This window comes from Coniophora puteana (genome assembly GCF_000271625.1).
Source record: "Coniophora puteana RWD-64-598 SS2 unplaced genomic scaffold CONPUscaffold_2, whole genome shotgun sequence".
Classification (NCBI taxonomy): domain Eukaryota; kingdom Fungi; phylum Basidiomycota; class Agaricomycetes; order Boletales; family Coniophoraceae; genus Coniophora; species Coniophora puteana.
The window spans coordinates 684342-812707 of NW_006913054.1; the positions used below are offsets into that span (position 1 = coordinate 684342).

General features: G+C 53.3%; 43 protein-coding genes across 43 annotated transcripts in view; 20 read left to right on the forward strand and 23 right to left on the reverse strand.

Moving 5' to 3' along the window:
• Positions 1-638: 638 nt before the first annotated feature.
• CONPUDRAFT_69801 (uncharacterized protein) lies at positions 639-1402 on the reverse strand (the record flags this gene model as incomplete). The annotated part of the gene is made up of 2 exons (XM_007765969.1): positions 639-737; positions 1025-1402. 2 exons carry the CDS (start codon positions 1400-1402, stop codon positions 639-641), a joined length of 477 nt encoding a protein of 158 aa, XP_007764159.1.
• Positions 1403-3733: 2331 nt separating this feature from the next.
• Positions 3734-4114, reverse strand: CONPUDRAFT_149673 (uncharacterized protein; the record flags this gene model as incomplete). The annotated part of the gene is made up of 1 exon (XM_007766303.1): positions 3734-4114. One exon carries the CDS (start codon positions 4112-4114, stop codon positions 3734-3736), a length of 381 nt encoding a protein of 126 aa, XP_007764493.1.
• A 1357-nt stretch (positions 4115-5471) lies between these two features.
• CONPUDRAFT_69802 (uncharacterized protein) lies at positions 5472-7088 on the reverse strand (the record flags this gene model as incomplete). Its single annotated transcript, XM_007765970.1, has 3 exons — positions 5472-5481; positions 5554-6542; positions 6612-7088. 3 exons carry the CDS (start codon positions 7086-7088, stop codon positions 5472-5474), a joined length of 1476 nt encoding a protein of 491 aa, XP_007764160.1.
• A 465-nt stretch (positions 7089-7553) lies between these two features.
• Positions 7554-9709, forward strand: CONPUDRAFT_162136 (WD40 repeat-like protein; the record flags this gene model as incomplete). Its single annotated transcript, XM_007766304.1, has 3 exons — positions 7554-8257; positions 8315-8501; positions 8562-9709. 3 exons carry the CDS (start codon positions 7554-7556, stop codon positions 9657-9659), a joined length of 1989 nt encoding a protein of 662 aa, XP_007764494.1. The 3' UTR covers positions 9660-9709.
• A 6004-nt stretch (positions 9710-15713) lies between these two features.
• Positions 15714-15989, reverse strand: CONPUDRAFT_48069 (uncharacterized protein; the record flags this gene model as incomplete). The annotated part of the gene is made up of 1 exon (XM_007765869.1): positions 15714-15989. A coding segment is annotated over one exon (276 nt), but the record flags the coding sequence as incomplete, so codon positions are not given.
• A 2345-nt stretch (positions 15990-18334) lies between these two features.
• Positions 18335-19230, reverse strand: CONPUDRAFT_116973 (6,7-dimetjyl-8-ribityllumazine synthase). Its single transcript, XM_007766305.1, has 2 exons — positions 18969-19230; positions 18335-18910 (listed from the first exon to the last, which is right to left on the reverse strand). The coding sequence occupies exons 1-2, from the start codon at positions 19178-19180 to the stop codon at positions 18481-18483; spliced, it is 642 nt and encodes a 213-aa protein (XP_007764495.1). The 5' UTR covers positions 19181-19230; the 3' UTR covers positions 18335-18480.
• A 1486-nt stretch (positions 19231-20716) lies between these two features.
• Positions 20717-20908, forward strand: CONPUDRAFT_39225 (uncharacterized protein; the record flags this gene model as incomplete). Its single annotated transcript, XM_007765785.1, has 1 exon — positions 20717-20908. A coding segment is annotated over one exon (192 nt), but the record flags the coding sequence as incomplete, so codon positions are not given.
• A 1377-nt stretch (positions 20909-22285) lies between these two features.
• CONPUDRAFT_87331 (DUF1793-domain-containing protein) lies at positions 22286-24661 on the forward strand (the record flags this gene model as incomplete). Its single annotated transcript, XM_007766306.1, has 9 exons — positions 22286-22420; positions 22476-22577; positions 22628-22969; positions 23023-23046; positions 23073-23309; positions 23359-23487; positions 23632-23988; positions 24197-24583; positions 24650-24661. 9 exons carry the CDS (start codon positions 22286-22288, stop codon positions 24659-24661), a joined length of 1725 nt encoding a protein of 574 aa, XP_007764496.1.
• Positions 24662-25997: 1336 nt separating this feature from the next.
• Positions 25998-27494, reverse strand: CONPUDRAFT_47719 (activator of Hsp90 ATPase; the record flags this gene model as incomplete). Its single annotated transcript, XM_007765837.1, has 5 exons — positions 25998-26298; positions 26350-26473; positions 26527-27031; positions 27104-27239; positions 27298-27494. The coding sequence occupies 5 exons, from the start codon at positions 27492-27494 to the stop codon at positions 25998-26000; spliced, it is 1263 nt and encodes a 420-aa protein (XP_007764027.1).
• Positions 27495-27950: 456 nt separating this feature from the next.
• CONPUDRAFT_116976 (uncharacterized protein) lies at positions 27951-28424 on the reverse strand (the record flags this gene model as incomplete). Its single annotated transcript, XM_007766307.1, has 2 exons — positions 28180-28424; positions 27951-28121 (listed from the first exon to the last, which is right to left on the reverse strand). Coding segments are annotated over exons 1-2 (390 nt in total), but the record flags the coding sequence as incomplete, so codon positions are not given.
• A 2614-nt stretch (positions 28425-31038) lies between these two features.
• On the reverse strand, positions 31039-33941 carry CONPUDRAFT_162140 (WD40 repeat-like protein). The gene is made up of 6 exons (XM_007766308.1): positions 32915-33941; positions 31886-32854; positions 31768-31827; positions 31614-31697; positions 31338-31556; positions 31039-31280 (listed from the first exon to the last, which is right to left on the reverse strand). Exons 1-6 carry the CDS (start codon positions 33932-33934, stop codon positions 31062-31064), a joined length of 2571 nt encoding a protein of 856 aa, XP_007764498.1. The 5' UTR covers positions 33935-33941; the 3' UTR covers positions 31039-31061.
• A 220-nt stretch (positions 33942-34161) lies between these two features.
• CONPUDRAFT_162141 (uncharacterized protein) lies at positions 34162-35948 on the reverse strand. Its single transcript, XM_007766309.1, has 4 exons — positions 35796-35948; positions 35282-35745; positions 35002-35227; positions 34162-34942 (listed from the first exon to the last, which is right to left on the reverse strand). The coding sequence occupies exons 1-4, from the start codon at positions 35889-35891 to the stop codon at positions 34214-34216; spliced, it is 1515 nt and encodes a 504-aa protein (XP_007764499.1). The 5' UTR covers positions 35892-35948; the 3' UTR covers positions 34162-34213.
• A 2913-nt stretch (positions 35949-38861) lies between these two features.
• CONPUDRAFT_79583 (uncharacterized protein) lies at positions 38862-42066 on the forward strand. The gene is made up of 10 exons (XM_007766050.1): positions 38862-39051; positions 39099-39255; positions 39312-39381; positions 39433-40007; positions 40066-40299; positions 40358-40686; positions 40745-40848; positions 40906-41206; positions 41265-41429; positions 41489-42066. The coding sequence occupies exons 1-10, from the start codon at positions 38917-38919 to the stop codon at positions 41996-41998; spliced, it is 2580 nt and encodes an 859-aa protein (XP_007764240.1). The 5' UTR covers positions 38862-38916; the 3' UTR covers positions 41999-42066.
• Position 42067: 1 nt separating this feature from the next.
• On the reverse strand, positions 42068-48330 carry CONPUDRAFT_79584 (phospholipid-translocating P-type ATPase). The gene is made up of 13 exons (XM_007766051.1): positions 47977-48330; positions 47363-47870; positions 46321-47223; positions 46088-46258; positions 45814-46012; positions 44840-45674; positions 44231-44781; positions 43764-44170; positions 43605-43693; positions 43431-43537; positions 43287-43379; positions 43114-43233; positions 42068-43060 (listed from the first exon to the last, which is right to left on the reverse strand). The coding sequence occupies exons 2-13, from the start codon at positions 47782-47784 to the stop codon at positions 42386-42388; spliced, it is 4572 nt and encodes a 1523-aa protein (XP_007764241.1). The 5' UTR covers positions 47785-47870; positions 47977-48330; the 3' UTR covers positions 42068-42385.
• Positions 48331-48368: 38 nt separating this feature from the next.
• CONPUDRAFT_116980 (cell division GTP binding protein) lies at positions 48369-50359 on the reverse strand. The gene is made up of 7 exons (XM_007766310.1): positions 50294-50359; positions 50093-50222; positions 49723-49851; positions 49532-49613; positions 49227-49482; positions 49072-49167; positions 48369-49020 (listed from the first exon to the last, which is right to left on the reverse strand). Exons 2-7 carry the CDS (start codon positions 50211-50213, stop codon positions 48757-48759), a joined length of 948 nt encoding a protein of 315 aa, XP_007764500.1. The 5' UTR covers positions 50214-50222; positions 50294-50359; the 3' UTR covers positions 48369-48756.
• A 194-nt stretch (positions 50360-50553) lies between these two features.
• On the forward strand, positions 50554-52178 carry CONPUDRAFT_149684 (uncharacterized protein; the record flags this gene model as incomplete). Its single annotated transcript, XM_007766311.1, has 3 exons — positions 50554-50622; positions 50672-50743; positions 50898-52178. The coding sequence occupies 3 exons, from the start codon at positions 50554-50556 to the stop codon at positions 52176-52178; spliced, it is 1422 nt and encodes a 473-aa protein (XP_007764501.1).
• A 241-nt stretch (positions 52179-52419) lies between these two features.
• On the forward strand, positions 52420-52984 carry CONPUDRAFT_149685 (uncharacterized protein; the record flags this gene model as incomplete). Its single annotated transcript, XM_007766312.1, has 5 exons — positions 52420-52467; positions 52528-52599; positions 52680-52706; positions 52762-52869; positions 52922-52984. 5 exons carry the CDS (start codon positions 52420-52422, stop codon positions 52982-52984), a joined length of 318 nt encoding a protein of 105 aa, XP_007764502.1.
• Positions 52985-54326: 1342 nt separating this feature from the next.
• On the reverse strand, positions 54327-55323 carry CONPUDRAFT_162145 (uncharacterized protein; the record flags this gene model as incomplete). The annotated part of the gene is made up of 2 exons (XM_007766313.1): positions 55063-55323; positions 54327-55007 (listed from the first exon to the last, which is right to left on the reverse strand). The coding sequence occupies exon 2, from the start codon at positions 54927-54929 to the stop codon at positions 54327-54329; it is 603 nt and encodes a 200-aa protein (XP_007764503.1). The 5' UTR covers positions 54930-55007; positions 55063-55323.
• Positions 55324-56355: 1032 nt separating this feature from the next.
• CONPUDRAFT_69813 (uncharacterized protein) lies at positions 56356-59467 on the forward strand (the record flags this gene model as incomplete). Its single annotated transcript, XM_007765971.1, has 6 exons — positions 56356-56820; positions 56890-56916; positions 56974-58326; positions 58987-59111; positions 59248-59322; positions 59380-59467. 6 exons carry the CDS (start codon positions 56356-56358, stop codon positions 59465-59467), a joined length of 2133 nt encoding a protein of 710 aa, XP_007764161.1.
• Positions 59468-59832: 365 nt separating this feature from the next.
• Positions 59833-61071, forward strand: CONPUDRAFT_141670 (uncharacterized protein). The gene is made up of 6 exons (XM_007766314.1): positions 59833-59873; positions 59935-60044; positions 60100-60233; positions 60300-60590; positions 60642-60792; positions 60858-61071. The coding sequence occupies exons 4-5, from the start codon at positions 60494-60496 to the stop codon at positions 60785-60787; spliced, it is 243 nt and encodes an 80-aa protein (XP_007764504.1). The 5' UTR covers positions 59833-59873; positions 59935-60044; positions 60100-60233; positions 60300-60493; the 3' UTR covers positions 60788-60792; positions 60858-61071.
• A 2166-nt stretch (positions 61072-63237) lies between these two features.
• CONPUDRAFT_141671 (uncharacterized protein) lies at positions 63238-64659 on the forward strand. Its single transcript, XM_007766315.1, has 4 exons — positions 63238-63494; positions 63553-63700; positions 63756-64006; positions 64068-64659. Exons 1-4 carry the CDS (start codon positions 63332-63334, stop codon positions 64313-64315), a joined length of 810 nt encoding a protein of 269 aa, XP_007764505.1. The 5' UTR covers positions 63238-63331; the 3' UTR covers positions 64316-64659.
• Positions 64660-65420: 761 nt separating this feature from the next.
• On the reverse strand, positions 65421-67594 carry CONPUDRAFT_79587 (uncharacterized protein). Its single transcript, XM_007766052.1, has 5 exons — positions 67570-67594; positions 66506-67490; positions 66047-66450; positions 65853-65980; positions 65421-65782 (listed from the first exon to the last, which is right to left on the reverse strand). Exons 2-5 carry the CDS (start codon positions 66585-66587, stop codon positions 65590-65592), a joined length of 807 nt encoding a protein of 268 aa, XP_007764242.1. The 5' UTR covers positions 66588-67490; positions 67570-67594; the 3' UTR covers positions 65421-65589.
• Positions 67595-67942: 348 nt separating this feature from the next.
• Positions 67943-68457, reverse strand: CONPUDRAFT_134697 (uncharacterized protein). The gene has a single exon (XM_007766316.1). The coding sequence runs from the start codon at positions 68449-68451 to the stop codon at positions 68203-68205; it is 249 nt and encodes an 82-aa protein (XP_007764506.1). The 5' UTR covers positions 68452-68457; the 3' UTR covers positions 67943-68202.
• A 1030-nt stretch (positions 68458-69487) lies between these two features.
• Positions 69488-73004, forward strand: CONPUDRAFT_134698 (YTH-domain-containing protein). Its single transcript, XM_007766317.1, has 7 exons — positions 69488-69860; positions 69959-70095; positions 70268-71443; positions 71501-71664; positions 71716-71871; positions 71925-72063; positions 72115-73004. Exons 1-7 carry the CDS (start codon positions 69599-69601, stop codon positions 72439-72441), a joined length of 2361 nt encoding a protein of 786 aa, XP_007764507.1. The 5' UTR covers positions 69488-69598; the 3' UTR covers positions 72442-73004.
• Positions 73005-73069: 65 nt separating this feature from the next.
• Positions 73070-74466, reverse strand: CONPUDRAFT_97178 (UPF0261-domain-containing protein). Its single transcript, XM_007766318.1, has 2 exons — positions 73642-74466; positions 73070-73551 (listed from the first exon to the last, which is right to left on the reverse strand). The coding sequence occupies exons 1-2, from the start codon at positions 74281-74283 to the stop codon at positions 73144-73146; spliced, it is 1050 nt and encodes a 349-aa protein (XP_007764508.1). The 5' UTR covers positions 74284-74466; the 3' UTR covers positions 73070-73143.
• A 363-nt stretch (positions 74467-74829) lies between these two features.
• CONPUDRAFT_116995 (uncharacterized protein) lies at positions 74830-75872 on the forward strand. The gene is made up of 2 exons (XM_007766319.1): positions 74830-75120; positions 75175-75872. The coding sequence occupies exons 1-2, from the start codon at positions 74935-74937 to the stop codon at positions 75826-75828; spliced, it is 840 nt and encodes a 279-aa protein (XP_007764509.1). The 5' UTR covers positions 74830-74934; the 3' UTR covers positions 75829-75872.
• A 246-nt stretch (positions 75873-76118) lies between these two features.
• On the forward strand, positions 76119-77877 carry CONPUDRAFT_48788 (dynein regulator; the record flags this gene model as incomplete). Its single annotated transcript, XM_007765912.1, has 8 exons — positions 76119-76153; positions 76216-76375; positions 76443-76743; positions 76804-76981; positions 77053-77149; positions 77210-77341; positions 77403-77507; positions 77572-77877. 8 exons carry the CDS (start codon positions 76119-76121, stop codon positions 77875-77877), a joined length of 1314 nt encoding a protein of 437 aa, XP_007764102.1.
• An 830-nt stretch (positions 77878-78707) lies between these two features.
• Positions 78708-80482, forward strand: CONPUDRAFT_162152 (uncharacterized protein; the record flags this gene model as incomplete). Its single annotated transcript, XM_007766320.1, has 5 exons — positions 78708-78803; positions 78871-79349; positions 79407-79632; positions 79685-80182; positions 80239-80482. 5 exons carry the CDS (start codon positions 78708-78710, stop codon positions 80260-80262), a joined length of 1323 nt encoding a protein of 440 aa, XP_007764510.1. The 3' UTR covers positions 80263-80482.
• A 147-nt stretch (positions 80483-80629) lies between these two features.
• CONPUDRAFT_162153 (uncharacterized protein) lies at positions 80630-82577 on the forward strand. The gene has a single exon (XM_007766321.1). It carries the CDS (start codon positions 80650-80652, stop codon positions 82354-82356), a length of 1707 nt encoding a protein of 568 aa, XP_007764511.1. The 5' UTR covers positions 80630-80649; the 3' UTR covers positions 82357-82577.
• A 41-nt stretch (positions 82578-82618) lies between these two features.
• Positions 82619-84669, forward strand: CONPUDRAFT_162154 (uncharacterized protein). The gene is made up of 2 exons (XM_007766322.1): positions 82619-82691; positions 82762-84669. The coding sequence occupies exon 2, from the start codon at positions 82785-82787 to the stop codon at positions 84660-84662; it is 1878 nt and encodes a 625-aa protein (XP_007764512.1). The 5' UTR covers positions 82619-82691; positions 82762-82784; the 3' UTR covers positions 84663-84669.
• A 409-nt stretch (positions 84670-85078) lies between these two features.
• CONPUDRAFT_162155 (uncharacterized protein) lies at positions 85079-86744 on the forward strand (the record flags this gene model as incomplete). Its single annotated transcript, XM_007766323.1, has 6 exons — positions 85079-85137; positions 85260-85661; positions 85726-85824; positions 85884-85953; positions 86008-86194; positions 86383-86744. 6 exons carry the CDS (start codon positions 85079-85081, stop codon positions 86709-86711), a joined length of 1146 nt encoding a protein of 381 aa, XP_007764513.1. The 3' UTR covers positions 86712-86744.
• Positions 86745-87150: 406 nt separating this feature from the next.
• On the reverse strand, positions 87151-88797 carry CONPUDRAFT_97187 (WD40 repeat-like protein). The gene is made up of 5 exons (XM_007766324.1): positions 88646-88797; positions 88483-88568; positions 88017-88420; positions 87833-87960; positions 87151-87775 (listed from the first exon to the last, which is right to left on the reverse strand). Exons 1-5 carry the CDS (start codon positions 88716-88718, stop codon positions 87273-87275), a joined length of 1194 nt encoding a protein of 397 aa, XP_007764514.1. The 5' UTR covers positions 88719-88797; the 3' UTR covers positions 87151-87272.
• A 1031-nt stretch (positions 88798-89828) lies between these two features.
• CONPUDRAFT_141677 (uncharacterized protein) lies at positions 89829-91949 on the reverse strand (the record flags this gene model as incomplete). Its single annotated transcript, XM_007766325.1, has 5 exons — positions 89829-90237; positions 90316-90518; positions 90597-90730; positions 90957-91353; positions 91526-91949. 5 exons carry the CDS (start codon positions 91947-91949, stop codon positions 89983-89985), a joined length of 1413 nt encoding a protein of 470 aa, XP_007764515.1. The 3' UTR covers positions 89829-89982.
• Positions 91950-92445: 496 nt separating this feature from the next.
• Positions 92446-94702, reverse strand: CONPUDRAFT_134705 (NAD(P)-binding protein). Its single transcript, XM_007766326.1, has 13 exons — positions 94475-94702; positions 94334-94398; positions 94055-94137; positions 93851-93991; positions 93678-93705; positions 93465-93600; positions 93387-93404; positions 93272-93302; positions 93140-93209; positions 93025-93085; positions 92934-92966; positions 92852-92875; positions 92446-92793 (listed from the first exon to the last, which is right to left on the reverse strand). Exons 1-13 carry the CDS (start codon positions 94628-94630, stop codon positions 92707-92709), a joined length of 933 nt encoding a protein of 310 aa, XP_007764516.1. The 5' UTR covers positions 94631-94702; the 3' UTR covers positions 92446-92706.
• A 470-nt stretch (positions 94703-95172) lies between these two features.
• On the reverse strand, positions 95173-102652 carry CONPUDRAFT_97193 (kinesin-domain-containing protein). The gene is made up of 8 exons (XM_007766327.1): positions 102562-102652; positions 101848-102487; positions 101371-101788; positions 100449-101306; positions 98943-100387; positions 98770-98881; positions 96061-98701; positions 95173-95967 (listed from the first exon to the last, which is right to left on the reverse strand). Exons 1-8 carry the CDS (start codon positions 102605-102607, stop codon positions 95711-95713), a joined length of 6417 nt encoding a protein of 2138 aa, XP_007764517.1. The 5' UTR covers positions 102608-102652; the 3' UTR covers positions 95173-95710.
• Positions 102653-105976: 3324 nt separating this feature from the next.
• On the reverse strand, positions 105977-107863 carry CONPUDRAFT_117009 (HAD subfamily IIID h). The gene is made up of 11 exons (XM_007766328.1): positions 107718-107863; positions 107561-107661; positions 107364-107471; positions 107227-107306; positions 106968-107159; positions 106793-106907; positions 106663-106738; positions 106605-106614; positions 106409-106548; positions 106197-106355; positions 105977-106140 (listed from the first exon to the last, which is right to left on the reverse strand). Exons 1-11 carry the CDS (start codon positions 107781-107783, stop codon positions 106108-106110), a joined length of 1080 nt encoding a protein of 359 aa, XP_007764518.1. The 5' UTR covers positions 107784-107863; the 3' UTR covers positions 105977-106107.
• Positions 107864-108094: 231 nt separating this feature from the next.
• CONPUDRAFT_97199 (uncharacterized protein) lies at positions 108095-109232 on the forward strand. Its single transcript, XM_007766329.1, has 3 exons — positions 108095-108306; positions 108364-109089; positions 109144-109232. The coding sequence occupies exons 1-3, from the start codon at positions 108181-108183 to the stop codon at positions 109222-109224; spliced, it is 933 nt and encodes a 310-aa protein (XP_007764519.1). The 5' UTR covers positions 108095-108180; the 3' UTR covers positions 109225-109232.
• A 376-nt stretch (positions 109233-109608) lies between these two features.
• On the reverse strand, positions 109609-111517 carry CONPUDRAFT_49246 (alpha beta-hydrolase; the record flags this gene model as incomplete). The annotated part of the gene is made up of 6 exons (XM_007765952.1): positions 109609-109860; positions 109927-110571; positions 110625-110843; positions 110908-111022; positions 111088-111234; positions 111315-111517. 6 exons carry the CDS (start codon positions 111515-111517, stop codon positions 109609-109611), a joined length of 1581 nt encoding a protein of 526 aa, XP_007764142.1.
• Positions 111518-113538: 2021 nt separating this feature from the next.
• Positions 113539-116417, forward strand: CONPUDRAFT_134710 (uncharacterized protein; the record flags this gene model as incomplete). The annotated part of the gene is made up of 11 exons (XM_007766330.1): positions 113539-113588; positions 113647-113834; positions 113894-114001; positions 114052-114149; positions 114210-114629; positions 114687-114950; positions 114998-115066; positions 115118-115307; positions 115364-115403; positions 115465-115995; positions 116052-116417. 11 exons carry the CDS (start codon positions 113539-113541, stop codon positions 116182-116184), a joined length of 2091 nt encoding a protein of 696 aa, XP_007764520.1. The 3' UTR covers positions 116185-116417.
• Positions 116337-118805, reverse strand: CONPUDRAFT_69825 (aminotransferase; the record flags this gene model as incomplete). Its single annotated transcript, XM_007765972.1, has 16 exons — positions 116337-116443; positions 116511-116664; positions 116734-116883; positions 116945-116999; positions 117052-117191; positions 117247-117333; positions 117417-117480; positions 117536-117609; positions 117668-117700; positions 117764-117776; positions 117833-117909; positions 117964-118109; positions 118177-118402; positions 118460-118519; positions 118579-118632; positions 118746-118805. The coding sequence occupies 16 exons, from the start codon at positions 118803-118805 to the stop codon at positions 116337-116339; spliced, it is 1500 nt and encodes a 499-aa protein (XP_007764162.1).
• Positions 118806-120057: 1252 nt separating this feature from the next.
• CONPUDRAFT_47899 (Ureohydrolase) lies at positions 120058-121392 on the forward strand (the record flags this gene model as incomplete). Its single annotated transcript, XM_007765853.1, has 8 exons — positions 120058-120105; positions 120157-120176; positions 120238-120247; positions 120305-120562; positions 120619-120647; positions 120706-120779; positions 120837-121240; positions 121294-121392. 8 exons carry the CDS (start codon positions 120058-120060, stop codon positions 121390-121392), a joined length of 942 nt encoding a protein of 313 aa, XP_007764043.1.
• Positions 121393-121677: 285 nt separating this feature from the next.
• CONPUDRAFT_97215 (Ureohydrolase) lies at positions 121678-126203 on the forward strand. Its single transcript, XM_007766331.1, has 22 exons — positions 121678-121859; positions 121976-122074; positions 122187-122741; positions 122793-122812; positions 122879-122894; positions 122952-123209; positions 123272-123300; positions 123364-123437; positions 123504-123820; positions 123872-123958; positions 124016-124097; positions 124159-124513; positions 124564-124640; positions 124690-124709; positions 124773-124788; positions 124846-125103; positions 125162-125190; positions 125248-125321; positions 125385-125701; positions 125780-125866; positions 125934-126015; positions 126081-126203. The coding sequence occupies exons 3-12, from the start codon at positions 122694-122696 to the stop codon at positions 124173-124175; spliced, it is 948 nt and encodes a 315-aa protein (XP_007764521.1). The 5' UTR covers positions 121678-121859; positions 121976-122074; positions 122187-122693; the 3' UTR covers positions 124176-124513; positions 124564-124640; positions 124690-124709; positions 124773-124788; positions 124846-125103; positions 125162-125190; positions 125248-125321; positions 125385-125701; positions 125780-125866; positions 125934-126015; positions 126081-126203.
• Positions 126204-128215: 2012 nt separating this feature from the next.
• CONPUDRAFT_18604 (uncharacterized protein) overlaps positions 128216-128366 on the reverse strand; it is a gene marked incomplete at both ends in the record, with an annotated part of 243 nt that continues 92 nt past the window's right edge. Inside the window, one exon of the mRNA XM_007765761.1 lies at positions 128216-128366. This exon is cut by the window's right edge and continues 92 nt beyond it. Coding sequence (XP_007763951.1) covers positions 128216-128366 — 151 coding nt within the window.

The window sequence follows — 128366 nt, forward strand, 5'->3', positions numbered from 1 at the left end:
ACATCGCCCAATGACTTGCATAGAATAGGATGACTTTTTATGTTCCGGATAGGCTTCGATATCAAATAACGAATAATTAAGCCTTTCCAATGGCTGAGTAGGCTTTGATTACATAATATATTTAGTGCTCGAAAAGGCCGCGAATGACGTCATCAGGTCAATGCCACCTTAGTACCTTCTCAATGCCTTCTCAGCGCCCGAATAGGAATTGACCAATCATCCTGTCAACATGATGAAAAGATAATCATTTTCAAGTTATTTTCAAGGGCGGAAAAGGCATTGAAATGGTATCTTTTTCAAATCCTATTCGCGGACTGAAAAGCGGTAGAGTCTAGTTACCATCCCAATCCCTCACTCAAACCCTACTCAGAATCGGAATATTTGCGTTTGTCTCTGGTGTGAAGGTGGACATATGCCTTAACCTATGGGGTCGTGCATGTCCAAGTCGGACCTGTATTATCCCGCTGGCACAGGGTCTCAAACCTCTACATTTCGTAGGGTTGACTCTTACCGATAACACTCCAGTTGCCATTGAGCACCAAACATTAAATCGTTGCTTCAAGCAGGAGATGCAAGCGGGAACAAGAGCGAATACAAGCAATAAAACCCAGGGCACTAAATAGAACAAGAAGGTACATCTAGCACTCGGTTGGTTCAAACGGATGTAGTAATAGGTGCTTTACTGCAACGGGTGTCAAATACCTCGCCAGTCGACCGGTCGAGGAAAAGCTACCGGGCTACAATACGAGCAGCGAATAATGTAAACAACCAAGTTAAAGCGAGATACAGACGTAAACCTCCAACAGAATCTCAAAACAACGCTGCGAAAACGGGGATGGAAGACACGGTACAATCCAGGAAACCTTTAGCACCATGCATACGAGCACCTTGGAAACTAGGGAGATCCCTACCTTGCAGCCCATGGCTATCAAATCTTCTATGCACTTTGCGCCTGCCTTTCATGATCCTCCTGCATGACGCGTCTGTCCCTCGCTTCCTTCTCCCTCGTCACCACCTTACTTACCCACTGTTTGACCTTGTTCACCAGCGGCACCACATCCTCGGACGCCGAAAAGCGGTTTCCCATAGTCTTGTCAAGAACAATTCGGTTGTTGACGTTGATCGTAAAGCGAGTCTTGGGGATGGCGAATGGCTCACCCTGCCCCTCGTTGATGATGATGAGGACATGAGTTGGAGCCGACCCATCGGCGTTGAGCTGGTACATGATGGTAGGGGAGAACCACCAGCTGTCGATGGCGCTGGGTACAGGTCCCTGGGGAGAGGCCTGTTCATAGACAGCCTGCATGATGGGGAGGACTGTGGACTCGAGAGGGTGTCTGTGTACTTCATATCCGTCGAACCACTCGTCGTCGGTCAGAGTGATGCTCTGCCAGGTGGACATGATGATTAAATAATGATGGCGAATGGGTACTTCAGAAGATCTCGAAGATGGATGTTGGTGTCATGGAGTGGTGAGGGCAAAACATCTGCGGTAGCCTGGTTTTATCTCATCACCGTGTTTGTCTGACCCAAAGGTTCCAGCCGCGTTTGCTTGGTCGAACAATAAAGAAAACGCGTGACGTAGTGCGTGCGGGAGCTGTGATTTTTATCCATAATGGGATCGGCAAGCGCCGTCGGCAATACCGGAGCTTGTGTTAAAACACGGCCCTCACGGGCATACCTGGATCCGAAGACCCTAGAATGTACCCTCCGTCATGTCAGTGTGGTTCTGGCATGTTTTCTTAGCTGCATAAAGTCTACGACGTCACATACCAATCCCATACCTAAGTTACCAGGAGTCCTCCATACCATTATAGAGTATGCAGCAAGTCTATGGCTCAGCAAACCAATTATTTTTATAAATAGAGAGCTCTAACGGTGTTGTATAAGTGGCATGCAGCGGTTTGGTGCGCAATCACTTAGTTCTGTCTTTAATGATCAAACTGCTAATAGCTATTGACAAGATAGCTGAATGCTAAGCGGAGATAACCATGAATCTGACAACCATCCTATCGAGACTCAAAAGGAAGGTCACTTCCTCACCTGAGCTGATGTCCCATTTGATGACGAGAGGTAACGGGAGAATAATGGCCAAGGGTTTAAAGAGGTCGGAACGACAGGTCGATGCGGAGCGAAGTCACAAACTCCATGCCTTGCCTGACATCCTGATGATTTCACCGATAAAAAAAAGTATCATCCTGCCAGGACACAAGTCACTGATTGCAGGGGATCATATAATAAGTAACATAAAGTAAGTACGAGAGAAGTGATCAAACACCAAAGACAAACGGTAGAGATAGGGGTTACTCAACAAAACAGGGTACGGAGCAATGACGGAAAAACGGGATGTGGACCGGGAAGAACGTAGGTTAGGCAAAACTTCTTCGTTATACCTGTCTCCCTTCGGATCTAGGAACCACAAAGTCGGTAGTTGACTCCGAGGAGGTGGAGCTGAGATTCCTGCTCCATTCTAGACACCCTATTACTTGCGAGTTGGTGAAAGGCTCGTCAAATGTTTGGGACGTTGAAGTAAAGCACCGTACCCCGGGCCCGTCTAATGGATGAATACACAAGCTCTGAGAGAGCTAAAATATCATTGGTATGGATGAAGGACTGTGGTAGAAAACGTAGTCATTGAATAAAGAACCCATGAGTTGATGTGCAGGCCAGCAAACAAGCATGCAGAACAAGTTTAGGCACGTTTTTCTTTTTGCTAAACTTCCAACCTCCTTCGGCATAACTATTTTCATCATTCATGCTCATCCATAGCCACCACAAAGCAGCAACAACAGGATGCTTAGATTCGGGTTCACCAAGGATCAAATCAAGCTGGGTGAAAAGAAAACTATGATAGACAAGGCTGGCCGGCGCCTTCGCTCTCGCCTCAGGTGTTGTTGCTGAGTACTCATCGCATTTGTGCATTGTCAGTACGTCGTACCTGAGTCATACCGTGTCAGACAGGCGAGCTCCCAACAAATCAACTTTACCCCTAGCCTCAGGCCAATTGCCGGGGTGACAGTGTACGCGGAGCTCGGTATCGGGATATTATTTTAACCCACATGAGCACAGTATCGTAGAAACACTGAAAGTAGATCACTATTGATGAACCGGAAAACGTTGTCACTGTTGAGTCAGGGGCGTAGGTGCCTTCTAAGCGCCTCGAGGAACATTCGGCTAGTATAGTAAATCGATAATATGACAAACATGCAGTGACGCCGCCGTCACAAAAGTATGAAGAACAGAATTGCATGAAATTCGTTTATATATTAAAACGCGTTGCGCCACCGACAATGCCCAATTGGCAGACCCTCTGAGGCTGGCGCCAACATTCAGGTATAAATGGGACGAAACAGCGCTTTGAGGCTGCGCGATACAGGAAACAAATAAGCATAAGTAGGATAGGTCAAGATTTTCAAAAACAAGGTACAGGTACACGCAAGAAAATTGACTTAAACAGTCTGATCGAATGATAGAGTTATTTTGTGCTAGTGTCAATATGTGGTGTTGGAATACGGTAGCATCCAGAGCAAATGAAGGGTAGCAAAAACGTGTGAGGATAAAGTGGCGGAAACAATATCATAGATGACCATTCTGATACTATAAGTGGAGTCAATCTGCTGTAGCATGGCCGTATTCTGCAGCATTTACAGGATGAGTGAGGATATCGAGAAGAGTTTCAGTCGGTGCAAACTCACAGGACCAGAGCCAATGGGATCAAGTCAACGCCATATTTCTAAGCATTTTCCCTCCTATCAATCTCTTCAAGAGCCCATTGGCAGAGATAATTGACGAGTAGCAATGTGTCAGCGGGGACACTTATGTGGAGGCCTGAATCCTGACTGAACCTATTCTTGACGCTTGGCTGTAGGAGATTGACTGTGAAGCGGGGATATCCAAATTGGCCACCTTCGCAGAAGTTGATGACGACCTGTTCTATGAATTCATGCTCCACGAGGTACCTGATAGACGGAAGATAGTAGGTTTGGTTCAGCGAAGGGGGAGGATTTAGGTTGAACTGGGTGTAAGTGCACTGCATGAGCTCGAAGACAGTGCCGTATGGGTAGCCAGGAGTGTCCATCTCAATGCTCATCCACATGGTGTTGACGAGGGGCATAGGAGAGAGAGGCTAAGGATACCGCTGCTCTTTTATCTGTCGCGAAGAATGACTCAGGATACTGTTCTAGGCCAACATTGGTGCTCTTCAACTCAAAATCAGAGTTATCATGGAGGGGTCTTGCGAATACTCTTGTCACAGACTGTCAGGGGGGGATTGCATCCGAGCTTTTCGACTGGGGATCTGCAAAGAACTTTCGGGATTGGGGGATCTGCGTTACCCCAGACGGCGTTAATGTCTCCAAACTTCGTGGGAAGCTGTGTGCCTGGAGCGTCCTGGATTCAGAGCACTTTAATCGGGATTACTAAAGGCTTATCTCTGATTTGCCACATCAATGAACTGGTTCATGAGTCAGCTCAAAACCGATCAACGCCCTGGGTTTGAGTCAAGTTCAAGCAGTGGAATTGGTGAAACGAAACCCAAAGCATAGAATTAAGACGGACACTACTCCAAGTACGGCAAATTGAACTTGAATTCAACGGAAAGTTGAGCGGGACAAATGAAAGGTGCATGGGGAAACCCAGAAATAAGCTAATATTTGTCGTTGCAGTTCGTCTTCTTTCACAGGGCTTCAGATCGTCACCACAAACCTCTTGACCGCAGCCATCGCACACGAACTTCAATGAAGATGCTAGTAGGAGCTATTTTATCCGCGTTCAATTGATAGCCAATGACTGGGCTATGCTACCACCTGTCAATCTTAAAAAAGGGAAGGAGGCCAGCTTGTATGTATATGGCCTGCATGATGGGGAGAACAGTGGAATCCAACCGGCATTTACAAATGATGTAGCCATCCAAAAAATCGTCGCCGTTAGTCTAGTAGATAGTGCGCCAGAATGGGGAGGACATTATCGCTGCTGGTAAGAGATGGATGAGAGGTGAGGAATTAGGAGAACATGGAGACCCCCTGGCGATTCGCCCGCGTGCGATCACAGCGGTGAACTTAGAGCACCGGTGGTAACCAACCATTAAATAGATCTCAAGAGCGAGCATAAAACTTTCAAACGTCAGAGCGATGAATCTGAGACACGCGTTGTTGTCACGTCATTGTCGTCACCTAAGATAGAAGAGGAGATGTGCATGAGTGTGCATGCGTGAGGCGATCAAGGGTTCCAATATGATTAATGATTTCACGTTCGACCTATCGGTCATTAATGAATATTGATCGAAGTGAAACATCCCACCCAGCTTGCTTGCTTGCTCTGGTGCACTGGTTCGCATCAAAAGTGCGACCAGCTCATAACTCGTGAGGTGAGCCTATACGGCAGAAAAGGGGCGACATAAATACAAGGGAAAGCAGCAAAATATGTTGCCAAGATAAAGGCAGGTAACATAAAAATGGATGGTAGCGGTACAATCAAGAAAAACTGCAAAGGCCATCAGTTAGCTATAACTACATGCAGTGAACAATAGTAGTCCTGTTGCGAAGACAAACTTACGGCATCATGAATGAAAACCCTTGGTTAGCGATTTCCCAGCGGCGTTGCTCGTGCTGCGTAGACTCCCAATCCATGGAGAAATCACAGGAGAGGCAGTAGTCAGGCGCACAGTTCGGACAGTATGACTCCCCATCGCACTCGTCGTTCTGGCACTGCTTGGCACAATCTGGGCAAACCTTGGTTGCTTCGCAGCCAGCGCACTCGACGCCAACTTCCTTCCAGCAGCTCTCACAGAACCGGGCTTCACAATCCTCGCAAGTGCGCGTCAGTGCGTCTGGGTGCGTCATCTTCTCAGCCTCGGTGATGCAGTCGTCGCAAGGCGGAGTGTTACCGCAGTTTCTGCATGACTGGACTCGGACCTTCTTGCATGTTGCGGACTGACCGCACGAGCACTTCTTGCAGCGCGGGCAGACGGAGGAGTGCTTGGAATGCTTCGGAAAGCACGTGTCACAGACCCATATCCTCCCGCACTCGCACGTCTCGCCACCGTCGGGAGAACAATCATCGCAGATGATAACTTTTGCGTTTGCCTGAGCTAGGGAAATGTTTGGAGGAGCAGTCCTCGACCAGCATGTTTCAGACGAGCAAGGAGTCAGGAGTTCTTGTCCCTCCCGTATACACGCATCACAACCAATGACTTTGGGGGGATGCTGTCGAGTGATCTGGGATGAGGACCGGCCCGAGCGTTTCCCCAGCGGCTTGCCGAGGCACCATCGAAAGCCAATGGGCGCACGGAACCATTGTTTGCATTCGGGACATGTCGTCAAATTGGAGCTCGTCTCTAAGCAAGGATGACATAGAGATGTCGAGCGGGTGGGATGAGTTTCGATGGCGAATATACGCCGTGCCTGACAAGAGGGGCTGCAGCAAGATATCGCCTTGCAGTCTTCACACTGGACGATGGCGGACGAGCAGAGGGGACACTGAACGACATCTCGTAGTGTGTCGTCCTCCAGGAGGCTATGGGTGAATAGGCGATGGTTAAATTCCTACCATTGACAGCGAAGGTTAATCAATAACCCAGCGCAGATCAATACTGGGATGAATAGATGACTCACCTGCATCCTCCTCAAGCGGTCTTCGAGTGCCTTCAACATTTGCCCACTCAGCCTCTGTCCACTTGGGAGTGCCACCGTGACGCTGCTTGCGATCTCCCTCGGTCTCTTCTTGTTCGCAATATCGTCACAAACCCACTGCCTGACCTTGTTCAAGCGGGGTGCTATCTCTCCAGGGATCTCGATGTATCTATTTGACTTCCTGTCTTTGACTGAGAGTCTGTCGAGGTTGATGGTGAAATGGGTGTTCATTTTCGGCTGATCCGGTTCACCCTCGCGAACGTTGATGATTACGATAGTTGGTGCTGACCCGTCCGCATTCAGTTGATAACCAATGGACGGAGAATGCCACCAGTGGTCAATGGTATCAGGAGGTGATAAACCAGCACTGCGATAAGTACTCTGCATAATCTCAAGCATATCTGACTCCAGTGGGTGGGGAGAAAGCCCATCAAAGACTATGTTCTCCCAGGTGGGCATTGCGACAAGCCTTGGACTAGGACAAAAGCAAGTGAAGAGGGGTGAAGAGGGATGCTCAGGAGAGGCGCTGGCTCCTGTGAGTCACCCGCACCATCCCGCTGATAAATTAGGCAATGGGCAAAATGTTTGTTGGCAAGATCCATTGCATTGGCCCGTCGCGGTGGTGCAGGGGGGATCCGGGACAGGAGGATGGCGAAAGAGAATATCGGTATCAGTGTGTGACAAGAGAATATTGATATTCTGCGTCACATCGCTCCGGAGTCCGAATACCGAACAGAACTCCTTGTCACGTGACCATCGCGCAGCTCGCTCCGACCACGCGTCTGGTTGGCTTTTTGGACTCTCCTTTCCCACCTCTCGTGATAACGCTTCTCACCTTGAGTGAAGGATCCCAGCTACCCTCAAATTAGTCTCACAATCTACTCGTGTCTTATTTCGCAAAGCCTAGCAAAGTTTCAACTCATCATGCTCGCCGTCGTTACCACCGACGGCTTCGCTCTCGCAGACCACAGTGCCATCAAGCGAACTCCTGGTTCAATCCCGGTAAAACAATCCTTAGTGCAAGCCTGTCCGTCAGCTGCGTGGATCTCCGGAACAACATCCCTATACTTCGCCGCAGGCAAAGCACTACTAACCTACCGACCTTCAAGCAATCTCCGCACACAAGAAGTCCACGTAGCAGAGAGCGACATCTCATCTTTTGTCACCCATGGACATACCGCTATTTACGCAACGGACAGCAAGATCCATGTTCTCGAAGAAGGAACAATTTCTCGGACCTTCGATTCGCAGAAATCCCCCATCACCTCCCTTTCCCTCTGTCTTGATGGCTCACGCCTCGCATCGGCGTCCTCGTCATCCTGCGTACAAGTGCACTCAATGACCTCGTCCTCCACCTCGGTTACTACCTTGCGAGGCATCCCCGCTGCATCCGAAATCATTATCGCGTTCCACGCCCATGACCGGAAACGCCTCATCGTCGGGGCTGGTCGGCAAGTCCTTGTGTTCGATGTCACACATCCCTCAAAACCCTCCAAAATCGTCTCGCTTGGGGACGAGACGTCGGGGGCTATCGTTGGCGTAGCGTGTAGCCCTTTCAGCAAGACTTTGATCGCCGCCGCGACGTCGTCAGGAGAGGTGGGGCTCATCGACTTGGACAAGGAGAAAGGGTGAGTGGTATTCCTGCTAATTTCTGGTCTTCTGGGTTTTGTTCTAATATGTTATAGATTATTCAAGAGCCTATTCCTTGATACCAAGATCACGGCGCTTGCATTTACTCCTGAAGGAGGTGGAATATATTTTGGGACGGAAGATGGCAAGGTACTCTACGTTGACCTCCGCGCGCTGGATAAGACACCCATATGCAACGTCGTTGGGGACGGTACCTCACCCATAGTATACCTCTGTGCTCAGGTATGTAAAGCTCTCCTTTTCAATATTCACCTACGCTGACTCGGGATATATCATTTTTAGAAAAAGTCTGATATGCCTGCCTCGGAGAAAAAGTCAAAACTATCATCGTCTTCAACGGCCTCTGTCACATCCTCTCGTGCTTCTGTAGCAAGTGCCCACTCTCAAGATGCAGTGTCGGCGGCGAAAGCACGAATTGCCGAGAAGAAGGCAGCAATCAGCTCGAAGACATCCTCGCGCAACCCCCTGTCAACCATCCCGCAGAACCAAGCCGCAGATCGAGCGAACAATGATACTATCCGCCAGCCGCTCTCCATCACTCGCACTGATTCCATATCTGGGCATCTCGCTGCTCTACGCCGGAGGCCAAGTTCGTCAGCCCACTCAGTGGCTTCGTCCAGCCGAGTATCGTCAGGCAGTGGCGATCCTGGTCCATCACGGCCTTCATCGGCAATGTCACGACCTGCATCGGTACTATCGCGACCTCACTCCGTCGCGTCAACGCAGGCACTTGAAGACATTGAACCGGACTTGCCGGATCCGCCGTCAGAGCCGGCTACGCCAATGGCGAAGAGGAGGAGCACTCGCGCTATGAGCGACCTTGGTCTGGGGACGCCGAGTAGACCTGCGCGTGCATCTAGCCGTGCAGGGTCGGACCCTGTCGACGCCGGCCAGGATAAAGGGAAGAGAAGGGCAAACGCGAAGGAGGAGAAGAAGACTCGGTTCACGACGCAGGGGCAACAGCTGGATGCGGATGCAGACGAGGTCTTCAGCCCGCCCGCTCGTTCGCGGACGTCGTCATCTACAGGGCAAGAACAACGCGAACGCGAGCTCGCCCTGCAGATATCGCCGCGAAAACCCGCAGCCACCGCATCCTCCGTGGATTGCATGCCCTCACCTCTCCGACAACCATCGTCCGCGCTGCCCACCAACGCACAGGACTTCATCCGCGGCGTGATGCAAGACGCGCTGCTCGACTTCCGACAGGAGTCTCACGCGGAGATGATGGGCTTGCATCTGGACATGATGCGCATGGGCCGGGACCTGCGCCGCGCCATCGATGCGAATGTGCATGCGGAGCTGGAGGCGCTGCGCGAGGAGAACCGCAGGCTGAGGGCGGAGAACGAACTGTTGAAGAAGGGGAGGGTGATGACGATGTAAACTGTGATTTTTAGTATGATTTATCTTGATCTTCGATCTCTTAGTCAGAGTTATTTATATGCTATGTGTTTTTGGATGTTATAATTACTGGATTTCGAGTTACAGCTCGTTACCGTTCTACGTGTCAATTAGACCACTGTTACATGTATAGGTGAATATCAAGATATACTCGCTCAAACATCTAGCTATAGGTTCTTTCACTATGGGGATGTCTACATCAATCCTAAGCTGCTAGCGCCTTTTTCATGCATGATCAGTTACCACCGTCCCATTCATACCACCTTTCCTTCAAGTCTCGCATCATTTGTGTTTCAGCCCACGATTTGCTGTGTCGCATGATTGGAACCGCAAATTTCTTTTCAATCGCCTTCTTCCGTTTCATGCCTCGTTTTGGAGCTAGAACAGAGTCACGGTATCCGATGAACTCTATGCATGACAGTTGGCATTTTGAGCGAAGCAGAAAGTTATCCAATTCCCACGTGGATTCGGGAAAGACAAGAGCCAGTTCAGTCAGAGAGGAACGCAAAAATATGCAGGTGTTAGACCAGCTGAGCTCGAGGGCCACACGTCTGAGCCGTGAGTGGGAGAGGTCGCTAAGATTATCTTTGATTGGCCCTTTGAAGAAGAGATCGGTGAGGTTGGGATGGTTCGATAGTAACAAGCTCATATCCGTAATCCACATGGTGCTGAGAATGAGGACTTTCAGACTGGGAACAGAGAACACAAGTGATCGATCAATGCGAGACACGTTCAGCTGAAGGTGTGTGAGCTTGGCCCAGTCTTCGGACAGAGCCTCAGACTTCACATCCTTTATATAGCATCGGCGAAGATTGAGCCTTTCCAACTTGCTGAAGCGTGCCAACAATCCGGATATATTGGCGTAATTGAAGTAAGAAGGATCTTTGTTCTCGCTGGTGCACACGGTGTATACGTCCAGCCCTTTGCATCTGGCCTCGAAAGCAGATAAACGTCCATCGCTGCATTTCTGGATGAAGCGATGATAGGGTTTATGAAGACCGATAGTTATGTATGGCGAGATGTTCGCAGTTCGCGACAACATCGCGAGTGGCCCTGGCATATCGTCAATTATCTTCGATTTACAAAGATGGATGGGGGTCCATAGCCGAGGCGTGCGCAAGGCGATGTCTCGCCAGCGTTGACAGACTTGTGCCGGACTGAAAGCTTCCTGAGAGGTCCTAGGTACGGCATCACAGCGAGCATCTCCGTCTTTAGAGGTACGATAGAGCGGCCTGGCCAGGATGAATATCTCAGCCAGGATTTCTACGGGAAGACGTCCAACAGCGGATACAAGTCGCCTGGAGGCGGCCCTAGAGTGTTCAAGTTTCTTCTTGAAAAAGGTCAAAGTTGAGATTCCGAACTCCAAGTCATGTATCATACTAGATGTATCGGAGATGAAGTTGTGTATGCAGGCGCTTTCTTCATCGGAAATCACGATGCGGTTGGTGTTTTCGAAAGAGACAAATGTTTTGGTTTTGATAGTATGCTAGCACAGAATTAGCTGGCTGAACAGTTCTACCACTGCGTAGTACGCACTTTAATCTTCCTTTCAAGTACTGAAAGCTGTAAACCGCCCCAAGATTTTTGATGTAAGGCAATTGCATTTTTTGTTGCGTTCAGCTAGACGCACCGTCGGAGACAGTTCCTTGAAGACAATGGGACATTGTTCATACTTTACGTCAATGCCACTATGGTAGCGTTTCGTAGCCTACACTTGTTAAGAATGGCCCTTAGGATACGAAGTGAACATGGGGAGGCATACGTTGCATTCGGCCATTTGCATGATGCAGTAATGGTGGTAATGGTATACCTGCAGTGCTCGGATCGTCACAAATTCATTTGGCGTGCTCCGTAGTCCTATTGCGTGAACGTTTAGAGTGAGCCAGATGCGGTAAGATACTGAGCTTTCTGATGAGGGATTTCAACGTACACCGCCAAGGAAGAATCACCTCAGGATGAGGTGTCGAAGATGCGAGGATCGGGTGGAGCAGGGTGTAGATGACTGTGACGCGTTCAAGTTGGCGCGTCGCGTCAGGTCAGAACGCGAGAAGTGGGGTTTCACCGAGAGAAGTCTCAGACTCCAAACCAGTCGGTCAGACGGGATGACGCGGCGCCGGAGTTGCCTTTTTTGGAACTTGTTCCAAAGTCATTCGTCTGACCGACTGGTTTGGAGTTTGGCCAGACGACTGACCTTGGAACAAGTTCCAAAAAATGCAATCACCGCGCCGAGTCAGCCCGTCTGACCGGCTGGTTAGGAGCCAGTCCCGGATTCCCGGCGCGAGCCGGAATTCCACCTGTCCGGTCCCACGGGGCACCTGTACATGTGTGCCCTCTCGATCAATCATTGGATCTCTAGTGGCGAACCGTACTCCAGGGTAGGCTGGAGTGAGCTACTTGGGGCTCACCTGCAATGCGCTTAATCTGCGCAACGTACTGGGTGGACTTCCTCGCGAAGAGATTCGGGTCTCAGTCGCCCAATTCCATCTATGACTATGCTACTGGCGGTAACAATGCAAACGATATGAAGGTCAGACCTTCAGATCCAAAGCTGGCTCACGTTTAACTCAATCTCGAGTACGGACTGGATACCTTGGAATGACGATGACACATTGTTCGGTACGTTTCCTAACCTTGATTTCGCTATTCCGCTATATGACCATCGACTATGTAGTGACGTTGATAGGGGCTAGCGGCACGGTGCAAGCCTTCTGAAGACACAATCTCGTTAGGGTCATGCAAATATATGTCAATCATTCCTAACAGGGTGGAAAGTGACTTTGGATTTTTCACAAAAAGCCTATACCAAGAGTCCCTTTACAACAATCGCTCACCTGCTTCCGAGTTATTCGGCAACTTGAGCCAAGCACAGGAGGCCCTATCCACGGTAAGTGAACCATTGGTTAATGACCCTCTCAAGGATGGCCTCTCTGCGTTTGACTTCAGCGACAAGGACACGGACCGAGTTGGCGTCATCCTGTCTCATGACATGCACCCGACAAGCAAGGTGCATTGACTTACTGCCGATGAAATTTTTGCATTTTCAGGTTTCAAACTGCGGGAGCAAGGTTCATTGAACGTCAACCTCGCCCCAGAAGGGCCGATGGGTACCCAATCACCATCTAGCTTCAATGTCATGGTCTCAAATACCCACTTACCGTGTTATTTCATTTGCAAACGCGAAGCGTTGTTCGCTAATACAGTTGACGCTGTTGCTATCACGGGCTTCGTCACTCGGTAATGTATTCTGGACTACACCATCTGGCCTTCACTTCTCGTGTCATCTCCATGTCGCACCAATGCCCCGCGTACTCAACCTTCGGAATTGTGAGTGTCTTGCAGATGCTGTCACCGATCGTACGCCAGTGAACTTCACGGCGGTCCCTTTTTTGCTTGATGGATTCAGCGAAAAAAAGGCTTTTCAAGTCCGCTGTCTTGCTGTCGGCTATGACTTCCTCTTTGCTGAACACGGCATCAATGAAACCAAGGCCCCGGAGCTGGCAGTTAGACCGAAGCACAAGGTCTGTAAGGTGTCCTTCTGCTGTTTCATCGATAGGCATCGCAAGTTCTATGAGAGAAGGGAGCGTAGCCACTGCCAAGAATCTGGGACCGTAGCTCGAGTACCGACTGGCATGTAAGCCTACAGTTTCAAGTCGCTGGTGAGTAAAAGGTTGAGATTCCGGAAGCATAGAACCGGAGAGGAAGAAGGCGGTGAGGTTCGGAAGGTCTGAAAGTAGATGTGCTGGATCGGAGCGCATGTTGGTGTATGCTTCGAGGATGAGGACTTTGAGATTTATCAATGTCGTTGGCGAGAATTCTTTCGCCCTGCCGAATGGACATCGCTCCAGCCGTAGGTGAAGATGTGTGATGTTCTTCAAATCCGAAGTCACAGACAGGCTGGGAGCATCGAACACAATGCCTAAGAGAGCGAGTTTCCGTAGTTGGCTGAGGCGGCAGAGAATACGACGTATTTCGCTGTGTCTGAAAACCGGCTGGTGCTTCCCGGAAGCCATGTAGAGGTCAAGGCTCCTACAGTTCTTCTCGAACTCCGACAGTAGGCCTCTTTCGCACTTCTTGACAAACCTGAACTGGGTGGCTGGGAGACGGACGATAAGGCGAGGTACAAATAGTCTTGTTCTTGACAGCATCTCAAGCTGTCCTTGTAGCTTCTCTACTGGTGATTCGCTTGACCCAGAAACGTGGATGGTGCCCCATAACTGCGGAGTGTTCAGAGCGACGGCTCGCCAGCGTTTGCAGACTTGTGCTACATTGAGAGCAACGTGGAGGTCACTGCGAGCGATATCAAAGTCGGATTGAGCAAGACCAAGGTATCGGACTCGAGCGAGAACAAAGATGTCAGTCAAGATTTCCACAGGGAGGCGACAGGCTACCTGAAATCCCGGCGAAAATGGAAAGGGCAACAAAGTTGGTCAGCTGAGAGGGCATAGCAGAGACCTGACCCACTGGGTTCGTGAGCTTATGGACTACGGGAGGTGTCTCTATCGATTCCATGCAGAGCGGATGTTCACCTATGGGGACGAGGTGGACCGTGTTCTCGAGCGGAAACTTGCGACGATGAAGCTTTGTTCCCTGTGACTTGATACGTGGCGATGTTTCCTAGACACCCTTCTCAACAAATCGTTTAGGTGCTCAAAGTCGCGGTTTTTACTCACCTCAGATAGTAGTTAATGTCAAGGAGGGGGGAGATATTACACGAAAGCACCTGTCGCGTGATGGATCCAGGACCTCGAGTGACGCCTCGACAGACTGTTTCGCGCGTCGCGCATATCCAGACGCGACCCTGAAAAGGCAGAGCTTACCCCTGTTTAGGCCGAACAGGAGGTACGCTACGCGGGCTCGGAATCCTGACAAACAATGCGCCAAGGCCATGCAACCTCACTAGTCATATACTACATGTGGCTTATGAAGCCCTACTGGCCAGAGCAATTAATTAAACTCACTCCTAAGGATAAGGATCATTCGCAGATTGTTGCTGGGTTTTGCAGCTCGTTATATTTCACGTAATAGAGTAGAGTAATTTGAGAGTAGTAGCGGGCGCCAGCGCGAATACATGTAAGTAAATAATCCTCTCAAGCATCTCCCTGGTGTCAATCAACCCGCCTGTTATCCTGGACCATACCATCTAGTCTGCAGCTCCAACAGCATTCGCGTATCTTCCCATTCATCCGAGTCATCAAACTCCACATCACGGACACCCAGATTATCGGCAATTTTTGTCGCAACGTCACTCAGCCGTCGGCCTGAGCTAATGCCCATCCCAATATAATCAAAGCTGAAGATTTCGCTGATGAAAACGAGGCGGCTGATTGGACAGCTGGAGCGTCGAAGGAAAGTAGTCAAATGTTCCTCCTTGGTGTCGTAGAAAGAGATCCCAAATTCCGTGAGCGAAGGAAGAGTAGCCAAAGTTGCGAACTTCTCGGTCTCGTTCTTAAGGGAGCGGATAACTAAGCGCTGAAGCCGATCATGGGAGAAGGGATCAATGTCGGTTATAAATGTACTGTTCAGGGCAAAGTCGGTAAGCTTTGGGTACCTCGAGATCGTGGACCCCACACGCAGCCGGGACGTGTTGAGTACTAGGACCCTTAGCTCGGGCAGTTCGGAGTCGCGAAGGAATGCATCAAGCTCTCCGCCACTTCTCATGTGTTGTTTGATATGAAGGTGCGTTAATCCAGCGCATGGTATTTGCCTGTCTGTAGCATCCCATGGCAATGACACGTTCCACAGCGTCAGCTTTTCCAGTAGTACTAGCCGTTTCAGCCACCTCCGCACATCTCCATAGCAGAAAAAACGGCGTTTCCTGCTCGAGTCCTGGATCGGATAAATGTCCAAGCCTTTGCATTTGCTTTCGAACGCCGAGAGTATACGATTCTTCGCACATCGTTGGAGGAACCTGACGTGCGCTTTGGGTAATCCAACAACAAGAAAAACAGGGATGGGCGCTGATCTAGACAGCAACTCGAATGGGGCCGGCGTAGAATTTTGTGATACGTCTTGTGTGCCGACAACGTGGATAGTGTTCCATAGTCGTGGAGTCCCTAGTGCGATGCTTCGCCAGCGTCTGCATACCTGAGCAACGGTGAAGGAAGGTTGAAGGTATTTCTGAACTGAAGAGTGATCGCTTGGATCGAGCCTGAGGCCATGATATTGGGGTCGAGCCAGGATAAAGATTTCGGATAGGATTTCCACAGGGAGACGACCAACGGCAGACACGAGTCTCCTGCATTCAGTTGCAGAGCGACTGAGTCTCGTCCGAACGTTTTGCAACGCATATATTGCACTATCCAAGTCATTCATGATGAGGGACGCGCTGTGCAAGTAGCGCTGAACGTCTCGAGTTTCCTGTGGTAAAATGATGCTATGGTTGGTGCCCTCAAAGTGAGCCAGTGCGTTTGATTGTATGCGGTGCTATCATCATGTGTTAATTGGCAGGCGAACAGATGCAAGATGAATGAGAATCCTCACGTCAACCTTTTTTTCCACTGACGGGATCTGGAAAAGTGCCGAGGATGTAGATTAGGCACATCCTACCATAGTCTCAATGATGGTATACTCACAGTAGCGCCAAGCTCTCGAAGAATCTCGTAAGAGCCTCCTTGCTCGGTTGAATGTTTGGAAGTCTGGTTGGTCTGCGTATATTGACTGATCAATGATTAAGCAAGTAGGACCGTATAGGACGTACGAAGTCAATGGCCATATCGGTACCAACTTCTTGCGCTTCAAGAACCATGTCTAGCTAGTCGAGTCTTTGAGGGTATTACCGTGTTACCAGGTATAGGTCGAGTAGACAATCTCAGACTTCTTCAGGATGTTGGGAAAGGAGAGACTGACTACAGCTGAAGAGTGGACCGTTGCGTCCTCGATCACGTCTGTCGCGCTTCACGGAGGTTTTAGAGCCTCACAGAAGTTGCACGAAAGTTCAGGACCCAGTCTGATGAGAGTTTGTCTTGTCAGGATATAGTAGATGTACTATAGGTACTTGATGTGAGTGCAGACGTGAACACCTACCTGTAGCAAGCTGGGCGCCTAGGGTGCACGACTTGGGAGCAAGGAGCGAAGGGAGCGGCGCTAAAGCCTAAAAGAGCCTAAACCACCTCGGACCCAAAGCCACCAATCGGGAGACGCCTCGGATCTGGAGCGTTGCCCAATCAGAGTCAAGGACCAAGGTAGCCCTGTTGACATATGCCGAACCTGGACCTACTGAAGATGCACCTTAACTGACATGCAACTGCCGCATTACTAGCCCAAGACTGTATCTTGTGGCAAGTCTTGGAGATCAAACATAGTTGGATCGGTTTCGCGTACTAGCAATCTCACTCTCAAACGCGCCAATGCACTCTTCTGGGTTAACGATGAAGCGAATCCTTCTTCAAAACACTCCAAGGGGCAGTCAGAACTGTAATTCCGGACCTTGACTGGGGGGGGATCCATCCCCTACTGGTGTCTGGGGTCGTGTCAAGGAGCAGAAGTACACAGCCTTATGGCGAAGTTATGTCCGAACTCGTTACCTTCGGCATACGCAAGTAGAATACAATCTAATAGCATGATTTCGAATCGAGGACATGCTCGGTGCCCTCCCTACTAACTTTATACGAAGAGATTGTATCTTTGAGCTCGAGGGGGGTGGTTTTGGTTAATACGGGGTAGAAGCCCCTGTTGGCCGAGCGCTACAAATAGATGCAAAGCCCGCGCGCGATCTACGTCGCGTTGAGCGCGCCGACAGAGGGTATGTCTTACTCCTGCAACCTTCTTTGATTTCCTTGCTTAATTTTTATTATCACCTGTCCCAAGGATCGCCCGCTTTTACCTTGACAGTTTCAACGGCCAAAATGGAGGCTGATACCATTACCAAGGATTCAAACTGCTTTCTCTGTGGAAATTTGTTTCGCTCAGATGAATCATGGCTGCATAGCGGTCATACATTGAAAGCAATGCAAGGAGTGACAGAGGATGGCCTCCGTGAAAAAGTGTGATAACTTCTAGCTTCCTTTCACTTGCCTTATTTCTTACACATCTGTGCAGGTGTCAATTAGTCATGTGTGCGGCTTCTGTGGCAAGCCTTTGTGTGCAAGTGTTCGACTAGAAAAAACAAGCATGGGAAGATATACTACGGAGTCCCAATGCCCTCGCTTTCACATTTTACAACTTGCTTCAACTCGCTTGTCAACTCGCAAGTGGCAGTAATAGTACTCACTCCCAGCGCCAGTGGCTCATTTAATTGCCTCGGATGATGGGCTACAGACTTCTATGGATTAAATATTACAACTATACTGTGACAGAACTCTACGATATACGCATGTTTACGTCTGACAGTAAATAGAGTAAATCTGATGCTTCACTCACTCGAGTTGCAGGCGACTCGCAACCTAGTCGGAGTTGAATCGTGGGAGCGTCTGCAGTGCCATAATTGCCTTTCTTGGCCGACTTGCGGCTGTGGTATCCGTGACGCGCGGCTTGGTGTACGGGGTCCTGCATGGAAGGTCTTGGTCCGATATTTACAGTTGTGACTGCCCCTTGAAACACTCGCAGGGTAATTTTGAGATTAAGTTACTCTCGCTATTTTGTCAAATGATAATACCATGTTTACCTGTTCTGAGTCGATCCCTTTGCGTGTTCTCGGTGCAGCTAGATATTATCGGTGCATCGACGACGTTGCTCTGAGTAAGGTTGGCTACCGATTCCAGTGAGTCTCTGATAGGGCCCCATCGGTTGCAATGTGTATTATATATTTAATTCTACAACGCTTCCAACTTTGCTTCATGTCTTCTCATCTACCTCTGGTACACAATCATACAAACTTACCCTCCTGCCAGTTCTTGGCCTGCACGCCCATCTCGACTGCTGCGCGCGCCCAGTCCTCACCATGGTTATGGCCCTTGTTAAATCCGCGTCCGATGCCTGCGCGATCGAGGGCCTGATCGTCCGTGAGCGCGGTGAGTACACCAAAGATGACGGGGACATTGGTGTCCAGCTGGACGCGCATGAGTGCATGGGATACCGCGTCGGAGATGTACTCGAAGTGCATCGTGGAGCCCTTGATGAGGACACCGATCGCGATGACGGCGTCGAAGGGGGTACCAGGCATCGAAACGACTGTAGGACCGGGTGCACCAGCGCTGGGAGGAGGCTTATTGAGATTGGGATTGGACGCGTTGAAAGAGAGACCGAGAAGGTCGCCTGCGGAGGAGCCAGCCTGCACGCGCGATCCGGCAATCACTCTGTTGAGGGATAAGATAGATTGAGTATGAGAGAGAACGATTGTAGCCACGGGCATACTTGGAACAAGCTACGGGTAGCTCGAAGCTACCTGGCACGGACTGGATGACAATGTTCGAGTCCTTGACACCCATGCTCTTCAGTGTGGAAATACATCCTGTGACGAGCGCGTCGATGACTTCCTTGTTCCAGCGCGCATGAACTATCGCAACGCGCAATGGTGATCCATCAAATTGCTTTTCGGAAGGCGAGAGTCCCTTAACAGCGCTCATGATGGTATCTTGTGTTTGTGCTGGTTGTCGTGGAGGCAATGACGAGAGGGATAGGAGCTGTTTGGTTCTGTTGATACCCGTACAATCGCCCAATTTTCGGCAAAGGTAGCCGGCGGTTGGTCTTAGGCGACCTTCATATACCCATCCATACGCTCGTACTCAAACTCGCTACGAACGAGCATGGACGAAAACCTCAAGGAAACCTACGCCCTCGTATATCACTTCCTCAAAAGCCGCACCCATAACAAGGCTGCCGATGCCCTCAAACGTGCCGCGCCAGATAGCTTTGACAGCGCCGCACCTCCCGCTGGTCTCTCTCTCGTAGAACTCGTGAAAAAGGCTCGTTCCACTACCTTAAAGTAGGTCGCCTTGTCATCTGACATAAATGTTGCCTGCATGTAGGATCTCACCTGTCTATAGAAAAATCGATGCAAAGAGCTGTACGCATACACCTCAGCATATCTACATAACTTCCTAATGCTAAACATACACAGCGTCGTCGGACAACTCGAGCGAAGAAGCCTCGGAATCAGGCTCGGAATCAGACTCAGAGTCGGAAGACTCCAGTTCAGGTGAGTTTCTTCGCTTATCTTCACCAACATTTCATTAATCACATTCTGTAGATTCTGAGGGTGACTCTAAAGCAAAAACAAAGAAGACAGCTGCGCCGGAGAAGTCTACTGAACGCGACACGAGCGTCACGCTGTCATCCAGCCCAGGTACGCACACTAATATCAACCTCGGGTTAATTGCCTTATCTTAATTTGACCAGGACCAGAGAAACCCGCAAAAATTGTGAAGGCAACGGCTTTCAATAAGACAAACAAGAAGCCGGTGCCCAGCTCGAGCTCATCCTCGTCATCTTCCGACTCCTCCAATTCTTCCGATTCCTCTGACTCCGAAGAAGAAACACCTGCTCAGGCGAATAAGCCGACTAAGGAAAAGTCACCGTCGCCCAAGAAGACTCCGAAGAAGGCAGCCGCCAAGTCCTCGTCCTCATCATCCAGTTCATCAAGCTCTGAGGATTCGTCATCGGATGACGACTCGGACGAAGAAAAAGACAAGGCCAAAAGTAGCTCCGATTCCGACTCTTCGTCGTCTTCGTCGTCTTCGTCGTCTTCCGCGTCTTTGAAGGCGAAGAAGACTACCGAAAAAGTGAAGGCCACCGAAAAGGCGAAGACCACAAAAACTTCCAAAAAAGCGGGGACATCCTCGTCTGACTCCGACTCGTCTTCGAGCGACGCTTCATCTTCGAGCTCGTCCTCAAGTGACTCTGATTCTGACGACTCATCCGACGAGAACGAGAAGCCGCCGGCGAAGAAGCGACGTACCGAGGTTGGCTCTGTATCTGCTACTCCCAGCGTCCCAGCATCTACTCCCTCCTCCAAATCAGCTGAAGCTGCGCCCGCTAGCGCGTCCAAAAAGCGCACCCTAGACGAAGCTACTGGTGCCAGCGAATGGCAGCCCAAGGACCTTGGAAATGCAGATTTGAATAACAACGGGAAGCCGAAGAAAGCTCAAGGTCCGCGTTTCTCGCGCATCCGCGACGAGCACATGGACCAGGACAAGTGGATCAACAACGCGTACGACGCGAAGGGAGGCATTACGAATGACTACGGCGAGCGTGCGAGCAAGGATTTGATCGTCACGCGTGGGCAGGGCTTCCGGAAGGAGAAGAATAAGAAGAAGCGAGGCAGTTATCGTGGTGGGGAGATTACGGTGCGTGCTGGTTGTGTTTACGTTACGAGCTCGATGGCTGATATTCTGCTGGCGCTGTTTTTTTTCGGTACAGATGGAAAACCATAGTATTCGCTTCGACGACTAGATCACCTTGTCCTCTTGGATTTAGATTGGACGTGTGCAGTGCATGCGATGGAATAATACAACCAGCTTCATGGTCCGAAATATAGCGCGCCATGAAATGAGTTTACGATTCTGACCAAAATACTGCGGCGAGGCTGACGAACCCGAGGATAGAACAGAACGAAGCAAGGAACGTCGGCTGCTCCGTCGGGTTTGAGACCCGACGACTTGAGTAATATTTCATTTTTCCCTCGTGAAAAGAGAGTTGCTGAGCGTCTCAATGAGTGAATAAACTAGCTCTTAGCATCGAGACTGTCAAGAAATCGAAACCTCCTAGAAAAGCGGCTGCCCACAACATGCTCCTGTAAAGTTGCGCTAAGACTTACTTACGCTGCAAGCCTGCAAGGAGAAGACGCAAAGTAAAGACTGGAAAGCAAAAATCAAAAGCCTACGTGCTGCAATCTGAATCCGACCTTTGCTTGACTTATCCTCACCGTGGCTCCTATATCTGCGCCCCTGGATTTCCACCAATCATCAAAGTTCACGCAGACAGCTAGTAGTTAATGTCCCCGCCTTGTGGGCGCCCCACAAATGTAAAGTTCAGCAAGGGCCAGGGCTTTGGGCCGGGGCTATTAGCTGCATGTGGCTGTCACCTTCACGGGGAGTCGGCTAAAGCGCGATCTGCCTCACTGCCATCCATCGCCCCTCGTCGCCCCTCATTTACAGCCACGTCGCCCTCATGAAGGTTCCCTCGCAGCGATGTAATTGCTGTCTCACCCCATGATGTGTCCGGTGCGCCTCCTTTAAACACAACGAATTTCCTTCATGATCGATCCTCTCGCATCTTGCTTGCTAAGCACTACCGTCCAACTTCAACCTAACGAGCACAATGCCTAACACGATATCTTCCCAAAATTCCGCTGGGGAACGTATGATCCTTGTCCTTAAGTATCGAGGCAGGCACGTCCTCATACCCGAACCCCAAACTTATGAGGTATGCCCAAATATCCCCGGCTCCTCAAAGGAACTTGTTATAGGTATGCATGCTCAGTTCATTGTTGTCGCCCCTAGAGCCTTGAGCACCGCACGCGTCAAATCTTCGGTATCGGTCTCAACGACTCAGACGCACCAGAGCTCTCGTTTTTTGTGACAGAGTTATTTATCTGTCCGGGACAGAAGGTGGAGCTGCATCGGGACGCATGGGAAATTGTAGGATGGTCTCCGGGTTTAGTTCACGTTGAGGTTCACCAGTCCCAATCGCCCGCCAGGGGGACTGGTGTGTATAATAAGGTGGAAGAAACTATGGAGTCTGCGGCGATTTCGCTCAGGCCCCCCTCCGTTCCTCTCGCCGTCCGCTCGCCCTACCTCTCCGCATGGCTACCCCAGGGTCCTGGTGCCATGCTTGCAGGCACCTGGCCCCGATTCTGGAACGGGTCAGTGTGTTATTGCCATTCTGACATGCACATTCATGCACATCGTTATTTCCTTTCAGATTCTCGGCTGGGCTGGTTATATCCGCGTTGACGATACCACGTACACTTTCCTTGGCGACCCCAGCCTGAACCCAGGCCTTGCCATCCAAAAGAGTGTGACTGTACGCACCGTCAGCTCAGATACAAATAAGCAATATAACGTTTCCTGCAGTATACTTCGACACAGTCGACCTTCGTACTGACTGCTGGCCCTGTTGATATCACTGTAAGATTCCTCAGCCCTGTCGAGCCCGACGACCTCGTCAAGCAGTCGATCCCATTTTCCTACATGGCCGTATCTGTTGCAGCCAACGACGGTGGCTCTCACTCCGTCAGGCTCTACACCGATATCTGTGCTGAATGGGCTTCTGGCGACAACACACATGTTGTTACCTGGACCTCATCTACCTCCGGCGATGTCTGGTCCCACCGGGTCGGGCCTCGGGACCAGGTTCTTTACAGTGAGCAAAACGATCAAGCCGAGTATGGCTCCGCCTACTACGCCACTCAGAACGTAAGTCTCTGGCGAGAATGTTAATGAGTGGCCTCTTACGAAATATTAATCAGTCAAACAATGCTACTGGCAAACAGGTGCAGACGTTGTTGTTCGCGCTCAGTTCATCAATAATGGCGAGCTCGCTAATCATGGTGACACCAACTTCCGCGCTGTCAGTGGCCACTGGCCCGTATTCGCCTTTGCCCATGACCTTGGTATTATTTCTGGTGCCTCTGATCCCGTCATCTACGCCATCGGCCACATTCGTGACCCTGCTGTTCAATATGTCACTGCCGCCAAAAACCTCCAGGACCGTAATGCCTATTACTGGACCATGTACTCAAGCGTCTCTGACCTTGTAAGTACTCCTATCGTAGACTATGCGGTATTGTACTCATAAAAATTAGATCGATGACTTCGTGAAAAGCTATTCTACCGCTCTCTCCGATGCCAACGTCTTCGATAACAAAGTCAAGAGCGATGCCACCACCGTCTCCGACCAATACTATGACATTGTTGCCCTCTCTGTCCGTCAAGTCTTTAAATGGTGCTACTGAACTCACTGTCTCCCGCAACAACGATGGCTCATGGAACACCAATGACATCCTCATGTTCATGAAGTGTGGTGTAAGTGTATACAACCTCCACGAAGCCATGTCGAATATTCACACTGCAGACAGAACATTAACACTGTAGATGTCATCATGCCCGCTTGGCCCGTCTTCCTCTACACCAGCCCGACGCTCTGCAAGTACCTCCTTCTGGGCCTGTTCGAGTACCAACAGTCCGGCCTCTACCCCAACCGGTGGGCCGCCCATGATCTTGGTGCTTCCTACCCAAGCGCTATTGGTCACAACGATGGGAATGACCTGCCCATGCCTCTCGAGGAGTGCGGCAATATGATCATTATGGTTCTCAGCTACACTCAGAGGTCCAACGGCCAGTCCTTTGCCTTGGCGTACATTCAACTCCTCGAGCAGTGGACTGACTGCCTCGTTCAGGGGGCTCTTGTCCCCGCGGACCAATACTCCAGCGACGTCTTCACTCCCCAACCAGACCAACCTCGCCATCAAGGGTGCTGTCGGTATCATGGCTATGTCTCTGATCGGGTATGCTCATCAACATTGATGCCGAGAGGAACTACAGTGTACGTCTCTGCCTGGGCCTCATTGTCCAGGCAATAAAACTGACCTTGCACGGCGGCCGCAGTCCATCGCCTTTTCCTATGCTTCACAGATCATCCAGTCAGCCACCGCCAACCACCATCTCGCGCTCACCTACGGCGATCTGGAGAGCTGGGGCCTGATGTACAACCTCTACGCCGACAAGCTCCTGGGGACAAACGTGTTCCCGCAATCACTCTTCGCATCCCAGACTGCGTGGTACAGAAATGTCATCAACGAATACGGCGCACCCCTTGACAGCCGCAGCACCTACACCAAGTCAGATTGGCTTATGTGGACAGCCGCGTTTGTCACCGAAAACGCGGTCCGCGACGCCATGATCAATGCGGTCCACCCCTACATTAGCGACGGGCAGAACGATATGCCGTTCGGTGATTGGTACGATACCCATTCTGGTGACTCGATCGATTTCCGCGGTCGCCCCGTTGTTGGTGGCCATCTCGCTCTCGTAAGTATTTCAACTTCACACAATACAAGTCTTTAAAGATGAGGATCTGATATATGCGCTCTTCAGCTTGTCCTGTAAGAGCTTGTCGATGTTAGAATTCAAGCCGTTCGAGTGGTCGATGTTAGAATTCAAGCCGTTCGAGTGATTTAACCAACTACATACGAGAAGCTTACTGAATGTCCTTCGCGACAACTCGTCTACGCACACATGAGAGCAATGAACACCTTTCGAGTCATTTGTGATCAGACCAAACACTGGATCATCCAATTTTTGGGCTGACGACAAATTCCCGCTGCGAAAGGCAAGGCCACAAAAACAGGATTGTTGTGAGGTGAAGATGGATTGGGGTTAGATGTAGTCTCCCCTAGGCAGACCCTATATCAGAAGACAGAGGGTTAGATGGCATGATAGATCGGCCTAGATCAGCTGGGTGGTCCGGAATGGCTCTGAAAATAAACACAAAAATACAACCAAATGGTCATGAACTTGATGCCTTGGTGGCCTGCAGAGAAAACGACGTCAAAGTCCGATGTCTTCACCCCAGTCTCAGGACGACACGGCATTACTGGCCACCTCGCTGTCCAGGCCGTCAAAGTTCAGTCGTTCACAGGCTATGATGCTTAGCTTCCTGACATGTCCGCGAATAGTAGGGTCCAATAGAGTACAGCGACGAGGGCGAGGGACGCTGGACATATGGTGGATGTGAAGACGACATCTGTTCTAACATGAGCGATGGAAGAAGAAACTTTGCATCGACCCGCGCGGCGGCTTGTCCTAATTCCTGAGGAAGAGGGCTGGGTTATCGGAAACAGCTGGAACCAGATATCTGCGAAAAATGTTAGGAACAGCGAAAAATCCCATGCGACATGTAGAGGCACGGTCTACTCAAAATGCCTCTACCGTAGCCGAGTTCCAAGTGTACCAATGGGCAACATGTAAGGACGTGCAAGAACGGGAAGTTCAAACAAACCGTGACTTGAGTGTTCCGCCCCTCCTATGGTGGTGGGCGATATGTAGTCGGCGGACTGCCCATGCGCTTTTCATTATCTTGAGATGTCGCTTGGTGAAAGTTGGAACTTGGAAGAGAACTCGATAGGTGCTTTGCCCGTATGTCACACCAGTAAATGTTAAAACAACAAATGAATTCCACTACAAGGCAGTGCCTGGGATTTTGACACCATCCGACCCTGAGCCCCTATCATACCGCGTCTACCACAATTGTCCAATCCCCATCGAAATCGTACATGCTTGCATTTCTTTCCCGTGCGTGTTATATCTTGAAACCTTCACCTTTGCTTTTTGCGATGACCTTGCTCGAGGCTTGACACAGCTTGAGCTTGCGCGATTTTACAGCACCGAGCCCAGCCTATCACGCGAAAAAAGGAGCGCATAAATTATCAGTAAGGACAGTCGACTACGCCGGAGACGAAGTGGAAGCAGACGCAAAAGCCGAAGCAAAAGGAGTGCGAAGCGCTAGCGGAAGAAATTGCGAGAAGCGAGGAGACACGAGTGCGAGGCCGAGAGCAAGAGCGCCAGCCCCGAGACCGACGCCGAGCACAGCACCTGCAGAAAGGCCGCTGCTCGACTTGGCTTTCGCCTTCTTGGTCACCTTCGAGGCACGTTTACATTTGGGAGAAGGGGTGCGAGAGGAGGAACGCTGCTGCGAGGGGGAGACGACCAGTTGTACGTACCCTATCGACTTCAGACCTTGGATGCTGGAGTACAGATGAGTAAAGAAGCAATAGAAACAAAGGAATGAGACGCACTAGTATCCGTCGAGGTTCCGCGTGATCTCATCTTCCATACCGGTAGGAACGCCATCCAACGAAAACGTCACTGTCGTCGAGTCAGACGACTGGGCGAAGGTGGTAGTGAGCGTCGCGTTATGGCCTGGCATCATATTGAGTAATTGAATGAAGATGTTGAAAAAAAAGAAGACGCACCAGCGGGCCACGTCGGGCTCTGCAGGGCCCAAGTCTGCACGATCTCCTTGCCCGGGCTAAGCGAGACGTACTTGCCCTTGACACCTCCTCCGAACAACGCGTAATCCGCTCCAGGGGTAGGGTCCGACTGAGCAGGCGCGCGCGTCCATGCGGGGATACGCTTCTCGTCCGAAAGCAAGCTGTACAGGTCGTCGGCGGCAGCCATGAACACGGCTTCGCGCACAACCTTGGAGGTGTTCAACGCGCGGGCGGGCTTGGGTGTGACGGGCTTCGCAGCAGCCGCTGCTGCGGTTGCCGTGGCAGGAGCGGAAGCAGCGGGATTGGGTGTGCCTGTGCGCGAGGGCTCGTTCGAGCCTGCGATGGTGAGGTCCTTTCCGTGCGTGTCGATAATAGCTTTGGGGAAGGTATCCAACTTCGCTTCAAGTGCTTGCGTGAGGTGCTTCCTCGCCAGCGTGTAGAGGGCATCGACCGCCGGGGAAGACGAGGTGCTGAGGGACCACTCGTACTACATGCACGCAAATGAAGAAATGTAAGATTTAAGTAAAAGATGAAGAAGAAAAGTGGACTGGAGGCGCACGCTATAGTCTGAAGTCTTGTCGAGCGTGGTCTCATGCGAGACCTCCGGGACCGTAAGGCGACCATTCACTTCCGTCCCATCACTCGCCACTCCTGCCCAGTTGAGGACAATACGAACGTCGAAGATGGTGATCAACCTGTGTATCACAAAGCGCATGAGCCTCTTCATAAAGTGACGGAAATCCTGGGACGCACTTCGACTTGCGCTGACCGAGCTCAACATCTCCGTCGAACTCTGTCATATCCGAGACGGATATACGCTCCTTCGCGTCCTCGCCGTTCGGGGAGAGCTCAATGGACGTGAGCTCGTGTTTGAACCACTCCTTGGCCCATGGGTGCGTGACGTTCTTGTTTTTCCAATGCCAGTTGGCGGTACTCGTGGGCATCGACATCTCCAGAGTGATTTATTAGGAATTAGTCTATTTGAAGTCTAGAGTGCGACAATGGCAGCAGCTAAGCTGATCAATCGGTGAGTAGAAGGCAAGAGGTCGACGCGAGGTGAGATGAATAGAGTAGCAGGTAGGGTTGGCAAATGACAAGTAGGCTTTGGCTAATAAATCAGTCGCCGTCTTCGGCGGACCCAAACTCCAGAACATTCTACCGCTTTCACCCCGATGTTATAATCTGGTCTAAGCTATCATAGGCATCGATCAATATCAGCGAGTCGGGCAAGCAGGGCCTCGGAAGTTGTTGCTCATAAGAGCCAGGTAAACTATTAGGAAGTGATGGTCCATGTCGTTGGCAATGCACGATACCAAGGAAAATGTTCAAGAGCTCAGACCACAAGCATATAATTATTAGCAGGTAAAACAAAGGCAATATCTGACAAAATCAAAGCAGCCCACTTCACTTGACGCTCTACTTGCGTCGTCCCCAGCACTTGCTCGAGGAGAGTTGCCGCGGGCGGACTGGGCTGGCGAGGGACTCGTAGATTCATCATCATCGCCATCATCCTGCACCGGATGACGACGCTCAGCTCGGCTTCGAGCTGTTGGTGCATCGCCTGCGGCGAGGTTCCGCTACACCGACGTCAAGTTCAGTGCTTGTACCTCGCAAAAAATGACAGCAATCTCTCACCATGGTAGCGCGACCCATACTCACGAGCTTGATGGCTCGTGGCCAGCGATGATGTTCCCTTCCGGAACGGTTGGAAGGAGATACAAGGCGAGAGACGAGTCGAGCCATTAGCCCAGGGCGCTGACCGGTTTGAGGTGGCCTTTGCTGCCCTTGGCTGGTCTGACCGGTAGAGCTTCCTTCGCCCTGCTTGCGTGCAACTCTAGCCGAGCTCGCGGGCATCTGGAGATTGGTTAGACTGATAATTTGAGCAGATGCTACATAGACCAACATTGAAGTTTGATATGGACTCTTCATCGAAATCAAGACCAGACAAGCCTGGCCGTCTCTTGGAGGCAGTGGGGATCTAAGGAATAAAGCAAACATATCAGAAGTCGCTAGGAAAACCAAGCGTATTACACCCACATTCTTCACGTCCTTATCGCCGAGGCGTTTACCCTCCTCTGCATCACCCTTTGGAATATACGATGAGATATAGCCCCAATGCGTAAGCCTTTAATGCGATTGATCACTTACTTTGGGAAGAATCACCCGACCTGTCGCAGCGTCATACATCTTGAACGACCCATCATTGAATCCCGTTGTTATACTGTCTCCCGCTGGCGCAAATGATAGAACAGTAGGAATTTGCTTCTCTTCGATGTGCCAGATTCGCTCTCCGTTAACCGCGTTGAACAAGTCTGCCCCAGCGCGTGTCGTATTCACCCACCAACCGCTCAAGATTGCGCGGCCGTCGGGAGAAAAAGACGCTTTATGCCTCGTCTGCTTGTCGTCCAGTGGAATATCGAACACCTTCTCCCCTGTGGTCAAATTCCAGAGGGCCGTGTCCCCTTTGTCGCTGGCATCTAGAAGCTGTTTTCCATCTGCGGAGAACGACAAGCAGTGCGCTTTTGCAGTCTTTTTCCGAGTTTGCAGTCTGCTGATGATATCCAGGGTAGCGACTTGACAAATGCAGATGGTGTGCCCCAGCCAGGTGGGGTACTCGGACGCAGTCACGTACGCGAAATGCTCTCCGTCTGGCGAGAAAGTCACGTCAAAGACGTCCTGTGGTATCGCTTCGACTTTACGTTGTCCGAGCACATCGTGTACCAAATAAAGGTTATTCCCATTGACATTAACGAGTACGGCAAGAGTCGAGCTGTCCGGTGAAAACTCGAGTTTTTGGATCGCTTTGCCGACGCTTATCATTGGAGGGGAGTACTCTTTGCCCGTTTTCGCATCTAAGAGAATAACAGGTCTCGTGGAGTCACGAGTGGGCCCGGCTGCCAGGAGGTCGCCATCGGGGGACAATGCAACGCAAGGACCTCCGTAAAAGTAGAAGTCATAGACCTCCTCGCCAGTTTGAGCATCCCAGGTACGTATGTAGTCATCCTGGCTAGCAGACGTAACAAAATGACAGCCGTTTGGAAGCCAGTCGATCGTGTTGACGTGATGCTGTGGATAGTGGCTAAACGGCGGACTCTTATCCTGAAAGTTCGGTACCTGGGTCGAATGAAGCTGATGAGCCAAGTTGCGTCACTTCTATCGGCCATATCACGTACGGAAGAAAAAACCAGCGTTCTCTGTCGGACATCCCAGACGTGCACTTGATACCTTTCATCAACACATGCGATCCTATTTTTCTGTGGAGAACAGGAAACAAGCTTTACTTGCCGTTGCGCCCAGTGTCTGAGAGGTTCAAGGACTGGCTTTCCCGTTAATGTATCCCACAAAGACAAGGCGTTCGACTCCGACCCGTTAATGACCCATTCTCCATCTTGCGAGAAGCACAGGCTAGATACACCTCCAAGATTTGCGGACAGACGGTCATATAGAGTTTTACCTGTCGCTGCATCCCATACCCGAACGCTCCCCTTCCCCGCAGCTCCAGCCAGCGTGTTCCGTTCGCGAGAGTAGGCAAGCAAGAAAGGGAGTGCCGTATAGGGAGCCTCGGGATTGGTGCTGGATAACGACAAATTGATGTCGACTTCCTGCTTCAAGTTCATGTCAAAACTAGACACCTTGTAGTAATCATCCTTGCTGTATCCATAAAGAAGTTTCTGGTCATCGGATGACTCTGAGAAAGCGAGCAGACGTTGAAAGGATCTCCCATCAACTACAGGAATTTCCATGAGCAGACTACCGGTCTCTACGTCTTGCAACACGATGCGGGTCGGAAGCATAGCAGCAATAACTCTTTCATTTGAAGAGAAACTGACCATCCTGGACGGCGATCCGTAACCCATATTCTCATATTCCGTCTTCATCTCTGCCCCTTCCAGGCCTGCTTCCTCGTCCAAGCTCCAGATATAGACGTGAGCACCTGGTTTCCCGGCAACATCTCCTTTGCAGACGGCACCGAGTCGTCTACCTGAAGGAGAGAACGAAAGCGCGCCGAGCGAGCCAGAAGTCTTGAGTTCACGGAATTGACGCCCTGTAAGTGAGTCCCAAACTCGTATGGTGCCGTCGCTGGAGCCCGTCGCGAGAGACCGATCGTCGGGGGAGTACTCGATGATCACAACATAGTTGTCTTTATGACATGGTAATTCTGCGAAAGGCCGAACATCGTCATCTGCATGTGACTTCGGGTGTACACCGCGGGGCATGGACGATTGCTTCGAGTGTAAGCAGGGATCGAATGAGAACGCAAAAGCTCCTCTTGTTGCGAGAGGTGACACCTGTTATGGTTGAGCATGACATTGAGGACAAGCGCTTGTTGGCTGAGAGCACAAGCGTTGTGGGTCCAGCTTCACACTCTGAAAATGGTCGGCAAAAGCCGCTAGCACACCTACTCGACGCGAGATATCTCAGGATATCCATGAAGAACGAGTAAATGCTGCAATTGATAATTAGAAGTAGATAATCATAAGACAGCATGGGCAGAAGATATTACAGCAAAAATGTAGCTAACAACAAGTAATACAAAGGCAATAGCGTATGACATCGCAAAAGCCAGAGTCACTCGAAGCCCCACTTTCTCCGTCCCCGTGGCCTGTACGTGGCGAGACGGCCCGGTCAGACTGGGGTGGTGAAGGACTTGTTGAGGAATCATCGTCCTCTTGTGAATTTTGCCGACGCCTGGATCGACTGCCAGCTGCATCGGGGCTGGCGCCGGCGAGATTACGCTGCGTGGTGATGAAGCTGTGAATACATCGCCGCTGGTTCAAAAATGATGTGCTTACCTCCCTCGCTCGTCCTACGCTTACAAGCCGAATGGGTCGTATCCAGCGTCGGCCAGAGGAAGACGATCTTGGCATGAAGCGAGAAACTAGGCGTGTGATGAGCCCAGGCTGAGGGTGAAGATCGTTCTTCCTTGGTGGTTGCTTTCTAGTGCTGGCTGTCTGGCCAGCAGAACTCGCTTCAGCGCGCCGACGTGCCGCCCCACCCAGGGCAGCAGGCATCTATAAAAGGTTGATTAGATTCAATGAATTTCTCAAAGGTAACCCAGTGATGCTCACATTCATGATCGATTCGTCATCTGTATCAGCAAGGCCAGAGGGTATTGCTCTTGTCCCTTGTTGTCTCTTGGAGGCACCAGGAGCCTAAAGCATCGATAAATAATTCAATTGATCGCATTAATCGAAATGACTGAATCAAATGTCTTCTACTTACATTCTTTGCTCCGCTCGGTGAGGCTCTGCCGTCGGCGGGTTTTTCCTCTGTCTTCTCGCTCTTTGATGTACACAAGATGAACAACGAATTGATACGCAATCTACCCCTTAACACGTACCTTTGGAAGAATCAGCTTGCGAGTGGAAGACTCGTATAGCCTGAGGGAACCATCATTGAAACCCATAGCCAATCTGTCTCCTCCCGGCGTGAATGAAAGGGCAGTAGGGACCTGCTTCTCCTCAATGCGCCATATCCGCGTCCCGGCGACAGCGTCGAATAAATCAACACCTGCACGTTGCTTGGTGACCCACCACCCACTCAGGATTGAACGACCATCAGGAGAGAAAGAAGCTAAGTGCCTTCTTTGGTCCTCTACGGGGATATCAAAGAGTTTTTGACCGGTGTCTAGATCCCAGACGGCCGTGTCGCCCTTGTCGCTGGCGTCTAGAAGTCGTCGACCATCCGCGGAGAAGGACAAGCAATGAGTATTTGCCGACTTTTTCCGAGTTTGAAGTCTGGCCGTGACTTCCATGGTATCGAGACGACAGAGGCAGATGGTGTGTCCCAGCCATGTGGGATACTCCTGCGCAGTAACGTACGCAAAATGCTCTCCGTCTGGTGAAAAGACCACATCAAATGCTCGTTGCGGTACCACATTGACCTTGCGGAGACCTGTCACATCGTGCACCAGATGAAGATTAGTTCCCTGTGGAGTGCGAAAGAGGATGGCAAGAGTCGAGCTGTCAGGCGAGAATGCCAGCTTCCGGACATGGCCACCGGTGTCCACCAACGAGGGGGTATATTCTTCGCCAGAGCTCGCGTTCAAAAGAACGACGGGTCTGGTTGCTTCCCGAGACGGCCCAACAGCGAGTAAACCACCATCGGGGGATAACCCAATACGAGGACCTCCATAATAATGGAAATTGTAGACTTCTTCCCCGGTTTGATCATCCCAGACGCGTATATAATCGTCCGAAGAACCGCTACTAACGAAGCGGCGCGCGTCCGGGAACCACTGGATTGCGTCTACGTCACCTTGCGGGTAGTGTGTGAACGAAGGGCCCTTGTTGACATTATAGTTTGCTACCTGCCGTAGGCAAAGTAATTAGTTGGCCTTGCGTGTTTCGGATGGACATGAAGCACTTACAGATGACAAGACCAGTTTTTGTGCTTGGACATCCCATATGTGCACATGATTGGCCCTATCGATACATGCCACATGGCGTCTATCAGGAGAACAGGCCACTGCCTTTATTTGCTGCTGCGCCCAATGCCTCAGAGGTGCAAGTGCTGGCTTGCCCGTCAGTATATCCCATACGCGCAAGGCCTTGTCTTTCGACCCGTCCATGACCCACACTCCATCTGGCGAGAAGCTGACACAAGATACGTTGTCAAGATGCCCCACCAACCGATCATGTAGGGCTTTGCCCGTTGCAGCATCCCAGATCCTGATACCTCCCTCCGGTAGTGCAGCAGCGAGTATGTTTCCGTCGCGAGAGCAAGTGAGCGATGAAATGGGTGACTTTTCGGGCGACTTGAGGTTATCCTGAGCCAGTGAGATGGTGACTTGAGATGGCTGTCTCGAGCCCACGTCAAGACAAGCCACCTTGTAGGAGTCGGACTCGCTATACGCAAAGAACAGCTTCCGGTCACTAGACGACCATCCAAGCAAAGGTTCAAATCGTCGTCCAGTTGAGTTGGTTATCTCCGTCACCAGACGGCCATCATATACGCCTTGCACCATGATACGATTGGGCAGCATAACAGCGATGAGATTCCCATCGGACGAAAAACTGACCACATGTGAGCCCAAATCAACCTTCTTGTACTCCATCTTCACCTCCGCTCCTTCGTCTCCTGCAACCTTGCCTATGTCCCACATATACAAGTAAGCCGTCTCGGTTTTGATCTCATGGGAAATAGCGGCTAGCTGCCGCCCTGACGGAGAGAAGGAGAGCGACCGAACCGAGCCAATGACCTTGAATTCGCGTATATGACGCCCCGTTAGCTGCTCCCAAAGGCGCACGCCAATAGCATCGTTAGAGCCTGTCGCGAGGAAACGGTCATCGGGGGAAAATTCAATATGGTCGACATAGTGCTCCGGATATCTTGGTAGCGCTGCGAAAGGCCTTATATCTTCCTCTACTTCGGAGTTTGAAGGTGCCATTGTGAGCTTTTTAGAACATACGCTTGAGGAGGATTCTGAGGTCTCTCCAGTTGTGAACGGTGATGGTGGTGCATGACGTTGAGTATAGACGCTTGTTGAACGAGCGCACAAAAGTGTGGGTCCAGCTTCACAGAGCAAAAGATCTGAATCGGCAGACGCCGGCGCATGGAGTCTCTTGCAAATCTTCAGCGCAACCTAATTTACGGAAACATCCATAGTATAAGTTTGTTGCATTGAACAGTATAGAAAATCTAGATTATATAGATGCTCATCATGTAGCTACGAAAAATCCAGAACACGCAGCATCCGACGCCCTTCGTGCCGCCACGCCCATATGTCTTGAGCTCTTGCTTGAGCCTGTCCCTCCGAGTCAGGTTCCTCATTGTACGTATAACACACCCTCCCCCACCACACTTCGTCCTCGAAACAAATGAGCTCCGCGTACCTCCTCATAAAATCCGTCTGAATACCACTCAAATCGCCGATCGAGAAACTGAGCACTGACGCCTCCTGTGTCTTATCGTCATACACAACTTCTGCTGCCCTCAACTCCCCATTCTCTCGGTCCTCAGTCGAATACAGGAATCGCCCGCTGCCAGTCCACGAAGGGATCATGATAACCGTGTCGGGTATGGAGAAGAGCATCATGATTGTTTGCACGTGTACCCCAAGTTCGCGCTCTTGGTTGGCGCCGTCGTCGGGTGGGACCACCAGGCGAGCGACGACGAATTGCCCGCCGGGGGAGCTTGTTTGAGGGTAAAGGAGACCGACTATAACGACTTCTGTTTCACCCGTATCCCGGTCTATCACTGAATCACAAAGGATGGCGACAGATCGGAAGTATGATCCCTCCAGGATGCCTGAGGCAGTCGCCCGTGGATCGCCTGACAGGACGGAATTAATTGGCGAGACAAGGATCCGCGTTTGAGGACTAGGCTCCTCCGGCGCATCAATAATTGAGAGGAGATGTGTCCGACAAGCAAGATGGTACGGGACCCAAGCGTGTTCCTGAACAGAGTCAATCAATATTAGCTCGGAATGATGGGCATGAACAAAAGAAGGCATACGGAAGATGAAAGTCTATCGTTTGGAATGACTGTCGGTTCCTTGTAGAGATCCTCAATGTCCCAGATGTAGCATTGACCGTGTCTACCCATCCAATGGACTGCAAGAACTCGGGGGCTTAGCAGAGCGAACGCGAAACCAACGGAAAAGCGAGAGCAGCGATAGACTTCTTCAAAGTGCAACTCCGGGGCAGCTTTTTGCCTTCCTATGTGCACCTGGATCAGGATCCTGAGCGAAGGCAGATTGTCACAAGAGACACGGGTATATAGAGGAAGAACTCACATCTCAGATGTACGCAGGCCATCCGGCCTCGGCACCACTTCCCGCTGCTCCAAGACCAGAAACGCCCTCTTCTGCCCATTATACGACGTGACATCCAGGCAATCCATTGACGACAGGAGGAATCCTCTTTCTTGCTGGGCTTCCCATGCGACAGAAATTGTTGGCTCCTCCGAACCGGGGGCGTCGATATCGCGACAGACGACCTTCTCCGGGAACCTCGTAAGTAGCCATCGGTCCGCAAGAGTCAGTGTCTCCTCCCCTCCAACTTCGTACGTACGCGAACGTGTCGGTTCACGCCTCTGAAATAGATTTGTGTGCACGTTCTGCGTGCGCACTAGGAGATCTTCCAACGTTTGCCGGGATTGCGTTGGATGAGGCCCCGGAGGGCGGGGAAGACGCGATGTTCTGTACAGCGAGTCCCAGACGGCGCGTTCACCAATTTGTTCCCAGAGATATTTGCAAGTCTGTTTCTCTATGTGAAAAGTGCATCGTACGATGGGAGGGTTATACACACCAGCCGGAGGTTACATACATCTTGAACATCCGAAAAGGCGATGATACTGAGGAAAACGTCGAACGGTAGTTGGTCCAATTTGATGGAAGACGACATAGGTCAATATTCATGCAATGTCAGAGCGATAACCTGGTGGCAAAAGACAGGTTTTGCGAGTGGGTGGTGAAAGTGGGTTTGGTCGATCATGGTAGCAAGCCGCATGTTATGTCATGAGGTTAAGCGCTCGTCTCGGATGGGTAGCGCGCGCGGTAGCATTCACTCAGGGGCTCTCATAGGTCAGAATTTACGGAAGATTCATAGGCCAGAAACTGGTCAGAATTAAGTTGGAATTTCCCGGCCCTTTTTATGTACCATGCATGAGCGCAAAAGGACTCTGAACCTGTTCAAGTCCAATTACTCATCATGAACCAATCCCAGTGTACAAGCGGCTGGTAAGGACGTACGAGTCTCTGACAGAAATACCAGAAAAAATTGTCAAGATCCCGAAAATGAGCTTGTCCTTGATGGAGACAAGAGCCCAGTAATTTGAACATTTCAGAGTCATCATGATACAATTCCCCCAACCTGAGCCTATGCGAAATCTATTATACGTAGCATCCGCTGTTCTTCAGGAATGATACCAGGGTCCCCTTGTGGATGTTGCACATAGTAGGTATACAATATTCTCCCAGAATGTGGTTCGCTTTCAAATGACTGCAGCTCCGCATTACAGCGTTGGAAGTGATCCTGGACATTACTTGCGACGCCAAGGTTAGCAGAGCGGGCTGTAGTCGTGGTTTGTGTTTCTTCGTCATAAGTCAATTCTACGGCACCAAGTCGCCTGTCTGAAGATTCTTCCAATGAATATACCAATCGCATCGATCCGTTGCAAGAAGGGCTTAAGATGATGATTGGGTCCGAATGGAATTGCATTACCACCTGAAGTGACAGGGTAAGCCCATGCGTTACACCTCCGGGCGGTATGAGTAGCCTCGCGACTGCCAGTAAGGAATCATCGGGATCGTCTCGAGAAAGTTGCCCGACGAAGACAACTTCGGTCTTTCCGGAGTTGCAATCCAGTACAGAATCGCGGAGAATGCCAACAATCTGTACATAGACATCGTCGATGACAGCGGAAGCATTTGGTTGTATCGCGCCGGTAAGAAGTGTTGCAAGGGACCATGCACGGATGTGTGTCACATCAGGCGGCCCGTCTACACTGGCGACGGAAACAACATGGGTGCTACAGACGAGAAAGAGCGGCAAGTCATCCTAGACCTTTCCTCAGAAGAGTTACAAGGATAGGAATCCGAGGGAAAGACGCACGATATCATCATTCTCCCTCGGGATAATGACAGGTTCGTTGTCAAGGTGATCAATACTCCATACGAGGGCGGTCCCTTGCCGCAATCCAACCACCACCAAAAGAGCTGTGGGGCTTATGTAGGAGTAGATGGCCTCCGAGGATACATCTGAAAAAACCTTTCGGTATACGCTCTCCCATCGTAGACCTAGTTCAGAATCTTCATCAAAGTGGATCTCTAAAATTATTCTGGGAAACCCGAATGAGAAATTTCTAGGCCAAGGCTCACTTGGAGGAGACCAAAAGGCTTACACCTCAGCTCGTTCAGCAGGTGGCCCTCTGGCACGATGATCCAAGACAACGACAGCGTGTTTGTGGCCATCGTGTGCGACTATATCCAAACAATCCATTGCCAGGAGCTCAAAACCTTCTTGTTTGTTTGCCTCCCAGATGGTGCACTTCCGAGGTTCCTCATGTTCCGAGCTATGTTTGCTGAGATCGAGACAGTCGACCCTCTCCTCGTTTCGCACGAATACCCATCTACCACAGAACTCAAGCGCTTCGCTGTCTTCGCTCACGCTGATGATGCGAGAGCGTACGGGCTCGTTTCTGTGAAACATGCCATGATGTACGGTTAACGTGCGAATGAGGATGGACTCTAGAGTTTCGCGAGTCTGCGATGGGTGGGGACCGGAAGGTCGGGTGTAGCGACAGGTACGATAGAGGCTGTTCCAAAGAGGTCGTTCACGACTGAGTTCAGACAAACGTTTTGATGCCTGAAGCTGATTAATTAGTGTCAAGAAATGCAGACAATAACCATTACCTCTCGAATGCGAAGCACATCTGATACGTCAAGGTATTCGGCAATTTTAAGCAGTACGTCGAAGGGTAGCTCAGCTAAGTTCAAGGGCATGATGGCCGGAAATGAGAGTAGAGATTACGGCTAGCAGTGAAAGTAATAGCAGTTTGTGGTTATGCAAGGCAAGCAGACGCCCCTGGATCGTCATCCGAGTCGCGTCATCGGCCAAGACAAAGTACAAACAAATCGTTGCCGATAATGACTCGCGTCACACGTGACCGTGTTGGCACACCCCTAGTGGCTGTTCGCGACGACGCTTGCCCTCAATAGACGATGACAGGCTCCCCACCGGCTTCAGCAGCAGCAGCTCTCATATACTCGGCGGGCCAACCGACTTATCTACCGGAGGGAGAACATACAGACGAACAGCAAGATATCTATGGCTTAGTACATGCTAAGACCAGCGACGACTATTCAGGAGGCGAGGACGTGAAACCTAGTCTCAGGAGAAGCATCTATGTTGATGTCTTTCAAGGTGGAAAGGCTTGGTCTTCATCATATTCAACTTCTGAATGTATCTGACGGCCACACTTCTCATTGTCTAGAAGTCGCCATAGCCGCCATCACAGGCGAAGGACACCTATTCGTGGATGAAGAGTTCAACTACATGAAGAGATTTCTCGGTCTATCAGGTACGTGCCTTCTTATGTACGTGTATGAGCCATGCTTCATCGAAACTTCTCCGTCTCTCAGATAATACAAAGTTTCTTCTTGTCAAGCTCACGCTACGCAAAGCCAACGCCTGGCACAGACTAGACTCACTCAAGTACGAGAAAGACCTCGGCTATCGAAGCGAGATTACTCGTTCGATCGACGAGATATGTAACCCAGCATATTACCAACCACCAGCGACACCCAGACCGGTCAAAAAGGAGGACAATGTAGAGATTATAGACCTCACCCCACATGCCGACGAACAAGTATCTTCCACAGAGTCCAAGCCTAAGTCTGAACCTCAGGCTGGGCCGTCCTCGGTGAAGATGGAAGATGGCTGGACAAACCTTGTGCTAGCCGAGGATCAAACGAAGATGGAACTTCGCGAGCTACTAGAATGCTTGAAGAAGGAGGAGCTAGGTCGACTCGCCAAAGAGTTTAAGGTCCAAACTCAAAATAAGGTATGGAAGATTTATATTATGCAAGGTCTTCTTCTGATAGGTAGTAGAAAAATGATATCGTATCCTCGCTTCTTTCCCTTGTTGATGGCTGCCATACAGCTAGTTCAACATCTGCTTCACGTTTGCGCCAAACAACTCTTTCGTTTGGTAAATCACACGAAACGTTAAAGGCTAGGCTGAGGGCCAGGGCTCTGAACATGCTTGGTGAGTCACGGTGTCGATATGTTCTTGTTTCATAATCATACTCATAACAAAGCTAGGTCGCTGCGTTAGAGTAAATGAAGCGTTCATGCTTGTCGTTCGTCGCATTCATTTAATCTACTTCAGAATGTACGTCCTCTATTCTCATCCATTGCTGGCCCCAGGCTTATCCTTTTTCAGGACTCACGTCACCTACCGGTCAACACCGGACCTCCTCACACCAGCCCTCCTCGCCAAATTCTCCAAGCGTAATTACGCTGTCACCTCTGATATGTGCAAGCGCTCGAAAGATATCTGGAAGACGCGCGGAGATCTGCTTGCATTTGAAGAGGCGGTCTACCTGGAAGCCGAAATAGATGCAGCGCTCGATGGATCTGCGACGTTTCCCGCGAACGATCAATACCGGTCGGCTGCCAGTGTAACACCAGACGTTAGTAATCTCAATATGCGGTTTGTCACTCCCGTTACGCCTGCGAAAGGAGGAAGTGTGTCCAGCCCGTTGATTACGCCCAAGTCGAAGATGAAAACGCCAAAGACCCTACATACTCCGAAGCAGCAAGATGATGGTGAAGAGGGTAACGCTCCGATCAAGTCCACCGAGGAGACTATGACCCAAAGACGCGCTCGATATGTCCTAAACCTTGCTCAACAATATAACGTCTTGGACAAATGGGCAAACGTTGTAAAGGTCAAGACGGAAGAGGGTGCCGAGGGAGAAGAGGAGTCCAATCTTGGATTGTTGCGATTCAAAGCTGGTAAGGATACTTCGTCTCCCTCGTGATAACAGACTCATCTTCAGTAAATTTCCAATAGGGCACGTTTTTGCCCGTATCGTTCATAAGGTTGCCGAAGCTTATGGCAAGCTCGACGACCTGGACAAAGAGCTGGAAATACTGGATTCATTACTTGTGCAAAACAAGTGGCGACGTGGGCGACGTGGCCAATGGCATGAGCGCAAGTGCATCATCCTGAACACGCACAAGAGGGAGTTCGGGAAAGCACTTAAAGCCAGCATCGAAGCATTACAAGATCCGTACACACACATCGGTACGCATAGTCTCTTCTTGCTCAAGAGTTGATTGATTAATTCAAAATTATCTGTTAGTTTACCGCCCCAAGCTTGACAAGCGGACGACGACCCTGGAGAAGAAACTTAAGGTCCCCCGTGAAGATCGCCATACCTGCGAAGGAGGTCTCAGGGAGCCAGTAAAAGTTACCTTTATGGGCATACGTCTCCGACATCGTGCAGCAAGTCTGCACCTCGATCGCATGGGACGTCAAATCAAGGATGCCTCGCCAAAGAAGAACGGTAGTTTAATGAAACTATTTGCGTCGCCAATCAAGGGCAATTCAGCAGAGAAGGTCGCTGTTAAAGATGATGAACCTAAAGTTGAGACGTTTACTGGCAAGGGTAAAGGCAAGGCGGTGGACTACGTACGTAGGATTTGGGTGACAAGACGTGGTTTTTTTTAAATCTAATTATCCTGAACAGACAGACGAAACGAAGGGCAAATCTATCTGGCTGGGCCGAGACAGCGATGGAATTAACGTCGAGAACTTCGCTCTTCAGCAGTACGAGAAAGAGGGGTTTAAAGGGTGCGTACTCAAGTTCCCTGCCCAAATATCATGCTTAAAAGTATACCCTGATTTTAGTGTGCACTGCGAAACTTCCTCCCTGCTTATGTTATTTGGTCTCCTTTTCTGGGACATCATATTTGCCCCCATCCCGGGTGCATTCGAGACACCGTATCAGTCCGCCCCGCTTGACATAGCAGACGATACTTTCTACCACTCTCGCCGTGGACTCATCGAGACACGTCTATCTGAAATTAAGAAGGGAGAAGGACCTGAAATAGTGGCTAGAGTCGACGCGGCTGAGCGAGAACGCAAAACATGGTGCGTCGGTGTGAAGTGGGATCTCTTTAGTGCCCAAGATATGCAGGATATCGTTACTGTAAGTAGACGTCTCTCTCATTTAGTTTACACTATACATAATCTCGTTGCCTCGATAGTGCCTTGGTGGTTCAACGCTCTCCATCATATGCAGAATCCTCTGCGAAGACTACGGTGGCCGATGCTCAGGAGGCCCCGATCTCCTGCTCTGGAACGCTTCGCAAGGAAAATGCAAGTTTGTCGAGGTGAAGGGACCGGGTGACCAGCTGTCGGAGAGCCAGAAGGTGAGAATCAACATTGCTTTAGTTATCTCAAATTATTTCTTACGCCTTGTTTTCTTCAGCTTTGGATAGACCTTCTCGCCAGAGCATCCGCCGACGTTGAAGTGTGTCACGTAGCTGAGCATGACGCCGACCCGCCGAAGAAGAAAGGTCGGCCAAAGGTGCAAAAGAAGGGAGCAGGAAAGGGAAAGGGAAAGAAGGGACAGAAGGAACCAATGGACTCAGAGGAAGAAGTCGACGACGCCATGCAGGCTCTTATCGAATCTGAGAACGAGCCCGAACTCGATCTGCTGGGAGACGAACTTCCACCTCCGGTAGTCGCACAAAATCCTGGCAAGAACGCCCCACGACAGCCTCTTGAAACGCGCGGAAATCTGGGCCTCGGGACTCTCAGCACCTCTTCACCCTCAAAGTCGCGAACTTTCGACGAGTTGGATCCTCCAACACCTATCATTGTTCCCACTCCATCTACACCCTCATCCGGCAGCAAACGGAAACACGCATTCGACGGCGTTGTTATCCTTAGCCCGAGTCATTCAAGTAAACGGGCTCGATTGGATTCTTCCATATAGTCAACTACTCGTTTTTCCACAGCAATGTGTAACCCTACGCATACCCTGTAGTTTAAGTAGTAAATAAGAGGAGTTAAGGTTGTAAAATCAGTAAGATATTTAGAAGTTATTTATGTCCATGAGATCCAACGAGTTGTTTGCCTGAACAAACCCAATAACACGAGGGATAAATAGTGGGTGCTTGCTAGCTGACGGGTAACGGGATGGGAGGGAAAGAATACAGTGGGTTAAACGGTACATCGGTGTCGTGAGGGATGATGGTATGCTGCGGGTCGAAACGCGAATGCGAGAAAAGCAGGGGGACATGTGCGGAGGGAAAAAACTTCTACGCATCAGAAAGGGAGGAAGGAAAATAGAAGGGAAATCTAAATGCTGCTGATACGACGACTATTCGTCTATGCTCCCCGTCGTTGCCGTTGAAGGCTTTTTGCGTCTCAACGAGGGCAGCATCTTCAGCGAAACCTTGCGTTTCGACAGTGAACTGCCCAGCTTCGACTTCGGCAGCGGCAGATGTCGACTGCTCGCCCGCTTCTCGGAGAGATTGCTCTGGATCCGCTGTATCGCGACGCCGCCCTCCTCAGTCGAGAAGTCGAACCCGCGATGTACCGACGTCGCGCCGGTAGCCATGTCTACCCGGCTCGCGCGTCGGGGGTCTATGGGCGTCCGACTGCGACTTCGTATTGACATGTTATCGCCGCCTTCGATGTACGACTGACGCGAGCGGATCGATACTGGACGAGACAATCTCGACGACATGCGTCTTGATGCTCGCGATGTGGATCGGCGCGGCTCCCAGGTCGACGTTCGGAAGAGACCAGCGCGATCCTGTTCGCGTAACGATGCGAGGTCAAGGTTGGGGTTCATGCGCTTGAGATAACGCAGGGTCTCAAGGTCTCCAGGATCATAGCCGAGTTGGACGGCGCGGTAGAGCCAACGGGGAAGCAGGCAGAGCAGGACGATCAACGGCTGAGCGAGCCAGAAGTACGCCGATCGGAAGAGGAAGTGGTTGTTGCCGAAAACGTCGGTAATGAACCAACCCGGGCTGATTGAGTTGTACACCAGCTAAACGTGCACGAGATCAACAACGATGGTGTCGGATGCAGACACTAGCTTACCGTGAACAACCACAACAATAAGATACCAATGAAGACCGCAAAGAAGACCCAACCGGTCCACACATTCGTGTTCAAACCATTGAACAGACACGCAGTCGTGACAGCGGCGAAAACCATGGTCTAATAAAAGTTAGTAAGCCTCTAGATCAAGAACTCTGGGAATAAATCCTTACAGTTGTGTACTCATACTGGGCGACATCGTATCCATCAGATCGCGCAGTGGTGGTCATGTACGTGTATGTCATCAGGAAAAATATCACGACCGACTGATAATATATACGTCAGCTTGATCACACATCAACCAGGTTAAAACTCACCTGTACGACAGCATCGAATATGTAAATCCCGAACTGCTTCAATGAAAACCAGGTGCGCTCTCTACCAAACCGGTAGAGCTCAGGGAACGCCATCAGGACGTCAGCATCTGCAACAGTTTTGTCGTTAGCAAACAAGCAAAACAAGCAAACCTATAAGACAAATAAATTACTGACCAACGATACGATCGAAAAGACCGATCCCAAGCACAGGCGCGATGGTCCAGAACGAATTCCAAAAGAGCAGATACGTATAATCGAACGCACTACACGCACGCACAAAAACAACGTCAGCTCCGTTCCATCCACAATCAAAGAACAGAAAAGAACACATACTATGCCGAAGTCCACCCGCAATAAATCTGGAACCACCACAGCACACCAATGCAAAGAATGTTCTTATAAAAGAAATTGATGATCATCGTCCCGTTGCGCGCGTACGACCAGTGCCCGTGCACGAGCAACAACCGCTTCAGGAACCGGAACTGCGCGATCGCGTAGTCGGCCGAGTTGACGGCCTGCAGACCCTCCTCGCCGGAAATACCGACGCCGACGTCCGCGGCCTGGATCATGCTCACGTCGTTGGCGCCGTCGCCGATCGCGAGCGTCATCACGCCGAGGCCGTCCTTGACGAGCCGGACCACGAGCGCTTTTTGCAGTGGGGAGACGCGACAGCAGATGACACCTTCGCATTCCATAGCCAGGTTTAGGAGCAAGTCGCGATGTTGTTGATCTGCGAGCGCCTGGAAATAATAACCATATTAGCAAAACAACATACCAGCAGAGATGGTGTGAAAACGAACCTGGTTCAGAGCCGTACCATCAATAACCAAAACATATCCACCCGGACGGTCGCCATTGCCCTCCCCAACCACAGACGCGACACCCATACTCAGCCTGCGCATCGGCACAGGCCTCGAATCCAGCGCATCCGCCGGCTCCTTGGGCTCGTTGCTGCCAAAGCTCATAAGGTCCTCATCCTCGAGAATACCGCTCTCCGGGAAATAGTCCTCGACGGCCTGCACCATCTGCTGGAAGACCGGTCGGCCCTCGTCGCTGCCGCCGCGGATGATGATGATATTCGAGTCGTGCGCGATGAGGTTCGTGCTGTAGCCGATCGCAATAGCGGTCTCGAGCTTGTCGCCCGTCGCGACCCACACCTTGATGCCCGCCGCCTTCAGATCCGCGATTGTCTCCGGCACACCGTCCTGGAGCTTGTCCTCGATCGCCGTCGCACCCAGCAAGCGCAGGTCACGCTCGATGAGGTCACAAGTAGCTTCGACCTTTTCCTCGCGATCGTCCAGAGCCGTAAGAGCATCGTGGTACTGTTCGCTCCATACCTCGTATTCGTCCTCTGCGGAATAAGATTAGCACGAAAAAGATGTGATAGCCAGGGAGAGAAATATACGCACCAGGTATAACCTTGTACGCCAACGTAAGCGTCCTCAGCCCCGAATTCGCAAACTCGTCCAAATGCCCCTCCGTTGTCTTATTCATCTCATCCGCGCCCGCCTTCAACCTCTCAAACACAACGTTATCCGCGCCCTTGGTAAGCAAAAACAGTTTCCCCGCGCTCTCCTGCTCCTCTTCGCCCACCTGCCCCTCCGAGGACGACGGCAACTTCCTCACAACAACGCTCATCCGCTTTCTTGCGCTCGTAAACTCCAAAATATTCAACAGCTCATACCGCTCCACCTCGGGCGAAAATGGCGTCTGCAGAAACAAAATCTCGCGATCGCGCCCGCGGAACACAAACCCCACGTCCGCCGCCGCCTGCACCAGCGCCGCCTCGTCCGGGCTTTGCGCCTTATACTCGAGCGCGCCCGTCTGCCCGTCGATCGCCGCGATCACCGTATGGCACAGCGCGAGCACAGTGAAGAACCCGTTGAGCGCGCGCGCGTGCGCCGCGCTCTCCGTGCCCGGCTCCGCGTTGGCCGACGCCTCGAGGTCCTGCGCCAGGTTCGCGTCCTTGAACCGCTTCAGCACGCCCGCAGAGAGCTTCACGTCCGTCGCCGCGAGCGGGTCGGGCACGTCGCCCTGCCCTTCGTGGTGCCGAACGCCGCCGTTGCCCGAGGCCGAGGTAGATGCTGCTGTCGAGTCGGAAGACGAGGGCCGCATGTCCTTGGGTTTTTCCGGCGCGCCCTTCTTGACGAGCACGTCCGAGTCTTCGTAGTCCTCCTTCTCGTCTTCGGGGTCTCCCCGGTAGGCTACACCGCCGACCGAACATTGCCGGAACACCATGCAGTTCTGTGGGATTTCGGCCGAAGGTTAGCATTTGCGTGCAAATAAAATAGCCACGATGATGAAAATGAAATACAGATGGACAAGAATAGCCATGGCACTACGGGCGGCCGAGGATGTAAGAAATCAGAAGCAAGGAACGAACCTGTGTCAACGTCCCCGTCTTATCCGAGAAGATGTACTCGATCTGCCCAAGATCATCCGACAAGTTATAACTCCTCGCAAGCGTTGCCTGGCCCGTCTTCTGATAATACATATCATAGTCGAAGTAGATGAACAGCGCCTGGCACGTCTTGACCCCCTCGATGGAGATGTAGAGCGAGATGGGCACAATATTTTGGAACCTGCATCACATCAGCATCACATCGTGATGTCAGTATCTGAAAGGCGAGACGAGAGATAGCGACGGCCTAACGTACGTGATGAGCGCGAACGCAAAGGTGATGATGCCGTTCACGCGCGGGTTGTCGTCGGATACATCGTCGTTGTAGAGCCATGGTGCGCCCTCGGGATACTGGACCTTCTCGATCGACGAATCCGCGATGGCGCAGGCGACAGCCATGAGCGCGAGGAGACCCAAGTTCAAGAGCCTATAAAACCAAACTATGTGAGCACGACACGGAATATATAAATATGAAAGTTTAAAGCGTACACCTGAGGGTTCATCTGCCTCTCCACCCGACTCCGCTTACTTGGCGTCCCGCCCGAGTTGAGCACCATCTTCGTATCCACGCCCGTAAACAGCACAACCCCGATCGCCCACTTCGTATTCCGCAGCACCGTCCCTCTCAACAACACCGTCTGCAGATCGACAGCCGCCCTGGCCCCGTCGCGCACCACGGCCCCGTTGAGCTTGTACATGTTGATATCCGGACGATCCAGCTCGACCGCGAACTCGTTCCGCCTGTCCGCACACGCAGCAGCGCTGCTGAGGTCCGTCAGCGCGGAGCACGCGTTGCGCGACTTGAGATTCGTCTCGCCATCGAGGTTCTTCGTCTCCACGAACGCGACGTTCTCCTCTTCAGATGTCGCGCATAGAAGCATGTCCGCTGGTATGGGCTCGTCTTCCAGTATGCGCACGAAGTCACCCACACGGACGTCCTCCCAAAGGCTATTCTTCCAATACGGAGCGCCTTTCTTCGACTCGCCGCCGAAAACGGAGGCGAGGCTGCGCCGACGCTCGGCTTTTGGGGTGACCTCAGCTATATCTATGTTGGTGTTGGTGTTCGTCCGGCTCATGCCCGCTTCCAGTGCGCTGGGATCCTGTTCCTCATCCTCGACATCCTTACGTTTCTTATTCCGCGAGGGAACAATACCGCGAACGAATGTCTTGGACTTTGCGCCGGTGTGGTTCGGGTTGACCCAGGCGCCGCCAGAGAGAACTTGCACGGGGGTGTGGTTGACCTTCTTGTCGGACTGGTGCCGCTTGATGTCTTCGTACCCATCCTTGACGGCGGTGATGGCGAGGACGATGATGAGTGGGAGGAGAACAAGTCCAGGAGAAATGGTGGAGAATTCGGGGAAAAACTGGAGAATGGCGATGGCGGCGAAGAAGCTGTCGGGGGTAATTAGCACGACGTCACAAGTATTTCCAGATTCATAGTAATATTCAAAACTCTTCGATCATACCCAGAAATGAAAACCACGTCTCTGTTTTGGCCACTTGACCAAGAAACAAAACATTAGACACTCACACATTAGCAACCCTCCGGAACTGCTCAAGCAAGTTCCTCGGCAAGAACGTGATAATCGTGTACTTGGACGTGATAACCTGGTTCGGCGTGTACACGTACTCCTTGTGTGGCCGTCCTTTGTGGTCGTAGTACTCCGGGGGCAGGTCCTGGTTGCAGTAGACCGTGCGGGGCACGCCCGGCGTGCGCTTGCCAGAAAACAGGGACTCGACGCCGAAATTGGAGAGCCAGGCGAGCCATGCGGGCTTCTTGCTCGCCGAGCCCTTGACGATGCCCCTGCCACCCCTGCCGCCCTTTCCTTTTCCCTTTACGCCCGTTGGTGCTCCTGCTCCTGCGGCGCCTGTATTCGTGGTGGAGGAGCCATTGACCGGAACAGCCGAGTTGTTGTGGGCGTGGTCTGGCAGCTGAGGGTCGGGATGCCCCATGGTAGTCCGGGGACTGTGAGCTGCGGGGGAAGATGAACCAGAGCTGGGTGGAGGGAGGGAAGGAGGAAGATGTGATCAGGGCGCGGGTTAGTACGAGTATGTATGTGTCCGTAATGACTGATCCTGCTGACTCCTGGGCACTGCCGTCATGCCTCCTCTCACGCCCTCCTCGGTCAAAACTCCAATCCACAGACACACAAACGCACATTCCTCTCATCATATCGCATTCGCTGCCATGCAACGGACAATCCATTCCTGCGTCTCCAGAGGACAGCCCAAACTACGGACATTTCCATGTTCAACTTGTCTCGGCTGAGTGGGCTCGGCTTACGTCTTGTGTGCGGCTCGCGGAGAGTCTATCCGACGGATGCACTAAAATAAGGGGCGATTACTCATAAGGGTCATCTCACATTCAGGGCCAAGCCATTCCCACCCTCTCCCCCGGCATTCCCGAAGTACCCGCAGCTGCGCATCCATCGACACCTCATGATGAACCCACAGACGTCGACATAACAGTCAACCAATCACCTCACCACGAGGATCCCCATGAACCGCCATACACTCAGACAGATGGACACAAAAATGGCTGTAGCGCGTTAACTAGTCAATGTTCTAAAACTATATTTTGAAAAAGAAACAGAAATTATAGAAAACGAGAGTGAGAGTGACGGGTACCACGATTATCAATCCAAAAACGCAACAGAAAAGCGAACGAACAAGACTGAATGGATCATGGGGAATCTGAGCATCTCAGAAGACATTCAGAAGCTCCTCCATGTGAGATGGTGGGGATGGGTGGGTATATCCAATAACGAAAAAAGAAAAGAGGCGTCCTGTTTTACTCCGCTCACAGCTTCGAAGCTGCACTGCACACACGTCCCCGCCGGCTTCGCATCTCGCGCGGTCCAACACGCATCACGAGACAGGTGCCAACGCGACCAATCATTGTCACAGGGCGACGACGATAGGCGCCTACTGTTGGTTCGCCGGACGCTGAACGCCCTCCTTGAGCGCGAGGAGCTGCTTTGACCGGAACGCCTCGTAGTGGATCTGCGCCGTCGTCTCAATCAGGTCCTGCAGGTGCGTCCGCGTCAGGAAGTTGCGCAGGTGCACAAACTCGCAGTGGCTCTCGTCCTCAACGTTCACCACGCCCCAGCGGTTCTTCCGTGCGCGCACCGACTGTCCGTTGATGACGACGCTCGACTCCGAGCCGACGACGGCAAAGGGAATCATGCTCTGTGATATCTATCAACAATTGTTTCCCTTTGCGGTTATCAAAAGACTCACCCGGATCGACTCGTTCAGCTGAATCTCCTCATCATCGTTTTCGTCCGTGTCAAAGGGGTACAGGCGGATGTTGTGGTACACCAGCTCCGCGCGAATCTGCAAAGCTCTGTGTCAGCAAATGTCCTTTTCTAGCACGTGAATTTTATTCAACATACCTTCTGCTTGAAAGCCTCGCGCTCCTCGAGCGTCAGACTGTCCGACTTCGCGATAACGGGAACGACGTTGACAACTTCGCTCAGCTTCTTCATGACAATCACATCAATGGCGCGGAGCGAATGGCCCGTCGGGTTGATGAAGTACAGGCAGCAGTGGATGCGCGTGTCCTGGATGTAGCGGTCGCGCATGGCAGTGAGCTCCTTGCGGAGGTACGCGCTGTGTTGGTCCTTGATGTACTTCACAATAGGGTCCCAGCTAGCAGTGGTCAGAATCATTTCCCGAGTATAAGTAATCGTCGACCTACCAGTTCTCGTTGTTGACCTGGTCGCCGTACCCGGGGGTGTCGACAATGTTCAGGCGCAGCTTGACGCCGTTCTCAACAATAACTAAGGTACCAGCATCAGCATCAGCATCATGTCGTCACGCAGACAAAGGCAAAAGTGCAATGGCCAAAGAAAGCGCAAAAGCCTAATAAAACGTACGAGCAATACATACCATGCGAAGCAGCCTGAATCTCCGTCGTCTGGCGCACCGGGTCGTCCGCCTCGAGACGGCCCTTCGAGTCGATAAGGTGCGACGCGAAGATAGTGTTGATGAGCGTCGACTTGCCAAGACCAGTCTGGCCTGTTGAGTTTGGCGCGGGGTTACGAATCATTCACAATTGGCGCCACAAGGTTTTCCATAGAGCAGCACATGACAAGCGAAATCGTTAATAGTCCAGGAGAACGTTTGGAAATAACAGAGTTGTAGAGCGACAAGACCAGACACAACGAGCAGCAACCGAGAAGGGTAGAAACGCGTCAGCCCACGAGCTCTTCGGTCTGGCGCCCAGCGGCAGAGAGAGTGGAGAGGGTTGAAAACGCACCGACAACAATGACGTTGAACTGGAACCCGCGCTTCAAGAGCTTATGCTCGATCTGCTGCGTGATAGAGTCGAACCCGACGTACGTCGTCGCGCGGATCTCTTCGACAGTCGGCGAGGCCATGGCTTCTTTCTAACACAGGCGTTCGGGTGTGAGCGAGAACAGGGGCAATAGTGCGAAGGGGAACGAGAGGAGGCAAGTACCTTGGGGGGCGAGAGGGGGGAAGGAGTGTTGCTGGAGGTTGGGTCAAGCGAAGGGGAGCGTGTCGTGCAGGAAACGGCAACAAACGAACAGAACCCGTTCGTGTGGCGGGAAATTTGTCCTTTCCGGGGTCTCGGCTGGGGCGACGCGAAACGTGGTACGGGGTCCAGCGGTGGCACCACTCTTCTGGGTTTCTCCTTCTCGTCGAAACAGTTTTTTTCCCTATCATCAAAGATTCTCAGCAAAGCCTCGATTTACTGCAATGTCTCTTGCTTCATCTTCTTCCAATAACCGCGCTAAAAGAGGCGGGGCTGCGTCGACCCAAAACAACGTACTTACACCTCGCCGTGCTTACACGAGCATCTTCTGATTGTATGCAGGCTTGTATTGTTCCCGATCTCTTGAAAGACGACGCTCAACCTCTAGAGGCATTCAAAGAGCTCAATGAATCTGTGCGTCTGATGACTGCGACAGATTCAACGTCCTGGGGCTGTTTCCAGACCAGTGGTTCCCAACCTTGCTAATGATCTCCTTTAGCTTTCGTCAATTAAAAGGAAAGTCGACGTAAGGCTAACTCAAAACCATACTCTCGTGTGTTTGACTTAGCTCTTTGGGCAGCATATCATCCGAGAAAGCACACTCGCTTCATTCCAGGCCACAAACTGCTTTGCCACTATTCCTAACGCAGAAGAAACCGCCGACATCCGTCGTGCTATATCCAGTGCCTCTCTAATGAGACAGGAACTCGGCGATGTGATAGCTGCGCTGGGCTATCTTCAGAAGTCGCTTGGTATCTTCTCCGACACCTACAAGAGATCGATCTCCGCTGTTGGCCGTCTACCCGCGGAAATTCTAACGGATATCTTTCTGCTATCGCGCACTCAGTACCTCGGTATTGAGCATTCCGCACACAAAACCGCTCGAAATATTGTCCACGCCTCCTTCAACGTAGCGCAGATCTGCAAACACTGGCGAAACATAGCTCTGAACACTCCAAGGCTGTGGAACACTATCCATCTCATCGGGGCGAAGGACATCGCCACCGAGCGGCTATATGCGCAGCTGGAGATCCTCTCAAGGACGGCCTCTGTGTCGCCATACCTGGTAATCGGCCTTCCTGCAGCACATGTCCGCTTTCTACAGCGGTGCGATAACAAGGAGCTTCTACGGACGTTCCAGAAGAAATGCAAAGGGTTAGACGTCTACACCGTCCAAGAGAACAAGAACCATCCTAATCATATCGCTGACTATGCCAGTATATGGCCTGTGCTGATTGGCTTCAAACAACTTGAAAAACTGACACTTTCTGACGTCCTTCTCTCTGAACCTGCGATCGAACACACTACGTGGGTGAACTTGACCCACCTTCATCTGCAAACAAAAGGAGGTCCAATTACTAGCGCATTCTTCGGCATGTCTCCCATGCCTGACCTGAGGGTTCTCATTCTCCACTTAGTCGGAGAAATCCGTCTGGACCTTGATTTCTACCCCAACCTCACGGACTTGTACTTCAGCGGCTCGATCAAAGCCGACCCTTTCTACCACGAAAAACTCGAACGTCTGCTCATTTCTGACGACAAAGCCCTAGGAAGCTTTCTAGAAGCGGCGACTCTTCCCTCTCTCAAGGAACTTGGGACATACATCAACGACATAACAGAAGCGCCCCTGACTGAATTCTTACTCCGGTCGACAGTCCCGCTCAGGCGACTTACGTGTATCAACATATTATTTCGCTTCCCGAAACTGGTGACTCACCAAGCTGAGCCCATGGCCCTCGGAAACCAGATTGGCAAAACGTTCTCTGTCCCTCTAGTGGAATACTACGGTTCCTGGCTCAATACGCAGATGATGCTTGATTTGAAAACTAGATGGTATGCGCAGAGCTGATGTCTCATATGATATGATACACACAAAGTAGTAGTAGTGACAGTCGTACGGAACCCAACAAAAATGCTCGCTATACCGTTATATAATAGCATAGCTGCCAATTAGGAAACGGCAACACATGAACAGAATCCATTGGGTGGCCCGGGGGCCTGCTTGAGCTCTCGGGGTCTTGGCTGACTTTCGATCGTCGCGTCGCGTCGCGCCTTTGGAATTGAAACGTGCACGACCGTTAATGTGAACTATGGCCGCGTCAGCCCCCGGTCTCAAGGCCAGGTCTGCCATGAACGGCGTAAGTCTACGCATCCGTACGATGCATTTACTGGAGTGCCTCTCATCTCACGATTTGTAGGCTTCCGAGCTTCCCCCGTCATCCAATGAGAATGGGATGCCTTCGAAGTCACTACAAGAGCTTGCTAACGTTGTAAGTGGAATTAACAAGCATACGAGCTAAGTCATGGTTTTTTCTAACTAAGGTCATGCATTGCTACCCCTTGTGCGTAGCTTGTGCAGGTCGGAGGCAAGGTCAACGTGCGAGCTTTTGACTTCCCGTCTGCACAGACTCTCACTTCCGCATTGTCGCCAGGATATAATCAAGTCCAACACGCTGGCATCGTTCGAACAAACCAACCACAGCGCGTTCACCTCAGAGGAAAACGCTGAGGCGCTTCGTTTCCTGTCAGAGGCATCACCCGTGATAGACGAACTCAATCATGCCATCACGACATTGACCAAACTCAAGAAAGACCTGGAACCATCCGTACACTCCTGCAAACGATTCGTGTCGGCTGTTGGACGCCTCCCCGTAGAAATCCTAGCCAGTATATTCGACCTGGCACGACCCTGCTACCTAGGTCACCAAAAACCTTCCTTTGGCAGTCAATACGGATCTTATACAAGCATTCGCCAGGGTTTCCAGATCTCGTTCAATGTAGCGCACGTTTGCAGACGATGGCGGACCATTGCTTTGAACTTGCCCCGGCTGTGGAACACAATACACTTCTCAGCATCACGAGACGCCCTTTCAAAAGGGATACAAGGCCAGCTCGAGATGCTATCACGTACTGCATCTCTCCCTGCATTCCTCGTCGTTGGATTCCCCGCAGGCAAACAAACGGAGAATTTCATGCGAAAGTGCAAGAGAGGGTACTTGGTAGACTTCGAGAAAAAGTGCAAGGGACTAGATATATACCCCGTTTCGTCCATCAGATCACACTACGGCGAACTTCAGTACGGCCAAGCATCGGAGTGGGTCAACAGTCGTTTTCAGTCCTTGGAAAGACTTGCACTCTTCGAAGTCTCTTTCGACACCAACTATCTGTCTTTACGCGCTCAGCTACCCAACTTGACGCACCTTCATATCCGATCAAAGAGCGGCCGAGAGACTCAACACTTCCTTCGCTTGGCCTGCCTACCTAACTTGACAGTCCTAGTTCTCAACTTGAACGACGGTAAAGATGAAGTGGATCCAGGACAATTCCTCAAATGTTACCCCAAACTCACTGATTTTGTCCTTTACGGTTCAGTATCAGACGGGACTACACACTTCTCCCATGACCAACTTAGACGCTTCTCCGTGCTATGTTCTTGGACCGGCTTTTACATATCGGCCGCAAACGTTCAAACAACGTCGGCCAGGACCACGAAACTTCTAACGCTGGCTACCTTCCCTTCCCTTACCGGGCTTACGATGCCCTTATGGGAAAATGTGGAGGGGTGCCTCATGCAGTTCGTGCGTCGCTCAAAATGCCGCCTGACTCATCTTTGCTTTGTCAATACCACTTTTTGTCGCCACAGATATGCTTCTTCTCCCTCCAAACATGCCGAAAACCTATCTCAGATAGACCGCTACAAAGCAATTGGAAATGAAATTGGCGAGAAGCTTGGAGTTCCGGCTGTGGAATATGATTGGTTATTTCAAGGTACACGTATGATACAAGAGCTCAGAACTAGCTGGTACGAACGGGATTGCACTGCGGAGGGCTATTACTGGTGAATTACATCGGTAGTGGATACGCCTGGCTTGCACAACTACTGTATATATCATAGACACCAGAATCATTTTATTGAGGTACGTTGCTTAATACATGCTAATATACGGACTGTCGACGCCTTCATCTCCAGTGTGACTTGGTTTATTTAACTGTTAACCTAAACAAAGTCCAGGACGCAAAGCATGCGTTGTTCTCCTGTATCATCTTCAGGTGACTGGTACGTATACGCTAGCCTTCCCGACCACGGCTCGCTCTCAAGCGATTCTAACACAATATCCGGATTGCGGAAGTGATCCTGGATACCCATTTTTGCACCAAACGTCTCTGGAGTCGACACCATGCTAGCCGTTTGCGTTTCGTCGTCGTACATCACCTGGGAAACACCAAACACAGATTGAAGGTCACAATAAGCGATTCGCGTGGAGCCATTCCACGCTGGGGTGAGGATGAGATTCATGGTCTTGTCAAAACGCTTGAGCGTCTGGATCGACAGCGAGAGAGTACCACAGTCGCCGTCTGATACCGGTCCGCCTTCAGACGGGATAGACAGTCGAGCAACTATGACCGTACTCTGGTGTGGGTGCACCGGCTCGTACTGTGTGCCAATAATGACAATGTCTGTGTTTCCTGTTTCACGATCGACGACCGAGTCGCGCAGAATGGTGGCGAAGAGGAGACATCTGTTTTCAATGGTCATTGAGGCACTAACGCGACCGTTCCCCACGAAGACAGACGAAAGAGGCCTGGCGTATATGCGCATGGCGTGTGGTACCGAGGTGCTGTGAATGGCCACTAGATGCGTTTTACTGGCAAAGCATTGTCCTGTAAACGGTTCGTCCTTTACGTTTGTCATAAAAAACGTAGGAGCGAGAGTACGAGGGCCAATTACGCACAAGAGAGGGGATGCAGACAGGTTTTTCATCCAGCGCGCGAACATCCCATACGAACGTATCTCCCCGTTCAGTCCTGACATGCACAACAAGCGCTGTTGGGCTGAGGTGTGAAAACACATCTGAGTCTGCGCTTTGCGTGAAGGTTTCATCGTACACTTTTCGAAAGCGGAGCCCCAGTTCAGAACCATCATCCTGATGGACTTGTAGTACGATACTTGGAGTTGATGGGTTTCTGACATGTTTAGAGGCCTGAAGGGACACTCACATCCGCCTCTTGTAAAAGGTTTCTCGCAGAGCCATCACGATTACAGTCCGTTTTTGGCCATCGTAATCCGTAACTTCTAGACAGTCCACCGAGCGTACCCTGAAGTGTACCGCCTCAGGCTCTGCATCCCTGTCCACCTCCCAGATAACTAGTCGGCGGGATTCTGCATAAGGTTCGAGCTTTGATGTGTCGAGATCGAGACAGACGACACGGTCCCAGCGACGCGTGACCTCAAAGGTTACCGCCCACCTCCTGCAGAGTCGAGCTGAAAAGGTGTAGGTCACTAGGCTGAGTATCTTAGCGGCGGTCGGCTCGCCGTTGATAAACATAGCATCGTGAACAGACGATGTACGTGTGAGAATTGTCTCGAGAGTTTTACGAGACTGCGAGGGAAAGGGACCGAGTGGACGCGGATGGGAACAGGTCCTATAGAGCGCATCCCAGACGGCCCGTTCCAAGCTCACGTCATAAAGGGTTTTACAAGTCTACTCGTAAGTTCCGGTTAGCAAGGAATGTGAAGCACCAAGATTGTAGGATGACCATGCCTGTCTAATGCGCAATACATCTTGTACGTCAAGCCAGCCCATGACCTTGATAAGAACGTCAAACGGGAGCCTGATCAGGCTCAAGGTCATGATAGGAAGCAGAAATCTGCAAAGATGTCTGGATACAATGTCAAGAGCCCAACCGGGTCTAGTTCAACGCGATGGTGCGGGTCTGAATTGGCTAAGTATGTATCCTGGGCAGACGCGAAAGGTCTGTCCGCATGGTCCCAGAAGTTGAAGGAGTCAGGGTATCTATAGACGCAAAACTCGCACACACAGTGCAACCAATCGGGGTTATACTCGGACCTACTAGCATATAAGTAAACTGAGATTGTTGGGAATTTGTTCGACAAACCTTGGGTCCTTCGTTTCAAACTAGCACGCCAAAAGCGAGATGTCCTTGAAAACGAGCAGCTCGTCGGGTAAAACCAACGCCGATTGAGATGCTAAACATGCGATGTCCTTGTCGCCCACAACTTGGGCATGGCAGCTACCGCTAACAAGTCTGTGCTTACGGGGTCTCGGCGACTCACCATGGTGCAGCCCGTACAAGTGCACGGGGTCTACAACAATTATAAGTTCCGCGACGCGTTACTGCACGCGTCGTCGCGTTCGCGTTTTCCACAGTCCCACCGCTCCCCCTGTCCTTCAGAGTTTCTTCCTTCGCAAACCTCAGAGAACAACACTTCCTTACTCTGTGAGACCCTTCTGGACCTGTGCTATTTGGAACATATCTTCAACTGGCTGCCTGAAGCGCTCAATATGGTCCGTCGAGTCCAGGCTCAAGCGAAAGCGTCCAAGAACAGTGGCAAACACCCCAACGCCGTAATCCCGCTGCCGTTACTCGTGGTACAATATCTGAGTAGCACCGATCAGATTACGTTAGATTCATGCTGCTTAGATGAGGGCGGTGGACCATACAGGGCTCTTACAGAACTTACTGCTACTGTGAGTACTTTTCTGACAGTTTGACTACTGTGGGATGCGTCTGACTGACTACACATTGCATTACCCTAGGTACGCTCCGTCGAGGACAAGGTCAATGTACGAGTATTCATAATTCATCTTTTCGGAATATCATTGACCCAAGTATGCTGTTAGTGTGCCATGAAAGCAAATACGCTCGCTCCGTTCGCAGGCACTAATCACAGTGTCATCTCACCCCAAGAAAGAGAAGAAATCCACCGCCGCATAGCTAACTCATCACTTCTAAGCCATGAACTCGACCACGCGATTTATCGCCTACAAAGTCTCCGGAACAATCTTCACCTCTCCACTAAGGGATGCAAGAGACTTTTATCGGCCGTCGGCCGTCTCCCTGCGGAAATCCTGTCCTGCATATTTCTCTTAATTCGCCCCCAGTATCTTGGTATTACAAAGGCCCATCAAAAGTCAATCGTCAAGAACTTGAGGACATCCTTCAACCCTGCACAAGTTTGCAGGCACTGGCGGACCGTCGCGCTGAATACTCCCCGACTTTGGAACGTTACCCACCTCAAAGGGATAAAGGATGTCGATGAGAACAAGATATGCGAGCAACTTGAGATTTTGTCAAGGACAGGGCCTATCCCACCCTATCTCGTTGTCAGGTTCTCTCAAGAGTATGAGGATTTCTTACGGAGATGTCAAAGCCATCATGTTCTATCAGCCTTTCAACAGAAATGTACGGGGCTAGACGTATACGTAAAGGATATCTTGATGAGTAGACCTCCTAACGCACCGATCGACCTCTGGCTCTGGCTCCAGCAATTCAGCAGACTGCAATCCTTGGCACTCTTGAATATCCATTTCCCTTCATCTCCCCCGCCTTCGCGCATCAGATGGGACAACTTGACGCATCTCCAGCTGCATCTGAACACTACGGGACACCTTGATAGGTTTCTCAGCGGAGTTGATGTCCCGAAGCTGAGGGTCCTTGTTGTCAAAATCCCTCGTCACATGATACTAAACGTCAGATCAGTCATCCTGAGGTACCCTGAGCTCACAACCTTGTTCCTACGCTGCTCGGTGCCTGACGAATATGATCCGTTCATCCATCCGCACCTACAGCGTGTGGCCTTCTACTCAAGTGCTAGATATACTCACAAGTTCTTGATCTCGGCGAACCTCCCTTCCATCACAGAGCTTGCAATATCCGTTCATGACCAGACAGAAAAACGTCTAACAGATTTCGCTTTACGCTCGCAATGCCATATCAAACGTCTCACATTCCTGAACCGACGATTTGACAAAGGCCATCATGAGCGATCAGGTCCTAAAACAAAACGCCTTAGAGAAATGGGTAACACCATTGCCGAAAGGTTATCAGTCCCAAAGGTTGAATTCAACAAGAGCTGGGGAAGTTCGCAAATGATGCGCGAGCTCAAGTGGCGTTGGTATCAACAACCAAGTGCACCGGGACATCTTGTGCATGCGGAAGAAGATCCAAGATCTCAAAGGCCCTGGCGTACAACGGTGGATGAACATGTTTTCGACTCCGAGGATTCGGGTTCCAACAATTCAGACACTAGCGAAAATTGGTCAAACTCCAGTGAAAGTGATTCGGACTCCAGGGGAAGCGAGTCGGACTGATGACGATATTCAACTTCCCTCTCGGAGTGTAGCCTCATAGTTATGTTGACCGCATCAGCTCTAAGTTGTACTTTGTAACAATGCTGCGTCATGCACTAACTTGTAAGGGCTTTCCCTCAGATATCGTGTTTGTTGGGACTGTGCCGTTTGAATTTGAGTACCTACAATGGTTCGAATGGCACTTAATATTGCCGCTTAAATTCAGTAGCAGGGTCCATCAGGGAGTGATAAAGGTTGCTGTGGCTGCATGCGTTGACAATGAGGCCGTAGCACGAGCATGTGCGTAGGCAAAGGATAGCATAGTACTTTTGGTGCGTGCAGCTGCAGACAAAAGAGCATCCAGGCCCCATGGTGCTATACGAGATCCAAAAGGCAATGCATACGCTGTTCACCTCGCAAACCATCCTCGTTTCGCCCGGATCCTTCGCCTACATAAACATACGATATCATCCCCAGACACCGTTGGGCTCAAAGGCGAGTACACGGAGGAAAAGGGGCCCTCGAATCAGCGCTCAAGAGTTAGATCATAGACATGCTTTGAAGTCTACTCCGAGAGCATTTTTGTCAAGCAATAGCGGGATGAGAGATGATGCGAGCACTCACCCGCCGCACACAAGGCACGTCTCGAACATCCGGGTGTTCATCAATTTTGAGGAAAACGTCAAAAAGTTCGCTCGGATTGATGGGCATGATAGCGAAGTCATAATGGCCAAGATGGGTGCATCGCAAGGACGCATGCGAATTCATTCTCGCTGTCCTAAGTTTGGACATTGAATAAATGGATTGAAACTGATTGAACGACAGACGCGTGAACAGCAAACGTCGATTGGTGAAAGTGTTGGAAACTCCGGCTCAGGGGCTAATTGTGAACAACACTAGGTCAGTCAAATCGTGGCCCAACCTTATTGCAACATCGCCTAAACGCTAATATTGTAGGTATATGATACGATTCGAGAGCAAGTGGGGAGAGAGGATCGAAAACGAGCTGAAAAGGGGGGAAATAAGGACAGGCCCTCCAACTTAGACTAGACATGGACTACATCGCACTCTGCATCATTCCATCACGAAAAACCCGTGACTATTGTGACATGTTGTAGTGTGTAACATACTTTATAATGTCGGCTTGTTTGCGGGAGCTTTTTATGAGGCAATAAAACCGCTAGCGTACCAATGCAATGCAGATATAAAGAAAGTAGCTTGTTTTGGGCGTTGCAAGAGTGTAGAAATGCGCGGTATCATGGTTACAAATCGTTGTATAGTATCCTCGAGTCATTTGCAGAAAATAACCTGAATTCAGTACGAATATGACAAGTCTTCGTCCTCGTCTCCATCCTCGTCACTATCTACATCCTCTCCATCTTCTGCAACCTCATTATTGTTTCCTGTCCAATCGTTACGAGCCTCTTCCACTTCGACCAGGTCCTGTGAAGGCGAGCTCACCGTGATGTCTCCATCCTCATCTAAGCTGACAAACTCATCCGTTTCGTGCAGGAAATCTGGATGATTCAAATGGCCTACCCCCCATCCAAGGTAACGCATCATCACATCTCTGTCTACGAACCTGCGCAAGTGCAAAAACAGCAAAGAGATAGGGCGCAATGGTAGGCATCGGGCCGTACTTGATTGCGAAATGAGCTTGAGAGAGACCACGCCCAGGCGTTATGCATCGACGTCATAGCCGGCTCCACCTCCGAGACTAATGCACAGGAAGCTGCCTTTATTAGCAGTGCGCGACGCGATTCAATACGACGCATCGAGTCATCAATGGATTCCAGAGAACAAACTTGTTGGTAAGCATCGAGTCATTTGCAGCGTGGTGGCACTTTACCTCATATGTTTTCTCCGATTTTGAATAGTACACCACGAGCGGTGATGGCGCGCGCCGACCGACTCCACCTATGCTACACCTTTAAACCACGCTAAAGGTGCGTCTGCTTGCTCACCATCATGATGTCTTTCACCCGCGCACCCCCGGTCTGTATCTCCCTCTGCTTGTAAACCTCGTATTGTCGCAAACAGCGCAAGAGGTCTGGACTCGGCGCTCGTCAACATGAAGATTGTGTCGCTACTTCCCTGGACAATCCACCTTGACGCCGTCGCCATCTCTCGTCCTCACCAGACCCTCCATTTGTTACGTAGCTACACTCGTAAGTCTTGTTTCGATGTTTTGTGGGTGTTGTACTCACTGTACTTCACAGGTACGGTTCTCTTGAGCTTGAGTACATTCATTGCTGGTGATACAAAGGATCCAGGACAATTCTCTCACCGCCAGTTTTATCATGAGCTCGTCGGATCTGGTAAGTCTCTCGTGAATAATAAGATGGATGAATCACTTGTATGGTGAAACGAGTACGTCAAGTCTCCTTCCGTACTTTTGATGCTACAAGCTAACTTTTCACCGGGTTTGTTTTCAGACAAATATTCCTTTGCAGCTCCTCTTCGGATCAAGATGCCAAGCCGGATACATCAGCTGGGATACCCCAGAAACAAGCGCAAGAACAGTGAGCGAGGCTTCAGCGCTTCAGCAGAGCTCAGAGAGGGGCAAGCGCGATCAGAACACGGAGGGCTGAGGAGTTCACAGTGTAGTTTAGTAGTATTTGTGCAGGCCTCGTTCAAAGTCATTGAATACGGATTGTTGTTTATTCTGTCTATTGCAAATGGTCTGAGTGACGAGCAGCTTCCTTCAGTGTATAATCTCAGTATAGCGTATTGTGCACTCGCAGCAGGGTAGCTGTACCAAAGTTACAACTATCGTATAATGAAACTACGACGAAGCTACTTTGCGCCGTAATGCTGTAATACCCATGGTATAATATACATACAACTCTCTAGTAACGTGTTTCGAAAGCATCTGTACCAGTGCCATAGATTGGTAATAGCGCCACTCTAGATCATTTATCACTTCCTTATCGACCGTGTTTCACTGTTTTGACACGATGTGAGAATTTTAGGGCACTACACATACTCGATTAAGAATTGTAAACACTAGAGTGCGCTACTGTGTGTGTATAATCTTCCCCAGAAATTCGTGATGTCATTAATTCATTGTCTGACACCTCTCTCGCATCGAACCTGCCTGTTGACCAGCTTTGACCGATATAGACAGCCCGTGAGATCGGGAAGGGCAATGCAGGAAGGGCAACACATGTGAACAGCGTATGTTCGGCGATTTCCGCTATGAACAAGGCCGCGAAAACTTGACGCTATTGTACATCGACTGAGTAAGAATAATTCATGAGTAACTCCGACATCCCGTGTCTGTAGTCGGCCTGTCCATGGAACCGAAAGATCTGCGTAGGCACAGTGTGTTGGCTCCCACTGCGGACGGATTGCAGCCGTTGCTGCGAGTTCTGCGGGTGGTGGTCAAAGAGAGTCAAAGAGGCTCTGGACAGCCCTGAACGTTGACACGGATGCTGTGCGGGAGTAAACTTGAGACGGGCGCTGACGGGCGTCCCTTACTTCTGGAAGCGAGCAAGTGGGAGACATGCGCACATAGAACTCGAAGTACCAAGTCCTAAGTCCGCAACGCGTCCGGAATATTCGCTAGTATTGGTGATGTGTCTTCTAGCTGCGACGAGAACACCAAGATAGGGCCATTGCTTGCCTAGTTTAACAAACCGTCGAAGTTGGCTGCAATCTATAAAGGGAGAAGGCCGCATCGATGGGGGTATCTACGCAGCCGCAGCCGAACGGAGCAAGTCTGAAGCCGCGCCGCGAAGTGGGCTTCGAAGCGGGTGCTGTGGGTATTCTAGAGTTGCATGCTGATTTCCCCAGTGCTGTTAATAACCGTCTGAGAGAACAAGAGAGGACACACAGGAGTTGAGGGCAGAAATAAGTCGACGGCAAGACATCGGACCAGCGTGAGTTCGAGTCTGTCATGATCTGACAGGATCGCGATGAAGAAAGTCAGCTGAGCTGCTGACGAGTGATCATGTAGCAAGCACGACGAGGGGCGAGTGTCGTCGGGTGCACCGTGCAGAAAGGCGTTGATTAGTGACTAGTGACGTACCATAAATAAGAACCACGATTGTATTGCGACTCTAAGCGCCGAGCTCGGGTGCAGACGAGAAGGAGCGGTGAGAAGTCCGTTCTCTGCGGGATCATCCGCGCAATCTTGGGATACTGGTGGCTGTCAATGATTTGATCTTCAGCATCAACTGAGCTGAAGATCGGCTCATGCGCTAGCCTAGTGATTGGCCATCGAGAACGATAAGACCCTCTAAGCAGACGCGTTCGTCAGCGGGGCCGTCACGTTCACGACGCCTACACACAATCGCGGCACAAGCCAGTCGGCGGGGAAACTCACGCGTAGTCGGGTGCTATCGAGTCGGAGATGAGAGGGCTTAGTCGGTTCTCGGTCGAGGAGCCGTTCTGCGCCGCTGGGGGGGAAGTGGCAGGCGATCAAATGAGTGTTGATGCCGGTCTGGAGCAGGAAGTGGAGGTGCCAACCTAGCCTAGCAAGACTGTGAGTGTAGTGAAACATGTGCAAGGCTCTGAGAGACCTGCATGGCTGGGTCGGGGGTGGCAAGAAAGGTGACACAGTGGCGACGCCCATTGAGCACAGCCATGAACTCTGTCAATCCTTCGGAACGCGTCGATCCTTAATGCGTTAGAAATGGAGGTTTCCGTTATTGGGACAGGGTTACCGGGTCCTGAGCAAGTAAGACACTCACGATGAACCGGGGTCCGTGATGATCTTGTTCAATCGTTTGACGTGATGGTGCACGGTTACGTTCCAGTTACGTTCCTCACTATAAGGCCGTTGTTCCTGCACAGTTTCATTCCGCTCTTTTCAGCCTTCCTCCCTTTTCTTGCCATCTCTGCCTTGGCATTTCTCTCCTCCTTCCCTCCACCATCTCCCCGCAGGCTCCTCCGATAACCAGCAGCCATGCCCTCCGCCGGCGAGAACTATGCTGTCTACTCCAGCATGTATTCCCTGGCAGGCGCCGTCGTCTTTGCCATCGTATACTTCCTCCTCTTCTTCGCTTTCGTCTTCAAGGCCATTAGCCGCCCAACATACGTCCACTTTATGTTGGCATTCTTCTGCATCAGTACGTTTGTCAACTCAAAGTTAACAAAACTGCCTTCAACTGACGACATTTTCCCCAGTCCGTATATGCGCCTTTGTAATCCGTGCACTCCTCATCAAGGAAGAAAGTATCGGCGAGAACCTGAACGTCTTCATTGCATACCAAATTATCTACAATGTCGGTTTCTTCGGTATTCTCTACTCCGCATACACTCTCGTCCTCGACCGGTATGTGGCAACGCCCAAAACGATCGAGCCGCACTCTAGCTAATATCCACTACAGCATGTCTTTTGCCAAGCGCCGCCCGAACGGCCCCATCTCTATGCTGCTCTCGCGCCCCTTCCTGTTCAGGATTGCGCTGTCTGCTGGCATTGCCCTCGGTATCGCTGGCGCTTCTATAGCCGCGACCGCTACGAAGGCGTCGACGGCTAGCACCGGCTCAACGCTCCGCGAGGCCGCTGTCTACATCTTCCTTGCCCTCTCGGCGCTTGTCTTCCTCCAGACGATCTTCCTCGCCCGTGCTGAGTCATCAGGTACGCTGACCTTCACCTTCTGTCCACAGCCCATAGCATGCTTACGCGAAATCGTTCTCAGATGGCACCTACAAGCAAACCATGGATGGGTTTGGCGCCCAGAATGGCGCCTTCATTCTCGCCCTCATCTCGCTGCTCCTGGTCGCTCGCGAGGCGTTCTTCACTGCGACGATACACAACACCAGCGAGCAGAACAACGAGAAGCTCTGGTACCCGCTCTCTGCCCTGACCGAGCTCGTTGCCGTCATCCTCTTCCTCATCCCTGGCCTCGTGCCCGCACGGAAGGAGATCCGTGACAACAACTACTAAGCGAGGCGGGTACTTCCTTAGCGACGGGGTTGGATTTAGGTGCCCAGTATGGCGGATAGATGGATTGTTGGATGGACAGATGCTAGTTCGTCGGATTGGCAGATAGTACTCGAGCCCAGGCAGAGTGCTAAATGTAGGGGTGCGGTGGGAGCGCATGCGTATCATGACTCCGCACTTTTTGCGGATCTATATATCTCCTCTCTGTTTTCATTCCTTTCTTTGCCGTTTGCTGTCTATCTGTCTCTGGTCCCGGCTGTGGGCCTAGTAATGTATGTTCACGACTAATTGATATTTATGATTCGTGTCGCTTGCGAATGATACCAGATTCTTGCGTTGTCATAATCCATCCAGAGTGTGCAGCTCAATGCGGAACGAGCAGATGAAGCGTGTATTCGATCAATTCGTTAAGGCGTCAAAATGACAGGCGTCGATGTCGTTTGCACATCATTTAATATCAAAGCATCGACAGCTGTCGACCGTGGCTGCCAGTGGAGAAGGGTTCCACTCTCCAGAGTCGACTGTTCCAGGCTGGTCAGTATTATTCCCATACACCGTCATGGTCGTGGTCCTCCTTGAAGTTCGCTATGTAAGCTACTCTTTTATGAAGGCACGAATCCTGTAGATCATCCGGGCTCTCGCGCGCAGATCTCACTGGCAAGTCGCTTTGTAGAGCTACAAAATATTGCGCTAGGCATGAACTCCTTGAGGCTGAGAGTTCGGAGGAACGCGATTAACAACCAATGTGGTGGATCCCATTCAAGCGTAGCGCGAACTTAAACCGCATATACTGTATGCGACTCACAAGGTACGATCGAGCTGAACTAGGGGATGAAACGCGCTGAAGGGAGTCAGATCCGATCCGCAAGGCCTCGCTGCATTATGCAGGCGTAAGTTGGGCGCAAGTCTATGCCAGATATGATGCTTTGCACATACAAAAATCCAGGCAAACGCGACAAACATTGAATGTACGATTAAACTAAACCTTCGAAGCCGGCGTCAGGCACCTAGACAGACGGAAGAGGCAACACATATCATATGGCGCACACGTGGCCCTCAAAGCACACAGAAATACTCAACAGGTGAGCCGTAGTAGCTCCATCATCGTGTTTGGCATTACAACGTGATATACCAGGATAAAAACATAAATATGATACCCGCCCGTCCCGTTGATAGTGAGTGATAAATTACATCTCTAGCATCACCAATACACCCGTAGCGTCACCCGCGAGCGTGCCACTCGCGGCCGAGCCCTCGTGTCGTCCGGCCGGCGCGATTTACATGAAGAGCTGGCCGACGGCGGAGGCGGAGCCGTCGTCGTTGTACAGGCACGAGCCAGTGCCGGCGTAGCCGGCGCCCGCGGCGTCGTTCTGCTGGAAGAGCGAAGGCGAGCTGGCGACGAAGGGGAAGTAGAGCTGGACGTAGTCGGCGCCGTCGAGGAAGGGAATGGCCTGCTTGAAGAAGTTGACCCTGTTGCGAGAGAGCGGACGATGAGCGTTCTGAATTATGAACGACACGGAGATGAACGGCGGAAACTTACTGGTCTGCCTGGCCGCCGGCGGGGTTCTGGAGCGCGAACTCGGTGATAACGATCTGGGTGTTGGGGAACTTGCTGTTCGCGCTCTCGACGTAGCTCTGGAAGGTCGCGAAGTCCGGGCCGTACCAGTGCTATAGAGTAGACGCGTCAGTACAACCGAGAAATAAGGGAGCTCATCCTTGAAGCGCGAAGCTCACCAAGTTGATGTAGTCGTACGAGCAACCACCGTTGCACGCAGAGATCATCTGGCTGAGCCAGTCGAGACCCTGACCGGCGCTGGCGGACGACGTGACGGCGGGGAGTGCCTTCTTGATAGGGATGGCGTTGATGTTGTTGATGTACCACGTCGCGGCATCGCCGGGCGAGATCATGCCGGTGTCGGGCTCGTTGAGCGTGAAGAGCGTAGCCCAACCCTGCGCTGACTGGCGCGATGCGAGCTGCGCGATAGGCGACGAGTCACAGTCGGTGCAGCGCTGCATGCCAATGAAACCGAGGTTGCCGATGCCGTTTGAGCATGGCGGAGCGTAGGTCTCGTAGTCATAGATGGCGACGATGTTGCCGTCGCCGTTGTTCAGAACGTTCGTGTCGAGAGTGCTGTCATCTGGTGTTGGAGTCAGCGTCTGGGACAAGCGGTCAGGTCACTGGCGAAGGCTTACAGTAGGTCCAGGTGAGACCACGCTTGCCAGCCTGGGCGGCAGCGGTGAAGAGAGCGAGAGCAGCGAAAGCAGTGGATAACATTGTGAAACGGATGGCTAAAGGCTTGGTGGAGGTCCCGCTCCCTTTTTTCATGTATTTATACCACTTCCGAGGACAAAGAGGAATGTTGTAAGGCACCGTCGAGACCCGTCCATGCTACGAAACAAACCGCCAGCCTCGCAAGATGCGAAAGATGGATGTGCATTGAAGACTCCACCTTCACATGCAACGTCCAGCGAATCAGTGTAGCGAACTAAAATCCGTGATGGCCGTCACAGCTCAGCCAATGACGAGGCAAAAACAGCCTTCGATCACGGACTGCGCGCATAAGAGACCGGTGCACGAATGATATTACCGAGGAGAGTGCTGGAGAACTCTGGAGAATACAGCAACCAAGATTGAGACGCCCGCGCGAATGAATACATGTTGGTCTGGGCGGCAGAGTATCATTCGTGGCATGGTATAAGGCGCGGCGAGGTTGACGAAACATCAGGAAATGGGGTTCTCGATCAAAAACGAAGAGGTGGTCAGTTGCCTGAGAAAGGAATGTCGTGACGACGGCAACCACGGGGGACGGGGATTGAGACGGAGGCTCTACACTTGCCGACGTGGACACATACGACTGAGCGATCGCTGAAACTTAGCATCACTCCACGAGCGCGTATAAGCCATAGGGAGGGAAAAGTTACTCGGTTCCGAGGCAAAGCAGAGGTTAACATTGTCTGTCCACTTGTGCGAGTCGTCGCCCTGGACCAGACTGAACCAGGTCCTGAGCTTGACGTCGCCAGAAAGCCGGAGTCATGTCTTAGAGATGGTCCCTCTCGCCGTCGGTCCCTTGCAGATCTCCAACGAGACGACCACAGAATTCCCGCCCGTCGGCTTGTCAACGCCATGAGGTCACAGGTACACCACAGTATACCTCATGTTGAGCCTGCACCGCGCTTGCTGGCAGTCAACAAATATCAAAGACAAAAAGCAATCGCGAGTGAACAAGTGTGTATCTACGAGCCATCTTGTGACACACCTCTTGTTGACTTGCTCGTCACGGGCAGTGCTCCGAGCGGTGAGATGGGCCGATGAGAAGGACAGAAGAGCACAGCAATCGACGACGATGAGCTGGCAGAAGCAGATGGCCATCACGAACATGCCGTCATCATTCTGACGTATCTCAGTTTCCGGCCTTTGCCGGCCGTGCAGCGCCGTAGAATACGAACATACCCCTCGTTATAAACCTGCATCCTTGCTCTCAGCTGCTCATACATGCTCTATGCTATCACGGACGGTTTCCACATGCTGCTTACATACCTGGATCTGATTTGGACGGCACACTTAATACTCTTATAGACGGTCGCAGAAGTTTGGGCCGCCTGCAGCTCAATGAGACAAGGCACGACACGCACCTGGGGCTGGGGACTCTGGCTGTGACTCCTCACCACCGGACTGAGGCTCTGAGTCGGTGAATGCAGCTACACTGACTGGTAGAGATTCCGACCCATTTGAAGGCGATGATTCTCGAGGCTGCCCAAGAAGCAGATGCTCACCATACGATAGGTCTATCCAGATGCCGGTGTGTTTGAGTTAGGATCCCTCGCAAGCGCCTACTGTCTACACAATATTTGAGATGGAAGAGGTCCATGAACCTTCTGCGCGACATCCTCTAGCTCTGACACCTACCCACCAGAAGACGGTCCGAGGGCACCACGCCTGTTGTAGGAAATTCTTTCAAGTCGCTTGCTCGATACCCTTCACAATCGGAAACGCGCTCCTTGTTTGGGCATAGGGCGTGCGCGTGAATCCTTGTCTTACGATGGCGTTCAACAACTGGTCGCCCACCTCTGCCAACTTCTAGACTAATTCTTGATGTTTCCAGACTTGCTCGGCTCGGCTGTGACATCTTCAAATACATGTCTACCACCACCATCATAGTTGGTTCTGCCATGGCCGGCCTGCCACTTGTTGAAGCTCTCAGTTGTCTATTGCATCGTCACTCTCATACCACTCCGTGGCTATACAACGACCTTTGTCAATATCTCTGCCGACATGACTTCCTGGAACTCAGTAGATATACCTGCCCAGTAAGGGCGGGGTTCTGAAGCCGGCCATACAGTAGCCTCGAGATGTCCGTCCAACTACTGCTGCTTTTGACGTCTTCTCACGTTGCACAGTCATACAGCTGCGCACGGGCAGTTCGATGGAGAAATGACTTGGTTGTTCGCCCACCGCATTTTGTTTTGACCCATGATTTTGGCCAAGGATGCTCACGAACTTCCGGTCGAGCCTACCACCCCGACTTTGGCTTATGACCGAATCGGACCTGCTTGCTTCAACGGGTCGTCCTTTTGACAAGCAACGACAGCGTCTGTGGTGCACCCACGGGCTAGCGGCCTCCATTGCATCTGCCATGGCATCATTTGCCCGTTTGGCAGTTTCAATCCCTCGCATGCTTCTTTGGTCCCTTGATGATGTCGTACTTCAGACCGTCTCTTGGTCCAGATCCTTGAACGCATCTTCTCGCGTTTGCAATAGTATGAGGCTATTTAAGCTTTAGGCTTATCTTAGACACATGATGTAGACTTGGAGTCAATGTCCAACTTGAGAATAGGAAGATATTGTTCGAGAGACGAGTTCGCACGGTGCACGGCGATGTCAGAGTTGCTCACAAGATCAACACCGTGACAGCTTGCCTCGTGGCAATGGAAAGAATATGGCAAGCCCTGGAGGCAGAATCACGATGAGCGGGTTTAGACAGTCAAAAGCAGGGCCTGTGTCAATATATATGCTGCGCTCGAGCATTGTTTTCGGCCAGGAGTGGACGTCACTTCGCAAGGGGGATGTGGGGTTAGGCACGTCCAGGGTGGCGGAGGGAAATCAGTGCACGCGGCTGTGAGGCCGAACGGAATCAGTAGGCAACTCCCTTCCACACGTTGTCCACTCCTCTTTTTCCGTCTCGTCCCCTCCGATTCTGTTAGATATCTTCTTTCACTTTCATCTCCCAGTCTCCTCTTCATCTGCCCTAACCCTCGATCTACTTTATCCACCAAAAATCTAGTCAAATGTCTGGCCAGCCTCCTCACCCCATCTCACCTCCCCCGGTCCCCGTTTCGCCTCCATCGACTGGTGTGCGCCGCCATCATACTATCACAGCGACATCTCGTAGAAATGCTCGAAATGTCATATCGGAAGAGGGATCCCAGGAGCAGCAGCTTTGGCACGATGACGAGCCGGTGGACGAAGACTGGGTCGGTGGAGTGGGGGCCGTTGGAGAAAAGACGAGCCTACATAGACAAAGCTCCCTGCCGACTAAATACGCTCGAGGTACGTGAAATATGCAGCTTTTTATACCGGCCCTCCCTGAGGCGCCGTGTGTATGAGTCGATGAGCTCGGTCACGTCTGACGTACGGATCCTCGGCAGGCATCCACGGGAAGAGCGCCAGACAGCCTGGTAATCTCACGCCGAGGACTATGAATAGCCTTACAGCGATTGCTGGGCACGAAGGCGATGAGGAGGACTGGGAGAACGAAATGCGTGGATATCCGCACGAGGATGGGGTACGTTGGTCATTTCGCATATCTTAAACCATTGGCCCCTTTCGTCTCGTGGGCGGAGAAGTACCGATTCGCCACTCAATCGCTCCTGTCCCGCTATCCTTTGAGCTTTCGTCCCTTATCCTTTGACCATCTCCTCCTTACTACCTAGACTAACGTCTGGCCCATTCTTTAGCTTGACATGTCCAATGACCCTGCGCAGCATCAGCAAGTTATCGATGCGCAGGCACAATCTCAGTCCGGCAACCCTTCCCCGCTTTCGCCCCACTTTGGCGCTCCCAACGCCCCCTCACCGCCTCTCGCAGCTTCAGGGGTTCGCCGTCACCAAAGCCTAACGTATGGCGCCCAGGGCAATGCCAGACAGATGCCCGCTGCTACTGCCGCTGCCGGGTTGAGGAGAGCTGGCACTCTTCAAGCTACCGGTCGTCACCCTTCCGCGATGGGACCGACCCCTCACAGTCCAAGCCCGCCCAACGAAGAGGAGCAGTACGAGTACGAAGAGGATCTAGTGAACCCCTATGAAGACGAGTCATACTTTAACTCGCGCTCCCCTCCACCGGGCCAGCAGCAGTATCAGGGCCAGGTACAGAGCCAGGGGATGTATGCGGGCAGCCTGGGACGCTCACCTTGGAATACGCCTGGCTCAGCATTCAGCCCGGGCAGCTCGAGCAGCATCGATGACGTCCAGCGGGCGCTCTCCGCGCTAGAGTTCAACAATTCGAACCAGATCTACACGCCCAACACGCAATACGGGACCGGTAACCAGGCCTCGTACCCGCCTCGGTTCAACAACAATGGCAATGGCGGCCAGGTTCCGTCTGGCTTGCGGCCCGGTAACGGTCACCCGGCGGTCGACAATGGGCGCAAGCTACAGCTCGTGACTGATCTCGAGGGCAAGCCGGCCAGCGTACAAAGCGCCGCGCCATATGTCCCGCAGGTTGGCGGGCATCAACAGCAGCAGCAGCAGCGTGTCCCTGGCGATGGTGGTGACCACGCGCTCACGGCGGGAGGCACGAACTGGGAGCAGAAGGACAAGCTCATCGGAGGGCGGACATCGAACCCGAACCTTAACTACGGCTACAAGCAGGGCCAGCAGGGCAACATTCCGAACGTGCCGCCCATCCCTCAGCAGTACCTTAACCAGAACGTTGGTGGACAGGCGCCGCGCTTGGGTCAGCAGCAGCAGCAACAGCAGCAGACGGCATTTGGCCAACAGGCACCCTTACAGCAGACGCAGGGCGAGGGTGGCGGACAGCCGCTCTCTGGATTTATTGGCTCGCCGATTGACGTGCCTTCGCTAATTGCTGTGAAGGGATACAATCCTACGCAATTCGACACGCGTCCCGCTTTCGTATGTTTATGCCTGAATTATTTATCATGCATATATATTAACGTTACTTCCCATTAGGCGCGTTACTTTGTCATCAAATCGTACACGGAGGACGACGTGCATAAGTCCCTGAAGTATGAAATTTGGAGCTCGACCGACCCGGGCAACAAGCGTTTGGACAAGGCTTTCAAAGAGTTGGCGGGTAGAGGCCCCATATACCTGTTCTTCAGTGTCAATGCTAGGTGAGAGATTGGCACTATTGTCATCGAGCGTTGACCTAACTATCTATATAGTGGCCACTTCTGTGGGATGGCAGAGATGTTGACGCCGGTTGATTACACCCGCAGCAGCACTGTGTGGGCTTCCGACAAGTGGAAGGGTGTGTTCAAAGTGCGGTGGATTTTCGTTCGGGATATCCCCAACATGAACCTCCGGCACATTCGCTTGAAGTGAGTGCACCGCTAAATTACTGTTAGCTGTCATTTCTGACCTGAATCGATAGCAATACGCAGGAGCGCAAGCCTGTTACCAACTCCAGGGACACGCAAGAGCTCTTGCCCGAAGCCGGTCAAGAGATGCTCCGCATTTTCCACACGCACCCCGCACGGACTTCGCTGCTGCAGGACTTTGCGTTCTACGAGGTTCGTTCCACGTGACGTTAACCTTCTCATATCTAATAAAACGTCTTTTAGCTGCAAGCGATGCAGAAGGTGCAGGCTCAGCAAGGCGGCGAGTCGGTGGCTCCCAGCCAAGGACCGCCTTCTTCTCCGCCGCAACAGCAGCAGCAGCAACAGCAGGTCTTCGCCATGGGCGGCATGGGCAACCCGGCCTCTATGTACGGCGGGATGTCGCCGCAAATGAACGGCGCTATGTCCCCGGCGATGCTCCAGATGCAGATGGGCATGATGAGTCCGCAGTTTGGCATGCCGCAGAACCAGACGATGCAGCAGAGCGTCATGCGCAACACCACGAGCCCTGGACCTCCCGGTGGCCAAAGCTACATGAATGTCCCTTACTAAGAACGGACGAAGAAGTTAAGAAAGAAAGAACGAATGGACGGATGGATTCAAATAAAATGAAGCAAAGGGCGAAGAAAAATGGCGGTCACGACGTGGCCTTCGCGCCTCCCTGAGGGACGCGCGTCGTCGCAGACTCTGAAGATGACATTGACGGTATAGAATCTCGACATATTGATCTTGCAAACGCCTCCCCAACACTTCTTGCTCCAACCCCCATGCACCGTTGAATTATTAACAATGTATCACTGACAAGCCTTTCTCGCTCCCTTTTTCTCTTTCTTGCAACCCCCAGCCCTTCCCTCGCGTAACGCTTAATCGCTCCATGTCATCTATTGCTCTTGCTTCAGCTCTTATCAATCCCCTTCCTCGTTCTCCATACGTTATCGTTTCGAGACTTCGCTTTCCCCAATCCTTTGTGTAATGCAGCAGCTGCTCCGATGGCCATGGACATGGGACACTAAATGGACATGGATCTCATATGTTCAACAGATCACGCTACATTGTACTTGTTCCATCAGCACAACGTTTCACAGTCCCTGCTATAGCTCCCTCTGTAAATCCGCCTTTAGTATCGCCATTGCTCTTTGAATTTTATGGTATATATGGCAGTGCGCAAAGTGATGAACGTGGGTGGTATTGATGCAGTTTTTCAACATGTAGGCAAAGAGGTATGTGCGAGAGGGTACAACTAAGGCATCTGGTCTACTGTGTGCGCAAAAGGTCCTGGAACTGCTTTACCACAGCGTCTGCGAACGCGCGATCATTGATATGCGCATCGATCTCCTCCACTCTGCACTCAAGTCCGCCTTCCCGGATTGCGTTTAGCAAGGCTTGATCTGCCTCCGCATCATAAAACGGCCCTCCCTCCTTGTCGATCCCAGATAATCCTCGCAAGGGCAGGATAACACGGGTCTTCTCTGGCGATGCTTGACGCAGCTTTTTCACGATCGTTTCTCCGAGCGTCCTGCACTCCTCGGCTGTCGTGCGCATGAGCGTGATCGTCGGGTTGTGGTGCACGAATGTGCGGCCCTTGTCGGCGCCCTGAAATATCTCGGGAACGGTCGCCGCGGGACCGAAGTTGACCATGTCGAGTGCGCCGATGGATATGACCTGATTATACGGGATCGGGATTCAGTGAATCGATGTTAACTGTCAACTGTTTCCTTGGAAGGTGAAGGAAGTGGCGAAGACTAAACTCACCTGAGGGATCCCCGCCCGCGCAGCGGCAGTGAGCCTGTCAGGCCCTGCGGACAGTACGCCCCCAACGAGCTCGTCCGCGAGCTCGGTGGTCGTGAGGTCGATCACGCCCGCAAAGTGGCCCTCGGCGATGAGCCGCTCCATTGACTGCCCGCCGGCGCCGTTCGCGTGGAAGACGACGACGGAGTACCCGAGCTCCTCCAGCGCGGGCGTCATCATCTCCACGCAGGGCGTCGTCAGCCCAAACATCGTCACCGCAATCGCCGGCCGGCCGTCTTGCGCCCCCCGCTTCTCTACGCGCGCGGCCTGCCAGGAGGCTTCGACCATGCCCGCGATGGCGCTGGCCGCGTTCGTGAGGACGGTGCGCAAGATCGGGTTCATGCCCGCGATGTCCGCGACCGAGTACATCATCGTCACGTCCGCGCCGCCCACGTACGCCCGCGTGTCGCCCGCGGCCATCGTGCTCACGAGCATCTTCGGCGCGCCCAGGGGGAGCGCGTTTCTGAACGCCGCCGCGCACACGCTCGTGTTGCCCGATCCGCCGGCGCCAATTGCACCTGCGACCTTGCCTTCTTCGTATAGCTTCTGCAGCGTGACGCGTAGGGCATCGGACATGGCAGTCATGGCTGCTCCGCGTGTGGACATGTCGGGCGTGGAGGCGCCGAGGAGGTCTGAGCGCGAGATGTCGATTTCAGAAGAGGACGGGGGGTCGTAAAAGCCGACGTCGATGAGGATGGCATTGCATCGCCCAGAAGACTGGATGGTGCGCTTGATGAATAGCAGCGCGTCCAGCTTGGTGTCGCACGTCCCCGCGACGGCGACGGTCGGTAGCGACCCCTTATGAGAGCCGTTCGTAGGCGCCACGTTGCTCCTCCTGTGTTTGGCCGTCAAGAATGAGAGCATGGCTGACCCGAAGAGGAGACGTGAGTGGACGAGGGTGACGTCGACGAACGCACAGGGACGGTGGCACCTGCGAGCTGGATGTCAAGTTTCGTATGACGGCGGAATTAAACGAATGCGGCACGCGCGGAGCCTTTGGAGCTGTAAATGAACGCCCAGAAGACATGACGTGCGAATGAGCGTGCGTGCAGGAAGGAGTGCAGGAAGGCCTGCCCTCTACACACACGCGGAGAGCCGACGCGGGGCATGTGTGGATGTCAGGAGACATGCGTGACGTTCCATATAGGGGGTGTATTTTAGGTGCTTGGCGGGCCGAGAAGACCGCGAAGATCTGGATGATTACATAGGGCGAGTTGACGAGTCGGACTGACGCATCCTCCTTCAGCAATTGTAGGCATGGCGGAAACGTCGCGACAAGCAGCACTCAGGCGGTTAAGGGAGCACATCAACAACGGGGAGGCGATCGTTGGAGGAGGTGCTGGAGTTGGATTGAGCGCAAAGACACAAGAGGCCGGTGGGGTGGACTTGATCATCTTGTATAACTCTGGACGCTATCGGATGGCTGGGAGGGGTTCTCTTGCAGTAAGTCTCCGCAAACTTCCTTGAAGTGATGGCTGTTCCCGACAGACGTTGCAGGGGCTAATGCCGTACGGCGATGCGAACGCCATCATGCTCGACATGGCACGGGAGACATTGACGGTGGTGAAGCACACGCCGGTGCTGGCAGGTGTGTGTGGGACAGACCCGTTCCGCGACATGCGCCGGCTGTTGCAGGAGGTCAAAGATACCGGGTTCACGGGTGTGCAGAACTTCCCGACCGTCGGACTGATCGACGGCGTGTTCCGACAAAATCTGGAGGAGACGGGCATGGACTACGGCAAGGAGGTGGAGATGATCCGCATCGCGCACGAGCTGGACCTGTTGACGACGCCATACGTGTTCAATCCGGACGAGGCGACGCGGATGGCGAAGGCAGGCGCGGACGTGGTAGTCGCGCACATGGGGCTGACGACAAGTGGGACGATCGGTGCGCAGACGGCACTCACGCTGGATGACTGCGTGAAGCGGGTACAGGACATTCGGGATGCGGCGTTCGAGGTGAACAATGAGATCATCGTGCTATGCCACGGAGGGCCCATCGCGACGCCCAAGGATGCGCAGTACGTGATTGAGCGGGTCAAGGGCATCCACGGATTCTTTGGGGCCAGCTCGTTGGAGAGGCTGCCCGTCGAGGTGGCAATGAAGGAAACAACACGAGAGTTCAAGGCCATTCGTCTGGCGTCTGCCTAGTATTATGATGTTATGTTACCTCCAAGTCAGTTTATGCAATCGAGTGATGCAAATTCTGTGGGTGAATATGAGCAAAAATACAGCGCATCAAGTTACCCAGGAGATGAGTCTCAGAACAAAGACAGAAGCGTAAGATTATTATGTCGGACAATGGGGCGGGGGCAGTTCAGAGTTGAGACGCGCCTGAGCTCGCGACCTGACAACAGTCCAAAACAAGCCTATCCCTCCTTCTCCTGGTTCACTCCCCAGCAGCAGCCCAACGGCATCTCACCGACAAGGCCCCCCTCACCATGGCCCTCCTCTCAGATCGGCAGAAGGAAGAACTGTGAGCACAACTCGCCCTATCTGTACCCTCTCATAAACCATTATTTGACGGGAATTATCCAGGCACAAGTCCATGCTCGAGTACCTACACTCGAACAACTTCATCGAGGCATTCCACGCACTCAAGGAAGAGTCTGGCATAGAGTACACACCAGATCCGAAAACAAAGTATGCAGGTCTCCTCGAGAAGAAGTGGACAAGCGTTATCCGACTCCAGAAGAAGGTCCGTCTAACTCTCAATCCTTTGTCCCTCCCCGCACTCCCGCTTACATCTCACCGATGACCTCAAGATCATGGACCTCGAGAACCGCAACGCCTCGCTTCAGGAGGAACTCACTCTCGCACCATCACGTCGAGCCGCGTCCCAGTCAGACTGGATCCCCCGAGCACCCGCAGCACACGTCCTCACCGGTCATCGATCGCCCATCACGCGCGTCGCGTTCCACCCAACATACTCAGTGCTCGCATCAGCAAGCGAAGACGCAACCGTCAAGATATGGGATTGGGAGACGGGCGAGTTCGAGCGGACACTCAAAGGGCATACACGCGCTGTTCTTGATGTTGATTTCGATTCAAAGGGGCTGCTGCTTGGTGCGTAGTGGTATTGTCGTGTATATGCTGGAGCTGATGCGATAACGCCTTCCTTTCTAGTTTCGTGCTCGTCAGACCTCTTCATCAAGATCTGGGACACCCAGAACGAGTGGAAGAATACCAAGACGTTCGCTGGCCACGATCACTCGATATCATCTGTCCGCTTTGTGCCCGGAGATCAGTTCATCGTCAGCGCAAGTCGAGATAGAACCATCAGGATGTTCGATGTTGCCTCGACGTGAGTTCAATTGTGTTCTCCCTCAAAGGTCGTAGATCGGCGTAGCGCAGAATGTGCTGACGCGATCGCAGGCACCTTGTGCGGACGATCACGGGCCACTTGGACTGGGTGCGGTGTGTAATTCCCTCCGAGGACGGAAAACTGTTGGCCAGCTCGTCTAACGACCAGGTGCGTTTTTGATCTCGCCTTATATATGCCGTTGCCCGTTGTTACTAACTGCTTTCACAGACAGCACGAATATGGGATGCGTCAAACGGAGAGTATAAGATGGAGCTCAGAGGGCACGAGAACGTTGTCGAGGTCGTCGCATTTGCTCCCATAGCAGCATATGGTGCCATAAGAGAACTCGCGGGCCTTCCGGTACGCATCGCATATCGCCGTCGCGCATTGTTGATTAGATTCCCTCATCACGTGCTCTTAGACCAATGACCGGACAAAACGGCCAGGCTCGTTTGTCGCTACCGGTGCAAGAGACAAGACGATTAAGCTTTGGGACACGCAAACAGGCCAGATCCTCAAGAATCTCGTCAGTTCATGCATCTCATCAGAGCAAAAATATAACGCTTATAGTTTGTTCCGCATATATGTAGCCTGGTCATGACAACTGGGTACGCGCGCTCGCCTTCCACCCCTCGGGAAAATACCTGCTCTCGGCATCAGACGACAAGACAATCCGGGTGTGGGAGCTCCAAACGGGGCGATGCATGAAGACCGTCGACGCGCACGGTCACTTTGTCACCTCGCTCGCGTGGGGGCGGCAGCTCGTCTCCGCAGGGCGGACCACCAACGGCACTGGTGGTGTCCCCGATCCATCAAAGTCGGGAGACGCCGAGAAGCTCGTTAACGTCATTGCGACGGGGAGCGTCGACCAGACCGTCAAGGTCTGGCTGCCATGATCTCCATTCCCGTCCATGAACGACGGGGATGATGAGCGGTCCTTGGACCGGGCGCAGGCAGATAGAGTAGATGTGTGCGCGGAGCGCGCTGCAAGGATGCGCTTCGCGGCGATGTTCGTTTTTCGACGATGGGCCTTAGCTTAGGGGGAACGCGCGTTGCCCGGATATAGTGGGCAGCATAGACTGTTGGGAGTTTTTATTTGCTCGTTTCGCTCGCTCTACAGTGCGTTCATCCTTCTCGTTCTTCATCCTCTTTGCTGATGAGTCTGCGTCTCCGTTGCGGGGACTTAGGTGGACCATTGAGAATCATTCATCCGACATTGTTTCAGCAATCCAATCAGACAAACCATTGACATTCGTTATGACAGTGCCCAGGGTGCACACCAAACCAACCAATAGTACAATCCTTCATCCTTTTTTCTTTTCCTTCCGACACTCTTTCATCTTCTTTCTCTCCTCTCCTCTACTCGCTCTGTGTACTTTATTCGCTCTAATATCATAGCTGCGCATACCCTGATTACTAGTTTGTTATCGCATCGAGATATATCGTATTTCTGGTCGTAACTTGAAGGCATTGCACATGGCTTAGTTGGACAATTCTTATCTTGAGCATGCAATACTCTTTTCTATGATGAAAGCGAAGGTATGAGCTGCGCCAAGAGCTGCAATGTTGCAATTCTGCAAAGTGCTGTAACTTGATCGTATGTGCCCATAATAAGATTAGATGCGGGGTATGCGACGATAGGGGCCTATTACACCAACAATGGCTTTCTTTGATTCTCTCCACCGTCTCAGTCGGGCACCTTGCTCTGGAGAGCTTGCTGGACGCCATGTCGCCAATACTGACGTTCGATAGCCTACCACTAGACGTTCTCATCAAGATCGCCGAACACCTCGACGTCCAGGACCTTGTTCGACTACGTCAGGTTAGCATTCATTATCGTCGACGACGCGTCGCACGCCGCGCATGTTATTTGCTGATTGACTTAATAGACGTCCAAAACTCTGTTCAGCATAAGCTATGAACGATCGCCATGGTCTCAGGTGTATAGCTCATCACACTTGCCACGCCCACCCGGCCCGCACCCTGCCCAGTCGCGGAAGGCACTGGAGACTATCCTCTCTCGGTCGATGCTGGTCCACAGAAACATGTTTCTCAAGAACGAACCGTCCTGGACACTCGCGTACGATGCCAGCACCAGCTCCTCCGGTGATCCTACGTCTGTGGTGATGCTCGCGGACAGATGGGTGGTCGTCCAGTTCCGCAGGCAGACTGTGTGCGTTGAGGTGGACCCTGCGAACGTCCGGGAACAGCTGCCTCGACGTGTAGTGTGGGAGGTCGACGACAGCAGGGAGGAGAATAACCTGGATTTGCTGAATTGTCGGACGTTTTACGCCTACGACGGGCAGATGCGCGCGTTTCTCGTCCTCGAGCAGTGCGCGAACGAGCGAGAGGTCGATGAACCGGAGGTGTAAGCTTCGCATGTCGATCTTCTGTGCGCGGACGGGACTGTTGACATGCTGCGCAGAATCGTGCTCCAGGTTCATTTCGACGAGGACTGTCAGTGGCCGCGCTTCGAAGCTACCTACCGTACGCACAGTCGCGCCGGGCAAGGCTCTCTTTCCGCCACTGTGACAGTCAGCCCTCATGTGCTCGTCGTGCATATGATTAAGAACAGAGCGGCGCTGGTATGGGATGTTCTGAAGGCTCACGGGCAGCCCGTTACAGTCAAGGACGATGCATTCGGGTCGGAGGTACGTATACGACGTCTTGAATCATCCACGTCTCGCTGATCAATTGCTGTAGCACGTATACCATCTTCCTTGCAGGACTCACTTTCTCACTGTGGTCTTGAGCACGGCTTCCGTGGAGCCTCTCGTGCAATTAGTCGCAACGCCTCTCTCCGATACACTCTCCGGCACAAGGCGCATAACTGCGACAGGGAACATTGAGGGCTTCTGGCTCAGCGAGGTCGTCCTCTTGCGAGACTCCGTCGTGGATCCAGGTTCCGGTGTCACCGATGTGATTCTTCTGGGCCGACGATACAGCTACGACACGGACCGCCCGTTGATGCTATTCCGATTGCTTATACCTCCTCACAGCGCCGCGGGGGGCGCTCCCGCTGAGATGATCATACAGACGCAGACGGTGGCGCCTCTGCCAGCCTTGGCCACGGATATCCTGATAGACTCGTGCACCGGGAGCACGCGCGTGGCATATGCGATTCAGGGCGTGTCAGAGGAGGAGAATGCGCTGGGCTTGGTGGAGGTGGTGTACGACGAGGAGAAGCGGAGCGCGACCGCTGTGTGTGCACCGAGCGTTGGGCTGGAGAGTGGTGTGAAGGACGATTTCGCTTGTAGAGGGGGGGTGCTCTGTTCTTTTGAGGACCAGCCGTGGTCAGGAAGGATATGCTACATTTTTCGAGGCGGTGATGAAGGCAAGCGTATGATTCGTATTTTGGATTTTGCCCAAGTCGACGCTGCAATGAGAATGGGCTGATTTGGCAGAAGGTCCTTTCATTGGCAAAGCGTGAGTCGGGACTTGTGTGAGTACTTCAAGTTGATGTATAGGTTAACGTTGGTGCGAAATATCGCGTTGGTAAATAACCCCTGAGTAATATGTTTTGCCAGCGTGGCGCCTCGTGTGTGGCTTCTTGCACCCATCCTTGTTAGACTCGGATCTTCAAGCTTCAAGCGTGAGTGACGCTTCCGCGCTTGCTTTACACAAACCAATATCCAACATTCAGCCTTGGGGTAACCTCATAGTTTGTGATGGCGTCTGCTGGACAACGTGTCCCCGTCCTCTCCGTTCCCCCAGAAATCCTCACGCGAATCTTCGAAGAAACTGTCGAACAAGCACACGCTCAGGATGGACAAGGAGGTTGGCCCTATCACCCCTGCCAACAGCAGTGTATCATGGACTGGATTCCCATAACTCGCGTCTGTTCCCAATGGCGCACCATCGCCATAGCACACAAGAGGCTCTGGAGTCATATCCTGTTTTTCGATGTAGAGTACGCAAAGCTCATGCTTGCTCGCGCCGGCTCGGTTCCCCTCACCGTCACTCTTTACCTCGATCACACACGTTTTGACTACGACGACCTTCGTAACCTATCAAATCTCCTCAAACAAAACTTACACAGGGTGAAGGACCTGCATCTAGAGGGACCAAACAGAGATCCCGGCGAAGACTTGACGCGGCAGTTCCGCGAGAACCTGCAACAAGGCGATAGCTTAGGCAACAGGGTCAAACTGCAGACCCTGACCCTCGTCTTAAGCGGCTCATGGAGGCGTGCTCTGGCTAACCCTCACAGCATCAAAAAACTGTTCATGAAGTTAGCCAACCCGACTTTGGAGAAACGGGAAGATGCACTCCTGTTTGAAGGCATGGATCAGCTGGAAGAGCTGGTTATAGAACGCTCTTTCTCGATGGCGGACGGGATAAAGGGTCGTAAAATTTACCTACCGCAACTCTCGCGTCTGCATCTCGATGATGGGATGATGTCATGCCTTGAATTCCTCACTGAGCTCCAGAAACCCCGCCCACTTCTTTACTTCGGTCTCAAGACAGGGTCGTGCGATGTCAAGAGCGACCTCCCCTCACTTAACAGGCTTGTCAAGCTCTCCACTCCCAGTGGCGAAGTTAATCTTAACAATCTTTCTGGCCACCACTGTGCCCTACGTGTTGGTACTCCGGCGGAGCATCGATTTTCGAGAGGTGGAACGCGATTCTCGCTCACTGCGTGGCGGAAGGAAACGGCAACTGCATCACAGGTGGTGGGATTTGCCCACCAGGACAAGATCCCCCCGCTTCCTGACATTTTCACCTTTGAGGACGATGAAGACTCGGACGACTACGGGGGATACGGACTGCCGCCCAACCGCAATGGCATGCCATGGTTCCGAAGCACGGATCCGGCTTTGTACCTTGCTGGCGATCTTCGAGGTGGAGTAGGGTCACGCGTGAGCCACCGTGTTGACGGTTTGATGCTTCTATCCAAGGCATTCATGCTCCGTAACGTCGTATTTGCCGACGTCAACGCAACCTTTGGAGAAGAGGACGCCGTTCCCGAGGAGGGTCTGCTCGCATTCTTGCAGGCCATGCCCTCTCTGCAAGTTCTCCAGCTGCGAGGCCTGTCACCACGTCACTTCCTTACGCTGATGCCTCGAGACGTGTCTAAATCCCGGATAGTTCCAGTTCCAGAGCTGAGAGAACTCTGGATAATTGATACGAGCTTCTTCCCAGACGAGGACGACTATGACAGCGAGTCTGACCAACAGACGGACTCTGACGAGTCGCAGGACACGCTAGCGGATTGTCTCGCTGCGCGAGCAGCCCTTGGGAGCCGGCTGGAGAAACTCGTTCTCGAGGACTGCGAGGATATGCAGCGCCAGGAATGGGCGTCTCTCCATGAGCTGGGTATCTCCATTGAAGTGTTTGGTAATTATCCCGTGTGCCAGGACTTGGACGACGTCTGAGGGTCTCTACGTTGTGAATTGCCCTTGGCTGCGCAGTTTCTTTCCTCGCTCACCTATATGAGCTTCCTCCGCTTTCTTCCCTGCTCATTTATTTTTTACGAGAATTATCCATTAAGCTTCAACGTTCAACGTTACTTAATACATTTGCTACTGCTGCGACGCAGTTAACAAATAGCCCCTGAGTATGCTGTGTCGCGCCTTGCCCGCCATAGAGTGACGCCACGCGAATTGATAAATTTAAGGTGCTTTCCATCCGTACCACCAGGTGCTGCTTCAGTCCTGCACTTCGCAGTGCTTGCTATTCACGCCTGATACGACATTGAGAACCGTGTTGGGTAAGCCCTGCTGAGATTTGAGACACAGAGCGCCTCTATACCTCGGAACTTGACTGACATCCAGCCGTAGAGTCTAAAGCACTCACTACTGCGATGTCATCCACAAAGCAGCTTATCACCATCAACTCTCTTCCCAGAGAGATCCTCGAGCACATCTTTGAAGAACGCGTTGAGCTAGCTCATTCTCAAGATGGGATAGGGGTCTGGCCATATCACCGCTGCCGTTCGGGGTGTATCCTTGACTGGATCCCCATCACCCATGTTTGCTCTCGCTGGCGCACTATCGCATTAGAGTTTCAGAAGCTCTGGACCCGTATCGTACTTTTCCACCCGGAGTGGACGCAGCTCATGCTCGATCGCGCCGGGGTTGCTCCCCTCACCGTCTTAGTCGCCCACGATGACCTCCTGGAGAAATCCGACAATATGTGGATGAACGACGATTTCTTAGCAGACGAAGATGATCTCTCAAGCAGCCAAATCGATAGCTCAGATGACGATAGCGGCAGCTTAGATTATGATGGTGACCACTCAACCGCCAATCAAAATCTCCCGCACCAAAGTAGCGACAAGACTAAGTCAATGTTACACAAGCTGCGGGAAAACTTGAACAGGGTCAAGGACTTGTCCATACAGAGTCCCGATACAGATAACCGAGAAGGTCTGACGAGACCTGTGAGACGCTGGTTGGAGCGCGATGATAGCGGCAAACTGGAATCCTTGACCCTCGTCCTCTGTGGCTACTGGAGGGGTCCCTTGGCTCACCCTCAAAGTATCAAGAGACTTTCTATGAAGCTTAGCAGCCCTGTCGTGGAGCTGGACGCGGAGGATGAAGCGCATTTGCTGTTCGAAGGGATGACAGCGCTGGAGGAACTGATCATAGAAAACACGCTCATGATGTCGGAGGACACACTCGAAGGCAGCAAAATCCACCTGCCCAAGCTTAGGTACCTGCATGTTGATGACGAAATGTACCATTGCCTGGAATTCCTTGGTGCACTCACGCAACCCCGCCCGTTTGATTACTTTGGGCTCAAAACCGGGTCGTGCGATATCGCAAGCGATCTTCCTACTCTCAGAGATCTTGTCAAGCTTTCTGCTCCTGGTGGCGGAGCCAGTATCAGTGACCTCTCTGGCTATCACTGCGCCCTTCGGGTCGGCATTGCAGAGGACGCGATTCCGCGCGGAGGAACGCCATTCACGCTAACCGCTTGGCGCCGGGAATCCACCAATTGCTCACAAGTTGTGGAATTTGCCCGTCAAGGCAAAGTACCTCCTCTTCCTCATAATGATTTTGTCGATTTTACCGACGAAGATGAAGAGGACGAGTCCGAAGATGGCGAGCACGAGGACGTCAAGGAGCGCATGAGAAACCGAAATGCGATGCCGTTGTTTCGAAGCACAAACCCGACACTGTACCTCGCTAGCGATCTTCGAGATGAAGACAACTATGGAACCGATCGCGAAATAGATGGCTTGCAGTTGTTATCGAACGCGTTCAAGCTCCACACTGTCGTGTTTGCCTCCATCGATGCGACCCTCGTAGACGTAACTGAGATATCCGAAGATGGGATGTTCACGATCCTACAATCCATGCCTTCTCTTCGAGCACTCGAGCTCCGTGCCTTCTCTCCAAGTTCCTTCCGCTTCCTTAAGCCTCGAAAAATCCTTGAATCCAAGACAGTTCCGGCTGAAAGTCTTCGGGAGCTTTGGATTGCTGACACAAGCTTTTACCCCGACGATGATTATGAAGTCGAGCACTATGATAGCGAGGACGAAGAAGCTTCGGACGTATTCGTACCCAAGGAAGAAACTACACTGTCCGGCTGTTTAGCTGCACGAGCTGCCCTTGGAAATGGGTTGGAAAAGCTTGTTCTCAAGGACTGCGATTATATGCAGCCTCAAGAGTGGACTGCCCTTCAGGCAGTGACATTCACGGTGGAAGTGATTAGGAGTCTTTCGGAGTTAGACTGACCCCCCCCCCCCCCCAAAACTGTGCTTATAGTAGAAGCTCATTCATGCATGTATATCTTGGCGAGAGCTAAAGGAGGTTTAACCTATTGTTTTTGCTGGTTTCCGTCATGCATACTGTAAATTTATCCTCCATATTCGCATGTAGAAATCGGTTTTCCATCGATAACATACTCTATCGCCGTCCGTGGCAAACTAGAATTAGCCCCTGAGTGTCTGAGCTTTACCCGACGCGTCGCTGCTGCTACTTCGCGCGTTTGCCGGTGCCACTCACTCCATTGTGTCCAAATCTAATCCACTGTACCCAAACCCATGGCAGCGAGAGAATGACCACGTTGAATCAGATTGACACGATGCATCCACCTTGGCTACCTACGCTCTTGATATCATGCCCCACAACCTGAATGAACTCCCTTTCGATGTCCTGCTCAAAATTGCTGAACAACTGGATGTTCGAGACGTACTTTGCGTGCGACGGGTAAGTGCTCCCACTGTGAATACCGCTAACTATTGACATCGACAGAAAACGTTTTCCGAGTAGACGTCAAAGCGTCTCTATGATCTCACTTTCGAACGATCAATCTGGGACTCGCTCTACAGGGCCTGTCGCCACCCGCGCCCCCTCGGTCCCTATCCATCTCAACCCCGCGAAACACTCGAGACCATCGTCAAGCGCACGTCGTCTATCCACCATGCGATGTTTGTCAAGCGCGAACCAACATGTAGTCGGGTGTTCGACGTAGAGAGAAACAGTGAGACTCGGCTACCAGTGTGCGGGAGGTGGGCGTTCACGCGGTCCCAGAAACGGGTCACCTGTATGGATCTGGATGCGCCGGACGGTGAGGAGCCACCTCGAATTGTCGTATGGGAAGCAAACGAGGAGGATGACCTCGAGGTGCAAAGGCTTTACTGCATAGACGTGATGTCTTATGATGGCTGCAACCGGGCCGTCGCTGTCCTCGAACTGAATACCGAAGGGCCTCCCATGCGTCGGACTGAAATGTGAGCTTCATCTCCCTTACGCAGACTCAGTCATCAACAGGTAACTGACGTGAGTTATTCCAAGCGTCATCCTCAATGTACATTTCAACATTGCCTCGAGCCCGGCCTTCATTTTGAAGAAGTATACCGACGATCAGAAACGTCCGACGACCACCTTCGATACGTGGGCTGGTATTTGAGCCCTTCGGCGCTGGTGGTTCGGGTGCAAACCCAACATGGCAGTGCACTCGTTTGGGACATTGACCAGCTGCACAAGGAACCCGTTATCATACCCAAGGAGAACACCGTGATCGTATGTACTTTGTATTCGGCCTAGACCCTTCTTCCTTTCATGACAGACTTATAGGATGATGCACGATTGACGCACTTTTTAACATGCAGGACTCATCTCATCACTTTCATTGGAGACTGCATCGTACCGCTCGCCACACGAATATGGGCCAGGCCTCTCGCTTCTGTTCTTGCAGGGACAACGAACATCAGCGCATCGGCTACTGTCAACTACATGTTCTTCAAGGAGATCACCATGCTCCGTGACGCAGTCGTTGATCCGCAAACCGGTCGAACAGAAGTTGTGCTTATCAGCATCCTACCTGATGGATGGTATACGCCCGTTCTAATGGTCACACGGCTACTTCTACCGCCCTTTCAAGATACCTCGATGAGCGGGGAAATCCAGGTATCCACTGAAGTGCTCATGAAATTCACACATTCAATTCAGAGTCCTCGACATTCGACCCCTTCTTGATCATCGTTCCGTCCTGGACTGGATCTACGCGGATCCTTTACTCCCTTGACGAGCCACCGTACGGACGGCTCGCCGCCGCCGAAGTGGCATATAACGAAGAAACACAGACTACGAGCATAATCCGTGCGCCGAACCTTGGTGCCGAGAGCGGTGTTCAAGAGCATTTCCGGTGGCATGGTACAGAGCTACAATCCTTTGAGACGGAGCCGTATAAAGGGAGGATATTGTACTCACACAATCTTCCAGAGGACGGGTCTGAGCGCACAAAGCGTATGCAGCTTTGTCTAATCGGCTTTGCATAAGTAGCTTCCGCATACTTAGGTGCTTTGTCAGACTACCCCGCTGGAGCCCATGTGAGAGCTGCATGAAAGAGGACGGAAACTATGATCCTCTTGAAAGGATGTCACTTCATATAGCTCCTGAATACGCGTTGCCACAAGCGCGTCCCATCAATCTGTCGCGCCAAAAGGTATTTCATGCGGAGCTCTTGCATCCGTACGTTCTTGTCCGAATACTAGCTGTGAGAACTTACCTCAAGTTGCTACAATACACGACGGTGATAGACTCAGAGCATAGGTTGCTGTGCGGGCCCGTCCGGGAAGTAAGCTGGGGAGGCGTGTGTTGAACAATTGCGAGAACATGACTCGTAGGGAATGGCCGGCTCTACAAAGGCCAGACCGCGTCATTGATGATATAGGTGATTGGCAGCCATCCGGTGAGCAAGGACAATCAGTAATTTGGGTGAAGTACACTGTTTATTTAGTGCTTGAGCTCAACACCATTCAAAATGTCGCCAGTAATCTTGCAACTATTATCCATATCATAAAATCACATTTCAGAGGCATCACATAGCGTCCCTCTTCTTAGATCCTCATCCCGCTCATCTTCCCAGTAAGCGCACTCACAGCACCCGCATCCCAAACAACCAACTTCCCATCCGCCCCGCTCGTACTAACCCGCGCCACGCGCCCGTCCGCGCCCACCTCATACGGCCGCACACTCGTGATCGTGTTCTGATGCACCGTGAGCAGCTCCGTGTCGCCCTCGCCCGTGCTGCTGCTGCTCGTCTGCCCGCGCGTGTCCGCGTTCCTGAACGTGTTGAACGCCGCACTGTTGAGGCGCCCCACGGGGCCGGAGCGTGCGCCCCCGGCCTTGGCACCCCCGGCGGCCGAGGTGTCGTCGAGCGTGCCGATGGCCTGCCAGCCCGCCTCGGAGCCGGCGTATACGATCGGCTGGCAGTCGTGGCCCGCTGCGACGAGCGAGTCCTCGGCAGTCCAGGTGAGCGTGACGTAGGGGAGGGAGTTGAGCCGGATGGTGTAGACTGTGGGACCGCTGGGGTAGACGATGCTGATAGAGCTATCGTGGCCTAGAGTGTATGCGGATTAGCGTGTATCGTGCTGAAGATGAAGCAATGTGTACGCACTGACGAAAGCGAGAACATCTCCAGAGGGAGAGAACCCAACGGCGTGCACCCATCCGCCCGCGGGACTACTGTACTCTCCACAGATGGTATTGAAGGGCAGCTTCTCACCCCACACGCTCGGTGCAGGCCTGGAATCGACGGATCACTGAGATAGAGATTCAAGTGAACGCAAAGTTGAACGTACTTCTTGTCCACATCCTTGATGTACGCAGAAAAGACACGCGCCTTCATATCCGCGCTTCCGGCAGCCAAGAGCACATTATTGGGGTGCCAATCGATAGAGAGTACGGTGGAGCGGATCGGCTTCTTGAGCTGCCTGGCAACCCACCAGTTGTTCTCCGGATCGAACGAGCAGATCGCGATCGCGCGCGCACCAGAGGCGACGGCGAACTTGTCCTCGTTCGGGCTCCAGCGCACGAACGTCGCAGCGCGGTTGATGCGGAGGAGGACGAGGGTCGGCTTCCAGACGGTCGCGCCCGTATGTGGGTCGGGCGTCTGCGCCCAGACGTACGCGTTACGGTCCTGCGACGCGGTGACGATCTGGTTCGTCTTCGGCGCCCAGTCGATCGATGTGATCACCTTGTCGTGCTGGGGGGCGTGATCGTCAGCATGCAACGAGTCGGGCACGCTGTGGTGATGACGAGGCGTACCTCGGAAAGCGTCTCGATGTTCTTCCACTCGTGTCCCTGGCGCTCAAAAATATGCAGATGCCTGTCGTTCAAGCTCACAGCGACCTCTGCCGTATGTCCAGTCAGCCAAGATATGTTAGTTAACAGTATCCATGCAATGATAGAATCAAGAGACTAGACTTACGGGTACGATCCGCATTGAAAGCATGGCAGGTCACCGGCGTCTGGGCGATCGAGTAGACTTCGGGGGCGGACATATCTTCTCAGAGCTTGTGTTGTAAATGTTGTGATTGGCCGCAAGCAGAGGACGAGCAGTCTACTACCGCAAGCAAACCGTAAGTAATCGAAAGACAAAGAAAGTTACAGTAACCGCCGACTGCCTTCCTTATCCACTCCGCACTCATATTCCCACGCCGCCGCCGCCGCCGCATCAGGCCGCATCGTGCCGCAGACCTTTTGTTGTCGCGGAGATCTAAAGTGAGGGACCTCGGACACCATCTCTCTCTAAATTTATATCAAAGTTTTAGCCAGTGGCGCCGGCAGGGTGGGGTGGCTGATAGTTTCGCCTCCTCCTATAAGGTTTCCGCGTCGGACGTGCATATCTCACTGGTTCGATCGAATGAACGTTTGAACGCGACTGATAAGTAATACAGTATGCATGTAGAAGCCAAACTTCCATATTAGCTACTCGAGAGCCACAGTGCAACAGCTAGCCCAATCACAGCGTGTTCGATGAATTGACGACCGCTCAAAAAATGTCTCCGCAAAATTTGCCTCACAAAGTTGAATCTTGAAGAACGCCTCAACGTCAACGTGCAACGTGCAACTGTCCACCATGACAGCTACATTAATTATCGAGCGTCCCTGGACCCTCCTGGACCTACGTGGTAGATCCGACTCCGAAAATTGGCCGTACGTACGTTTCTATGTATTGATTATGTACCTGTATGTATTTATTCGGCAATGTTTAGGATCAATAACCAAAGCCTGGATCTCCTCGTCCTACTAAACACGCCTATTATCAACGATTTCATAGCAAGCGATCCATATATGATACTAACGATACACCTATTGCAAAAATCGGCAGAAAGCAATGCACACATGCAAAACCGTACTACAGCTAGTGGAACCAGAGGACGTAAAAAAGGGCCAGAAAACAAGCGAGAGCAAGCATGCAACAGAGACAAAGAAACAGCACCCATTAGAACTTCAAACATAAGCTAAGGTAAAGCATCGTATACAACTAGCAACCCAGTCAAACCCTAACAACATGCATGCAAGGAAACGTGTGTGCGTATGTGTGCCAAGGTCACCAACGTCTATATAGCAAACCATTAGCATCGCTCGCATATCGGACACTTAAGCCGTCGTACTCGTACTCGCGGCCGCCGGAGCGGCGCAGCAGCACCAGCACACCCGCGGCGCGCCCAAGTCACTTGTCCCGCCAAGCAGCCCCATCAAACCGTTCGCGTCTTTCTGATGGCCAGCGCACTCAGCTCCCAAGCACCACCAAGCACTTTCTCATCCGCCTGTCCCCGTGGCACCGGCAGACGTGGATCCCGCCCCCGCGCCAGAGCCAGCACCAGTGTTGCCACTTCCAGCCACATCCGACGCAGCCTGCTCTTCCTCCTGGCGGATGCGCAACATCTTCGCCCACCGAAGACCGCACGCATTGCACAGCGTCTTCGGCCCCTGCGGGCCCTTGCGCCACTCGGGCGAATCCGTCCGCCCACACGTCTTGCACACGTACTGCTCCGCCGCGTGCGTCTTTTTCATCTGTGTGAAGCGAGAGCAGGGAGAGACACAATGAGCACCACGTCATATGACCATTGACCCAAAAACAGCGCGACGCACCTTCTTCCGCCGCGCTTCATCGCCATAGTCAGCCCCATCAGCTGCTGTCTGCTGAGTTGCCACTGACGTCGACGCTGGCGCCCCTCCTACAGCAGCAGCAGCAGCAGCAGCACTCGACGACGACAACGGGTACTGGCTCGCAAACGAGTCGACCGCTCCCGCCGCCGACGGCGGCATAATCGCATCATAGAGCGCGCTCGGACCTATTTCATCAAACAGCAGATGACCGACGTCAGGCACAAACCCCTTGAAGCTGCCAGCGCAAGCCTGAGACACTTTACCTGTCAGCGACGATGGCCCCGCGGTCGAGTAGAGTGTGGACGCAGCCTGCACATGCGGCCGGGCCGCCTTGAGCCTCGCCAGCCGATGCTCAAGGTGTTGAGCACCAATCTTGTAGTCCAAAACACTGTTGAGTCTAGAGCCGTGCCGCATCGATTCATCATGGTGTGGAGCGCACGAGGCGTTACGCGGGCCGAAGGGTGATGAGAGAGGAGCACGTAACGAAGCCAGTCAGCAGACACGCTCATCCAATTCATTGCAAATGGGGACCAAGTGGAGTAAAGCGGAACAAAGGGGCGAAACCCCCCAAAGATAACGCGAGCGAAGGGCGAGGCGGAAAAAACAGGAGAGGGGATACGCACTGAGATGTGCTCACGCCCGGGTAGGGCTTCGCAACAGCGAAAAAGCATCGTGGCTCGCGCTCGTCTAGAATGTAGTGTGGCCTAGCCTTGATCTCAAACAAAGGCTCCTGCGCCGCGTCGGTGCCCACAGGCAGGGGCGGGGATGGCATTTCCATTCCGACGGTGACCGACGCGCCCACGCCTCCGTCGTAGCTGCCCATCGCAGACGAGGTCGCCACGGGCAGGGGCATCAGACTGCTGCTCGTCGCGAAGGCGTTGTGTGAGCTCGAGGACTGGTGTCGATGTTGGTGTGGGTATGACAGATGTCCCTTGAACGTGAGGCGCGAGTAACACATAAACTCTTCGCCTGTGCGCTTCGACTCTTCAAATATGTCGCGGAACCGGGTCTGACCGTCCGCTGCAACGCAACACCAGCGAGTCAGCCACATAACATACACATTCCACAGTCGCCGCAGCCGCAGCCACCACGCATCGAAACACCGCATCACAATTGTGTGCGACATCCAAGCCCCCCACCGACGATAGGAGGGAGCCCTTCCCCCCAAACCACCAACCACAACAAAACTCACCAGCAACAAGCCCAGCCACAAAATCACAATCAATCAACTCCGTATCCCTCCACCCCAGCAGCTCGCTGACCGCGCGATTACAAAACCAGATCCTACAATCCGCACTCAGCACGAGCACAATCGCCTCCGACACCTCCTGGATCAGCAGATCCGCCCACCGCTTCCGCCGCGTAAACTCGAACGTCGTCGATGACATCGCAGCCGCAGCTGCCGCTGCCGCCTGCTGCGATGCGGTGCCGTGTGCGGTTGCGTGTGCGTTCGCATTTGATTTGTGCTTGCTCGAGCTCGGGCCTGCGGGAGGTGGAAGTGCGATTGTGTTGTTGTTGCCGCTGCCAGTGGGTGCGGTGGCAGGTGGACTCGAAGGGTCAAACTTGAGAGACGGCAGAAAGGCAGCCGGGAGGGGGAGACTCGTAGCAGCCGCCATGACAGTACACAGTCAAGAATTCGAAAGCGGGGGATTCGTCGAACAGACTTCTTAAACGGATTCGAGCTCCTTCGCTTCGACGAGGGGTGAGGGGAAAAAATAAACACTGTTTGAACAAGAAATAGCATTACGCATTATATACGTATGTATGAATTTGGAAGGAACGCGGTAACGCGCACTTCGGAATGACGTCACATGCCGATCTGACCCCTCCTTTCCCTCCCTCTTATGGCATCTTCAGACGCGAGGACCCCAATATCCCGACTCAATGACCGCTCGCCGCATGGGATGCCCGAAATGCCCGATAACGGAACCACATTGGCCGCCGCTTCTCCTCCCAAGAAGCAAAGATAACGTGAAATGAACATAGCTGCAGAGAACCTCCACGATATTCACACACCTTCGCCAACACTCGGGCCAACATCGCCCTTCCGAATCAGAACTTACTACATCTTCAACGCCTCAACAGAACAAATCACTCGATACACGACCAAGAGTCAAAAGAAAATGCAAATCGACACCCGATGCACGTTATTACAAAATCGGCGTACGCATAATGAACCCCCGTCAATGGCCGACAGAAGGCACACCTCGTACAGCCCTAAGATACCTCTATGTTATGTGTATGTTCGTACGTTCTTTGAGAAATTCTTGCTTCAGCTCGTGGTATGGAGAGGATATACGCCCCAAAATCCGACCCTTTTGCCGAATGTCCAGACGGACGACCGACAGACCGAATCCATCCGATTACACCCGCTTAGATGATCGTGTACCCTCCGTCCACACGGACCTCCGTCCCAGTCATGAACCTAGACGCATCACTTGCAAGGAAGACAATGGCGCCCTACAATCCCATCATCAGTAAACCAGCTCCACAATTCACGCTTCCACAGAACACTCACCGACAGATCGTCAGGCTCACCCATCTGTCAAAACAGAACGTATATCAGCAACACCCCATACACAAACACCCACGCGACTTACCCTGCCCATGGGCGTAAGACTCTCCCAAGTTTTCTGCACGGAAACAACATTGTCAGCCAACGCGCTATTGAATCAACAAGCAGACACAAACCTTGAGCTCCTGGTCGTGCGTCAGAATCGTCTTCGTGAGCTTCGTCAACATGTATCCCGGGCTGTTCGCAAGCCGTCAGTTCTCACAATCCGGCGCCTAAGGAATCACAACGCACCTGAGCGTGTTGATGCGAACACCCTTCTTCGCCCACTCAACGCCCAGGGATGCGGCCATGTGCCGGACGGCTGCAACCGAGCAACCGAGCATAAGTCATTTAGCCTGTAACGAAGCCACAAAATAAACGCACCGGCTTTCGACGCGTTGTACGGCGTTTGTGGCTACATTTGGGGGGAAAATGCATTCATCAGGACAACCTTGTCGTGGCGGACGCAAGAAATGCCCAGGGGCAGAGCGTTGCGCACCTGGGGAATGTTGACGACCTGAACATCGCGGCATTGTTAGGTCATGGAATACCATACAAGAATGAAAGTAAGACGCACGCTAGCAGACATACTCGCGACGAGGACGATGCTTCCGCCGCCCTGGGGAATCATGTTGCGCGCGGCCTCACGGGCAGTGAAGAACGCGCCGTGCACGTTAATGTCGTACAGACGCTTTATCCGGTCGAAGGGGTAGCTGTACGGGGGAACAAGGGTTGCAACGAAGCGATCAGTGGACACGCCACGTGGGACAGGGGCGGAGTAGGGACGCACTCGAACGCGGAGTAGTTCTCGACGATACCTGTTCAGGGCAGGTGGAGTAAAATGACGGGTGCGAGCGTCAGTTTGACATGCTGCGGATGCGGGCGGGCAAAATACGCGAAACAGCGAAAGGACAGAGAGACAAAGGGTATAAAAGGATGCGTGAACAAAGAACATGAACGCACCAGCAGACGCAACAACCGAATCAACCTTGCCGTACGTATCCATGACAGTCTCAAACGCCTTCTGGACCGACAGCTCCGACGAGACATCGCAGCCGACGCCGATGATGTTGAAGTCCGACGGCGCGTAATCGCTGTTAGCAGCTGTTTTCGGGGGGTTTCAGCAAAGTGCGGCCGCAGGCGAGAGGAGGATGCCGAACGACGGACCACAGGCGGAGTTGACGAGCTCGACCGCGGCCTCCTTGGCCTCTTCCTCCTTCAGATCGACAATGGCCAGGTCCGTGCATCCTCTGCGTTGCGCAACGCGATTACGTGATTGCAAGGCACGGGTTACACGCGGCGGCCAGGCAGGCGGGGGGAGGGCGGGGCCGGGGAGATTGAGAGAGTGCGGGGTAAACGTGTCGTGCCGTAACGAGATGAGAAACAATGGTGAAATTTTGGATTTAGCGCTCGAACACGTCAACCCCACATTTTTAAAAAACGCACGATTGCACAAAAGCGCGACAAAACTCGTTGCCCAGGCCTCTGGCGGCACCCGTGATCACGGCGACCTGCAAAAGTACAATGAAAATTTTCGAGTCAGATACACACGTCTTTCACGCGTTAAGCCACGCAGAAGGGGCGCACCTTGCCCGCCATGGAGAAGGCAGGGAGGATGGGCCGCGGCTTGTCGACGACGGTGCTCTGGAAGCGGACGAGCGCGCTCGCGGGTGCTCTCGAGAGAACGAGCGAGCGGGCGTGCGCGCGGCTGGGCGCGAGGGCTGCGCGGGCGATGAGACTCATGCTTGGATCAAGGATGAGTGAGCGAGCGGGCAGGAAAATAAAAGGATGGATTCGGGTATGGGATGGGGATCCAAGGGGGGTATGTGATGGGAGGAGAAGAACGAAATGGAGAGGGCGGAGCTTATGTAGTTGGAGTTTTAAAGTGGCCGGGGATAGTGCAGCTCTAGATCTGCCCCGCCTTTCACTTAGTCTCACAGCGCGACAACGGACCGGTTAACCCTAACACTAACGTTCGTTAGCCGCTGTGCCCCGCCCCACTCGCAACGACCACACCCGACAACGCGCAAATGTCCATGTTTCAACCGTCATGTCTGCAATTCTACGCACAAAGACTATCGACTAACTCCAAACGGCGGGGACGATTTCGACCGAACGACTTTACCCCACCCGGCGCCAATAGGATGCTGACTGACAGCCACCCGGGAGAAGCCACGGAAGCCAATAGCACGGCCAAGCGAAACGGATATTATTATCTCCACCTTGCCACGCCATTCCCACGCCCTCAACGGCCATCACCCTCCCATGATAAACATTCCAAGATCCGTCCATCCAAAAATCAAAATCAAAATAACAAAGAACGAAAAAAGATGTGTATAGTATTATAACATGCATAATAACTAGCTAGCCAAGTCTGAAGGAACGTGCATAATAAAGCGATTTCAATAACTGAGAGAGAGAGGGAGAGATGGGTATCACAAAACGAGAGGAACATATACGTAGAACCACAACCTCTAGACTGGAGAACCTACACATTTTCGACCGGCGCCGAGGATATAAGATAATAGATCAACGAGCGGAAGGGGTATGCCAGCCCCCCGACCCTGGCCAGGTCCAGGGGTCGATGGCATTGGTAACACCGGCGGACGGGACATGCGTGGCTGATGAGAGAGATGAAAAGATGAAAATCGAAATCGATGGACTGCGGCCACGACCGCGCGACGGAAGCTTGGAACGGCGGACGAATCCCCCGGCACTAAAACCGACAGCGGGGCAAAGCTGTGACAGCACAACCGATCGGCCAACAGCGGCACATTGACAACCGACGACAAGCAGAGATCGACGACAACAGACTGCGGACGATCACAGACACGCAAACTTGGATTTGCGTTTCTGCACCTCCTCCATCCTCGAGTCCAGCTGTGCCCGCGCTCGCTCCTTCGCCCGCCGCTCTTCGTCGAGCCGCGCCTCGTACGAGTGCTTCTCCTCAGCGATCGACCGCCGCGCGTTCTCCACCTCCTTTCGCGAGTTCTCTAGCTCCCCGCGTAGCGTCTCCACCTGGTGGTGCAACGAGTCACGCTCGCGCGCAAGCTCGCTCGTCTGTAGCCGCACTTTCTTCACTATAAAAAAGGTACAGTCAGCGATAAGCCTGAGAACCGCGAAGCCCCGATAGAGTTTCGAAGCAGCGCAAACGCGAGAAATCAGACACGCACAGTTCTTCTCCGAATCCCCCAACGACGTCTCCAGCGTGCCCACGAGGTCCATGTGCGCAGCCAGATCGCTCTCGCAGTGCGACAGCTGCTTGTTCAGCGTCTTGATCATCACCTCCTGCTCCGCAATGTACTTGCCCTGGTCATCGATCTTCGCCGCGATCGCCTTTGCATCCGACATCGCAACCGTCTGGCCCCCAGGTAGCGTAATCGACGCGACAGACGTCGCAGGCGTCTCGTACTGGCCCGATGACGACTCCTTGGACACCGACGGCGACACGATCGACGACGACTGCGTCGAAATGCTAAACTGCGAGTCCGCCTTGTGCACCGGCGGCGGCGCCGTGGGTGCTGGCGGTGGAGGCACAGAGGGAGGGGGCGTGGGTGGAGGCAGCTTGTTCGCGCCGCTGACGCGGCTGAACGCGCGGGACGTCGGGCTCGGGCCCTGGCCCTGGCTCTGTACGGCGGGCACGCCGTCAGGCACGACAGACGCACGCTGGAGCTGCGCCTGCAGATCGCGCACGAGCTCCTCCTGCTTCATTTTCTCCGCCTGCACATTGTCCTTCTCGTCCTTGGCCTTCTGCAGGTTCTCCTGTGCCTCCGCGAGCACAGAGCGGTGCTTCTCCAGCTCGCCGACGAGCGACTCGCGCTTCGACGCCTCCTCCACGAGCTGCGCCTGCTCCGTCCGGGTCCTCTCGAGCTCGGCCCTGAGCGCCTCGACCTCGCTCGCGAACGCGCCCTTCTGAGCATTCGCATCGGCCAGCGCATGCTCCATCTCTGTGAGCGTCCGCTCGTGCGCGACCTTGGCGTCCAAAAACTCGTGATTCGCAGCCTTGTGCGACTCGACCTCCTGAGCCAGCGCGTCGCGTTCATCATGCGCCGCCTTGAGCTCCGCAGCATGCTTCTCCACGAGCTCGCGCTCCGACATCGACGACGCATCCTTCATCTCCGCGAGCAACCGTTCGTTCTTCGCTCGCTCGTCCTCGGCCTCCGCCTTGTACTTGGCGAGCTCCTCAGCGAGAAGATCGTGGCCCTTGCGGAGCGTCTCGCGTTCCTGGGAATGCTGCTTCTCGAGCTCGGCAATCGTCGACGTGAGGTGTTCCTGCTCCTCGGTGAAGTGGCGCTCGCTCGTCTCGCGTGAGGTTTCGAGATCTGTCTGGTGTTGGTCCTGAGTAGCGATGAGCGTAGCTTGAACTTCTGCGATCACGCTCTCGTGCTCGGCCTTGAGCTTGGCAATCTCCTCCGAGTGTGAAGCAACCAGTGAGGTGCGTTCTTCTTCAAAGTTGCTCCCAGCACTCGAGTGTTCGTCGCGCGCTGCTGCAAGCGAGGCCTGAACCTCTGCCAGCGCGGTTTCGTGAGTCGTCTTGAGCTTCGTCATCTCTTCCTCGTGAGAAGCAAGCAGGGCAGCACGTTCCTCGTCGCTCTTGATACCAGCAGCTTGCAGCTCGTCTTGAGCAGCAGCAAGAGCAGCTTGCGCCTCCGCCAGCGCCGCCTCGTGCTCCCCATTGAGCCTGGAGATTTCCTCGGCGTGCGAAGCCAGCAACCCCATCCGCTCCTCGTCTGCCTTCGCAGCGGCACTCTTGAGCGCAGCCTCATGCTCGCCCGTGAGCTTCGCGACCTCGTCCTCGTGTCCCTTCGCAACCTCCTGAAGAACAACCGCCTGCTGCTCCTTGAGCGCCTGCACCGCCGCCCCATGCTCCTCCTCCGCCCTCGCCTTCTCTGCTTTCGCCTCCTCCGCAAGCTTCGCAATCTCCGCGCCCATCTTCTCCGCCTTATCCTCCGACTCCTCCCGTAGAATCGCAAGCTGCTGCCCATGCTCCTTCTTCAAATTCTCCCGGCGCACACGATAATCCTCCTCCCTGCCCGCGAGCACTTTGGCATGCTCCGCGCGGAGCCTCTCCACGTCCTCCGCCGCCTCCGCCTCCTTGCGCGCAACAGCCGCCGCATGCTCCTCCTGCAGCGCCGTCAGCGCCGCGTCCCGTGTGCTCTGCGACTCCGACACCGACGCGTCCCGCGCCCTCTCCGCCATACGCAGCGCCGCCGCGTGGTCCTCCCTGAGCCGCTCGAGCGCCGCCGCGGACTCGGCCGCCTGCTTCTGCGTCGCCTCGCCGTGGTCCGTGCGCAGCTTGGTGAGCGCGTTGTAGTACTCCTCCTCGAGCCGGCTGATGTCCGTGCTGATCTGCTCGTCCTTGGCCCTGAGCGCCTCCGCGTGCTCGGCGGAGGCCTTCTCGAGTGCGGCGGTGTGTTCCTTGACGGTGGACTCGAGCAGCTCCTTGGCCTCCCGCGAGCGGCGCTCGAGTGCCTCCTCGTGCTCCTTCTGCAGCTTGCCAAACGCCTCTTCGTGCTCCTGGCGAGCCTTTTCGAGGGCGGATGATGCTTCGGAGAGCTCGGCACGGAGGGAGGTAACGGCAGACTCGTTCTCTTCCTTGAGCTTGGCCATAAGCGCGTCGACCTCCTCGCCTTTGGAATTTAAAGCCTCTGCATGTTCGCCCTTCAGCGCTTCAACGGCGGCGGCATATTCAGCCTTGGCCTTCTCAATGCTCTCTAGCAACTCGGTCTCCTTAGCCCGAGCTTGTTCGAGCTGGAGCGTGGTATCTTCATGCTTCGACCGGAGGCCTTCTAGCTCATTAGACATATTCAGAGTCTGGACACAATGGAAGCCATATTAGAAAATGCAATTAATTAATTAAGACATGACCACAGTTGTCTCACCTGATCGCGAGACAGCGTCGTGAGCGTATCATGCGACCGCCGTACTTGGGCCAGCTCGGACTCGAGCTTGTCGACCTGTTCCTTGTGTTGTGACTCTTTCTGCGCCATGGACCTAAAAACAATCCATTTCAGCTCGCCCGTGCAAACAATTCACTCGACGAAGTGACACCCACAGCATGAGCTCATTGAGCCTCTCCAGCGACTTGTCCACATCCTCCTCGCTCTCCTCGCTCTCCGCCTCCTGCTTCCCATTAACCTCGTGCAGCTCCCCAGGCCCAATCCCATGCAACTGCATGCTCCTCCTCACCGCCTTAAACCTCGCCATCGTCGCAGGCGACAAATGCGACACATTATCCGCCTGCGCCTCCGCCGCGGGCGTCTCAGGAATCGTCTCAACAACCGGCGCCGCCGCCTTCAACGACAACGCACGGTCCTTCTCGCGCACCGACGCCTCCAGCCCCGTGATCTCCGCCTCGCGCTCGCGCAGCACCTCCTGCAGCCGCATAATCTCCTTCTCCATGCTCGAGTGCGAGCGCTGCTCCGGCCCCGCCTGCGGGCCGCCGCCGTTCATCAGCCCCGCGAGCGAAATAGACAGGTTCGGGCGGTGGTGCGGCATCGACGGCGAGCCCGAGACGGAGCTCGACGTAGACGCGCTGTGGCTATGCAAACTGCCATTGCCGTTGCCATTGCCGTTACTGTTACTGTTGGCAGAGCTTTTGCGTGAGCGAGCCGACGAGAGCTCCTGCGAGAGCGATTGCGACTGCGAGAGCGACCTCGCGTGGAGAGACTCCGCGGAGGTCGCCTGCCGGAAAAAAAGGCGGCGGCCCGCGTTCTCGGATATCTCGACGGGCGTCTTGGGACTCGTCAGCCGGCGCCGGAACGGCGGTGTCTCCAGCGTCTTCTCCGAGAACGGGCTCTCCGGGATCGTCGGGTTCGCGAGCTTCGCCTCCTGCAGCTGCGCGGCGAGGTCCGAGATCTCGCGCAGCGCGTCGCGGTACTTGGCTGTGACGCCCGACAGGTCCGCGAGCGTCGCCGCGTGCGTCTGCTGCAGCGCGGAGAGTTGATCTACTATTGAGCCGTCGGCGTCGCGGTCAGGCTCAGGTTCGGAGGAAGTGGGCGTGGTTGCGCCAGACGCGCTTGGGCGGCGGCGGCGGCTGCCGTTGACCTTCTGAGTGCCTTCGAGGCTACGACGGGCTTGCTCGACCTCGCTGTTGATGCCATTAAGCCGTTCGCGATCCTCGTTTGCCTCCTTCTTCTTCCGCTCCCACTCCTCCATCCGCTGCTCGAGCTCCTTCACTTTCCGCTCGCGCTGCTCGAGCTCCGACCTCCACGCGACACTGTCTTCGTCCAGCCGAGCAAGGCGCTCCTCCAACGCCTCCGCCTCGCTGCGCCGCCGGTCGCACTCACTTTCGAGCTGCTCAACCTTCTGCTGCAACGAAACAACAGATTCATCCGAGCGCGCAAGCTTCGCCTCGAGGTCGGCAATGTAAGTCGTCGAGTGAGCCTCCGCGTCCTTGTACCGTGCGAGCTCCCGTTTGAGATCGACGAGCGACGAGTTTGATGACGTCGAGTTCTCGTCGTACGATTTGACCTTCTCCTCCAGATCGCGCACATACGCCTACGTAGCCCCTATGTCAGCCTCTTGCCTGGCGAAGAATTGAAATATTTCGAAAACTCACCTCAGTCGATGCCTCGCGTTCCGTCAACTTAGCAAGCCTCGATCGCAGCTCCTCGAGATAAAGCTCCGTCGCAGAATGTCGCTCGGCCATCTGAGCAAGTTCCTCCTCCTTCTCCTCCACGAGTGTGTTCGTCATGCGCAACGCAGCACGATTGAGTCCAAGCTCCGCCTCCATCGTGTTGATGGTCTTCTCGTACTCCTCGATCACCGGCCCGACAATCTCCTCGTACTTAGCAGTCCCACCCGTAGCGCCTTGCGAATCCGACCGGTGGTGCTCCCCAAGCTCCCGCCTCAACCGCGCCAGCTCCTCCGTCCTGCTCGAGTACTTCTCGCGGAGACTCTCGTAGTTGTTCTGCAGCTCCGTCATCTGCGCAAGCATCTTCTTCGACACGCCATTATCCGACGGCTCGCGCACTATTAAAGAAGGCCCCGACGAGGGCGCAGTGGCCGTCGCCTCGATAACGTCGCCGCTCTTGATCCCTTTGAGCTCCTTGCGGAGGCGCGTCACGGTGTTCTGGAGCCACTCGACGTCTTCCCAGCCTTCCTCCTTCTCGTTCACGACCGCACGGTTCTTGATATTCCGTGCGCGGTTCGCATACTTGAGCGTGTTCACCGTCTCGCCCACGTTCCACTCCGTCGGACTCACACACGCGATCATGAGCGTATGCGCATTCCCACCGAGCGAATCCTGAAGCAGGCGGGTGAGCTTGGAGTCACGGTAGGGGACGTGCGTTGCAGTATGTGACTTCGCGCGAGCGGGATCACCAAGGGCGGAAATGACGTTGCCGAGGGCTAGCAGACCGCTGTTGATGGAGATACCCTCCTTGATACGCTCGCCTGCAGCAGCGGTACGTTTGAGCTGTATAAATGAGCAGAAGGTGAGCATCCGCTTATCCGGGGGTCGCGCGATAGACCGGACTTACGCGTTCCGAGCCTGCCAAGTCGACGAAATGGAATTTCGACACGACAGTGACCCAATCGCCCTCCTCATCGTCATTGGCTTGCTTGCTGTCGCTGCGCACACCGAGCGAGCTTGCTGGTCGAAGACCGCCACTTGGTCGCGCAAGCCCAGACGAGAATGAAGAGGGAGTTGATGGACGACCGAAGGTAGGGGAGGAAACTCTGCCATTGGGACTGCTAACCATCATCGAGCCTGGACGAGCAAGGCGTGAGGGCGAGCGTCCGGTGGGTGGTAGGGGCGATGATGATCGGGGCGGTGGGCCGGACCCGACAAACTTCTTCTGGGTAAGGGTGAGCGAGAAGATGGCATGTGACCGCGACGACTGCGCGTTCATGTCCGTCTCGTTCGTCCGCCGGATAGCCGTGCCCTGGCGAATGAGACTAATATGACATGGCAACATAAGCGTCGGGTTCGAGCGAGAAACTCGAGAAGAACTCACCCCATGACCTCACCACTGCTCTTCACGTTCACCTCGCGCAGGCCACCCCAGATGATGGATCCGTCCTTTCCCTCGCGAATTTGGACCTCCTTCTTCCCACCAGACGCGTCCGAGGCTAACAAATCTATGAGGTCTTCGTTGTATAGTTCGACGAAAGAGCCCTTGATGTTATAGTTCCAGTTTCCAGCCTTCTCGTCCCTGCGCCTCTTCGCCTCAGAAAAGATGGTAGAGACGGCTCGAGGTATGATGCCCATGCCGTTGCTTGGGTCGTTGGGGTTCTGGTCGAGGTCAATACCGGTCATGGTGAAGGTCTTTCCTGAGCTAGTTTGGCCGTAGGCGAGGATAGTGCAGTTGAAGCCCTCGAGGAAGCGGTTAATGAGTGGGCGTGCGGTGCTCTGGAAGATGTCATGTTGTGTGGCCGAGGGAGAAAGGACCTGGTCGAAAGCAAAGACTTGCTTTTTGCCGCCAGGACCGGATGCTGAGGTAGAGGAAACGGCAGTAGCTGCGCCGGTTGCGGTTGAGGGTGCGGAGGAGGCATCGACGGAGACGTTGGTTGGGCCTGCGGCGTGAATGACAGTCCTCTGGAAACGGGCGGGTATCGACGCAGTGTCCGCTGAGGTGGTGGGCCGGATTCGGAGCGCTGTATGACGACAATTGACAATTAGTATGACAGTTCACGTAACGTTTGTTACTATTGCGACGGTGTGGACTAACCGACTTGGACAGATGTCGTCGCTGTCGATGACGGCGGCGGCGCCATGGCTGTTTAAGCGTTGGCCCGCGATAGAGAGGTCAGACGATGGACAGTCTGGTCAAGGGAAGGGTAGGGGCGGACTTTGCCGAAGTCGGCAGCCCAGAACAAATCAATCAGCACACGCTCACTTCCTCTGTCGTCAGGACACGCATACACTCTCACGTTCACTTTCAATTGAGAATACCCGTTTATAGTCCACTTTGCTATGCCTCGAGGCCTCCAACTTTGTCTCGACGTCGCTATGAACCCCACACATTCTCGGCAGCGTGTTCCCGATCCACAAATTTTCACGTCTCATGTCTCATTTCTGACAGCGATCCTCGCTTCTCTCCCATCCGTGCCCCGACACACTATCCGAGACCAGGGCGCTTTCTCGTAGCGCTTAACGCTCATCCTCTCGCCGGGCCCTTGCGAGTTCCATGACATCCATCTGCGCCCCCATTTCCACATCACCTGCGATCGCGAATACTTCCAACTAAACCCCGGAACCAGTTTCTCTCCCTTGCCCTCCAGGTCCCATGATGAACCTACCTCTTGCCCCATCAAACTCTCACCGAACCGATTGATTACCCGACTCGGGGATCAGGTTCACGAACCGCATCTTTGGAAGACGCCATCCAAAATACTTTGATCAAGCACTCGTGCTCGACGGATGATAGTGGATAGGCTGGGTTTGATGTGTCCCAGGTTATTCGAGTTAACCATGTCAATGCCATCCATGCATTTTATTATTGCAGGTAAAAATCCTATCAAAACTTCGGTGCAATATGCTCCAAGCAACGCGTACCCAATGATGAGCTTTAGAGACGCCCGTCGGGCGCATGCCCATGCCCTTCTTTGTCCACAGACGCCCAACGTTCTTCTCCATGGGCCGCACTGGCGACTCGTGATCATCTCCAGAACGTACCCATTCCTTCTCGTGGAATCTCCACAACACGTTCTACAGCACAAGAAGAACGGTCGTTATGCATCGCTGAAAATCGAGGCCTCGATTGGGCATGAATTGAACGAGCACACACGCTGATATCATTGGCCTTCCTTATTCACCCACGAAGGCTAGCCACAAGACACGTTCGATCATCCGCGGCGTCCGCCTACATATTCGTAGTATCTTCCATCGGACGGACACAAGGAGCACCTCTAGTACTTTACGTCCCTTGACGCGACAAATTAATACGACGCGCTTGTGGCAACGCGTATTGGTGCCACCTGAAAGTAACATCTGGGTATCAAATTTTTCCACGCAGTGTTGGAAGATCGACTGGAGAACTTTGAGAGGAACAGAAAAAACGGTGACTCGCATCCGAACCGTGGACAATATCGCCGTGTTGCAAAGCTTGGAAAAGAGTGTCAGATGCGAGCTTTCGAAGTTTTGGGAATGCACCCTGGGCATTGTACTTCGTCAAGATGTCAGCGCTCCTTGCGTTGTCAGTTGGTTGTCAGATCAAGTGAGTATATACGCAAGCTCAGACGATGTAGGGATTGTCTGATTGTAACGTATACGTAAAGCCAATACACGGACAAACAATGTCAACGACTTATGAAAACTCGAGTAGACAAAGCTTCATCCGCTCTTCCCTTAGTGCATCGAAACTTGGCTCAGATCCCTCATCCTGAGCATCATAAGCATACAACACCCTCCCCGCATACGGCTCGTTCTCAAAAGCCTGTAACTCCGTCGTATCATGATGCCCAAACAGCTTCTGAACACCACTCGCAACACCCAGGTTCGGAGCGCGCGTTATACTCGCGCTCCGCCTTCCATTGCTATACGCCACTTCTACGGCGGCGAGCCGTCCGTACGAAGGTTCTTCGATAGCCCAAAGGATCCGCATAGCCCCGGCCCACGACGGAGTGAGAATTAAACACGGGTTGAATGCAAAGTCCAAAAGCCTTTCAAGGAAGACTTGAATCTGCCCATCACTCAAGGGGCCTTGAAGGGGCGGTATAAGGAGCCGCATCATCATCAGCAGAATCTCATCCCATGAGGTCCGCACAACACCGACAAGCACAACTTCTGTTACATCGCTCTCGGGATTGACAATCGAGTCACGGAGCATGGTCACATCCTGGAAATTGATGTTGTCAACAGTGCCAGTTTTTGTGGTAATGTCCGTCGGCCCCGCAAGAACAGATGAGAGAGGCCTGGCGCGTATCCCGGTCATGAGCGGTGTAAAGGAATCTCCGACAATGGCGATCAGGTGTGTTTTGCACGTCAAAAGATGCACCCAATCCACCTCGTCCTCCTGAAAGGGTCAGTTACAATAATGAAAGGATGCTCATTGAGCGTGTGCCTACAACTCCTACGTCCTCTCTGGTTACAGTGATGGGCTCCTTGTTCAACTGATCAACGTCCCAGATGAGTACGCCGCCTTGATATGTTTGTATCTAAACCACCAGCACCGAAGGGCCTAAATGCGAGTCCACGCATTGAGAGTAGTCGTCATCATGTGTTTCCGATCGTCGGCACACTTCCTCAAATCGAAGACCTAAGTTGAAAGCACTGTCAAGATGTACCTTGAGAACGACGCTTGGAATAAAATTCACAACGGTTACTTGATTGTTGAGCAGATGGAAGGAGAGAAAAGCTTACACTTCGATCCGATAGACAGGAGGTCCCATCGCATGCAGCTCAAGAATGACAACAGCCCGTTTGCAGCCATCATAAGACGTCACGTCCAGACAATAAACCTCCTGTACCTCCATACCGTCCGCCTCACTTGCTTCCCATACAACAATCTGAGGCGGCTCCCCAGCGTCTGATGCATCCAGATCCATGCAAGTGACCCGCCTCCCGCATAAAGTGAGGGCCCACCTCCCACAGAGCAGTCGAGTCTCGCTGTTTTTCTCGACATTGAACACCCTTTTTCGGGTTGGCTCGCGTCTGACAAACATGGCATGATGAATAGACGACGTGCGGGTGAGGATAGTCTCAAGATTTTCACGGGTCTGAGACGGATGGGGGCCGAGAGGGCGCGGGTGGGGACAGGTCCTGTAAAGCGATGCCCAAACTGCACGCTCAAGTGTGAGATCGTAGAGGCGCCTTGAAGTCTAATCCAATAGTATCCCGTCAGTATCAAGCACAGCGTCGACCGGGATACATGTGGAACCTCACCCGTCGTAGACTAAGTACGTCTCGGATATTCAGGTATTCAGCAACCTTGAGCAAAGTGTCGAAAGGGAGTTCGCACAGCTTGTGAGGCATGGTAACCAGATAGCTTGCCATGAAGATGGGAAAGGCGCTTAGTATAGACACCTCTCGCGCAAGCCGAGGGTATATACTCGAGTGCAGCCAGGTCGGCTAGTCACACGGATCCCAGCTCAGGGGCCCCTACCTATGAACGACAGGGGCCACCACGTCAACGATTTAAGGGAGTTGTATGGGAGAAACGCGTCCGGTGAAGACAGACAACGACGCGCCGAAAATCGCGACTAACCCGTCGCGCAACATAGGGGCTAAAGAGTCTGAGAACCCTCCTGTTACCCTCATTACACTATAATACAGATTAAGGTAAACTACGAACAATGTTCTTCCAATCCTGCAAAACAGACATGTTCATATCCCTTGGTTCACAAAAGGCGAACAAACACGTACTTTATGCCGTAAAGACCTAAAGTCCTCGACGCTGACGATGTGCAGCAGGTACTTGCCGACCTTCTCGAGCTCGCGGTCGCTCAGCGCTTCCTCGCTATACGCGTTTTTGAACGCCCTTATCTTGAGCCCTTCGTTGGGATTGAGCGCAAAATTCCGACTCTGAACAGGCGTCAGGAAATGCGGGGCGTCGCAGCTTGCTCTTACAAACTCACTAGATCGTCCACGTGGATCGTGTTCTTGGCGCTATATTGCGGGAAATGGTTCCAGATGATCTGCAACGGCTTCACCGAATGAGAGTAGGTCTGACCCTTCCGTTCGGAGAAGACGGTAAACATCGTGGTCTTGTCTAGCACTGGTCTTACGCATCAGTACCTCGTCTCTGACATTGAGAAAACAAGCCTCACTTACCAAACGAAATCTAAGGTAATCGTCAGCCTCGGACGGAAGGACCGATGCAGCCACTCACTTGGTAATTCTTCGTGGACCCTATCATCTCAAGTTCTACGAGCTTGGCTTCAAGCCATCTCCAACTCGTCTGAGACCTTCATCATGGCGCGTCTAGCTCGATGCATCTCAGGGGAACCCGGTTTACGTACCATATGCAAATATCATAGTACGGGTATATTGCCTCGAGAAATTCATGAAGCCCCGGTCGTGCGCACTCCGCTGGGGGTAGCGACCCTGATGTTAACGGTTTAGTGTCAAGAATAGCTGCATACATGTTCAGTAAAGTTAGCGCCCGACATGAGTTGCAAGGATGAGAGACCATACTATAGTCAATGTCCAGCACTAGCAAGCGTTTGCCTGGGCGTAGCGGATGTATGATGTTGATCTCGAGCCCTTTGGATATCTCCTTGACCTTCCGAATGTTGCGCTGATCGTTTAAGTATGCCATCGCCGCGGCAGGATTCTCAGTGAAGTCGACATCGAGGTCATTGACGACATCGGGCAGGAACTCGAGTTCTAATGGCGGCGGTCGTGCACGTTAGTGTACCCGATAAGCCTTCAGCCGTAACGCAAGCGCACGTACGGGAGGGGTCTTTGATCTCGGCACCCTCGGGCGTCCCAATCAGGGTGAACTTCTTTCCCGTGCTCAGCTTGAGATCAGCGCTGTTGTGCGTCTCAGTCCGTGAATAGCTCACGCGGTGCACGGGCGACGCTACTCACATTCGGTCTTGATCTGGGGGAAGCTTGCCTTTGACAAGTCCGAGTATCTTCTGTCTCTCTGGAGGAACATTGGTAAGGCTCATCAGGGCAGCCTTGAGATCGAACACTCTGGCGAAGCCAACATCGACGCGTCAGAATCTGGCATGGCAAGAATTGGGACGCGCGTCAACGAGACGACAGGCGAGAGTCAGACTGACCTGTCCGATTCTGCGAGCTCGAGGGCGAAGGGCTTGCCGGACCATGTGAAGGTGAGCTTGAACCATTTTTCAGCGGGGAGGTTGTCCTGGGTGATTACGTCCTGTATGGATAGCCGCGTGTCAAGACCCCACTCAGGACCTTAATGGGTTCACTCGCTTCGACGGTGGAGACGATGGTCTGCGCTGGCAGATCGACGCTGGATGGCGCGTTTGGTGCTGACATCAGGCGATATAGGACAAGATGAGCGCGTTGGAACGACAATGAGCGCTGCAGAGGGGAGCAGGGATGCAGGGGGCGTGTTTTGTGCTCGGTGGATGCCAAAATGGGACCTGGGGTTCAATGAACGACCTCGTAAGTTTCTGACTCCGCGAATATGTGATCGGTCCAATGCCCCCGCTCGGACGACGCACCGGATTCTCGGGCAAAACTCATGACTCTCTCTGTCGCTGGCTTCAGCAGTCTTAGATTGTCGACACAAGGAAACTATATCTGTCTCAGTTCTCGATCTACCCAGCGATATCACACGCGCACAACAACCTACAAGAACCTCAACACCAGGACTACCGCCTCCGGGGTATCCATATACCCACGTACACGTCTCTTCTCCACCACCAGTGATATGCCCGCAGCCAAACCAACACCCGCAGAACCGCGCCCTTCAGCAAGCCTGATCGTCATCAACGACAAGAACGAGATCCTGCTCGTCCAGCGGAACCCCAAGGCGCGCTCGTTCGCAGGCCAGTATGTGAGAGCACCAATCACACCCACCACACCCCAGAGCTGATCGAGATCCCCCACAAAGGTCTTCCCGGGCGGGAACTACGACCCCAAGCAGGACACCTCGCTCGCCATAACCGCCATCCGCGAGACATTCGAAGAGTCCGGTCTGCTCCTCGCCAAGTCTGCTGCTGACAGCCCGCCTCTGAGCGACGCCGCCCTCGACGCGGCGCGCACCGCCATCCACGGCCAGACGCTCGCGTTCCAGACCTTTCTCGCGCAGCACAGCCTCGCCGCGGACGTCAACGCCCTCCTCCCGTTCACCACCTGGGTCACCCCGCCCGCCCAACCACGCCGCTTCCGCACGCAGTTCTTCCTCGCCTTCCTCGCCCCCTCCCCCTCCTCTCCTAGTGCTGGCGCTGGTGCCGGTGCCGCTAACTTCACATCCGGCACCAAATCCGACCGCCTCCCAACGCCCGACGGCGGCCAAGAAGTCATCCTCGCCCAATTCGTGCACCCCGCCGACGCGATCGCGCACTTCAAAGCGGGCACAATCGGCATGTTCCCGCCGCAGTACTACATCCTCGACACGCTACGCCCGCTCCTCGCTGGGCGCCGCACCACGGAGGCGCAGCGGCAGCGGCTCGCGGCGCTGTCGCGGAGCGCGTTCGGGGCGCTCGAGATCAATCCGAAGGTGACGATGGTCGAGGGCGGTGACAGGGAGGCGCGCTTTTTCTTGTACGAGGGCGACGAGCTGCGCGGAGGCGCACCAGGGACGATTCATCGTGCGGAGTGCAGGCTGAAGAACGGTGTAAGCGGTTTTCGTCTGTGCCAGTTGTTCGCTCATTCTGAACTTTCCCATCAGGTTTTCGCCGACATCGAGCTCAAGCGGAACTTCGACCTATTTACCGACATTGAATCTGTAATACCCAAACCAAAATTGTAATATCATACCTGCACAACGGGTTTGACAACCCGTTTCGTAACCTTTCCTATAGGCCAGCAACATTGTTTCAACACATCACATCCATCTATTAGACCCGCAAACGTAAGTAAAAAAGGGTAATCTGAAGCTACATGGGGGGAAATATCCAGAGACAAGCGGATATATGGGTGGGTCTATAGCTACACTGTTTCCGTTCCGAGGTGAAAGCAAAGGGGAATAAAAAGCGTAAGAAAAAGGTGAGATGAAAGCGTATGGACATGAACGTCGGGCATTAAGCAAGGAGAACAAGAGAAGGTCAGAGTCCGAGGTAATACATCACATAGGGTTCACGAGATCATGACGAGCGTGCGGCATCTCATAGGCAGTGGGGAGAGCTTGCGTCGCTCAAATGCTGTAGACCTGATAGTCATACTGGACGGAGGCGCCCCAGAAACTGGTTGTACACGCGCCAACATCGGTGAGGCCAGAGGACCCCAAGTTGATCGCGTTAACGTCCGAAGAGGTCGCAGCCTGCCAGCTCGTGTAGGACGACCCAGACGGATTCGGATTGCCGTTCGCCATAAAGGACTCGTAGCGCGCCTGCATCTCATTGACAAGCGACGTCTGTGCGGCGCTCGGGCTCGGGACCGTGCCAAACTATCCAGCATTTTAGATGACGTTAGAATCGGGATAGAGATAGAATACAGCAAGGAAAGAACTTACCACAATCTCGATATCATCCTGATGACACACGACCCCCTCCTCCGTACAATACCCCACCGCGCTATTGCCCGGATAACTCGCGCCGAGCGTATACATCCCCACATACGCCGTCCCCCCATTCGCGACCCAGTTCCGCGCAAACGTCCACGTCGCACATCGCCAGATCGAGTCCGTGCCGAGCGTCTCGAGCATCGGCCGGTAGTCCTCCGCGCTGTCCTGCGCGTCGGACGCGTACAGCTGCGACGAGAGCAGCACCTGCGTGCGCGGCGTGCCGAACGTGCCGTTCACGGCCTGCTCGTATTCCGACTCGGACACGGAGGAGGTGTAGTACCCGTAGATCGTCAGCGCGGCCTCGTCGAGCACATTCGAGAGCACGATCGGCTTCGATACTTTGGGGAAGGGCGTGCTGGAGTCGAGCGTGGAGGTGACGAACGAGTTGTCGTACACGACGCGCATCGGCTCGGCTTGGTTCGCGGCGGGGACGACGGTGTAGGCGTCGCTGAAGACTTTGAGGCCGGCGCCGTTGACGATGCTGTCTGCCGAGAGGCCGTTCAGGCATGAGGCGTCCGTGGCAGAGCAGTTCAGCTGGGAGACGAAGTAGTCCTGGATTTGTGACTGGTCCGATGTGGACAGGAAACCGTAGTCCTAGCGAAGCGTCGATCAGCCACTATCAGAGGGATAGCTCAAAGACAACATACCATAGGGTCTGACTGGAGGATAGCAGACTGAAACAAGGAGTCCGCTGAGGGTACAGCGAGCAAAGCGCGAATCATGTTAGCACCGCTGCTCTGCCCGGCGATCGTAATCTTCGACGCAGAGCCTCCAAAGGCGGGCACGACATTGTTCAAGAACTGCATCGCATTGACTGCATCCTTGAGACCAAGATTCGTCTGCCCATTCGGTGCGACAAAGCCGAGCTAGACAAAAGCGGCGCATCAGCGCAACTGTACAACAAGTCAGACGAATAAAATGCAAACGCACAGCTCCCAGACGATATTGAATGACTGCAACGATGGAGTTGGTAGCTTTTGCCAAGGCGGAACCGTCAAGACCAGCGCCGGTCGCAGAGCCCACCATAAAAGAACCGCCATGGATCCTGTACAAGTTCAATTGTCTTTTGAGTGGAGTTCGACAAAAAAGACCGTGATCATTGTTACTTACCACATGAAGGTGGGTGCTCCACTCGAAGCTGTGAGGGTGGCTGGCACGTACAAGATCATCGACAAACAATCTTCACTGTACGTCGACGAGTCCGCAGAAGGCTGCGGGCACATCAGCGGCACGGCCGACGCGTTCGTCGAGCCATTACTATATCACAGCGGAAGCAAAATCAGAGACCGAAAGTCAGCAATCAAGCTGAGACAACCTGGAGCAACGGATCGGCTTACGGAAGTTCCCACGTGGCCGCGATCGTCGAGGGCTGCCAGCGATCAGCGGAAGCATACCTGACCGCGAACCGGTTGACACCCGACACGTCGACGACGCCCTGCGCAGTGCCCAGCGCCGTCTGTACTGCCGTCGAGCCTGCTGACGCGAACGAGGACCACGGGTCATTATTCCACCTCGAGAAGCCTGATAGACCCTTGAGCATACCGGAAACGTCGTTCAGGATCTCGGATAGGCTTGATATGCCGCGGGAATCTACGCGGGCTGACAGGTCGGGCGGAGAGGACGCGGGGAGGGCCAGAGCGGGTGAGACGACGAGCAGGGCCGAGGAAAGGATTTTGAGGAGGGCGACCATGGTGAATGAGACTCGGGGGAGTTGAGAAGGAGGAAGGGATGGCGCCGGGAGAGAAATAGCAGAGGCGACGCGGTCTTAAATATGTACACTGAGGTGTGCTCGCCGGCGAGTGGGAGATGAGAGCGTCAAGGAGTCGAGCGCTCAAGGAACAGGGAAAAATGAACAGAAACAGAAAGGGAGCACAAGAACGCGAGGAACGGTAGGTGGGTGGGCGTCAGGGGAGAGGCGGACACTCGCATATGAACGATCCACAGTCTGCAGAGGAAACAACGCGCCTCTAATCGGGAAGCGCCCAATCCACGTCGTCGTCGTTAAGTACCTCTTCCTCCGTCCCTGGCTATTTGCGTCCGGCACCTTTGTTCCCTAAAAGGCCCTCCATCTTACTTCGGGGTGCCTGCATATCCTCACCACGCGTCGGAGGGCTGCTCCTGTCACGGCTCAAAAGGTCCTGGACCCACTCGTCCTCATCTGCTGCTCGCGCGACCCGTGTTTGATGGTATGCTCTTGACATCTCAGTGACTGTTGCGACCACTGGAAAGACAAGTTCTTGTTTCTGAACCCGTCAATGAACACAGCAAATGTCAGTCGGAGAAAATAGGCACCATGGGGAATCTTGTTGAGATGTCCTCATAGGACACTGGTGGTCTGGTCAGAGTCGGCTGGTTCGCCTTGACAAGCTGCCAAATAACCAGTGGTAGCTCAAAGTTGCTAAAGAGCAGACATCACGAGTGTCCTCTAGATGCAACGCCAGCCAGCCACATCACTCGGACTCTGAGATAAGGGAACCTCTCTCCACACCAAGCCCAAGCAAAACAATAAGCGCGGGAGCGACGCTCGGTGCAAGTAGACCGACTCTTGCTTCCTGTCAATGAATCTACCCACGCACATCGCTTGCTGCGAGCGCTCGCATACTCCAGCTCAAGACGAGACGATCATCTGAGGATCACAATCACGGTGACTGACGAGGACCTCAACTGCGGGAATCTACGGAAATATTGCATCACCTCCGGGCTCCGAGCTTCCAGAATCTCTCAGCTTAGGCACCCATTCACTTTCTGCTTTTTCTCCCATGGGCGCCTTCAGGCACTCGACGCCATGCACCCGCATTTTCAGGCGGCGACGCGTGCCACAAAGGCCCACCGCACATCACCGGGCGCCTCCAGACTGTTGTTGTACTCGTATCGGGATTAACTGGCGGCTTGTCTCGGCTTCAAGCTGCGCACGCGAACGACGGAACTGCGTCGACGCGAGGCACCGTCCACAGGCACGAAGTTCCATCTCGATCTCGCGAGAGGCCTCCGAGGGGTAATTGAGTCTCTCCGTCACTTCGAACCGACTTCGAGGAACACCGCGATGTTTCTGAACTGACGTACGCATGCCTAGCATCTGAGATGGTCATCGGGGCGCGTAGGGTATTTTTGGACAGCGTTAAAGAGCTGTCATCGGCTCTGAACACGCGCTGGGAGTACAAGGCATCCAAGGGCGCGACGAACGCGTGTTCTGTGAAGATCAAGAGGTGTATCACTGTTTCGTCAACTCGATGCTGTCATACAACATAAATCAAGATCTGTTTTAAACAAAGGTAGCGTCACTTGCTGTCATAAAGCGAAGGACATTTAGAGGGCGTATATTTGTTGTATTCTTGTCTTGAGCGCTTTACAGCAGAGTTGTGTGGTTACCGACGTGCTTTGATGCAGTATAACAAGGAATAATCGTTACTGGTTTGTTGTTCACGATAAAATTGGATATATGTATGACTTGAACATAGCCATGTGGAGGAAAGGCGGTATGACGAGATGTCTAGATGTTTATGTTGTAGCGGCAACTACCGACTTTCCATTTTCGGCGAGACATGACGCCTTCACGGCTTCATGTCGACCCCCGTGCTGCCAAATGGTCCCAGTGACTCCCCAGTCAAAATGTGCGTATACCTCTTTTGTTTATCAGCTTTTTGTTGTCTTACGGGGAGCATTCTGCAGCCTCACAGTGGGTGCTGCTGTCGGCAACATTCGTGAACTCTTCACCAAAATCAAGGCCATAGACGCGAAACATGGCAAGTTCGACTTTGCCCTCTGCGTTGGAGATTTCTTCGGGCCTGTGAACACGGAGAACCTGATATCAGAGAAAGAGGGCGAGATACAAGAGCTCTTGGATGGCAAGATTGAAGGTGAGTGGTACGCTGTCTAGTCGACCTTTGGACGCGTTGCTGAATGTCTGAACGTGAAGCGCCCATGCGATGCTACATCATGCAAGGAGAACACCCCTTGCCGTGGTCGGTGATTCAGAGCTATACCAAGACCTCCGGAGAGCTGTGCAAGGACGTATTTCTTCTCAGTGAGCGAACTAGCCCTTTCGTACCTGCCTATGCTCATCATTCCTGCTAGACAAACAAGCCGTTCTCACCACCGCTCACGGGCTCCGTATCGCCTGCCTCGGAGGAAAGTATGACGGGCAGGAGTACACAAACGAGCAGCACGGACCTGTCCGTACCCCTTCCTCCCTTGCATTCGCCATAAGTCCTAACCTTACCCCACCATCCCAGCCATTCAGCTACGCGTCCTACACCTCCGCAAACGTCGAGCAGCTCCTCTCCAACAGCCTCACCAAAACCGCGTCCGCCAACAAAGCGCAGAGCTACACCTCCCTCGCCGCGATCCGCGACGCCGCATCGTCCTCGTCGCTCGTGGATATTCTCCTCAGCCACGACTGGCCGTCTGCCGTCACGCAGTTCTCCGCGGCACCGCTTGCGCAGCCAGATCTCGCGCCTGCAGGCGTGCACGCGCTCGACGAGGTCGTGCGCAAGGTCAAGCCGAGGTACCATTTCTCGGCGGGCGGTGGGAGCCCACCGCAGTTCTGGGAGCGGGAGCCGTATGTATGGAACGACGAGCAGGGGCGCGTGTCGAGGTTCGTGAGTCTAGGTGCGTTTGGTGGGGAGAGTAGTACTGGAGGGAAGAAGCCGAGGGTATGTGGTCCGACTCTGGGGAGCGTTTGATGCGGTGCTGACGGGACTTGGTACTAGTGGTTCTACGCGTTCTCGATACAGCCCTCGGGGCCGGCATCTGCGCGGCCTGCTAATGCGACCAAGAATCCGTTCATTGAGAGTGTTTCTCGGCCGCCGAAGAGGCATTTCGAGGACACGGACTCTGGTGGTGGTAACTATATCTGGGGCAATGTTGGCGATGCTGGCAAGCGTATGCGGACAGGGGCTGGTCCGGGTGGTCCTCCTCAGAAGGGCGGCAAGCCACCATCTGGGTACAAGTGCAAGGTTTGCGAGTCGACCGAGGTGCGTGCGCGCGGTGTCTAGAAGTTTCTTTACTGACGCCTACCCAGCACTTTATCAACGACTGCCCAGATCGCGAAAAGCCACCAGAAAGCTACATCTGCAAGATTTGCAACACAGTGCGCTCCCATCTAGTTTGGATCTCTGCATTCATTGACCCTTCGCGCTAGCCCGGCCACTTCGTACGCGACTGCCCAACTCGTCATCAAGTAGGAGACACCGGCGGACGGAAACCACGCGAAGGATACGTGTGCCGAGCGTGCGGCAGCGAGCTGCACTACATCGATGACTGTCCTACTGTGAAAGCGCGTCCAGCCCACGAGGGAAGAGGGAAACGTGGCCCGCCCAAGGAGATCACATGTAAGCCCCGCCACCCCAAACTCACGTCCCCCCTCCTAATCTCCCCGTCCTCGCAGCCGACGAATGCTGGTTCTGCCTCTCGAACCCAAACATCGCGTAAGCACCCTCCCCCAGACCCCATCTCCACAAACCCTAATCCAACTCAACCCCACACCAGAAAACACCTCATCGTCTCCATCGGCACCGAATGCTACCTCTCCCTCCCCAAAGGCCAAATCCCACCCACCCAAGGATCCGCCGCCGCCTCCCACCCCAACGCGCCCCGCATCCCCGGCGGCGGCCACGTGCTCATCATCCCCATCACGCACCAGCCCTCATACAGCACCATCCCCGCCGCGCTCGCGCCGCCCATCCTCGCCGAGACAGACGCATACAAGCGCGCGCTGCGCGCGCTGTACGCCAAACACGGCGCGGCCGCCGTGTTCTTCGAGGTCGCGCGGCTGAGCGCGAAAGGCGGGCACGCGCACGTGCAGGCCGTGCCTGTCCCGCTGAAGCTCAGGGACAGCGTCGAGCGCGCGTTCAGGGCGGAGGGGCAGCTGCTGAATGTCGATTTCGAGGCGGACGCGGACGCCGCGCTGGCGGCGTGTGCGGGTGGGCGGGGGAGCTATTTCAGGGTGGATCTGCCGGACGGGGGGAAGCTTGTGCATCTTATCAAGGAACATGTGCCGTTTGGGATTCAGTTTGGGAGGTGAGTTGCGGGGGTCGTCTCGAGTCGGTTTAGTAGGCTAACGTTGTGCGTTGCAGACAGGTTCTCGTTACGCTTCTAGACATGGCTGACAGATTCGACTGGAAGGCATGCACGCTCTCGGAAGAGGAAGACAAAGCCGACGCCCAGGCATTCAAGAGCGCGTTCGCGCCCTTCGATCCGTCACTATAGCTGCCCTCAGGTTTCTTAGCCGTATACAATCGAGCCCATGTTGCATTTTAACAACATAAAGATTTAACACATGTACTCCGTGTCTAATATACATTCCCAAAAAACGTCTTTACGCGTCACTGTCGTGTTTTCATCATCACGTTACCTGCCGCCTAGATGTGATCATGAGGGTGGATCTCGAGCGACTTCCTGTAGCTGTGGCCCATCTTCTTCGTGCCGGACTTAGCCTTGGCAAGGACATTTGCCATCGCATCGAGACCTACAAAGCGAAAGGAGGGGCATGAGCAACGACACTAACCAAACTAACTCATGAGCGTGGGACGCACCCTTGTCAAGGTCCTCCAGAGGAGGGCCAAAGGACAGGCGGACAAAGTGGTGACAGGGGGAGCTGAACAGGTTGCGGCGGTGCGACGGATTGATGTCGAAGAAGATACCGGGGATGACGATCGTCTGCTCCTTGAGCAGCTCCTCGAAGAAGGTCTACATGCGCGAAGACCACGCCCATTAGCTATCAAGCAGGTAGAATCTGTCGCCGGACGGAGGACATACCAGGCCGTTGTTGAGCGGGGGCGGAAGCTTCTCGAGGTTGAGCCAGATGTAGAACGTGCTGTCGGGCGGGACGTCGACGTCGAGGTGGAGATCGTGCAGCCGCTTGAGGACGTGGTCGCGCTTGGCCTTGAAGTGCTTCTGGAGCGCGAGCTGGGATACATTGCGTTAGCCGTACCCAGACCTAAAAGGTGAACGGGGGGTTTATGCTAACCTTTTCCTTGGCAACGTGGTCGGGATGAAGCATAGGGATAGCAGCTAGCTGCATGCTGTGAATAATGTTTAGGCAGGGGTAGCCAATCAAGCCGTAGATAAACGTACGGGTGGTTAGCACCGCCATCCAAGAACGAACCAGACTGCGAGAGCGCAGTGATCAGGTTCTTGGGGCCGATGACCCAGCAGATACGCCAACCCGGCAGACGCCAGTTCTTGGTGAGACCATCGATGATGACGACCGAGTCCTATCAAGTATAAACGTTAAAACACACAGAAATCACAATGAGAACAGGCACATACAGCATTAACATCGTCGACGTACTCCGCCGAGGAGACAGACTGGCCAAAGTCCTGTTCGTTCTCGGGGTAGATGTACCAAGAATAGAACTGCGATGCGGAGGCAATTCCAAAAATAACACCAAATCAGACCATGCGGCTATAAATAGAGTGATAGCGATTGGGGGACCCACCTCATCAAGGATGACCGTCGTACTCTCGCGGGAGAGGGCGACGAGGTCCTTCAGATCCTTGCCCCTGCGACGGCAGCATCAGACAATGAGAAGGCATAAGCGGGACATAAGACACGTACTTGATAACCTGGCCGGTGGGATTCCGAGGGTTGGATGCGAGAATAACGGCGAGACCCTGGGTGTGGATGTCCCTCTGCAGACCAGACCCAATCAGAGGTTTGAGCCAATCAGATAGCAAGAGAAGACCGTACCTTGGTTTGCTCGATGTCAAGCTTGTACTTGGCCTATATATAGAACCGTGTCAGTAACTTCGTGCGCAGATCGTCACCGGGACGTGAATGAATGACCTTGGGGTCCAGTCTATAGGCCGCCGTCAGGATACAACAAGATCAATGCTACTTGGAGAATCGACTCACGCGGTGGGCACGGGCACGAGGCGCTTGAAAGCACTCAGAACCTGATCGTAGGCGGTGTAATCCGGGATCTGATACGACTGCGGAATCGTCAACACGGCGCCCTTATCCGAGGAGAGATAAGCACAACATACGGTATAGACATCGCCAATAACGGCAGCGACACGCGAGAGACCAGCGCGACCACCGGGAACGATGCACACGTTCTCGTATGTGTACTGGCTGTCCTTGCCCTGGCGATAGGTGTGGTTGTACAGGTTCGCGACCGCATCGCGGAGCTCTTAAAATACACGCAGATGGATGAGCACAGGTCGTGATTCCAAGGCTATTCTTGGAGAAAGACGCACCCTTGACACCCGTGGTGGGGGCGTACTCGAGCGATTCCAAGGGCATCTCAATCGAGCTCGGGCGCTCCGGGGCGCCGGGGATGGGGCCCACCTCGGGCGCGCCCTGGCCGAGGTTGGCCCACTCGTGCGATTTGGCGTAGCTGAAGCCGTTGGCCATAGCGCGGTCGGAGCAGTAGATGACACCGGTGGAGCCGGGGTGTTCGATGCCTGGCACGGTCTCTTCATCCTAAAGCATATAATCTGTGAGCACGTCGTCGTCGACGGCGAGGGTGATACTACGCACGGGGTTGATTGTCTGGGGGAGGATACCCTTGGGCTGGTGACCGGCGGTCTGACGGAAGATCTGGGCGAGGCATTGAGCGTTAATACTGACACGGGGCGTGGCGAACGCGGTAGTCATACCTGGTGAGCCTCCGACTCTTTCTCGTGCCTAAAGTTCTTCATGACTTCGTGAACCTGGTTACGAAGGTTTTGAGTGGAGGGCCAGTGAGGGAGGTGTGGCATATGCATAATGCAATGGTCAGAAACGAGAGGGTACAGGGCAGGAGGGCTGGTAGATATAAACTTACAACGTCTCTTAAACGTGGTGTGCCGCTGCGAGAAGGATAATTGCTGGGCGGACGCGACATGGGTTATAAGGAAGTGATTGATATATATAATACTAGAGCTTCTGCGATGGCAAGAATAGCAGCTGGCAGGTGTCTAAATATGTAACAAGTCGGGGTTGAGGGTGACCGGACAGTGATGCAACTACCCAGGTCATCGATCATCGCGGGGCTATTTATATGTGGGCACCCACTGGCCATTCCAGGGCAACCTTTCTTCAGGTAACAAACCGTACAGTCGCCATCGCTCCGCATTGCCATACGGGCCAGCTGATCGTACCGCGCGTACGACGCGGTTGGTGACCGTTGAATCCAGCGTAAAGCAGGGGGTGTTGAGTGTTGGACGTCCAGATGATGCAATGTGCCCGGTCGCCTGAAGCGGAAGATGAATCAAGGAATTCGCTCAAAAAGGCGCACTCGATATGTCGCGAAAGGTCACTCCACCGTGCTTCAGGGGGAAAATGCTGGTCAGAGGGCTCGGGAAGGGTGAGAATCCGAGCGACAGTTTTCTGATCGACATGGATCTCGTTTTAAGCGTTTCCAATGGAGGCAAAATCGTACCAGCCAATGGCCAGAGACACTACGTTCGGGCTAGTGTTCCCGCCACTCGCGGTGGCTGACAGTGGCTGACGTCGCTATGTCGGTTCGTGGAGAGCTCGAACAGGAAAACCGTGGCGTCGAGGGAAAGAGCGAGACATGCACCGATTCTAGAAGATCGATGGTTTCTGGCCGGCTCGTTCGTTGCTGCAGGGAGTCTCCAAGCCCCGTCATCGCAACCAGGATCCTAAGCGATCTGAATCTAGCCGAGGCATCGTGGGTAGATGTGGATCCAGTAGAGCAGAAGGCCATCATGGCATCATTCGACAGCTTCCGTCATGGCAAATGTGGGGACTTGCAGCTCCTGTAGGTGCACTGCGCTAACATGAAACGCGTCGATGACCTCGTACTTTATCCTGTGGACTCATATATACTGCATGTGCGATTCCACGCTACAGCAGTTGCTGTTGTCTTCCACTGAGGAGAGGTGAAATTGTCATCCGATTGGTCCTCGTTACCCCGGAAACTCCCGCCCAGGCGGATCTTGCGATTGGAGGGGTGGATGCTGCCAACCGCTGTACATACGCCTTTATAGCCAGGATTCGGCAAATCGGAGGGCTATATAATAACTACGTGTTGAGCCAACCGGATCTCTCAGCTCCGTCTGTCTCACTCGCACTAGAGCTTAGACTCTCCCCGTCTTATACCTCTTCTTTGAACCAGTTATACCACTTGCGCCATGTCGACGCCTGCTAACAAGTTCCTCCCCAGCCCCAAGACCGCCGCGGTGCGTTCATTAGCTCCTTCCAGCTTTGCGCGATTTACTGACGTGTCATAGATTGTTGGATGCCCGTTCAGGTGAGATCGATATGTTTGCTTCCGTAAGATGCTAGAGACTCAGCTGGATGGCGGTCTACAGGGGTGGACAGGTGAGCAGCATTCAAGCTCACGCGTATCTCGAACATATCCCCTGATCCTCTGTTCAGCCTAAACTCGGCGTCGACAAGGGTCCCATCCATCTCGTCGAGGCCGGTCTCGTATCCCAGCTCGAGGAGCTCGGTTGGAAGGTCCAGTTTGACGGTCACCACCAGTTCGAGTCGCTCGCGGCAGAGAGCGACCCTCCGATCGGCAAGCTCAAAAACCCGCGCCTCGTCTCGAAGGTGTGCGAGTCTGTCGCACAGGCTGTTGGCGGACATGCCAAGGCTGGTCAGCTCCCCGTCACCCTCGGTGGGGACCACTCTCTTGTACGCTGCTGTTCGTTATCGTTGTGATAAGTTGTGCTAAGTATAGGTTTGAATAGGCTATGGGCACTATTTCTGGGACGCTTGAGTGAGTCTTCGTTTCTGTTGGCCAGCCATTCATCTCGGAAGCTTATTTGGCACTTCAGCGCGTATCCCGATGCCTGCGTTGTCTGGGTCGACGCGCACGCCGACATAAACACGTCAGAAACCACCGACAGCGGTATGTCACGTCCCTCCCCTATCCTGTGTCTCCTCCCATCTCATCTTCCGCCCACAGGAAACATCCACGGTATGCCCGTCTCCTTCCTCATGGGCCTCGGCGAGAAGTACTCCGAGTTCTCGTGGATAAAGCCCGCGCTGCGCACGGACCGGATCGTGTACATCGGCCTGCGCGACATCGACTCGGGCGAGAAGCGCCTCCTGCGCGAGAATGGCATCAAGGCATTCAGCATGCACGAGGTCGACCGGTACGGCATCGGGCGCGTCGTCGAGATGGCGCTCGACCACGTCAACCCGAAGCGCGACCGCCCGGTCCACCTCAGCTTCGACGTGGACGCGCTCGATCCTAGTGTTGCGCCCTCGACGGGTACGCCTGTCAGAGGCGGGTTGACGTTTAGGGAGGGGCATTATATTTGCGAGGCGATTCATGAGACGGGGTTGTTGGTTGCGTTGGATTTGATGGTGCGTTTTTGCTTGTTGCGAAGATTGGATTCGCGGCTGATATGGAAATGTAGGAGGTCAACCCTTCTCTGGCGGATGCTGAGAGCGTGCGGCAGACTGTTGCGGTCGGGTGCTCGCTCGTGCGCTCGGCGCTCGGCGAGACGCTGCTGTGATTTGACGATCTGCGAATATGACAATGAGAGTCTACCACTGTATCTACTAGGACAGCTGTCTTGATTACCACCCTTAATGTGTCCATAGCACAGTGACTCGAACAATGTACAGACAACTTGCGGTGATCAGCTAAACGAGACCGAGGACGCTTACATTGATTGCAGTAAAACCCGGAATGCATAATCCGCGACATGTTTCAAGGCTTGGTTATGTTTGTGGTGCATCTGCCAAGACGCAATACCGCACACACCCACACCAGCGTCGCGAACTCGCGCGTCTCTCTTCCGAAACCTTCATCACCAGCCCCTGAGGCTAACCGTAATCGCTCATGTCTTCCTCCGACTCTACACCACAAGCTTCCGACGCGATACTTGAGGTGAATCCGTACGAAGGCGACAAGAGGCTCTCACATGTCGAGGCCGAGGTCCTCTGGGAGTACGCGAAGCTCGCACACCACGTCAAGGATGTGAGTATTTCTTGCTGAGTCGCGTCCCCCTGCTCCTGCTAGCGGCATTCACGCCTCTGCGGACCATATTCCTCGTGTTTGACAATCTGGCGTACTCATTCCTCTTCTTTTCTTAGCTGACTAGTACGGCTCGCCGACTCACCGAAGGACCCGATGCGCAGCTGCTCGCAAAGCTGAGGGTGCTCGAGTCTAAGATCGGTCTGGTGTTCACCCTCGTGCGTTTCTCATCTTCGCTGCTACCTTCCTCATCCCTCCTCCTCCTCATGATTTCTTACGTTTGGGATATGCAACGTCTCTGATGCGCAACCTTCCTTCCGCGATGTTTAGTTGAGAGCGTCAGTATGGGGCGTGATCAACGAGCAGGCTCCGCTTGATGCCGACGCGGACCAGGACCAGGACGTGGACGCAGACCTGGATGTGACCGCCCGATACGCAGACTCGTCCGCCGATACGACCATTCGACGGTGACGCAGCGAAGAAACGACGCGCTTTCCTTCCCTCCTTCCTTCATTCCGAGCGGCGCACTTCGGCCCTGGTCCTTTGTAGCATCATCTACCCACTATACCATGCTCTGGTCCTCTGTATCAATATGCTAATGAACATTGACGATCGCGGTTTCTCGCTTCATCGGATGCACAGCGCAGGAGAAGAAGTCTAATATGCATGTGTATCCAGATGCGTATGCGTATGGCCGTACGTCGGGCGCTTATCTGTCAAGCTCGCACATGCTCGGCGAAGTTGCCTTTAAACGACATATGTTCGTGACTCATTCGGAGGGCCTGTACTTAAGGCCTGTGGGGCGGACGGCCTTGTGACTCGACTCGCTCTTACTCCATGTCGTCCCCTGCTAACAAGTTTCTCTCAAGCCCCAAGACTGTCGCCGTACGCTGTCTCGTTTCCTCACTTCAGATCGATGTTCTGACCTGCTATTAGATCGTCGGTTGTCCTTTCGGGTAAGTATATGCGACGTTTCTTCTTTCAAAGGTGTTAGGTGCTCACTGAAGGGCTTCCATCTCAAGAGGGGGCGGGATACCGGTACGCAACCCTTCCTTGGGCGAGACGTCCACATATTGACCCGAGTCTGCTACCTAGACTAAAGCTGGTGTCGATAAAGGTCCGAGCCACATTGTTGACGCAGGTCTCGTCACCCAGCTTGAGGAGCTTGGTTGGAAGGTGGAGTTTGATGGGCACCAGCGCTTCGAGTCGCTGGTTCCAGAGAACGATCCGCCTATCGGCAAACTGAAGAATCCGCGGACGGTCTCAGCCGTGTGCGAGTCCGTGGCAAAGGTCGTGGGAGGGCACGCCAGAGCTGGACGGCTGCCTGTCTCGCTCGGAGGCGATCATTCTCTTGTATGTGGTGCATGACGTCGTTGTGAGCCTGAGTATTGCGTGCTGAATGCAGAGGCAACCAGGCCATGGGTACCATATCTGGAACTCTGGAGTAAGCGTTCATGTTATCAGCAACTGCTTATTGGTCGGGGGTACATCTGACCGGCTGCTGCAGTGCTTACCCCGATGCGTGTGTCATCTATGTCGACGCTCACACAGACATCAACACAGTCGCCACCACCGACAGCGGTATGGTTCTCCTTCGACACCTATTTTTTGACCGTGCTGACGTACATCGCGTTTCTCGCGCACTAGGAAACATGCACGGCATGCCCGTCTCCTTCCTCATGGGCCTCAGCAGCGGGGTCGATGCGTTCGCGTGGCTGAAGGGCGCCTTGCGTCCCGAGCGGATGGTGTACATCGGCCTGCGCGATCTCGACGCGAGCGAGAAGCGGATCCTGCGCGAGAACAGCATCAGGGCGTTCAGCATGCGCGACGTCGACAGGCACGGTATCTGCCGCGTCGTCGGCATGGCGCTCGACCGCGTCAATCCGGACAGGGACAGGCCGATCCACCTCAGCTTCGACATCGATGCGCTCGATCCGTCTGTGGCGCCTTCGACGGTTTTGCCGGTGCGTAGTATGATCGGCTTTTGGATGATGTTTATATTCGCTCCCGGATAGGTTCAAGGTGGTCTTACTTTCCGTGAAGGACATAGCGTATGTGACGCGATTCACGAGACAGGCCTGTTGGTAGCCCTTGACTTGGTGGTGAGTCTTGTCTCTAGCATGCGGGTGTGGCTGAGCCATGATTGCGTGTAACGGCAGGAGGTGAATCCTTCCATCGGGGATGTTAAAGACGTGCAACAGACGGTTAGAGTCGCATGCTCGCTGATACGCACCGCTCTTGGTCAGTGTTGCCTCCCCGCACTTGCTCTATTGATCTTCAAGCTTATCGTCTGTCCGTGCAGGCGAGACTCTAGTGTGATGTAGCGCAACACAGTAAAATCTTTGTACTTCTAGACACGGTATCTGATGATCGATGTTGTTCAGATTTATTCTTTTGGTGACGCCCTTGAACACAATTTTCTAAAGATAGCGACAAAGTAGCTCCAGACCTTCAGAGCTCCACACATCACGGAATCAATTGCGCGTCTCTTGAGACTGTCCTCAAGTGGATAACCGAATGCGCCTGTACTACAATACCTTTCGGGACTGTACTACCTTGTGTGGGGTGGCGTGTTCGTCATCTCCAGGCCTCAACACCACGACCGCACACCACACATCCATCGTGTCCTATGACGACTTCATGACTTAACTTGCTAGGTTCTCATTCACTTTCCTTGGGTTTTGTCATTATATAAAGTCTGGTGCAGAGCAAGCCACGCAAGAACGTACACCACTCATCATGTCATTATCTACTAATTCGTTCTCCGGACGTAAGACTGTCGCCGTACGTGTATATGCATCCAACTATGTGCGGCGTTCTGACGCGCTCCTAGATTGTTGCGTGTCCGTTCAGGTGAGAACGAGGATCTCGTCTTTACGCTGCGATAGGCCTCACGAAGTTGTTGATGGGTCGAAGGGGCGGAACGGCACAGGTGAGAATATCAATGGCTCCCGGCGAGACGCAAGTGAACGTGTCCGTGTGTGCCCAGACTGAACCTGGAATCGAAGACGGCCCTGTCCATCTGGTCGAAGCAGGTCTTGTCGGCCAGCTCGAGGGTCTCGGACACAAGGTACATTACGATGGGCAGATTCAGCTTGAACCACTCGCAGAGGGTGGAGATCCGCCGATTGGCAAGATCAAAGAACCGCGTTTCGCCGCTGCTGCTTGCAGGACTGTGGCGAGTATTGCTGGAAGATATGCCAAGGCTGGGCAGATTCCAGTTACGCTTGCTGGTGATCACTCTCTAGTTCGTGATAACTCTCTACCGCAACGATACAAGGGCTCAATGTAGGGCACCTGTGTAGGCCATAGGTACCATATCAGGAACACTGGAGTGAGCCCTGATCCTTCTTAAGCGCTGATTTGCACCAGAGACTTACATAAATGTCAGTGCTCACCCCAATGCGTGTGTCATCTGGGTGGACGCGCAAGCAGACATCAACACGCTAGAAACCACTCAACGTGGTGCGTTTTCGTCTCTACCTTTACTAGTTTCCTCTCTGACTGCGCTCGATATCATGGATTTAGGCAACATGAGCCGCATGCCTGTCTCCTTCCTCATGGGCATCGGCGAGCACATTGAAGAGTTTGAGTGGCTCAAAGGAGTGCTTCGTCCGGAACGTCTGGTCTACATTGGCCTTCGCAACGTCGACGCGCCTGAAATGCGAATACTACGCGAGAACGGTATCAAGGCTTTCAGCATGCACGATGTCAACGAACACGGGATCCATCGCGTCATGGACATGGCGCTCGACCATGTTAACCGGGAACGGGACAGGCCAATTCATCTCAGCTTCGATATGAATGCGCTCGATCCGTCGGTAGCTCCATCCACGAACTTGCCAGTAAGCGTTATATGTTCTTCTTCGTGGTCTTCACTCGTGGAAATGAGCCTATTTTAACGTTCTCCGATGGTTCGATAGGTTCAAGGCGGCCTCACGTACAGTGACGGGCACAGCATTTGCGAGGCAATCCATAAGACCGGTCTTTTGGTGGCCCTTGACCTAGTTGTACGTTGTCTCTCTTCGTACGCAAGCGATCTGGTGTGCGCATCCAATAATACTATGGAACTGGCAGGATGTGAACCCGTCCATCGGAGAAGCCCAAGACGTGCAACAAACGGTCGAAGTCGGCTGCTCACTGATACGGACCGCACTTGGTCAGTGTCTCTTGTGTAGATTCGTTTGACGTTTCATCTGTTCTGATCTCAAGTGGCATGAGCAGGAGAAAAACTGCTCTGATTATTGTACGTGAAGGCTTGAGATCAGCGCCAACATTTATACCGTTGTTTCCAGCATTACCGTAAATTAATATAATTCATCTGTGACTTTGACGATCATCTACAATACATTTAATGGCATGAGCGTATTGTGCACTTATGACTCTCATTGGCTCTGCCATTTGCCTTGGACGAGCAATGCACTCAAACAGTGATGCGGGAAGTTTTTATGTCGTGCACATCGCTTTTACGGCTAAACGCTAGACTATAATGGGCCACCTTCATGGGGCCCTTTGGACCCAGTCAGCTTCACGAGCCCCTGAACTGGAATCCGCCGCGTGTTGAAACCCTGAATGAAACCATTCACTCAACCCACCCATCTTGGCAAGCTATCTGGTTAACATGTCTCACAACCTACGCGAACTCCCTTTTGACGTCTTGCTCAAGGTTGCTGAATAAAAATACCTGGATATCCGAGACGTAGCTTCCTCTTCCGCCGGCACTACCTCCTCCTCTTCTGCCGCCGCGTCGGCTCCCACTGCATCTATCTCCACCACTCCCGCATCGTCCTCCACTGCGCCGCCTGCTACTCACATTGGGCCCATGACGCCCGCGCAGGCCGTCGCTCATCGCCGGAACCAGAAGAAGGCCGAGAAGGAGAAGGAGACGTCTAAGAAGAACTAGTAAAAGGGGTTGGGAACCCCTGGAAGGGGGAATGTGAGGTCTCGGCGCGCGAGCAGCCGGACGCTCACTCATCGGTATTGACTCACGGTACCGTATGTCTCGCGGACATTATTGTTGTAGGTCACGACCCCGGGTTGGTCGCTGACTGATCTCGCTATGTCTCAGTTTATTCAGCACAGTGCTCTTGTATGTCTACGTTGGGCGGGGCCCAACCATCGTGTATTTAAGTAGCCTACGAACCTCTGTATTCGCTAGTGTTACTGGAACCTCGATATTTCGACCTGTGACCTCTCTGCCCGACTTCCCATCTAAATCGTAACCAACCGTGTGCCGCCGCGTCAAGATCATCGCACGCTCTTCGACCCGTCGCCACATCGTAGAGACGCTTCGAAGTCTACTCTGGGAGCATTCGTGTCAGTATCAAGCACAACTCCTGGGCCTGATGGACGCAAGAACTCACCTGTCGTAGGCTCAGGGCGGGGGTAGTGGACATAGTAGCTCCCGAATCTTCATCGTCATAGTCAATGAGCATCTCGTTGTCCCCGACCTCAGGAAGGTCGTTGCCATACTCGGCAATCGCGGCGAGGACAGGGTCCAGAGGCTCAGCCGTCTTCTTGGGCGCCTTGGCCTTTGCCGCTGCCTTGGGATTCTTCTTCGGCTTCACGCGCGGAGGAGCGTCAGAGATGGAGTTGGACGGTCCGGCCTCCGATGCACAGGCATAGGGGTGAGTGGCAGTGCGTGCCTTGCGCGCTGTATAACCCTCGCGGTTGTACTGAGCCCTGCGGAGCGCCCGGGCCGCGTAGTCGTACGCGAGCTGCTCGCCGATATCGGCGCGGTTTTCGTCCAACCAGCGACCCCGGCCAGCCGGCGCAGCAGCCGGCGGCTCGGCATTGTCACCGAGGATGTCCCTCGTGGTCGCAAGTGGGCCTCGGTTGTCGACGAGCCCATTGGTGTCGAGTGTCGCAAGGCGACGGGGCGATTGCAGGACTTCATTCCATGCATGGGCGAAGTCCTCGTAGCCCATGGGAACGGAACCGGGGCGGTCCCCGGAGGCGAGCGCGTGGCTATACGGCGCGTACTGGCGGACCTGGTCGTGGGTGATGAGGAGGTCGCGGGAGTTGTTACGAGCGCGAATGATGAGATAGGTACAGCCAGGGGGTTGCCGGATAACGGCGGAAGAGCTGGGAATAGAAGACATGTCGAATATGAATAGGGAAGCGAGTCCGATGGAAATAGAATCTGTGGGTATGGGGAAATCGAAGCTCGCGAAGCGCCGGTTTTTAACTTCTTCGGCGCCTAAGCCCTTCGGGCTCAAAGTCTCATCAGGCACCTGAGGATCTTGTGTAGTAAAATCCCCGGTGCACATGTCCCGCAGTTCTGAAACATCACCTATTCCTAACATAGTCAAGTACTCTTTGTAAGCGTCGAGATCTGAGACTTCAAAGTATGGAAGCCAGCTTCTGTCTCCCGACTGCCATAGAATCTCAAACATAGCATTGCTTCGACTTCCCTTGTGAGATAGAATCCGATCAACTGACCATTCCACGTCGGGCATATCAAAATCGGCGATCTGATACTCAAGACGGCCTGGGAACAGCCTATCGTCA

Excerpts from the sequence above, each read along its gene's own strand:
- CONPUDRAFT_79583 (XM_007766050.1), top strand. The coding sequence starts at position 38,917 with ATGGAAGATGGCTGGACAAACCTTGTGCTAGCCGAGGATCAAACGAAG. Across the intron at positions 39,382-39,432 it reads CATTTAATCTACTTCAGAAT|GACTCACGTCACCTACCGGT; the intron begins GTACGTCCTCTA and ends ATCCTTTTTCAG. Across the intron at positions 40,687-40,744 it reads AAGGCAAGGCGGTGGACTAC|ACAGACGAAACGAAGGGCAA; the intron begins GTACGTAGGATT and ends TATCCTGAACAG.
- CONPUDRAFT_116973 (XM_007766305.1), bottom strand. The coding sequence starts at position 19,180 with ATGAGCGCTGTTAAGGGACTCTCGCCTTCCGAAAAGCAATTTGATGGA. Across the intron at positions 18,911-18,968 it reads CTACCCGTAGCTTGTTCCAA|AGTGATTGCCGGATCGCGCG; the intron begins GTATGCCCGTGG and ends ATCCCTCAACAG.
- CONPUDRAFT_141670 (XM_007766314.1), top strand. The coding sequence starts at position 60,494 with ATGAAGATTGTGTCGCTACTTCCCTGGACAATCCACCTTGACGCCGTC. Across the intron at positions 60,591-60,641 it reads TTTGTTACGTAGCTACACTC|GTACGGTTCTCTTGAGCTTG; the intron begins GTAAGTCTTGTT and ends TGTACTTCACAG.
- CONPUDRAFT_116980 (XM_007766310.1), bottom strand. The coding sequence starts at position 50,213 with ATGGCCTCGCCGACTGTCGAAGAGATCCGCGCGACGACGTACGTCGGG. Across the intron at positions 49,852-50,092 it reads GTTCAACGTCATTGTTGTCG|GCCAGACTGGTCTTGGCAAG; the intron begins GTGCGTTTTCAA and ends CAAACTCAACAG. Across the intron at positions 49,021-49,071 it reads AGCTGAACGAGTCGATCCGG|AGCATGATTCCCTTTGCCGT; the intron begins GTGAGTCTTTTG and ends TAGATATCACAG.
- CONPUDRAFT_117009 (XM_007766328.1), bottom strand. The coding sequence starts at position 107,783 with ATGTCAGCACCAAACGCGCCATCCAGCGTCGATCTGCCAGCGCAGACC. Across the intron at positions 107,662-107,717 it reads CCATCGTCTCCACCGTCGAA|GACGTAATCACCCAGGACAA; the intron begins GCGAGTGAACCC and ends CTATCCATACAG. Across the intron at positions 106,141-106,196 it reads TTAGGTCTTTACGGCATAAA|GATTGGAAGAACATTGTTCG; the intron begins GTACGTGTTTGT and ends TCTGTTTTGCAG.
- CONPUDRAFT_134705 (XM_007766326.1), bottom strand. The coding sequence starts at position 94,630 with ATGAGTCTCATCGCCCGCGCAGCCCTCGCGCCCAGCCGCGCGCACGCC. Across the intron at positions 93,210-93,271 it reads GTACAACGCGTCGAAAGCCG|CCGTCCGGCACATGGCCGCA; the intron begins GTGCGTTTATTT and ends GCTCGGTTGCAG. Across the intron at positions 92,794-92,851 it reads GTGAGCCTGACGATCTGTCG|GGCGCCATTGTCTTCCTTGC; the intron begins GTGAGTGTTCTG and ends ATGGGATTGTAG.
- CONPUDRAFT_97187 (XM_007766324.1), bottom strand. The coding sequence starts at position 88,718 with ATGTCCGCCCCCGAAGTCTACTCGATCGCCCAGACGCCGGTGACCTGC. Across the intron at positions 87,961-88,016 it reads ATCAAGGATGTGGACAAGAA|GCCTGCACCGAGCGTGTGGG; the intron begins GTACGTTCAACT and ends CGTCGATTCCAG. Across the intron at positions 87,776-87,832 it reads AGATGTTCTCGCTTTCGTCA|GCCACGATAGCTCTATCAGC; the intron begins GTGCGTACACAT and ends CATACACTCTAG.
- CONPUDRAFT_162154 (XM_007766322.1), top strand. The coding sequence starts at position 82,785 with ATGTCATCCACAAAGCAGCTTATCACCATCAACTCTCTTCCCAGAGAG.
- CONPUDRAFT_162140 (XM_007766308.1), bottom strand. The coding sequence starts at position 33,934 with ATGGCACCTTCAAACTCCGAAGTAGAGGAAGATATAAGGCCTTTCGCA. Across the intron at positions 31,828-31,885 it reads GCAAGCTGATTCTTCCAAAG|AGCGAGAAGACAGAGGAAAA; the intron begins GTACGTGTTAAG and ends TGTACATCAAAG. Across the intron at positions 31,281-31,337 it reads GCGTAGGACGAGCGAGGGAG|CGTAATCTCGCCGGCGCCAG; the intron begins GTAAGCACATCA and ends ATCACCACGCAG.
- CONPUDRAFT_97193 (XM_007766327.1), bottom strand. The coding sequence starts at position 102,607 with ATGGCGCCGCCGCCGTCATCGACAGCGACGACATCTGTCCAAGTCG. Across the intron at positions 102,488-102,561 it reads GACGACATCTGTCCAAGTCG|CGCTCCGAATCCGGCCCACC; the intron begins GTTAGTCCACAC and ends GTCGTCATACAG. Across the intron at positions 95,968-96,060 it reads GGGGGATTCGGAGAAGAACT|TGAAGAAAGTGCGGCTACAG; the intron begins GTGCGTGTCTGA and ends CCTTTTTTATAG.
- CONPUDRAFT_97178 (XM_007766318.1), bottom strand. The coding sequence starts at position 74,283 with ATGTCCACACGCGGAGCAGCCATGACTGCCATGTCCGATGCCCTACGC. Across the intron at positions 73,552-73,641 it reads CGCGGGCGGGGATCCCTCAG|GTCATATCCATCGGCGCACT; the intron begins GTGAGTTTAGTC and ends CCGTATAATCAG.
- CONPUDRAFT_134698 (XM_007766317.1), top strand. The coding sequence starts at position 69,599 with ATGTCTGGCCAGCCTCCTCACCCCATCTCACCTCCCCCGGTCCCCGTT. Across the intron at positions 69,861-69,958 it reads GCCGACTAAATACGCTCGAG|GCATCCACGGGAAGAGCGCC; the intron begins GTACGTGAAATA and ends GATCCTCGGCAG. Across the intron at positions 71,444-71,500 it reads TCGACACGCGTCCCGCTTTC|GCGCGTTACTTTGTCATCAA; the intron begins GTATGTTTATGC and ends ACTTCCCATTAG.
- CONPUDRAFT_97199 (XM_007766329.1), top strand. The coding sequence starts at position 108,181 with ATGCCCGCAGCCAAACCAACACCCGCAGAACCGCGCCCTTCAGCAAGC. Across the intron at positions 108,307-108,363 it reads GCTCGTTCGCAGGCCAGTAT|GTCTTCCCGGGCGGGAACTA; the intron begins GTGAGAGCACCA and ends TCCCCCACAAAG. Across the intron at positions 109,090-109,143 it reads AGTGCAGGCTGAAGAACGGT|GTTTTCGCCGACATCGAGCT; the intron begins GTAAGCGGTTTT and ends CTTTCCCATCAG.
- CONPUDRAFT_162141 (XM_007766309.1), bottom strand. The coding sequence starts at position 35,891 with ATGTCGTCTTCCATCAAATTGGACCAACTACCGTTCGACGTTTTCCTC. Across the intron at positions 35,746-35,795 it reads ATGTATGTAACCTCCGGCTG|ACTTGCAAATATCTCTGGGA; the intron begins GTGTGTATAACC and ends ATAGAGAAACAG. Across the intron at positions 35,228-35,281 it reads GGCCTGCGTACATCTGAGAT|GATCCTGATCCAGGTGCACA; the intron begins GTGAGTTCTTCC and ends GCCTTCGCTCAG.
- CONPUDRAFT_79584 (XM_007766051.1), bottom strand. The coding sequence starts at position 47,784 with ATGGGGCATCCCGACCCTCAGCTGCCAGACCACGCCCACAACAACTCG. Across the intron at positions 46,259-46,320 it reads AGGCAGATGAACCCTCAGGT|GCTCTTGAACTTGGGTCTCC; the intron begins GTACGCTTTAAA and ends TTGGTTTTATAG. Across the intron at positions 45,675-45,813 it reads AGACGGGGACGTTGACACAG|AACTGCATGGTGTTCCGGCA; the intron begins GTTCGTTCCTTG and ends GAAATCCCACAG.
- CONPUDRAFT_134697 (XM_007766316.1), bottom strand. The coding sequence starts at position 68,451 with ATGTATTTGAAGATGTCACAGCCGAGCCGAGCAAGTCTGGAAACATCA.
- CONPUDRAFT_116995 (XM_007766319.1), top strand. The coding sequence starts at position 74,935 with ATGGCGGAAACGTCGCGACAAGCAGCACTCAGGCGGTTAAGGGAGCAC. Across the intron at positions 75,121-75,174 it reads CTGGGAGGGGTTCTCTTGCA|GGGCTAATGCCGTACGGCGA; the intron begins GTAAGTCTCCGC and ends CAGACGTTGCAG.
- CONPUDRAFT_79587 (XM_007766052.1), bottom strand. The coding sequence starts at position 66,587 with ATGTTATCCACTGCTTTCGCTGCTCTCGCTCTCTTCACCGCTGCCGCC. Across the intron at positions 66,451-66,505 it reads TGGTCTCACCTGGACCTACT|ATGACAGCACTCTCGACACG; the intron begins GTAAGCCTTCGC and ends CTCCAACACCAG. Across the intron at positions 65,981-66,046 it reads CGTACGACTACATCAACTTG|CACTGGTACGGCCCGGACTT; the intron begins GTGAGCTTCGCG and ends TCTACTCTATAG.
- CONPUDRAFT_141671 (XM_007766315.1), top strand. The coding sequence starts at position 63,332 with ATGCCCTCCGCCGGCGAGAACTATGCTGTCTACTCCAGCATGTATTCC. Across the intron at positions 63,495-63,552 it reads GTTGGCATTCTTCTGCATCA|TCCGTATATGCGCCTTTGTA; the intron begins GTACGTTTGTCA and ends CATTTTCCCCAG. Across the intron at positions 63,701-63,755 it reads TACACTCTCGTCCTCGACCG|CATGTCTTTTGCCAAGCGCC; the intron begins GTATGTGGCAAC and ends TATCCACTACAG.
- CONPUDRAFT_162153 (XM_007766321.1), top strand. The coding sequence starts at position 80,650 with ATGGCGTCTGCTGGACAACGTGTCCCCGTCCTCTCCGTTCCCCCAGAA.
- CONPUDRAFT_97215 (XM_007766331.1), top strand. The coding sequence starts at position 122,694 with ATGTCGTCCCCTGCTAACAAGTTTCTCTCAAGCCCCAAGACTGTCGCC. Across the intron at positions 123,821-123,871 it reads CGCCTTCGACGGTTTTGCCG|GTTCAAGGTGGTCTTACTTT; the intron begins GTGCGTAGTATG and ends GCTCCCGGATAG. Across the intron at positions 123,959-124,015 it reads TGGTAGCCCTTGACTTGGTG|GAGGTGAATCCTTCCATCGG; the intron begins GTGAGTCTTGTC and ends GTGTAACGGCAG.